Source organism: Bos taurus, chromosome 17 (assembly GCF_002263795.3).
Source record: "Bos taurus isolate L1 Dominette 01449 registration number 42190680 breed Hereford chromosome 17, ARS-UCD2.0, whole genome shotgun sequence".
Lineage (NCBI taxonomy): Eukaryota > Metazoa > Chordata > Mammalia > Artiodactyla > Bovidae > Bos > Bos taurus.
In genome coordinates, this window is record NC_037344.1 from 20,967,592 (window position 1) to 21,111,770 (window position 144,179).

The window sequence follows — 144,179 nt, forward strand, 5'->3', positions numbered from 1 at the left end:
TTTTAAGCCAATTTTTTCACTCTACTCTTTCACCTTAATCAAGAGACTCTTTGGTTCCTCTTCACTTTCTTGCCATAAGGGTGGTGTCATCTGCATATCTGAGGTTATTGATATTTCTCCCAGTGATCTTGGTTCCAGATTGTGCTTCACCCATCCTAGCATTTCGCTTGATGTATTCTGCATATAAGTTAAGTAAGCAGGATGACAATATACAACTTGACATACGCCTTTACCAGTTTTGGAACCAGTGCATCATTACATGTCTGGTTCTAACTGTTGCTTCTTGACCTACATACAGGTTTCTAAGAAGGAAGGTAAGGTGGTCTGGAATTCCCATCTCTTTAAGAATTTCACACAGTTTGTTGTGATCCATAGTTTGTGGTCCTACATGGCATGCCTCACCCACGACGGATGGGTGATGGTGGAGAGTTCTGAGAAAAAGTGGTCCCCTAGAGAAGAGAATGGCAAACCACTTCAGTATTCTTGCCTTGAGAACCCCATGAATAGTATGAAAAGGCAAAAAGATAGGACACTGAAAGATTAACTCCCCAGGTCGCTAGGTGCCTGATATGCTACTGGAGATCAGTGGAGAAATAACTTCAGAAAGAATGACGAGATGAAGCCAAAGGAAAAGCAGCAGCCAGTTGTGAATGTGACTGGTGATGGAAGCAAGGTCTGATGTTGTAAAGAGCAATATTGCATAGGAACCTGGAATGTCACATCCATGAATCAAGGCAAATTGGAAGTAGTCAAACAGGAGATGGCAAGAGTGAACGTCGACATTTTAGGAATCAGCAAACTAAAATGGAATGGAATGGTGAATTTTTTTTTTTTTTTTTTGGAATGGTGAATTTAACTCAGATGACGATTATATCTACTACTGTGGGCAAGAATCCCTAAGAAGAAATGGAGTAGCCATCATAGTCAACAAAAGATCCAAAATGCAGTACTTGGATGCAATCTTAAAAATGACAGAATGATCTCTGTTTGTTTTCCAAGGCAAACCATTCAATATTACGGTAATCCAAGCCTATGCCCTGACCAGTAATGCTGAAGAAGCTGAAGTTGAATGGTCCTATGAAGACCTGAAAGACCTTCTAGAACTAACAACCAAAAAAAGAAGTAATGCTCAAAATTCTCCAAGCCAGGCTTCAGGAATACATGAACCGTGAACTTCCAGATATTCAAGCTGGTTTTAGTAAAGGCAGAGGAACCAGAGATCAAATTGCCAACATCTATTGGATCATTGAAAAAGCAATAGAGTTCCAGAAAAACATGTATTTCTGCTTTATTGACTATGCCAAAGCCTTTGACTGTGTGGATCACAATAAACTGTGGAAAATTCTGAAAGTGATGGGAATGCCAGACCACCTGACTTGCCTTTTGAGAAATCTGTATGCAGGTCAGGAAGCAACAGTTAGAACTGGACATAAAACAACAGACTAGTTCTAAATAGAAAAAAGGAGTATGTTAAGGCTGAATATTGCCACTGTGCTTATTTAACTTCTATGCAGAGTACATCATGAGAAACGCTGGACTGGAAGAAGCACAAGCTGGAATCAAGATTGCTGGGCGAAATATCAATAACCTGACATATGTAGATGACACCACCCTTATGACAGAAAGTGAAGAACTAAAGAGCCTCTTGATGAAAGTGAAAGAGCAGAATGAAAAAGTTGGCTTAATGCTCAACATTTATAAAACTAAAATCATGGCATCTGGTCCCATCACTTCATAGCAAATAGATGGGGAAACAGTGACAGACTTAAGTTTGGGGGCTCCAAAATCACTGCAGATGGTAAATGCAGCCATGAAATTAAAAGATACTTATTCCTTGGAAGGAAAGTTATTACCAACCTAGACAGCATATTAAAAAAGCAGGGACATTACTTTGCCAGCAAAGGTCCATCTAGGCAAGGCTATGTTTTTACCAATAGTCATGTATGGATGTTAGAGTTGGAGTATAAAGAAAGTTTAGCACTGAAGATTGACCCTCTTGAAGTCTGGTGTTTGAGAAGCCTCTTGAGAGTTCCTTGGACTGCAAGGAGACTCAACCATCCATCCTAAAAGAAATCAGTGTTGAATATTCTTTGGAAGGACGGATGTTGAAGCTGAAACTCCAATAGTTTGGCCACCTGATGTGAAGAACTGACTCATTTGAAAAGACCCTGATGCTGAAAAAGTTTGAAGGTGGGAGGAAAAGGGGATGACAGAGGATTAGATGGTTGGATGGTATCACTGACTCAGTGGACAACTCCAGAAGTTGGTGTTGTCAGGGAGTCCTGGTGTGCTGCTGTCCATGGGTTGGAAAGAGTCGGACAGAACTAAACAACTGCACTGAACTGAACAGTTTGTGGTGGTCCACTCAATCAAACACTCTAGCATAGTCAGTGAAGCAGAAATTGAATTTTTTTCTGGACTTCTCTTGCTTTTGCTGTGATCCAATGGATGCTTGCAATTTGATCTGTGGTTCATCTGCCTTTTCTAAATCCAACTTTGTTATTGCATTCCCTAAGTGTACAGTAGCATTATGTTTAAAAAACAATATACATACCTTAATTAAAAAATAGTTTATTGCTAAAAAATACTAACCATCATCTGATAACACAGGGTTGCCACAAACCTTCAATTTATAAAAAAAAATTTAATATCTGCAAAGTGTAATAAAGTGATGGGCAATAAAAGATTTGGCTGTATTTAGGAATCTTCTTTCTGTGCATCCAGTTGTAACATAACAAACTTTTACTCTTTTCTCCACATTTACTGTCTGCCTAGAAACTGAGTGCATAGGTATCTCATTTTTCCAGAAACTCTCTTGTAAATACCTTAGTGTAGTGTTGCTGGGGAGACTGTAGCAATGTGGTGGGGAGGGGAGGATGCTGAGAGTGTCACAGAGCAGGGAAGTCAAATTATTCTTGTATTATAAACCCTTTTATGTGACCCCCAGCTCTCAGCCCCTAAAATACAGATCAAATTAATAACAATACTTTTCATTCCTTCTTTCTTTATCTTTTCTAATAGCCTGGGAATAGACTTTTAAATATTAAAAGATTGAACTGCTTCTCCACTGGGAACAAGATAAAAGAGAGAAGAGATAAATTCTAAGCTTGATTGTGAAGTCAAAGCTAATGATTCTGTCATTTTGCAAAGGTTGAAACCCACATTATCCATGCAACAAAGCCTAAGAATTCTGTCACCATGCCTCCTCTATCGTCATCCCAAAATGTGATAAAGTCTGGTAAGTATTAGGTACCAGTTATTGAAGAAACCATTTTTTGTTAAAGAATAGATACATATTTTAGTTTGTCTACTTATAAAAATGTCACATTGATAGTGAGTAGATGTAATGTCACTATATATTATGAGAACAGTCATTCCGTTTCAGTGTTTTAGAATATTGCTTTGTGAAAGTTTAAATTTTAATACAATTTTATTTGCATGTTTTTGTCTCTTTTTCTCCTATATTAAACACTAGTGTTCTGCCTTACTGATGTGTAATAAGTAGTGCTATCCCACCAGTGTCCTGTGTCCAGTATTTTACTGGACTTCGGGGATCATTTTATGCATTTATCACCCTCTGCTGCTATTCAGCAAAATGTCGTGACAACATTCTTATGGCATATAGAGACCTAAAACATCCTATGTGGTATTTTTCACTCTGATTGATTTGGGATCTATAGCTGCTCTCAAATGAATAAAAAGCAAGAAAGTAATTTTACTTTATCAAATACCTCTCAATGAAATTGATCATTGTATTTTCTTATAGGAAAAGAGAGGTCTAGGGGATTTTTCAGTGATGTTTATTTGCTTAATCCCTTACCAAATAAGATTGTAAAAATCAAAGAACTGATTCTTTTCACACCCATTACATAGATTATATTTAAATACATCAATAAACCACTGGAAAAAAATGTGAACTTAAATGTAAAAATGTGTATATACATATGTATGATGTTTGTCCACAAGAATATGATCATTATTTTAGAAAATAGAAATCATACTGCATATTTACATTTGTACATTATAAATTTTACTCAAGTAAATATATGAACATTTTAATATTTTTCATTAAAATCCTTACTACATTACAGCTTTTAGTGTAGAGTTGTGTCAATTTTATTAAACTAGTCTCCTGTATTGAATGATTATGCTGTTTCTAAATTCTCATAATCATAACAAAGTTTCAGTGAATATTCTTTCATATAAATGTTTTACTGACTTTAGACTAAAGTTATAGACAAGAATTTTCTATGAATGGGCTATTTTATAATTTTTGACATAATCACTGATCTTGGTGTTAATATTAGCGCAGTTATTATATTTTTATCAATTTTAATTTTGTACACCTCATTGTATTTCCAGTTTCAACTGGAAAACTCATTGTTTTTATATAATTTAAAGTTCTTCTTATAGTCTGTCAGATATGGGGTAGATTAGTCTCCCTTATATTCCATTAATTTTCTAATTTTATGTTAATTTTTAATTCACATTGAAAGCTTCACATATTGATTCTGTCAACTGTAATATTTTTGATGGTATATTTTCAATTATATCCAGTTTTAAAAGCCCCTTTCTATCCCAAGACCAGATACACGAATATTAAATTTTATATTTTATTATGTTTAATTTGGCATGTGTTTCTTTAATTTTTAGTTTCTGCTCCTGTAAAATGTTTGAAATTATAGTGTATACTGTATACACCATGTGCACTGGTGTGTGATGTAGTATAGAGCTCAAAATATGAAAAATCTTAATACTTTTCAAAAGTTAATTTTACTATTTACTTTTTTCTGATAGTTTAGAGGCCTGCTTGGTTAATTTCTTTTGTACTTTAACTTCTTATACCAAGTTAACATTTTAAATTACTATATAAAATTCCATTGAATTTTGAATGAAATATTAAATATTTATGTTTTTAAGCTTATAGTGTTTTTTGGATGTCATATCTCATTCAAATGTATGTAAGATTTTCCAGCTTTTTTTGTTTTCAAAGTTATCTATATTTTAAAATAGAATGGAGTCTTAGTTTTCCATTAATTTCAATATGCTGTATTATTTTCCACTTATTTTAATACAAAACATTATTTTTCATTTTGAAGTGTGTCTCCATTAGTTATATGAAGCCATTTTTGTTGTTGTTGTTGTTTTGCATCCTTATTTTCCTGTAATAGACTCAATCCCATTTTAAAAAATACGTTGTGGAATTTACAGATGTAAAGAACAGACTTTTGGACTCTGTGAGAGAAGGCGAGGGTGGGATGACTTGAGAGAATAGCATTGAAACATGTATATTGCCATATATGAAATAGATCATCAGTCCAGGTTCGATGCATGAGACAGGGTGCTCAGGGCGGGTGCACTGGGATGACCCTGAGGGTTGGGATGGGGAGGGAGGTGGGAGGGGGTTTCAGGATGGGGAACACATGTACACCCATGGCCAATTCATGTCACTGTATGGCAAAAACCACTACAATATTGTTAAGTAATTAGCTTCCAATTAAAATAAACTAATTAATATAGAAAAATACATTGTGGGATTTAATTTATTATTGGGCTGGCCGAAAAGTTCATTCTGCTTTTTCCATACCATTTTATGGAAAAAGCTAAATGAAATTTTTGGCCAACCCAATATTTTATTGAGTTCTGTCTCATAAAGCAATGGAGAGTAGAAGATACAAACTATTGGGTAGGAGATACAAACTACTGGGTAGGAAGATAGGCTCAAGGATGTATTGTACAATACAGATAATATAGTTGATATTTTGTGATAACTGTAAGTAGAAAGTAACTTTTAAAAATTGTATAAAAATTTTTAAAGTACTTTTAAAAAGAATTCTGCCTCAATATTGATAAATTTGCTTAGGTTATGAAAGGGTAGCTGCATCTAACCCAGATTTTGACTATCTAAGTCCTGGCTCAAGTGCTTGAAGAATCTTCTCCGCCTTAAGCCCATTAGAACAATACTTGATGTAATACTTTAATGGAGGAGTATATTACATTATAGACCAGAATGAATGATTTATATATGAATATAGGTAGGTAGTTCACACATGAGGAGTTCATTCTGGTCTATAGTGTAATATACTCTTTTGATCCCTGGGTCAGGAAGATCTCCTGGAGAAGGAAATAGCAACCCACTCCAGTACTCTTGTCTGGAAAATCCCATGGACAGAGGAGCCTGGTGGGCTACAGTCTGTGCTGTCACAAAGAGTTGGACATAACCTAATGACTAAACGACAACACAGATTTTGTGTTGTTATTTATTCAGGGTTTGGTAGAAATTGTGAACATAATATGGGAAGCTTTTCATTTCTAATTTCAATTGTGCTTATGTAACAGCAGTCAAATATTTCTTCAGATGTTAAAGTAGCATGCTTTGAAAATAAGCTGTAATCATCACTTTTAATTATAGTAATATGTCTGAAAACTTTCTCTAACTTTATTCCTACTTATTGTTTTATTTTTGAGTTTTCCTTGAGACAATATCAATTGTTGATATGTATATTTCATATAAAACAATCTAATCCTTTCATCTTTTATTAGTATAAAATTACATATACAGTTTATTTACAATTAGAAATACACAGTGCCTTCAGGCACCACACATCCACACCTAGTAATACCACTTCAGCTCATATAAAAGGTGATGAGGAAGGAAGCCACGTTTGAGTGGAACCTTAAGCAGGAAAGTGTTGTTTTCTTTATTATGCTACCTCAAGATCAATATAATTTGCTGATCATTTCAAACAAATGAATCTTGATTTTTAAAATGAATTCTATAGTTTGTATTTTAATTTTTATTAATGCTGCTCTCATTTTTATTACTTTCTTTTGTCTTTCTATCATGTTCATCAGCTTTCTACCTTACTGATTTTAATACTCAAGTTTTTCATTTTTATGCTGCTACTGCTAAGTCGCTTCAGTCGTGTCCGACTTTGTGCAACCCCATAGACGGCAGCCCACCAGGCTCCCCCATCCCTGGGATTCTCTAGGCAAGAACACTGGAGTGGGTTGCCATTTCATTTTTATATAGTAATGCAAAATTTGATGTTAATATTTTTCTGCTTACAGAGTATGTCATATGCTATATATTTTGAAACATGGTGTTCATATTAATAATTTCAAAATAATCCTGTTTTTCTTTGACCTGAATATTTCAGGAAAGTTTTTTTGTGTTTTGTTTATTTAAATATCCAAACAAAATTTTTCCTAAATTGGTTTATAGATTACTGTGATCTTAAGTAAAAATAAGAGCATTTCACTTTAGTAGAAATAAGATGAGTTTACAATGTTTAGTCGTCCAAGGGCACCTTATTCTAAGATATTGTGAGGTCAAATTCTGTAAAAAGCAGATACAAACATAGGTTTTGAAATACAAGAGAATTATTAGAGAGAAATACCATTAAAGATTAAAGAGGAACAAGCAATTGAAGCTGCCTGTAGTCTGTATTGCAGGTTTGACATTTGTGAAGAAGAGTGAGGTAATTAACATTGGGAAAGAAGAAACTCAGATTGGAACCTAGCTTTATGAACATTTTAGCCAAAATAAGGGTGTCCTCAAAGTCACTGACTGGAAGAATTCCACATCTTTCAGGAATGGGCCTGTATTGTTTCCATGTTCCCATTGTCGCTGCTCACTGATGGGATTATCTACAATACAGTAGATGAGGCATTCCATAAACTCCTGGATAGTAAATTCTGACTGAAACTCTACTGAAAAAATAGGTGGTTGCTTATCCAGAAGAGGTACTCATTCCTCTGAAGACAAATCTCAGGCCTTTCCAGGATAAAAGAGGTCAAAGTAGTCAACTTGCCGTTGAGTCATATAGCTTACTCATGCCCTTTCTTTCTATGGAGGCTCAAAACAGATGCACATTTTCTGTTATAATGACCAGATCCTGGGCATGGTCTAACTTAATGATTTGGTGTGTCTTACAGAACTGGGCTCAAAATAGGCAATTCTGTACACATTGTTGCTTAGAGAACACAGTTCTCTAGTGGTTTATCTGGGATTACATATTACTTTCCCTCTAGCATTCCCACTTTCTTCAACCTTTTTATTCTTTCAGTCACTTGGTACATCTTTTTCTCCAGACATCTATGAGCCACTCTAACAGTTTTCTCCATCCACTGATGTACTTGCCAGACATTCCAAAAGAAAGGTGACCTGAAATCAATGAATTCTTGCTTAATCCACTCTTACATTTGTCCCCTCTTGATACATCAGTCTCAAAATCCAATCTCATTCATGCTTCCCAAGGTTCTATGGGAACATGCTAGCAAATTCTTGTAGCTCTTTAGGTGAATAATGTCTTTCCTCCATTGTCAGGACCAGCATGTTCAGTGTAGTGTTATGGTCAAACTTAACCCAAGTTATTGTCCTGGTAATCAGGAAAAGAGGTAAGGAATCTTTGGAAATATCTGTCAACAGGGAGATGCTTCTGCCATATACTAACACTAGATGTGTCCTAGCTTTACTAAGGAATAATGCATCACCTGTAAAAGTTCTGAGGACTCAGAACAGAACATCCTCAGAGCATTCCTACAGATCTACCTGCTTCATGTTTCAGGATCCCAGAAATTCCCAACTACAGCCTTGACATTAGCATGACATACCTGATTTTTGGCTGAAATTTAAATTTCAGATGTAAATGTCTCTGAAACTCTGTGGTTCTATCAGCTCCTCAGTCTTTCTGTCTGCTCTGTCTGTTTTCATTGCAGGATATAAGAAGCCTCTTATTTAGCTTATGATTGTTAATGTTTCCCGTGCATGCCTGCTACGTTAGTTCAGTCGTGCCTGACGCTTTGTGATGTTTGTCAGCAAGCATCAACTTAAGTTCATTTCAGTCGCTTAGTCATGTCCAACTCTTTGCGACTACATGAACTGCAGCACACCAGGCCTCCATGTCCATCACCAACTGCTGGAGTCCACCCAAACACATGTCCATTGAGTCGGTGATGAGATCCTCTGTCCGCTTTTCCCCTTGCCCTCAATCTTTCCCAGCATCAGGGTCTTTTCCAATGAGTCAGCTCTTTGCATCCCGTGGCAAAAGTATTGGAGTTTTGGCTTCAACATCAGTCCTTCCAAAGAAAACCCAGGACTAATCTCCTTCAGAATGGACTGGTTGGATCACATTGCAGTCCAAGGGACTCTCAAGAGTCTTCTCCAACACCACAGTTCAAAAGTATCATCTTCGGCATTCAGCTTTCTTTATAGTCAAACTCTCACATCCATACATGACCACTGGAAAAACCATAGCCATTACTAGATGGATCTTTGTTGGCAAAGTAATGTCTCTGCTTTTCAATATGCTATCTAGGTTGGTCATAACTTTCCTTCCAAGGAGTAAGCGTCTTCTAATTTCATGGCTGCAGTCACCATCTGCAGTGATTTTGGAGCCCAGAAAAATAAAGTCTGACACTGTTTCCACTGTTTCCCCATCTATTTCCCATGAAGTGATGGGACCAGATGCCATGATCTTTGTTTTTTGAATGTTGAGCTTTAAGCCAACTTTTTCACTCTCCTCTTTCACTTTCATAAAGAGGCTTTTGAGTTCCTCTTCCCTTTCTGCCATAAGGGTAGTGTCATCTGCATATCTGAGGTTATTGATATTTCTCCTGGAAATCTTGATTCCAGCTTGTGTTTCCTCCAGCCCAGCGTTTCTCATGATGTACTCTGCATATAAGTTAAATAAGCAGGGTGACAATATATAGCCTTGACGTACTCCTTTTCCTATTTGGAACCAGTCTGTTGTTCCATGTCCAATTCTAACTGTAGCTTCCTGACCTGCATACAGGTTTCTCCAGAGGCAGGTCAGGTGGTCTGGTATGCCCATCTCATTCAGAATTTTCCACAGTTTATTGTGATCCACACAGTCAAAGGCTTTGGCATAGTCAATAAAGCAGAAATAGATGTTTTTCTGGAACTCTCGTGCTTTATCAATGATCCAGGGGATGTTGGCAATTTTATCTCTGGTTCCTCTGCCTTATCTAAATCCAGCTTGAACTTCTGGAAGTTCACAGTTCACATATTGCTGAAGCCTGGCTTGGAGAATTTTAAGCATTACTTTACTAGCATGTGAGATGAGTGCAATTGTGTGGTAGTTTGAGCATCCTTTGGCATTGCTGTTCTTTGGGTTTGGAATGAAAACTGACCTTTTCCAGTCCTGTGGCCACTGCTGAGTTTTCCAATTTTGCTGGCCTGTTGAGTGCAGCACTTTCACAGCATCATCTTTCAGGATTTGAAATAGCTCAACTGGAATTCCATCACCTCCACTAGCTTTGTTCATAGTGATGCTTCCTCTGGCCCACTTGACTTCACATTCCAGGATGTCTGGCTCTAGGTGAGTGATCACACCATCCTGATTATCTGGGTCATGAAGATCTTTTTTGTACACTTTTTCTGTGTATTCTTGCCACCTCTTCTTAATATCTTCTGCTTCTGTTAAGTCCCTACCATTTCTGTCCTTTATGGAGTCCATCTTTGCATGAAATGTTCCCTTGGTATCTCTAATTTTCCTGAAGAGATCTCTAGTCTTTCCCATTCTGTGGTTTTCCTCTATTTCTTTGCATTGATCTCTTGAGGAAGGCTTTCTTATCTCTTCTTGCTATTCTTTGGAACTCTGCATTCAGATGCTTATATCTTTCCTTTTCTCCTTTGCTTTTCACTTCCCTTCTTTTCATAGCTATTTGTAAGGCCTCCTCAGACAGCTGTTTTGCTTTTTTGCATTTCTTTTTCTTAGGGATGGTCTTGATCCCTGTCTCCTGTACAATGTCATGAACCTCCATCCATAGTTAATCAGGCACTCTGTCTGTCAGATCTAGTCCCTTAAATCTATTACTACGTCCTCTGTATAATCATAAGGCATTTGATTTAGGTCATACTTGAATGGTCTAGTGGTTCAATTTCAGTCTGAATTCGGCAATAAGGAGTTCATGATCCGAGCCGCAGTCAGCTCCCGGTCTGTTTTTGCTGACTGTATAGAGCATCTCCATCTTTGGCTGTAAAGAATATAATCAATCTGATTTCAGTGTCAACCATCTGGTGATGTCCACATGTAGAGTCTTCTTGTGTTGTTGGAAGAGGGTGTTTGCTATCACCAGTGTGTTCTCTTGGCAGAACTTTATTAACCTTTGCCCTGTTTCATTCTGTACTCCAAGGCCAAATTTGCCTGTTACTCTAGGGGTTTCTTGACTTCCTACTTTTGCATTACAGTTCCCTATAATGAAAAGGACATCTTTTGGGGCTGTTAATTCTAGAAGGTCTTGGAGGTCTTCATAGAGCCGTTCAACTTCAGCTTTTTCAGCATTACTGGTCAGAATATAGACTTGGATTACTGTGATATTGAATGGTTTGCCTTGGAAACGAACAGAGATCATTCTGTCATTTTTGAGCTTGCATCCAAGTACTGCATTTCAGACTCTTTTGTTGACTATGATGGCTATTCCATTTCTTCTAAGGGATTCCTGCCCACAGTTGTAGATATAATGGTCATCTGAGTTAAATTCACCCATTCCAGTCTATATTAGTTCACTGATTCCTGGAATGTTGATGTTGTCCCCTGGAGAAGGGAATGGCAAACCACTTCAGTATTCTTGCCTTGCGAACCCCATGAACAGTATGAAAATGCAAAAAGATAGCACACTGAAAGATGAACTCCCCAGGTCGGTAGGTGCCCAATATGCTTTTGGAGAACAGTGGAGAAATAACTCCAGAAAGAATGAAGGGATGGAGCCAAAGCAAAGACAACACCCAGTTGTTAATGGGATGGTGATACAAGCAAGGTTCGACGCTGTAAAGATCAAGCATCAATTTAGTATAAGACTAACAAGTTAGTTCTACTGTCCTTTTATTCACAGATACCCCTGTATGTTTCAAAATGCTTGAAATATTGCACCTGAAGGAACATTTCCCTACATTAACATGTTTTCTCAGATCACCCTAGGAATGTTAATTCATCAGTAGTTTGACCATCACTTTATATATATATATATATATGTTTGTTTATTTTTTGGCCACCAGTCAATGTAGGATCTCAGTTCCTGGACTGGAGATGCAACCTCCACCTTCTGCATTGGAAGCTTGGAGTCTTACCCACTGGTCCACCAGGGAAGTCCCCTCCGCCCCTACTTTTTACTAGAGACTCTAAGTGACCACATACTACTCAGTTGACATCTTCTTGCCTACCTGATGGTGAGTGAGTCAGTCCCAAATTCCTACCCTGTTGCCTGTTTTTGTAGAGCAATCTTGGATCTTCTGAGAAACAGAAGTAAGATGAGATTACATGTGTAACAGATATATATATATATATAGGTGGAAATAACAATTAAGAAGAAATATCAGGAAACCAAACTAGGCAAGAAGAGTCTTTTGACATAAAGTATATTTTCCATCAGTGAAGAAGAGAGAGAAGGAAGGGGGCTGGGTAGGCTTCAATAGAGTTCCAAAGCAGATTCAACCAGGATGCAGGGGCAAACACAGGAAGAGAACTGCATTAAGACCACTTTTCTGCCTGGTCATCAATGGATAGAAGTCTTTGGAAAGGATGTCCATAATATGAAAGTGGTAGTGCGTCTGGAAAAGCAGCAACTGGGGTTACAGTTAGTTACACTAACTGTAGTTTTAGTGTACAATTAGTTACACTGTCTGTGGCAGATCTGAGAAGCACATTCTCATGGCCTCCACCGATGTTGTCTCATGTTCAGTGGAAAATTATTTAAAGTATCCTTCATTTTCTCAGAGCCTTTAACTCTCTCCAGTTAAAGATATTTTGAAGAAGCCCTTCTAGGCTTTTCTCTACATACTTCCTGCTTTTTTTTTTTTGCAAAGAAATTTGAGATTCCTCTTTGTTGTCTTTTTAAACCTGATTTAATAAAGAAAAATTCCTAGGGGCTTGGGGTAGGAAGTGGCTGCCTTTGATTTTCACATTTACACAGGTATACTGAGGTCTTTCTTTTATTTTCTTTGATCATTTAATTGTGGTTTTGGAGAGGAAATTAGAGAACCTGTTAATCTATGTATCTTATTCAAAAGTTCCCCTGATCCCTGTTGAATTCACCATCTTAATCTATGTGTCTAACTGCACAATGGGTCTTGTCCCCACTCAAATCTTTCTAAATCCAAATGAATGAGATCTCTGAACTGAGAAGGTAATTTGTTTAAGGTAGGGTATCTGCTTGGCCATAAGTAAAGTTGAATACATAAATGAGAAAATACAGTCAAAATGAACATCGTTTCACAAAAAGGTAGCATAAAAGCATGGATTTTATTAAACCCAGTAGATTTATCATTCCACAATTAAGCTTTTCTGAAAGATTACTTGTGCATATATGAATGTATTCATTAATTTGGGAATTATCTTGTCTTTTTTAGAAAGTTAAAATTTTATAAAGTTAATATGAGCAAATTAAATTCCTAGAGTATTAATCTTTCAAGAAGTATACATACTTGCATTAAAAAGACCCAAAAGAGCACAGAGAGGCCATTTTGTCCTAAGGCAATTGGAATTGAAATAGTCACAAAAAGCGTGAAGTTTTTAAAAAAGCATTAATACATATTTTATAAGAATATTTAACTTAAATCATTTTATATATAGTCTCTGGCAAATATTTTTAGATAGAACCAAGGTTTCTATTGAAAATGTATATATAGATTGGTTTTCTTATATTTATAATTCAGTGTGATTTCAGTGTTTCTAATACTTTTTTTCAGTTGAATAAGGTAGGAAATTAAATAGAAAAATAAAACAAAACCAAAAAGTATTTTTTAAACTCATAATTAAATTTGAATACAGATTTTTTTTAAGTTTTATCATTTCCTCCAATATTTTAGAATTGTATTAACCACAGGTAATTTAATAACATTTTAAAATGAATTTCCTTTTACTAAATTTTTCCAAAGCAGTAGACATAGTTTTTATGTAAACACACAGATACACACACACACATACATACACATGGACACAGAATTTCTTTGGCACATAGATATTAGCAAATTGTATAATGCATAATTAAATCACCTAGTACTTGTCACAGTTTTAACTGGCATGAGAGAGTTGAGAATAACCTCAATGGACTTAGTAGGCATTCAGCTTCAGGTGACTTCAAGTGTCAAGAAACCCTTCATAAGTAACCCAATAGTCATCAGTGTTCCAAAGGTATGCTTATTAGTAGACAGAATAGAGGAAATAGATTGAAATATAGCATGTTGCTTAATTAGAAGGTGATTGTGGAAGCTTGTACTATACATGTGATTTCCACATTTTCAGGGTTTTATTTTTGTGGTTTATTTGTAAACAATATGACAATGTGCTATAGCAACATACTCTAAGGAAAAATGTATAGTAGTGTCTAGACACACTTAAATAAGCTATTCATTTCCAAATATTTGATAGTAAAATTTGCCAGGCACCTTAAGCCATTTAATTAGTAATCAATTGCAATCATTAAAAAATACACTGACTGAGCCCTTAAAAAAGCTATATAATTGTATTAAACAATTTCATAATTATTCTCACTGACAGAAAAATGAAGAAAGATGAAAGTAAGTAATACTTTTAGGGAGACTATCCCATAATTATTCATATTCACTCATTAATTGATATAGATATTTCAGATGTCTCCTTAATTGATGAAAATGATTATTGGCCTAGGATAAAAAAAATAAAAATCAACATAAAACATTATGTGAGAGGGTACTTGAATTTTAGATATGCCATTTTAAAATTGGTTTTGTATTTAAGAAAATTGTACTGTTTATCACTTAAATCCTCCTGTGTTTAGTCATAGCTACCTATGGTCAAAAAGCTCTATTTCATAGCTCTAGTTGAGAGTTCTCATAATACAGCTTTTAAAATATCTAAGAAACTAGCAAACAGAATATCTTACTGGATAGAAATCATTTTTGACTCTCCCTGGATAATATGACCTATGTAATCTAATTTTTGATTTCAAGGTTTTATACAGGGGGAATTTTCCCCATGGACTTCCTGAAATAATTTGAATGAACAGGAAGTTCAATTTTTAAGCATGGCAAACCAAAACTCCTGTACATTTCTTATATCTAAAAAATTCTTATAAATTCCTAAAGAACAGTTTCATTGATATTTGAACTTTAAATTGTTTCGAAATATCATTTATATTCATTAAATTTATTTGTATAAGTACTTCGGTTACCACAAGTATTTATGATAATAGTTCTACTTAGCACACCCTTATGGGACAACATACATGTATTAATAACTAAAACTTTTAAGTTCAACTTTTGTAGGTATGTAAACTTCATGGGAAATAGATGGGGAAACAGTGGAAACAGTGTCAGACTTTATGTTTCTGGGATCCAAAATCACTGCAGATGGTGATTGCAGCTATGAAATTAAAAGACGCTTACTCCTTGGAAGGAAAGTTATGACCAACCTAAATAGCATATTAAAAAGCAGAGATATTATTTTGACAACAAAGGTCCGTCTAGTCAAGGCTATGGTTTTTCCAGTGGTCATGTATGGATGTGAGAGTTGGACTGTGAAGAAAGCTGAGTGCCAAAGAATTGATGCTTTTGAACTGTGGTGTTGGAGATGACTCATTTTTTATTGCTTTGGTTTTATTTATTTAGTTATTTTTAATATAAATTTATTTAATTTTAATTGGAGGCTAATTACTTTACAATATTATGGTGGTTTTGCCATACGTTGACATGAATCTGCCATGGGTGTACATGTATTCCCCATCCTGTACCCCACCTCCCACCTCCTTCCCTGTACCATCCCTCTGGGTCATCCCAGTGCACCAGCCCCAAGCATCCTGTATCATGCATCGAAACTGGACTATACATGTTTCACATATGATACTATACATGTTTCAATGCCATTCTCCCAAATCATCCCACCCTCGCCCTCTACCACAGAGTTCAAAAGACTGTTCTATACATCTGTGTCTCTTTTGCTGTCTTGCATACAGGATTATCATTACCATCTTTCTAAATTTCATACATATGAGTTATTATACTGTATTGGTGTTTTTCTTTCTGGCTTACTTCACTCTGTATAATAGGGTCCAGTTTCATCCACCTCATTAGAACTGATTCAAATGTTTTTTTAATGGCTGAGTAATACTCCATTGTGTATATGTACCACTGCTTTCTTATCCATTAGTCTGCTGATGGACATCTAGGTTGCCTCCATGTCCTGGCTATTATAAACAGTGTTGCGATGAACATTGAGGTACACGTGTCTCTTTCAATTCTGGTTTCCTCAGTGTGTATGCCCCGCAGTGGGATTGCTGGATCATAAGCCAGTTCTATTTCCAGTTTTTTAAGGAATCTCCACACTGTTCTCCATAGTGGCTGTACTAGTTTGCATTCCCACCAACAGTGTAAGAGGGTTCCCTTTTCTCCACACCCTCTCCAGCATTTATTGCTTGTAGACTTTGGATCGCAGCCATTCTGACTAGTGTGAAATGGTACCTCATAGTGGTTTTGATTTGCATTTCTCTGATAATGAGTGATGTTGAGCATCTTTTCATGTGTTTGTTAGCCATCTGTATGTCTTTGGAGAAATGTCTGTTTAGTTCTTTGGCCCATTTTTTGATTGGGTCATTTATTTTTCTGGAATTGAGCTGCAGGAGTTACTTGTATATTTTTGAGATTAGTTCTTTGTCAGTTGCTTCATTTGCTAGCATTTTTTCCCATTCTGAAGGCTGTCTTTTCACCTTGCTTAAAGTTTCCTTTGTTGTGCAGAAGCTTTTGATTTTAATTAGATCCCATTTGTTTATTTTTGCTTTTCTTTCCAATATTCTGGGAGGTGGGTCATAGAGGATTCTACTGTGATTTATGTCAGAGAGTGTGTTCCCTATGTTCTCCTCTAGGAGTTTTATACTTTCAGGTCTTACATTTAGATCTTTAGTGCATTTTGAGTTTATTTTTGTGTATGGTGTTAGAAAGTGTTCTAGTTTCATTCTTTTACAAGTGGTTGACCAGTTTTCCCAGCACCATGTGTTAAAGAGATTGTCTTTTCTCCATTGTATATTCTTGCTTCCTTTGTCAAAGACAAGGTGTCCATCAGTCAAGTCAGTTCAGTTCAGTTGCTCAGTCGTGTCAGACTCTTTGTGACCCCTTGAATTGCAGCATTCCAGGCCTCTCTGTCCATCACCAACACCCGGAGTTCACTCAGACTCACGTCCATGGAGTCAGTGATGCCATCCAGCCATCCCATCCTCTGTCGTCCCCTTCTCCTCCAGCCCCCAATCCCTCCTAGCATCAGAGTCGTTTCCAATGAGTCAACTCTTCATATGAGGTGGCCAAAGTACTAGAGTTTCAGCTTTAGCATCATTCCTTCCAAAGAAATCCCAGGGCTGATCTCCTTCAGAATGGACTGGTTGGATCTCCTTGCAGTCCAAGGGACTCTTAAGAGTCTTCTCCAACACCACAATTCAAAAGCATCAGTTCTTCGGTGCTCAGCTTTCTTCACAGTCCAATTCTCACATCCATACATGACTACTGGAAAAACCATAGCCTTGACCAGGCGGACCTTTGTTGGCAAAGTAATGTCTCTGCTTTTTAATATGCTATCTAGGTTGGTCATAACTTTCCTTCCAGGGACCAAGCGTCTTTTAATTTCATGGCTGCAGTCACCATTTGCAGTGATTTTCAAGCCCAGAAAAATAAAGTCTGACACTGTTTCCTCTGTTTCCCCATCTATTTCCAATGAAGTGATGGGACCAGATGCATGATCTTCGTTTTCTGAATGTTGAGCTTTAAGCCAACTTTTTCACTCTCCCCTTTCACTTTCATCAAGAGGCTTTTTAATTCCTCTTCCCTTTCTGCCATAAGGGTAGTGTCATCTGCATATCTGAGGTTATTGATATTTCTCCCGGCAATCTTGATTCCAGCTTGTGCTTTCTCCAGCCCAGTGTTTCTCATGATGTACTCTGCATATAATTTAAATAATCAGGGTGACAATATACAGCCTTGACATACTCCTTTTCCTATTTGGAACCAGTCTGTTGTTCCATGTCCAGTTCTACCTGTTACTTCCTGACCTGCATATAGGTTTCTCAAGAGGCAGGTCAGGTGGTCTTGTATTCCCATCTCTTTCAGAATTTTCCACAGTTTATTGTGATCCACACAGTCAAAGGCTTTGGCATAGTCAATAAAGCAGAAATAGATGTTTTTCTGGAACTCTCTTGCTTTTTCGATGATCCAGCAGATGTTGGCAGTTTGATCTCTGATTCCTCTGCCCTTATAAAACCGGCTTGAACATCTGGAAGTTCACAGTTCAGGTATTGCTGAAGCCTGGCTTGGAGAATTTTGAGCATTACTTTACTATCGTTTTGCCAAGAAAATGCACTGGTCAAATCAAACACCCTCTTCCATCAACACAAGAGAAGACTGTACACATGGACATCACCAGGTGGTCAACACCAAAATCAGATTGATTATATTCTTTGCAGCCAAAGATGGAGAAGCTCTATACAGTCACCAAAAACAAGACCAGGAGCTGACTGTGGCTCAGATCATGAACTCCTTATTGCCATATTAAGACTGAAATTGAAGAAAGTAGGGAAAACCACTAGACCATTCAGGTATGACCTAAATCAAATCCCTTATGATTATACAGTGGAAGTGAGAAATAGATTTAAGGGCCTAGATCTGATAGATAGAGTGCCTGATGAACTATGGAATGAGGTTTGTGACATTGTACAGGAGACAGGTATCAAGACCATCCCCATGGAAAAGAAATGCAAAAAACAAAATGGCTGTCTGATGAGGCCTTACAAATAGCTGTGAAAAGAAGAGAAGCAAAAACCAAAGGAGAAAAGGAAAGATATAAGCATCTGAATGCAGAGTTCCAAAGAATAGCAAGAATAGGTAAGAAAGCCTTCCTCAGCCATCAATGCAAAGAAATAGAGGAAAACCACAGAATGGGAAGGACTACAGATCTCTTCAAGAAAATTAGAGATACCAAGGGAACATTTCATGCCAAGATGGGCTCAATAAAGGACAGAAATGGTATGGACCTAACAGAAGCAGAAGATATTAAGAAGAGGTGGCAGAAATACACAGAACAACTGTACAAAAAAGATCTTCACAACCAAGATAATCACGATGGTGTGATCACTGACCTAGAGCCAGACATCCTGAAATGTGAAGTCAAGTGGGCCTTAGAAAGCATCACTATGAACAAAGCTAGTGGAGGTGATGGAATTCCCGTTGGGCTATTTCAAATCCTGAAAAATGGTGCTGTGAAAGTGCTGCACTCAGTATGCCAGCAAATTTGGAAAACTCAGCAGTGGCCAGAGGTCTTGAAAAGTTCAGTTTTCATTCCAATCCCAAAGAAAGGCAATGCCAAAGAATGCTCAAACTACCGCACAATTGCACTCATCTCACATGCTAGTAAAGTGATGCTTAAAATTCTTCAAGGTCTCCATATGTGCGTGAATTTATCTCTGGGCTTTCTATTTTGTTCCATTGGTCTATATTTCTGTCTTTGTGCCAGTACCATACTGTCTCGATGACTGTGGCTTTTTAGTGGAGCCTGAATTCAGGCAGGTTGATTCCTCCAGTTCCATTCTTCTTTCTCAAGATAGCTTTGGCTATTCGAGGTTTTTTGTATTTCCATACAAATTGTGAAATTATTTATTCTAGCTCTGTGAAAAATACCATTTGTAGCTTGATAGGGATTGCATTGAATCTATAGATTGCTTTGTGTAGTATCCTCATTTTCACTATATTGATTCTTCTGATCCATGAACAGGGTATATTTCTCCATCTATTAGTGTCCTCTTTGATTTCTTTCACCAGGGTTTTATAGTTTTCTATATATAGGTATTTTGTTTCTTTAGGTAGATATATTCCTAAGTATTTTATTCTTTCCGTTGCAATGGTGAATTGAATGGTTTCCTTAATTTCTCTTTCTATTTCCTCATTATTATTATGTAAGAATGCAAGGGATTTCTGTGTGTGATTTTATATGCTGAAACTTTACTATATTCATTGATTAGCTCTAGTAATTTTCTGGAGGAGTCTTTAGGGTTTTCTATGTAGAGGTTCTTGGAGAAGGAAATGGCAACCCACTCCAGTATTCTTGCCTGGAGAATCCCAAGGACGGAGGAGCCTGGTAGGCTGCAGTCCATGGGGTCGCTAAGAGTCGGACACAACTGAGCGACTTCACTTCCACTTTTCACTTTTATGCATTGGAAAAGGAAATGGCAACCCACTCCAGTGTTCTTGCCTGGAGAATCCCAGGGACGGGGGAGCCTGGTGGGCTGCCGTCTATGGGGTCGCACAGAGTCGGACACGACTGACGCAACTTAGCAGCAGCAGAAGCAGCATGTAGCAGTTCATGTTATCTGCAAACAGTGAGAGTTTTACTTCTTCTTTTCCAATCTGAATTGCTGTTATTTCTTTTTATGCTCTGATTGCTGTGGCCAAAACTTCCAGAACTATGTTGAATAGTAGTGGTGAGAGTGGACACCCTTGTCTTGTTCCTGACTTTAGAGGAAATGCTTTCAATTTTTCACCATTGAGGATAATGTTTGCTGTGAGTTGTCATATATAGCTTTTATTATGTTGAGGTATGTTCCTTCTATTCCTGCTTTCTGGAGAGTTTTTATCATAAATGGATATTGAATTTTGTCAAAGGCTTTCTCTGCATCTATTGAGATAATCATATGTCTTTTTTGTTTTTCAATTTGTTAATTTGTATTACAAATTTGTTCAATTTGTATTATATTGATTGATTTGCAGATATTGAAGAATCCTTGCATCCCTGGGATAAAGCCCACTTGGTCATGGTGTATGATCTTTTTAATGTGTTGTTGGATTCTGATTGCTAGAATTTTGTTAAGAATTTTTGCATCTATGTTCATCAGTGATATTGGCCTTCAGTTTTCTTTTTTTTGCGGCATCTTTGTCAGGTTTTGGTATTAGGGTGATGGTGGCCTCATAGAATGAATTTGGAAATATACCTTCATCTGCAATTTTCTGGAAGAGTTTGAGTAGGATAGGTATTAGCTCTTCCCTAAATTTTTGGTAGAATTCGGCTGAAGCCGTCTGGACCTGGGCTTTTGTTTGCTGGAAATTTCTGATTACAGTTTCAATTTCCGTGCTTGTGATGGGTCTGTTAAGATTTTTTATTTCTTCCTGGTTCAGTTTTGGGAAGTTGTACTTTTCTAAGAAATTGTCCATTTCTTCCAAGTTGTCCATTTTATTGGCATATAATTGCTGATAGTAGTCTCTTATGATCCTTTCTATTTATGTGTTGTCTTCTGTGATCTCTCCATTTTCATTTCTAATTTTATTGATTTGATTTTCTCCCTTTGTTTCTTGATGAGTCTGGCTAATGGTGTGCCAATTTTACTTATCCTCTCATAGAACCAGACTTTCGCTTTGTGGATTTTTGCTATGGCCTCTTTTGTTTCTTTTCCATTTATTTATGCCCTAATTTTTAAGATTTCTTTCCTTCTACTAACCCTGGGGTTCTTCATTTCTTCCTTTTCTAGTTGCTTTAGGTGTAGAGTTAGGTTATGTATATGACTTTTTTTGTTTGTTTCTTGAGGTATGCCTTTATTGCTATGAACCTTCCCCTTTAGTTCAGTTCAGTTCAGTCACTCAGTGGTGTCTGACTCTTTGCGACCCCATGAATTGCAGCATGTGAGGCCTCCCTGTCCATCATCAACTCCCGGAGTTCACTCACTCTCACATCCATCGAGTCAGTGATGCCATCCAGCCATTTCATCCTCTGTCATCCCCTTCTCCTCCTGCCCCCAATCCCTCCCAGGATCAGAGTCTTTTCCAATGAGTCAACTCTTCACATGAGGTGGCCAAAGTACTGGAGTTTCAGCTTTAGCATCATTCCTTCCAAAGAAATCCCAGGGCTGATCTCCTTCAGAATGGACTGGTTGGATCTCCTTGCAGTCCAAGGGACTCTCAAGAGTCTTCTCCAACACCACAGTTCAAAAGCATCAATTCTTCGGCGCTCAGCCTTCTTCACAGTCCAACTCTCACATCCATACATGACCACAGGAAAAACCATAGCCTTGAAAAGACGGACCTTTGTTGGCAAAGTAATGTCTCTGCTTTTGAATATGTTATCTAGGTTGGTCATAACTTTCCTTCCAAGGACCAAGCGTCTTTTAATTTCATGGCTGCAGTCACCATATGCAGTGATCTTGGAGCCCCAAAAAATAAAGTCTGACACTGTTTCCACTGTTTCCCCATCTATTTCCCATGAAGTGATGGGACCGGATGCCATGATCTTCGTTTTCTGAATGTTGAGCTTTAAGCCAACTTTTCACTCTCCACTTTCACTTTCCTCAAGAGGCTTTTTAGTTCCTCTTCACTTTCTGCCACAAGGGTGGTATCGTCTGCATATATGAGGTTATTGACATTTCTCCAGGAAAACTTGATTCCAGCTTGTGCTTCTTCCAGTCCATAGGCACCTGGAATGTCAGGTCCATGAATCAAAGCAATTGGAAGTAGTCAAACAAGAGATGGCAAGAGTGAATGTCAACATTCTAGGAATCAGCGAACTCAAATGGACTGGAATGGGTGAATTTAACTCAGATGACCATTATATCTACTACTGCGGGCAAGAATCCCTCGGAAGAAATGGAGTAGCCATCATGGTCAACAAAAGAGTCCAAAATGCAGTACTTGGATTCAATCTCAAAAATGGCAGAATGAGCTCTGTTCGTTTCCAAGGCAAACCATTCAATATCACAGTAATCCAAGTCTATGCCCCAACCAGTAATGCTGAAGAAGCTGAAGTTGAATGGTTCTATGAAGGCCTACAAGACCTTTTAGAACTAACACCCAAAAAAGATGTCCTTTTCATTATAGGGGACTGGAATGCAAAAGTAGGAAGTCAGGAAACACCTGGAGTAACAGGCAAATTTGGCCTTGGAATACGGAATGAAGCAGGGCAAAGACTAATAGAGTTTTGCCAAGAAAATGCACTGGTCATAGCAAACACCCTCTTCCAACAACACAAGAGAAGTCTCTACACAGGGACATCACCAGATGGTCAACACCGACATAGAATTGATTATATTCTTTGCAGCCAAAGATGGAGAAGCTCTATACAGTCACCAAAAACAAGACCAGGAGCTGACTGTGGCTCAGATCATGAAGTCTTTGTTACCAAATTTAGACTGAAATTGAAGAAAGTAGGGAAAACCACTAAACCACTCAGGTATGACCTAAATCGAATCCCTTATGATTATACAGTGGAAGTGAGAAATAGATTTAAGGGCCTAGATCTGATAGAGTGCCTGATAAACTATAGAATAAGGTTTTTGACATTGTACAGGAGACAGGGATCAAGACCATCCCCATGGAAAAGAAATGCAAAAAAGCAAAATGGCTGTCTGGGGAGGCCTTACAAATAGCTGTGAAAAGAAGAGAAGCAAAAACCAAAGGAGAGGATCATGTCATCTGCAAATAGTGAGAGTTTTACTTCTTCTTTTCCAATTTGGATTCCTTTTATTTCTTTTTCTGCTCTGATTGCTGTGGCCAAAACTTCCAAAACTATGTTGAATAGTAATGGTGAAAGTGGGCACCCTTGTCTTGTTCCTGACTTTAGAGGAAATGCTTTCAATTTTTCACCATTGAGGATAATGTTTGCTGTGGGTTTGTCATATATAGCTTTTATTATGTTGAGGTATGTTCCTTCTATTCCTGCTTTCTGGAGAGTTTTTATCATAAATGGATGTTGAATTTTGTCAAAGGCTTTCTCTGCATCTATTGAGATAATCATATGGTTTTTATTTTTCAATTTGTTAATGTGGTGTATTACATTGATTGATTTGCGGATATTGAAGAATCCTTGCATCCCTGGGATAAAGCCCACTTGATCATGGTGTATGATCTTTTTAATGTGTTGTTGGATTCTGATTGCTAGAATTTTGTTAAGGATTTTTGCATCTATGTTCATCAGTGATATCGGCCTGTAGTTTTCTTTTTTTGTGGGATCTTTGTCAGGTTTTGGTATTAGGGTGATGGTGGCCTCATAGAATGAGTTTGGAAGTTTACCTTCCTCTGCAATTTTCTGGAAGAGTTTGAACAGGATAGGTGTTAGCTCTTCTCTAAATTTTTGGTAGAATTCAGCTGTGAAGCTGTCTGGACCGGGGCTTTTGTTTGCTGGAAGATTTTTGATTACAGTTTCAATTTCTGTGCTTGTGATGGGTCTGTTAAGATTTTCTATTTCTTCCTGGTCCAGTTTTGGAAAGTTGTACTTTTCTAAGAATTTGTCCATTTCTTCCACGTTGTCCATTTTCTTGGCATATAATTGTTGATAGTAGTCTCTTATGATCCTTTGTATTTCTGTGTTGTCTGTTGTGATCTCTCCATTTTCGTTTCTAATTTTGTTGATTTGATTTTTCTCCCTTTGTTTCTTGATGAGTCTGGCTAATGGTTTGTCAATTTTATTTATCCTTTCAAAGAACCAGCTTTTGGTTTTGTTGATTTTTGCTATGGTCTCTTTTGTTTCTTTTGCATTTATTTCTGCTCTAATTTTTAAGATTTCTTTCCTTCTACTAACCCTGGGGTTCTTCATTTCTTCCTTTTCTAGTTGCTTTAGGTGTAGAGTTAGGTTATTTATTTGACTTTTTTCTTGTTTCTTGAGGTGTGCCTGTATTGCTATGAACTTTCCCCTTAGGACTGCTTTTACCGTGTCCCACAGGTTTTGGGTTGTTGTGTTTTCATTTTCATTCATTTCTATGCAAATTTTGATTTCTTTTTTGATTTCTTCTGTGATTTGTTGGTTATTCAGCAGCGTGTTGTTCAGCCTCCATATGTTGGAATTTTTAATAGTTTTTCTCCTGTAATTGAGATCTAATCTTACTGCATTGTGGTCAGAAAAAAATGCTTGGAATGATTTCTATTTTAAACCCTAAAGAGTCCACCAGAAAATTACTAGAAATAATCAATGACTACAGTAAAGTTGCAGGATATAAAATCAACACACAGAAATCCCTTGCATTCCTATACACTAATAATGAGAAAACAGAAAGAGAAATTAAGGAAACAATTCCATTCACCATTGCAACGGAAAGAATAAAATACTTAGGAATATATCTACCTAAAGAAACTAAAGACCTATATATAGAAAACTATAAAACACTGGTGAAAGAAATCAAAGAGGACACTAATAGATGGAGAAATATACCATGTTCATGGATTGGAAGAATCAATATAGTGAAAATGAGTATACTACCCAAAGCAATTTATAGATTCAACGCAATCCCTATCAAGCTACCAACAGTATTCTTCACAGAGCTAGAACAAATAATTTCACAATTTGTATGGAAATACAAAAAACCTCGAATAGCCAAAGCGATCTTGAGAAAGAAGAATGGAACTGGAGAAATCAACCTACCTGACTTCAGGCTCTACTACAAAGCCACAGTTATCAAGACAGTATGGTACTGGCACAAAGACAGAAATATTGATCAATGGGATAAAATAGAAAGCCCAGAGATAAATCCACGCACATATGGACACCTTATCTTCGACAAAGGAGGCAAGAATATACAATGGATTAAAGACAATCTCTTTAACAAGTGGTGCTGGGAAATCTGGTCAACCACTTGTAAAAGAATGAAACTAGAACACTTTCTAACACCATACACAAAAATAAACTCAAAATGGATTAAAGATCTCAACATAAGACCAGAAACTATAAAACTCCTAGAGGAGAACATAGGCAAAACACTCTCTGACATACATCACAGCAGGATCCTCTATGACCCACCTCCCAGAATATTGGAAATAAAAGCAAAAATAAACAAATGGGACCTAATTAACCTTAAAAGCTTCTGCACATCAAAGGAAACTATTAGCAAGGTGAAAAGACAGCCTTCAGAATGGGAGAAAATAATAGCAAATGAAGCAACCGACAAACAACTAATCTCAAAAATATACATGCAACTCCTACAGCTCAACTCCAGAAAAATAAACGACCCAATCAAAAAATGGGCCAAAGGACTAAATAGACATTTCTCCAAAAAAGACATACAGATGGCTAACAAACACATGAAAAGATGCTCAACATCACTCATTATCAGAGAAATGCAAATCAAAACCACTATGAGGTACCATTTCACACCAGTCAGAATGGCTGCGATCCAAAAGTCTACAAATAATAAATGCTGGAGAGGGTGTGGAGAAAAGGGAACCCTCTTACACTGTTGGTGGGAATGCAAACTAGTACAGCCACTATGGAGAACAGTGTGGAGATTCCTTAAAAAACTGGAAATAGAACTGCCTTATGATCCAGCAACCCCACTGCTGGGCATACACACTGAGAAAACCAGAAGGGAAAGAGACACGTGTACCCCAATGTTCATCGCAGCTCTGTTTATAATAGCCAAGACATGGAAGCAACCTAGATGTCCATCAGCAGATGAATGGATAAGAAAGCAGTGGTACATATACACAATGGAGTATTACTCAGCCATTAAAAAGAATACATTTGAACCAGTTCTAATGAGGTGGATGAAACTGGAGCCTATTATACAGAGTGAAGTAAGCCAGAAGGAAAAACATAAATACAGTATACTAACGCATATATATGGAATTTAGAAAGATGTAACAATAACCCGGTGTACGAGACAGCAAAAGAGACACTGATGTATAGAACAGTCTTATGGACTCTGTGGGAGAGGGAGAGGGTGGGAAGATTTGGGAGAATGGCAATGAAACACGTAAAATATCATGTAGGAAACGAGTTGCCAGTCCAGGTTGGATGCATGATGCTGGATGCTTGGGGCTGGTGCACTGGGACGGCCCAGAGGGATGGTATGGGGAGGGAGGAGGGAGGAGGGTTCGGGATGGGGAACACATGTATACCTGTGGCGGATTCATTTTGATATTTGGCAAAACTAATACAATTATGTAAAGTTTAAAAATAAAATAAAATTAGAGAAAAAAAAAAAAAAAAACCAAAGGAGAAAAGAAAGATATAAGCATCTGAATGCAGAGTTCCAAAGAATAGCAAGAAGAGATAAGAAAGCCTTCCTCAGTGATCGATGCAAAGAAATAGAGGAAAACCTTCCCCTTAGTACTGCTTTTACAGTGTCCCACAGGTTTTGGGTTGTTTTGTTTTCATTTTCCTTCATTTCTATGCATATTTTGATTTCTTTTTTGATTTCTTCTGTGATTTGTTGGTATTCAGCAGCATGTTTTTCAGCCTCCATATATTGGAATTTTTAATACTTTTTCTCCTGTAGTTGAGATCTAATCTTACTGAATTGTGGTCAGAGAAGATGCTTGGAATGATTTCAATGTTTTTGAATTTACGAAGGCTAGATTTATGGCCCAGGATGTGATCTATCCTGGAGAAGGTTCCGTGTGCACTTGAGAAAAAAAGTGAAATTCATTGTTTTGGGGTGAAATGTCCTATAGATATCAATTAGGTCTACTCGTCTATTGTATCATTTAAAGGTTGTGTTTCCTTGTTAATTTTCTGTTTAGTTGATCTATTCATAGGTGTGAGTGGGGTATTAAAGTCTCCCACTATTATTGTGTTATTGTTAATTTCCCCTTTCATACTTGTTAGCATTTGTCTTACATATTGCAGTGCTCCTATGTTAGGTGCATATATATTTATAATTGTTATATCTTCTTCTTGGATTGATCCTTTGATCATTATGTAGTGTCCTTCTTTGTCTCTTTTCAGAGCCTTTGTTTATTTTTTTTTTTTTTAATTCTTCCAATTTTATTTTATTTTTAAACTTTACATAATTGTATTAGTTTTGCCAAATATCAAAATGAATCCACCACAGGTATACATGTGTTCCCCATCCCGAACCCTCCTCCCTCCTCCCTCCCCATACCATCCCTCTGGGCCGTCCCAGTGCACCAGCCCCAAGCATCCAGCATCGTGCATCGAACCTGGACTGGCAACTCGTTTCCTACATGATATTTTACATGTTTCATTGCCATTCTCCCAAATCTTCCCACCCTCTCCCCCTCCCACAGAGTCCATAAGACTGTTCTATACATCAGTGTCTCTTTTGCTGTCTCGTACACCGGGTTATTGTTACCATCTTTCTAAATTCCATATATATGCGTTAGTATACTGTATTTATGTTTTTCCTTCTGGCTTACTTCACTCTGTATAATAGGCTCCAGTTTCATCCACCTCATTAGAACTGATTCAAATGTATTCTTTTTAATGGCTGAGTAATACTCCATTGTGTATATGTACCACAGCTTTCTTATCCATTCATCTGCTGATGGACATCTAGGTTGCTTCCATGTCTTGGCTATTATAAACAGTGCTGCGATGAACATTGGGGTACACGTGTCTCTTTCCCTTCTGGTTTCCTCAGTGTGTATGCCCAGCAGTGGGGTTGCTGGATCATAAGGCAGTTCTATTTCCAGTTTTTTAAGGAATCTCCACACTGTTCTCCATAGTGGCTGTACTAGTTTGCATTCCCACCAACAGTGTAAGAGGGTTCCCTTTTCTCCACACCCTCTCCAGCATTTATTGCTTGTAGACTTTTGGATCGCAGCCATTCTGACTGGTGTGAAATGGTACCTCATAGTGGTTTTGATTTGCATTTCTCTGATAATGAGTGATGTTGAGCATCTTTTCATGTGTTTGTTAGCCATCAAAGAGTCCACCAGAAAATTACTAGAAATAATCAATGACTACAGTAAAGTTGCAGGATATAAAATCAACACACAGAAATCCCTTGCATTCCTATACACTAATAATGAGAAAACAGAAAGAGAAATTAAGGAAACAATTCCATTCACCATTGCAACGGAAAGAATAAAATACTTAGGAATATATCTACCTAAAGAAACTAAAGACCTATATATAGAAAACTATAAAACACTGGTGAAAGAAATCAAAGAGGACACTAATAGATGGAGAAATATACCATGTTCATGGATTGGAAGAATCAATATAGTGAAAATGAGTATACTACCCAAAGCAATTTATAGATTCAACGCAATCCCTATCAAGCTACCAACAGTATTCTTCACAGAGCTAGAACAAATAATTTCACAATTTGTATGGAAATACAAAAAACCTCGAATAGCCAAAGCGACCTTGAGAAAGAAGAATGGAACTGGAGGAATCAACTTACCTGACTTCAGGCTCTACTACAAAGCCACAGTTATCAAGACAGTATGGTACTGGCACAAAGACAGAAATATTGATCAATGGAATAAAATAGAAAGCCCAGAGATAAATCCACGCACATATGGACACCTTATCTTCGACAAAGGAGGCAAGAATATACAATGGATTAAAGACAATCTCTTTAACAAGTGGTGCTGGGAAATCTGGTCAACCACTTGTAAAAGAATGAAACTGGACCACTTTCTAACACCATACACAAAAATAAACTCAAAATGGATTAAAGATCTAAACGTAAGACCAGAAACTATAAAACTCCTAGAGGAGAACATAGGCAAAACACTCTCCGACATACATCACAGCAGGATCCTCTATGACCCACCTCCCAGAATATTGGAAATAAAAGCAAAAATAAACAAATGGGACCTAATTAACCTTAAAAGCTTCTGCACATCAAAGGAAACTATTAGCAAGGTGAAAAGACAGCCTTCAGAATGGGAGAAAATAATAGCAAATGAAGCAACCGACAAACAACTAATCTCAAAAATATACAAGCAACTCCTACAGCTCAACTCCAGAAAAATAAACGACCCAATCAAAAAATGGGCCAAAGGACTAAATAGACATTTCTCCAAAAAAGACATACAGATGGCTAACAAACAGAGCCTTTGTTTAAAGTCTTTTTTATCTGATATGAGTATTGCTACTCTTGCTTTCTTTTGGTCTCAATTTGCACGGAATATCTTTTTCCAGCCCTTTACTTTCAGTCTGTATGTGTCCCTTGTTTCATGGTGGGTTTCTTGTAGACAACATATATAGGGGTATTATTTTTGTATCCATTCAGCCAGTCTTTGTCTTTTGGTTGAGCCATTCAGCCCATTTACATTTAAGGTAATTATTGATAAGTATGATCCCGTTGCCATTTACTTTGCTGTTTTGGGTTCGAGTTTATACACCCTTTCTGTGTTTCCTTCCTAGAGAAGATTCTTTAGAATTTGTTGGAGAGTTGGTTTGGTGGTGTTGAATTCTCTAAGGTTTTGCTTCTCTGTAAAGCTTTTGATTTCTCCTTCATATTTGAATGAGATCCTTGCTGGGTACAGTAATCTGGGCTGTAGTTTATTTTCTTTCATCACTTTAAGTATGTCCTGCCATTCCCTCCTGGCCTGAAGAGTTTCTATTGAAAGATCAGCTGTTATCCTTATGGGAATCCCCTTGTGTGTTATTTGTTGTTTTTCCCTTGCAGCTTTAAATATTTTTTCTTTGTGTTTGATCTTTGTGAATTTGATTAATATGTGTCTTGGGGTGTTTTGCCTTGGGTTTATCCTTTTGGGGACTTTCTGGGTTTCTTGGACTTGGGTGATTATTTCCTTCCCCATTTTAGGAAAGTTTTCAACTATTATCTCTTCAAGTATTTTCTCATGGTCTTTCTTTTTGTCTTCTTCTGGGACTCCTATGATTCAAATGTTGGGGCACTTAATATTGTCCCAGAGGTCTCAGATTGTCCTCATTTCTTTTAATTTTTTTTCTATGTTTCATTTATTTCTACCATTCTATCTTCTGCCTCACTTATCCTATCTTATGCCTCCATTATTCTACTGTTGGATCTCTCCAGTGTGTTTTTTATCTCATTTATTGCATTATTCATTATATATTGACTCTTTTTTATTTCTTATATGTCCTTGTTAAACCTTTCTTGCATCTTCTCAATCCTGGTCTCCAGGCTATTTATCTGAAACTCCATTTTGTTTTCAAGATTTTGGATCATTTTCACTATCGTTATTTGGAATTCTTTATCAGGTAGATTCCCTATCTCTTCCTCTTTTGTTTGGTTTGGTGGGCATTTATCCTGTTCCTTTACCTGCTGGGTAAATACCTCTGCCTCTTCATTTTGTTTATATTGATGTGTTTGGGGTGGCCTGTGTATTCTGTCAGTTTGTGGAATTCTCTTTATTGTGGAGTTTCCTTGCTGTGGGTGGGGTTGGACCTGTGGCTTGTCAAGGTTTCCTGGTTAGGGAAGCTTGTGTAGGTGTTCTGGTGGGTGGAGCTGTATTTCTTCTCTCTGGAGTGCAATGAAGTGTCCAGTAATGAGTTATGAGATGTCAATGGGTTTGGAGTGCCTTTGGGCAGCTGTATATTGAAGCTCAGGGCTATGTTCTTGTGTTGCTGGAGAATTGGCATGATATGTCTTGCTCTGGAACTTTTTGGCCCTTGGGTGGTACTTGGTTTCAGGTAGGTATGGAGGCATTTGATGAGCTCCTATAGATTAATGTTCCCTAGAGTCAGACGTTCTCTGGTGTTCTCAGGATTTGGACTTAAGCCTCCTGCTTCTGGTTTTCAGTCGTATTCTTACAGTAGCTTCACGACTTCTCCATCTATACAGCACCGATGATAAAACATCTAGGTTAAAGATGAAAAGTTTCTCCACAGTGAGGGACACCCAGAGAAGTTCACAGAGTTACATGGAGAAGAGAAGAGGGAGGAGAGGGATAGAGGTGACCAGGAGGAGAAGAAAGGGAATCAAAAGAGGAGAGAGCAAGCTAGCCAGTAATCACTTCCCTATGTGCTCTCCACAGTCTGGATCCCTCAGAGATGTTCATGTAGTTATACAGAGAAGAGAAGGGGGAGGAAAGAGACAGAGGTGGCTAGGGGGATAAAGAGCGGGATCAAAAGGTGAGAGACAGATCCAACCAGTAATCAGTTCCCTAAGTGTTCTCCATAGTCTGGAACACACTAAGAGATTCACAGAGTTGGGTAGAGAAGAGAAGGTGGAGGGAGGAGATAGAGGCTACCTGGTGGAGAAAAAGGAGAGTCCAAAGAGGGAGAGAGCAGTCAAGCCAATAATCTTGCTCCCAGTAAAAATGTGTAATGAAGATTGGGTTCTTAAAGATTCAAAATTTATAACAAATACCAAAAAACAAAGATTAAAAATCTAGAGTAGAGGTTGGATTCTCAAAAATACAATATTAAAGGAAAAAAAAAAAAAAAAACAAAGTCACAAAAATTATAAAAAATATATATATGAAGTTTGCTTTAAAAAATAGGATCTTTTTTGTGCAAAGTAATAGTAGGTTATAAAAATGAAAATTAAAGGAGTAATAGAGGACTTAAAATTTTAAAAATTAAAGAATTATAATAGTAAAAATATATCTAGGACTTTGTGTGCTGTTGTTGTGGACAGTGTGGGGTCAGTTCATTTTCAGGTAGTTCCTTGATCTGGCTTGTACCTCTCAAGATCTATACGCCCCTTCCTATGTAGTCAATGCTAACTACAGAGTTTTAATCTTTTCCACCTGTCACTTCCAAGGCGGTTCCCTCTGTTTTAGCTTCTGTTTGCTGCTCTCTTCAGTGTCTAATTTCCACCCTGACACAAGGGGGCGGTGGTGGACACATTTTAGGCTCACTTGTTCAGTCGTGCTGTGGGGAGGGAGGAACACTGCAAACAAATAACACTGGCATGTGCTCCCAGTGTCTCGGCCACACTGGGTTTGCCCCCGCTCACGGCGTGTGTGCTTTCCCAGTCTACACTGCTTAGGCTCTAGGTTGCTCTGCAGGCAACTGTCTGAGGCAGGCCCTGGGTTGTATGCACTCCCCAGGTCTAAACCGTTCAGGTTCAGGTACTCGGGTAGTCCTCAGAGGCGCAGACTCAGTTGGGCCTGCATTTTGTGCCCTTCCCAGATCTGAGCAGCTCAGGTGACCAGGTGTTTGGCGAGCTGGGTTGCTGCGACTTATTGCTTCCCCCGTCCCTGACACTGCGTTTTCTGGGTGTACAACTGGCGCACCTTCTCAGGCGGATGTCGACTGTCCAGAATCCCAAGAAGTCTTGGTTAGCAATGAAGGCTGCTTGCAGTTTGGTAGATAATGCCTCTCTGGGGCCGTGATTGCCCTCTTCTGGCTCTGGCTGCCCTCGTCCGCCTGTCACCGGAGGGGGATGGGCCGGTCCGCAGACGGCTAGCTCTGCTCAGTCCTTTGTTCTGTGAGCAGGCCTGGCGGTGTCTTAGGTTAGGGCTTTTCGCGGGGTAGCTATCCTAAAGTCTGATTTGTTGTCTCAAGATAGTTCCCTCAGATTGCCCTCGGGATATTCAGGCCTGGTCCTTACTCTAAGCAATGTAGCCCACACCTCCCTGCCCCGCCCCCACTTGCTAGTGGCAGATGCAGGTGTCTGTGCTGCTTCTCCGCTGGGAATTACCTTTGGGCACGTAATCTGTGGGTTTTAATTATTTATTTATTTTTCCTCCCAGTTATGTTGCCCTCTGAGTTTCCAAGGCTCACCACAGATTGGCCAGTGAGAGTGTTTCCTGATGTTTGGAAACTTCTCTTTTTTAAGACTCCCTTCCCAGGAGGGATCTCCGTCCCTGACTCTTTTGTCTTTTTATCTTTTATATTTTGTCCTACTTCCTTTCGAAGACAATGGGCTGCTTTTTTGGGTGCCTGATGTCTTCTGCCAGCATTCAGAAGTTGTTTTGTGGAATTTACTCAGCGTTAAAATGTTCTTTTGATGAATTTGTTGGGGAGAAAGTGGTCTTCCCATCCTATTCCTCTGCCATCTTAGGACCGCCCCTGGAGAAGAGTCTTGAGAGTCCCTTGGACTGCAAGGAGGTCCAACCAGTCCATCCTAAAGGAGATCAGTCCTGGGTGTTCATTGGAAGGACTGATGCTAAAACTGAAACTCTAATACTTTGGCCCCCTTTTGAGAAGAGTTGACTCATTGGAAAAGACTCTGATGCTGGGAGGGATTGGGGGCAGGAGGAGAAGGGGATGACAGAGGATGAGATGGCTGGATGGCATCACCGACTCGATGGACATGAGTTTGGGTGAACTCCGGGAGATGGTGATGGACAGGGAGGCCTGGCATGGTGCGATTCATGGGGTCGCAAAGAGTCGGACACGACTGAGCAACTGAACTGAAGTGAACTGAAGTTTATGAAAATAATCTTTCAAATATACCAGTGCTTCAATGTTTATGAACAGTATAACTCTAAAATGAACAGGAAAATACTGGCAGGTAAACTTCATTATTCATTTTTATCACAACTTTGTTGCATTTATGGCTGCTATTTAGCACTCCAATCAGGATGCTCAGTGCATTGAGCATGAGAAAAACTATTAAAATTATTCCGTGTGATATGAGAGTGCCCTTTATTGGACTTGTGCTACTGACTCTGCTTGAAAATTTCCAAGTTTTAGAACAGCTGCTCAGATTTTATTACTAATGCATCAGAGATGCTTAACCTGTGCACCTCACTTTCCTATTGCACTGTCTTTCTTGTGGACTAGCAAGGCATTAACAGTGGGAATGGAGAGCTGTGTTCCTCTTATGAAATTATGCCCAAGCTAGCTTTTCAAAAGACCCTAAAGGCATCCTTTTTTTAAAAAAAAGAATAATATTTTTTTTTCATTCCTTACTTCCTTTCTTTCTCTCTTCCTTATTTCCTTCCCTCCCTTTCTCTTTCTGTATATCTATCTGTGTCTCTTTCTTTCTTCATTCCCTCCCTTACTTCTCTCTCCCCTCTTTCTTTCTTCTAATATCTTACTGAAAATCTGTTTTCCAAAGAGTATGAAAACATACTACCTGTGACTTTCATATAAGAGATAGTAAAAATTTAACATTTAAAAACTATAGCTATGAATATGGTGTTTTATGACTTTGAAGCACTTCATGTTACTGAGTTGAGTACTTTAACATAGAGGGGCAAGAAACCCAGTAGAGAAAAGACTTGTAATTGTGTCCTCCTTAAAAGACATTCATAAACTGCTTTCTTGACTGAATATTTTCTCAGCAAAATAAATAATTCTTCTTTACAATGCAGCAGGCTAGTCCTTTAATTTAGATATAAAAAGCTGATTGCACAGGTTTTCCTAAGTTCAAATACAAATACAGAATATTTTGTTAAGAGAAAACGTGCCCACAAGGTATGTCATACAGGGAATAAATCTCTTTAGCCATATAGCTAAAAACGAAGGATAAATGATCACCCAGTGCTATATATATATATTCATGTTGTTCTCCCTCAGTTTAGCCCTTACCATCAGCCATTGTGAACCTGCTCTTTACAACATGCTTTAGAGACCCTCATTTTGCCTTCCACTGGTCACTGCACTTTCCAAAGTGAATGAATTATAGAAGCCGAGGAGACATGCTTACCTGAAACCTGTTGTTTGTCTCCCTCCTTCACCATGGAACTTAGACCCTGGAATTACCTTTAGTTCCTCCATAGTCCTTTTATCCAATACTACACAAAGCTGATTTTACTGCTCCTGTGCTCACTGCTAGGCCCTAATAATGGACTTGGACTTCCATCTTTGCCTGAGCCTTCTTGGATGTGAAGGGTAAGTAATGTTCCTTTTAGTGAGAGAAAGTGCAGGGACCAGGCAGGGGTGGAAGGAGAAGTGAAGAGGTCCCACTGGGTGCCCATTTGTACTCTTGACCTGGTCCTACAAATGTACTTGTTTTGCATAATCTCCCTTATTTCTGTGAACTTCTAGAAAGATAACAACAGCAACAACAAAAAGAATCTTAATTATCTTTATATCCCAAAGCCTAGCATGTTTTTTGGGTTTTTAATGTAATTACTTAGTATGCTTTTTCCAACTTTAACTAGAGAACATATCCTTAGGCAAGATCTAATTTGTGAATTTTTGCATTGGGTCTGCATAGTATTTAATTATTATTTTGAATAAATATTTAATACTTGGGAAATTCTACACAATAATCTGGTTTCTGAGAAAAAAAATCTAAAAAACACCAGTCCCAGCCATGTTCCCAAATGCTGTCTGCAAACACCAGCTTCTTTCTCATCTCCAACAAATATCCTGTAGTTTGTTCAGTTTCTAATGGTTGAGAGATCCCCATGTTTTTTCTTACAACAATTTCAGTGTTATGAGTCACCTACCTGGATCCTTTAGGCACCTAAATATGTGATATTTGCAAAAAAATGCATGAAATGAATGATAAATTAAAACATAGAAGATAGTACTTAGATCAGTATTAAAATTCTGTATTAAAATTATTAAATTTTAATAACTTAGTAATTATTATTTCATTTAAATTTAAATTCATAGGCCAGTATTAAAATTCTGACTATCTTGGAGTTGCTATTAAAACAAAACTCTCCTGTGAAGAGATTGATTTGTACAAATGGACTTTCACTAGCTCTGTATCAATCAAGTTTAATTCTTAAATTTTGTGCAAAATTATTCATGGTTTCATTAGTCTTAACTGTTGAATGTTAAAAATCCTTAATTAATATTCCTAATCAGATAATTTTTGAGAAAGAAACTTTAAAATGTCTCTTTGTATCTGAAATCAAAGATTTCAAATTCTTATTTCTCAAAAGGGCTGTTATAAATTTGTGCCTCAAAAGAGCATGATGTCATAAATATATTTTTCCTTTTCAAAATATCACTTTATCCCATTGGACTAAAAAATTTTATTGTTACTATTTTTCTTTTCATCACGTAATGGTATATAATTTATGATAGAACCAAATGCTAGGTACTTTATTAGGTATGGATATATATTTCATATTTCAGTTATCATGGTAACTTTGTATCATGTGATATCTTTTATTACAAATGAAATAGTTTACCTTTATATCACATCTCTTATTTGAAGAAGTATTTTTTCTAATAGTGCTGTAAAATATGTAATAGTTCATCAGTGATGACATTTGTAGTATAGTTGTGATAACCAGAGAGGAAAGGAAGAAATGCATAGGGGAGATATTTCAAAATAAATAGTAAAGTCATTTTGTTCTGTGTGTGATGAGAAGAAAATCAAAAAGGATACCTATATTTTTGCAACGATAGTTATAACCAGTTGTCCATCGTGAACTTCTCCAAATTCCCTTCCCAAGGCTATCAGATGAGGCTTTCAAATATATTACTCTGTTTTGTAAAGTAAACATTATATTCTAGTTGAATTGCAGAGAAGATAGGCTAAATATGATTAAGAATCTATATCTAAAACTTATGCAGATATTTTATAAAATCTCAGCTATTCATCCTAAATGATTGGATTCCAAAATATTAGATTTGAAAGCCTTCTTTGGTTACATTCATTAATATTTCATGCAATTGTCTTCTGTATTCCTGGTAGAAATTTTACTTAATGTTGATAATGTTAAAAATCTTAAGCCCCCGCACCATTGTATATTTCCCTTGTCTGTCTAACTGTAGTATTATCCTCCTGCCTGGACAACTATAGAATAAGCCTGTGTCACAGCACATTTTCTTGGTTGGGAGCTTCAAGCTGCATTGAGGCCACAGTCTGTCAGTGCGTTCCCCAAAGACACAGGGATTTTATTGATCTGGCTTTCCTTCATGTTATCTTTCAATTCTTGATTTGACTTGACTTTTAGTGAATCAGTTAAAAGCTTACTGCTGGGGCATGAGAATTAAGTGACAGCTTTCAGTTCTGTACCCCTTATGAAGATATTTCGCTGCATGTAAGATACGGTTTAGTTGTCAGTCCTTAGCTCACAGCTGACACCTTCAAATGATCCATAATCTGTTATAGGATTACTCATGTGAGAGCTCCTACATAGACTGTACAGCCTGCTGGAATGTCAGTGTCAATGTTTTACTCTGTACATAGGCATCTAACAGTAAGCGGTCTTGTGACAAGGTCTAGATGTGACAGTTTCAGGAAGCAAAACTATTATGAAAAATTGGGCTACAACAAATGGCATAACCATCTGCAGAGATGCCTTTTCCAAAGACATAGTTTATAAATATGTTGCCTAGAAAACTTGGTGAAATACTTAATACAATCAATTGCAAATCAACTTTCAAATATAGAGGAAGAAGCAATCTAATTATAGTTTGTGTGTTTGAATAAAGATGTACAAATATACTGTTACATATGTACAAATGGATAAATGAAACTTAATTTTATGTTCAGCAGTGATCACAGCACTGAAAAAGATCAGTTTTCATTCCAGTCCCAAAGAAGGGCAATGCCAAAGAATATTCAAATTAACATACAGTTGTGCTTATTTCACATGCTAGTAAGTTTATGTTAAAGTCCTTCAAGCTTAGCAGTATGTGAATGGAGAAATTCCAGATGTACAAGCTGGGTTTCAAAGGAGCAAAGGACCCAGAGATCAAATTGCCAGCCTTCCTTGGATCATGGATAAAGCAAGGGAGTTTGAGAAAAACATCTGCTTCATTTACTATGTTAAAGCCTTGACTGTGTGGATTACAACAAACTGCAGAAAATTCTTAAAGAGATGGGAGTACCAGACCACCTTACCTGTCTCCTGAGAAACCTGTATGCAGGTCAAGAAGCAACAGTTAGAACTGGACATGAAACAATGGACTGATTCAAAGTTGGGAAAGGAGTACAACAAAGTTGTATATTGTCACCCTGCTTATCTAACTTATATGCAGGGTACATCATATGAAATGCTGGGCTGGATGAATCGCAAACTAGAATCAAGATTGCCAGAAGAAATATCAGCAACTTCAGATATGCACATGATACCACTCCAATGGCAGAAAGTGAAGAGGAACTAAAGAACCTCTTGATGAGGGTGAAAGAGGAGACTGAAGAAGCTGGCTTAAATTAAATATTTAAAAAAACTAAGACCACGGCATCCAGTCCCATCTTCATGGAAAACAAAAAGGGGAAAAATGTAAGAGGGTCAGATTTTATTTTCTTGGGCTACAAAATCACTGCAGACAGTGACTATAGTCATGAAATTAAAAGACGCTTGCTCCTTGGAAGAAAAGCTATGACAAACCTAGACAGCATATTAAAGAGAAGAGTCATCACTTTGCCGACAAAGATGCTTATAGTTAAAGTTACTGCTTTCCATTAGTCATGTGTGGATTTGAGAGCAGGACCATAAAGAAGGCTGAGCATAGAAGAATTGATGCTTTCAAATTGTGGTGCTAGAGAAAACTCTTCAGAGTGCCTTAGACTGCAAGATGAAACCAGTCAATCCTAAAGGAAATCAACCCTGAATATTCATTGGAAGGACCGATGTTGAGCTGAAGCTCCCATAATTTGACCACCTAATGGGAAGAGCTGACTCACTGGAAAAGACCCTGACTCTGGGAAAGATGGAATGCAAAAGGAGAAGGGGGCAGCAGAGGATAAGCTGGTTAGATAACATTACTGACTCAGTGAACATGAATTGGAGCAAACTCCTGGAGATTGTTAGTGAAGGACAGGGGAGCCTGTCATGCAGTTTGGATTGCAAAGAGTCCTACATGACTTAGCGACTGGACAACAAGAAACTTAGGAATAACTTTGGAAAATGTAAACTCTTTTCAGAGATTTCAATAGCCAACTCTTTAAGCCAGCACAATAATGTTCTCAATTAGTTCATGTAGTGGAATAGGAATTAAATATAACTTAAGAAATATTGGATGCATATTACAGGCAATGCACAGTCTTTGGTATTATTTTATCATGGGAGGATCTAGAGCTGCTGCTAAATATACCAGATGGCTGAGGCTTCAGAAACCTAATTTTTGGAGGTCCCTGTCTATGTAAACAATTAGATTAAATACTGTTTCACAAAAATTCATAAAACGCGTAAGTTCTAGTGATCTGTCAGTGAACATTTAGAACAATGGATAGAGTAGGTGTATTTATCACCAAGCAGTATACATGAAGTTTTTCTTAGTGCCCATGCACCATCTCATCTTTATTGTCAACTGTGCCATAATTGGTTAATTTCATATCTCTCACCAAGACATAAAGGAAAGAATGCTGTACCACTCATGATGCCATGGTTCTTCAGGGCCTAATTATATTTAACAATATAGATTTGCCTGCTATGTAATTAATGTTACTTATATCATTACTCATTTGTACTTTCCCAAAAGAGATATTCAAATCGTCATCCTTGGTGTGCCTAACCCCTGGTGAATGGTGGCCTTATTTATAATCAAGTTAAAATGAGGTCATATGGGATGAAAGTGAACCCTAATGCAGTGACTTGTTTCTTTGTAAGAAGAGGGAAATTTTGTCACAGACATAGAAGACACAGGGGAGAAGACCATGTAAATATGGAGGTAGAGATTATGTTTTGTATGTCTACAAACCAAGGAACTCCAAGAATTTCCAGCAACCATCAAAAGCTAGGAGAGAAGCACGGGACTATTTTTCCCTCAGAGCCTTCAGAAGGAATCACCTCTATTAAAACCTTTATTTTGAACTTCTGGCCTCAAGAAATGTGAAAGACTAGATTCATATTGTTTTAAGCCACTCAATTTATGGTAATTTGTTACAGCGGCCCTAGAAAGCTAATACACTGGTGATGCTGCATCATCTAACATGTCACCCAAGAAATAATGAGTTTCAATGGCTCTGTCCAAGATTGCTACTTTGATTCATTGATGGCGACTACAAATGTAAGTCTTACTCAGAATGTGCAGGGAACAGTGGGTGATAATTCATTTTTTGGACATGTTAAAGTTACTATTTGGAATTTAATAGCATAAATATAGAACAGCACAATGTCTTCTCTTGAACTCTTTAGATCATAATCACTACATTCTTATAATGCGATCCTTTGCAATATTGATTGCACGCCTGCTTATTTAGTGAGGAATATAGGCAGAGAACCTGTGCATGAAGTATGAAGAGACACCTAAATTCCAAAAGGAATGTTTCTTTTTGAGCATGGCTCAAGACTAACCCAGGAGAGCACAGTATCATTTCTTTGTTTGGAGCCCAATCAAGGACATTGTTTGGAAAGAATTTGGTACTGCAGACCAAAAATCTCAAAATCTCTTACAGGAGATACACAGTTACCTCTTGGTGAATGGAACTTGTAGCACAGAAATCTGCAGGAGATATGGGGCGAATACACTGAGTACCAACAATAGAAGCTGCAGAGGGTGAAAATGATGGTCAGTCATGTCCAACTCTTTTTGACCCCATAGACTATAGCCCCCCAGGCTCTATACAGCCTGTTGGCATGTCAGTATCAGTACTATCCTTTATATATAGGTATTTAATGATAAGCAGTCTTGTGTTTTAAGGGACAAGGTCTAGAAAATGACATTTTCAGAGAACAAAACTATTAGACTGAACAAATAGTATAGCCACCTGCCAGTAAAAACAATAGTACCATCATCTGTTGTGTCAGTCACTGTGTTATACACTTCTGTCATTTTATCTAAATTCTTACTGTCTCAGCAGGCACTATTCTCATTTTACAGGTGAGGAATCTGAAACTCACTGAGTTTGAGCAAGTTGCAAAAATCATGTGCCTTATAACTGAAGTCACTCAAATTTCATCCCCAAACTGTTTAGTTTCTAAAAACTGTGGTCTTTACATCATATTAAGTATATATTTTACATTTACATCATCATATTTTTATCACCAGATTCATAATACACAGCACACATCACCAGAGCACCAGTTGACAACAAGGGCATAAACTTAATTATTATCTATCTATTCTTTGCTTAATAGTTTCTGCCCTGAAACAAATCTTATTAGGTTAGAAAAGAGCCAATGCAAACATCCAGTGCCTTCAAAGTCAAACTTAAAATTCCATCTATTAAAATACAGATTCCCTGAATTACATAGAAATTAGGAGGTGAAGTAATTGAGCTCCACGTTATCTAAAATTTACCCTGACTTTACAGCACTTATCAGTTTTGTAAGCTTTTAGTAAAACTCTGCTTCTGTGAGTGTGTGTGTGAGGCAAAGAAACAGAGAGAAATAAAGAGACACAGACAGAGGTTGACCTAAACAAAGAGTTATTTTATGCAGCAAACAGGTATCATACTGGCTATGCTTGATTGGCTTCTTGATATTCTTACAGTGGATGCTGAATCACTCATATTTTCTCAGTCATGGAGTCTGTGACAGTACTCTTTTCACTTTAACAGATGGCATTGCCTTTTGTGTCCTGGGACATGAGACTCAAGACTCAAGGATTAAAGATGTTACTCTAGGACCTTAATCCACTCCACACACCCCTAAGTTTCTCCAGATTCAGAATGAATTGTTTGGTCTCTTAGAAATTTCACATATAATTTTGTAGAAACAACCCCTCCAGAGATCACCTGGTTTTCTGCTCTTTGTCTAGAGCAAACATTTTTTTGTAATGAACGAAATGTTAAATATTTTTGGTTTTATGAGCCAGATGTTCTCTGTCATGACTATTCAACTTTGCCATTATAATGTGAAAGCAGCCATATGTAATATGAATGGCATGGCTATATTCTAATAAAACTTTATTTACAAAAACAGGTGGCTGATGCAGTTGGTCCACAGGTTGTAGTTTGCTAACCCCTGGTATCACTATGTTATTTGTCTTCTTTTACTTGATGAAAATGAAAGAGGAGAGTGAAAAAGTTGGCTTAAGGCTCAACATTCAGAAAACAAAGATCATGGCATCTGGTCCCATCAATTCATGGGAAATAGATGGGGAAACAGTGGAAACAGTGTTCGACTTTATTTTTTTGGGCTCCAAAATCACTGCAGATGGTGATTGCAACCATGAAATTAAAAGACGCTTACTCCTTGGAAGGAAAGTTATGACCAACCTAGATAGCATATTGAAAAGCAGAGACATTACTTTGCCAACAAAGGTCCGTCTAGTCAAGGGTATGGTTTTTCCAGTGGTCATGTATGGATGTGAGAGTTGGACTGTGAAGAAAGCTGAGTGCCAAGGAATTGATGCTTTTGAACTGTGGTGTTGGAGAAGACTTTTGAGAGTCCCCTGGACTGCAAGAAGATCCAACCAGTCCATTCTAAAGGAGATCAGTCCTGGGTGTTCTTTGGAAGAAATGATGCTAAAGCTGAAACTCTAGTACTTTGGCCACCTCATGCGAAGAGTTAACTCATTGGAAAAGACTCTGATGCTGGGAGGGATTGGAGGCAGGAGGAGAAGGGGACAACAGAGGATGAGATGGCTGGGTGGCATCACAGACTCAATGAACATGAGTTTGAGTGAACTCCGGGAGTTGGTGATAGACAGGGAGGCCTGGCCTACTACAATTCATGGGGTTGCAAAGAGTCGGACACGACTGAGCAACTAATCTGAACTATAAGTATATTCAGTTTTGAACTATCTTGAATAAAATTTCACTATATAAAAGAATCAGGAAATCAAATTATCCTGAAATAAAATATTTGGGAAAAATTATTCTGAAATACATGTATTATTTTGTTTACCAATTTTTCAAACCGAATTTCAAATCCTTATAGTCTGCCCCAGCATATTTCTTCTCTACACATGCACACATCCCAGTCTGATATTGATTATTTCCTCAACAGTCTAGTTGTACCACCATCCCACAGTGACATAGTGTTCATTTTATTCCTCTCCCTCTTTTTTTCCTACAATTTCTACTTCCTGAAATTCTCAGCTAGACATTACCTACCTAAATGATGGTCATATTTCAATGTGTAGAGCTAGAATGAACATGAATTTTTATTGTTTGCCTGAGTACTCTAATTATTGTTAATATTTATCTAATTTAACTAATAACTTATGGCATTAATTGTCATGACCAATTATTCCATCTGTGTGTATATGTGTATGAGCGTGTGGGTATGACTATGTGGGGGTGTGTTTTAATGCTGCTCTAGGATCTGGGTCAGAGAAGGCAATGGCAGCCCACTCCAGTACTCTTGCCTGGAAAATCCCATGGATGGAGGAGCCTGGTGGGCTTCAGTTCATGGGGTTGCTAAGAATCGGACACGACTGAGCGACTTCACTTTCACTTTTCACTTTCATGCATTGGAGAAGGAAATGGCAACCCACTCCAGTGTTCTTGCCTGGAGAATCCCAGGAACGGGGGAGCCTGGTGGGCTGCCGTCTATAGGGTCGCACAGAGTCGGACACGACTGAAGCAACTTAGCAGCAGCAGGAGCAGCAGGATCTGGGTATTACTAGTTTGCATTCTAGTAGGCAAGACAGTCATTTGAGTAGCTGTTCCTATATATTTTGCTTGCATTAAGAAATAGTATGTGTTATATTATTTCTTCTCATTAAAATTGTAATATAAGTGAAGACAGAAAACTGTTCTATGTTTCATATATACCTCACACAATAACTAGATAAGCGGATGTGTTTTTATTGCCAAAACTCAAAAACAAAATAGTAAATTAAATCAAAAATTGAAGTTTCTGTTTTAAATTACAAGTATTATAAAAATTTAATATAATTTGCCACATTTTCCAGCTTTTGTATTTGTAAGGGCACCATGGGTTTTTCCACTGCAGGTTAATTCTTAAGTTCCTTCTAAAGTTAGAGTTTCAGTTAAGAGTAAACCATGTTTTGATCCAACATAAGGGAGCAATGATGCAGGTTGAGTGAAAGGTCAGGAAGCTTAAGAGAGAAAAGATACTTGGGTACTTGTAAAGAGACTGCAGCTCTCTCTTTTAAATGTTTTATTGTCTAATAGAGGAAAAAAGCCTTTCCTCCATGAAGCTAATGTTAATTCAGGGGAAAAAAGGAAGAAAGAGATAGGTGAAGAATGGTATCAGAAAGCATTTTTCTTGATGTCTTTCTTCCATACACATGACAAAAATATTCAGGGAAAAATATGCAACCACAGGCCTAGTGTGTGTCACTTATAAAAGGATTCAGTATCTTTTCTTTAAACATCAGTTACTTAATTGAGAAATTAAATTTTTGATTCCTGAATCAAGTGACAATATGTGTCAGAATTATATATCGGTCAGAAAGGCATAATTCTAAGTCACTTGAATTGAATATTGTTAAAAGACATATTTCTCACCAGTCTTACTATTACTTACAAGTAAGCAATCTGCCTAATTTTCTTTTAACATAACTATGATGGCAGAGGCCCAGTATTTAATTTGGAGCTAACTCCTATCAACTAATGGTTCAATTTGACACCTTGCTGCTATATACTAACAGGGATGAGATTTTGTAAATGTTTTGGCAGAGATCCAGTCATCACAGCTGCTCTTGTATGATCACTGCTTGAGAAAACAGTTTTTCCCACCTCTAAATACCCTATTTTCAAATGTAATTTTGCTGTGAGAACTACTTTTATCCTTTTTTACACATAAATCCTTCCCCTTAGGAAATACTCTAACATTGGCTACTAACTGCTATTACTCACAACTATTACTCATCTGTGATATCATTGTAAAGTAAATCACCAGAAACCATCCAACTAAGTGTCACAGGGAGGGTAGTATTTTATTGTTAGAAGGTTAAGGTAGAGAAGCTTCTAGGCAAAAGAAACAACACATATCATGAGTATATCATAAAATTATTAAACTGCTAAAAACATTAAACTCATGTCTTTATAGCATTTTTTTAATTCTTATAGACAAGGTTCAGATATTGGGAGATATCCAGATTCAGATTCCCAATTCCAGATATTGAGAATATTTAGAAAGCACTACACATAGAATAGATTCTAAGGTCCTGGAGTGAAAGCAAGAACAAAATGGGTTTCTTTTGGCATGGTACTTAAGGACATTAGAATAAATTTTAGCTCTAAGTTTGGCATTATACAACTAGTTTAAATATAGCTTTTCGTTAATATGATATTGATATGTAGTTTTTTTGATTGGTATGTATTGGATTGTGATTATGTAAACTCTAAACTTCAGGAAAACTCTGGGCTTTGAAATGTACGTGATTAAATTTTGTATTCTGAGCCTACTAAGTTCACCTCTGAATGACATGCCTAAGTGCTCATAACCAGAATATTATAATAGACTTGCAAATATGGCAAACACCAAAATTTCTCATTTGATCCATTATATCTTGTTTGCCTTGGACGACACTAATTTTGAGTCTTGAATAGCTCTGTCCCTTCTACTCAGGCAATCTTACTGGCATATCAATTGTCTTCCTTGCAGTCTTTCAACTTTTCATTTTGTTCCCTCAAATTTGAATGATGTCTAATTTAACTTGTCCTTGATACCCACTGGCTGTTAAACTGAGAGCAAATACCACTTGACACAGAATTACTACCAGCAGCTATCACAGAAGTCTATGTCAGAACCCAACAAATGTGTGGTTTTGAGATGTAATATTATTAATTGTACATTAACACATAATTAAAAGTCAACTTAGATGGTGCCTAATTTTTAAAAAGTGTGCCTTCAATGGCAGAATAATTCTATCTTGCCTTCCCTGTAATATTTTCCTTCTCTACTGATTCAATTTATATACTTAATTAAAGAAACATGTGTCCCAACTTTGATCCCTTTTATAGTTGGATATCTATAAACAATTGTATATATAGGGGTGCTAAAGAATACCTTTGTTTCCTTATTGATTATATCAAAGTCCAAACATAAAGGGTTTGAACAGAGCTGGCTTCATAAGTGTGACCCCATATGCTAACACAGGGCCTTACACTCAGAAGTGTCCATACTTGGTATGGTTCTCTACCTCTTTGTCTTGAAATTCTTAAGAATTTTGAAACAATTTAAGTTTTACTAGGCTTGACAAATTATCAGCCAGCTTGATTTTGAAATTTGGCAAAGGCGGTAGTAAATCTAGTCATAGGTGATTTTGGATATTTATTAGGAGATAAAAACTCCCAGGATATAGGAAAAGCTTTAATTCAAAAGATATTGTGTGGACTACTTGGCTGGCACTGTTATTCTAGAAGTTAGTCCAACAAATGGACAAAAATCTTTTCATTATAAAATTTATGTACCAGAAAGAGAGACAGATAATAAATAAATAAAAAGGCTACTACATTGTATGCCAAATTTAAGAACTGGAGAGGAAATTAAGTATTCTAAGAGGAATGAACAAAAAGAGACACATAGACAGGCAGATATTACCACCGGGACAGAGATGGGATGAAATTTAGCATCATCTCTCTTTTTACTGAAATTGTCTTTGCCTTAGGAAAAACTGCATATCTGAGGTTATTGATATTTCTCCCAGCAATCTTGACTCCAGCTTGTGCTTCTTCCAGCCCAGCGTTTCTCATGATGTACTCTGCATATAAGTTAAATAAGCAGGGTGACAATATACAGCCTTGACATATGCCTTTTTCTATTTGGAACCAGTCTGTTGTTCCATGTCCAGTTCTAACTGTTGCCTCCTGACCTGCATATAGGTTTCTCAAGAGGCAGGTCAGCTGGTCTGGTATTCCCATCTCTTTCAGAATTTTCCACAGTTTATTGTGATCCACACAGTCAAAGGCTTTGGCATAGTCAATAAAGCAGAAATAGATGTTTTTCTGGAACTCTCTTGCTTTTTCGATGATCCAGCAGATGTTGGCAATTTGATCTCTGGTTCATCTACCTTTTCTAAAACCAGCTTGAACATCAGGAAGTTCATGGTTCACATATTGCTGAAGCGTGGCTTGGAGAATTTTGAGCATTACTTTACTAGCCTGTGAGAGGAGGCCTGGCGTGCTGCGATTCATGGGGTCACAAAGAGTCAGACACAACTGAGCAACTGAACTGAACTGAACTGAACTAGGAAAAACTCTCCTCTCTGACCTTTTAATATGAAAGAGGGTTGTTATTAGTCTGTCATTTAGATGAGAAAAAGAATTGGTAGAAAGTTTTCCTTAGAAGTTACTGAAATCAAATTTGTGATTGATTAAAATATGTCTCTGCCTCAGAACAAGTTCTTTATTGTGGCAAATGGTGGAGTGAAGGTGTCTGTGACAAATGTATTACCTTTAATTCTGCCAGCTAAATTGTTTCTGTCCTAAGGTAAGCACACAACCAGAGATATGATGGATCTGGGTATTTGTAAAAGGAACATGACACCTTTGCAAATATATTTGAAGATTGATAAGAACATGTGAAGGTTATATAGCCAAGATGATCAATTTTCCAAGCACTTAAAAGTAATAAATACTAAAAAATTAGCCTCATGGTATTACATAGTCTATCTTGGAAGGCATTTTGCCCTGTCCAAAACATCCATTGAGACATTGGTCCATGATTTATTTATTAATATAAACATTTAACTTCATTAATTTTTATTGTAGTTCATGATGAATTTTGGATTTCACATTTATTCTTGTTCTTCTTCATCATTAAATTCTTTTTGGTAAATGAGCAATATTTCTCAAATGTATATAGACCTGATTATTAGCTTTATGTTGGTTATATGCTAACAATCTCTCCAGAGAGATTGTTAAATGCCAAAGCCTTTGACTGTTTGGATCACAATAAACTGTAGAAAATTCTGAAAGAGATGGGAATACCAGACCAGCTGACCTGCCTCTTGGGAAACCTATATGCAGGTCAGGAAGCAACAGTTAGAACTGGGCATGGAACAACAGCCTGGTTGCAAATAGGAAAAGGAGTATGTCAAGGCTGTATATTGTCACTCTGCTTATTTAACTTACATGCAGAGTACATCATGAGAAACTCTGGGCTGGAAGAAGCACAAGCTGGAATCAAGATTGCTGGGAGATATATCAATAACCTCAGATATGCAGAGGACACCACCCTTATGGCAGAGAGTGAAGAGGAACTAAAAAACATCTGGATTAAAGTGAAAGTGGAGAGTGAAAAAGTTGGCTTAAAGCTCAACATTCAGAAAATGAAGATCATGGCATCTGGTCCCATCACATCATGGCAAATAGATGGGGAAACAGTGTCAGACTTTATTTTTGGGGGATCCAAAATCACTGCAGATGGTGATTGCAGCCATAAAATTAAAAGATGTTTACTCCTTGGAAGGAAAGTTATGACCAACCTAGATAGCATATTGAAAAGCAGAGACATTACTTTGCCAACAAAGGTCCATCTAGTCAAGGCTATGGTTTTTCCAGTGGTCATGCATGGATGTGAGATTTGGACTGTGAAGAAAGCTGAGTGCCGAAGAATTGACGCTTTTGAACTGTGGTGTTGGAGAAGACTCTTGAGAGTCCCTTGGACTGCAAGGAGATCCAACCAGTCCATCCTAAAGGAGATCAGTCCTGGGTGTTCATTGGAAGGACTGATGCTGAAGCTGAAACTCCAATACTTTGGCCACCTCATGTGAAGAGTTGACTCACTGGAAAAGACCCTGATGGTGGGAGGGATTGGGGGCAGGAGAAAAAGGGGATGACAGAGGATGAAATGGCTGGATGGCATCACCAACTCGATGGACATGAGTTTGGGTAAACTCCGAAAGTTGGTGATGGACTGGGAGGCCTGGCATGCTGGGATTCATGTGGTAGCAAAGAGTGGGACATGACTGAGCAACTGAACTGAACAGAACTGAACTGAACAATCTCTACCGTATGAATTTGATTTTGTTAGTATCATCATGAGGTTGGTGACCTTTTCTGAGTGTGACCACCAAAAATCTGGATGATAACTTATACATGTTTTTTTTCAGTTCATCTTTTAACACTTCATTCAGATCAGATCAGATCAGTCGCTCAGTCTTGTCTGACTCTTTGAGACCCCATGAATCGCAGCACGCCAGGCCTCCCTGTCCATCACCAACTCCCGGGGTTCACTGAGACTCACGTCCATCGAGTCAGTGATGCCATCCAGCCATCTCATCCTCTGTCATCCCCTTCTCCTCCTGCCCCCAATTCCTCCCCTCCAAATTAAAGGATTTGGCACTACCTTCAGCTTTTGAAATTTGCTATGCCAGCCTTCCACTGCATTGTTCATCCTGTGGTTGCTGTTCAGTTGCTGATGTGTGAACATTCCAAGTTTCTTGTGGAAATTGTGGACTTTCTAGTTCTCTGCCTCTGTCATGTCTTTCAGGGACATATACTCTCTCCACATAATCCATTTGGTCATCTAGTTTTTTTTTTTTTTTTTTTGCACTCTTCACAATGGAGAAGGAAATGGCAACCCACTCCAGTAATCTTGCCTGGAGAATTCCATGAAGAAAGCAGCCTGGCAGGCTACAGTCCATGGGGTTGCAAAGAATCAGGCATGACTGAGCAACTATCTCTCACTCACAATGTACTCAAAAGTTTCATTCACATCTTCCAAAAGTACATATGAAGGTCCAAAAACATGAATACATGCTTAGAGGTGTTACCTGTCATATACTTTCGTGTTAAAGCCAACAAAGATAATTTTTGCCACAGTGATTATGGAAAGTGAAACAAGGATTCTTTTACTTCTGCCTTTGGTTAAGAGTAGTTGAATCACACACATGTTTGTAATCTCAAAATCCATCACACACAGTGCAAGGTTATAATGTTGAAAAGTTTTTCCCATGCAAATGCAAGTACATATATATATTATTTTTTCATCTTTCCATTATTATGCAAAATCATTACTACAATGTAACTCAGTACTGTGCACAGTAAATATCTGAGTGAACAGTGTTGATGCCATCTTGAAGTTGCCATCACTGAGTAGCGTGGTCAGTTCAGTTCAGTTCAGTTGCTCAGTCATGTCCGACTCTTTGTGACCCCAAGGACTGCAGTGTGCCAGGCCTCCCTATCCATTACCAACTCTCAGAGCTTTCTCGGACTCATGTCCATCGAGTCAGTGATGCCATCCAACCATCTCATCGTCTGTCATCCATGTTTCCTCCTACCTTCAATCTTTCCCAGCATCGGAGTCTTTTCCAGTGAGTCAGTTCTTCTCATCAGGTGGCCAAAGTATTGGAGTTTCAGCTTCAGCATCAGTCCTTCCAGTGAATATTCAGGACTCATTTCCTTCCAATATCAACATTGTGCTGATATTTTCTTGTCGCATCTTGAATGACTGGACTGTTACCATAATCCTGACTAGTTATACGTCTGGCATTATAGGTTTTTCTCTCTTTACAGTGCTGGTACCTTTTACTTCTATTTTTGTCAAAGGAATGGAAATGGTAACAAAACCATTATAATGTAACATTTTTTGTGAGTATACCTTTTCTGCCATTCATATTGACATTGATAAGCAATAAAATAAATGGGTTTGTTTTTTTTTTTTTCTTTCCTAGACATCTGACCAGTGGTTTCTGGTTTACTGGTAGGGGAAACCTTATTAATGTCTTATGAACTGGACATCCTATTTGGCCAGGCTGACTCAGCCAGTTGGGAGACCCCAGCTGAAGATGTGGTGATTCATGTTGATTAGCAGGTAAGTGTGGGAGTCACACCCACTAAAGCCTCTCTATGCTTCTTGAAGTCTACATCAGTTGTACTTCTGTAGGACATCAGTTCAAGGGAAAAATCACCCATTAGCTCTGAGCAATAGAATAGTTGGTTGGGCACTAATTAGATGTGTGATATCACCCCACGGTAGATATTACAGTGACAAGTGAGATACTTTATAAAGTGTTCAGATAAACTCATTTGCCACCTGTTTTATAGTGTCTTGACCAAGCTCCTGCTTACAAATTCCACTCTTATTTAATGACCAGCCTCATCCAACCAAATGCCCAATGATATATTAATGCACCATGCATCACAAGACCCCATCCTTGACTTGATATATTCTATGCATTTCTCCAACCGTAAGACCAACTGTAAGACTCTTCCTTGGTACCCGTAATTAATATAACTCCCACTCTTTTGCAAGATTTGAACACTCACCCATCCACCTAACTGCATATGCCATTACTAGGTAGGCCACTGAGGCAAGAAGCGTTATTATAAATTGTCAATACAACCACAACATAGTCATTGGACCAATATAATATGATAATATTTGTGTATTAGTCTCTTAAACCGAAGTATAAATAAATGTTTTGAAAATTTAGGAAACCAGGGACATTTTCTAAGCATGGGCATTTTGACAGGACCAAATATCAAGGGACATTTGTTATGGAACAAATATGCTTATGGATGTTTGGATAGGATCAGATTTCAAGGACCTTTTGGCTTAGACCAAATATCTTAATGGACTCGCAGGACCAAATGTGTGCTCAGCTCAGTTCGGTTCAGTCGCTCAGTCATGTCCGACTCTCTACGACCCCGTGAATCACACACCAGGCCTCCCTGTCCATCACCAACTCCCGGAGTTCACTCAGACTCATGTCCATCGAGTCAGTGATGCCATCCAGCCATCTCATCCTGTCGTCCCCTTCTCCTCCTGCCCCCAATCCCTCCCAGCATCAGAGTCTTTTCCAATGAGTCAGCTCTTCACATGAGGTGGCCAAAGTACTGGAGTTTCAGCTTTAGCATCATTCCCTCCAAAGAAATCCCAGGGCTGATCTCCTTCAGAATGTGTGCTAGTCCATATTTTATGGTTTGTATGTTGTACTTCTAAGTAGCATATGTTATTTTCACTTGGATGGATGCAATATGTATATGCTAACTTAATGTACAAGTCATAAAATTGGGCCTTGATGGAAGAACATAGATGTCATGTACAACGTTCTATCCATGATACCTTCTAATTATCATAGCATCTGTACCATAATGACCTAAAATCTCTTCAGATATATAACAAATGGAATTTCATACCTTCCCACAATCCATGAAAATCATATATCACCACAATTCTTTAAGAGCTCTTTGTATAAACCCAGGAAACCAAATTAACTTTGATAAGTCAGTGGGTCAACTGATACACATGTGGCTCTTCAAAAGACTGAGGTACCTTATTTATATCAAGCATCTGTGTATATCCAACCTTAGCACTCTTAGCTTATGTGTCTGCTCAGTCATTCAGTCTTGTCTGATTCTTTGCCACCCCTTGGACTGTAGCCCACCAGTCTCTCTGTCCATGGAATTTTTCAGACAAGAATACTGGAGTGGGTTGCTATTTCCCACTCCAGGGGATCTTCCTGACCCAGGAATTGAAACTGCATCCCCTGCATCTCATGCATTGGCAAGCAAATCCTTTACCACTAAGCTAGCTGGGAAGTCCTCCTTAATATTTATAGGCAGAATTAAATTTAATAGAACTATATATCACCAGTCACTGGTTGAATTATGTAAATTACTCTATATATCACCAATCACTGGCTGAACTCGGTAAAGATAAAAATCTGTTCATATTAGCAGTGTCATCAAAAGTAGACATCATTACTTAAATAGTGACATTATTCACCAAACACTATTGATTTTGGCCAGACATTCTACAATTATCACAGTGTATAAAACAGATACAACCACCTCTATGTACTCAGTTCAGTTCATGTCTGACTCTTTGCAACCCATAGACTGCAGCACACTAGGCTTTCCTGTCCAGTACCAACACCTGGAACTTGCTCAAACTCATGTCCATCAAGTTGGTGATGCCATCCAATCATGTCATCCTCTGTCATCCCCTACTTCTCATGCCTTCAATCTTTCCCAGCATCAGGGTCTTTTCCAATGACTCAGTTCTTTGCATCAGGTGGCCAAAGTATTGGAGTTTCAGCTTCAACATCAGTCCTTCCAAAGAACACCCAGGACTGATCTTTAGAATGGACTGGTTGGATCTCCTTGCAGTCCAAGGGACTCTCAAGAGTCTTCTCCAACACCACAGTTCAAAAGCATCAATATTTCAGCACTCAGCTTTCTTTATAGTTCAATTCTCACATCCATGCATGACTATTTGTAAAACCATAGCTTTGACTAGATGGACCTTTGTTGGTAAAGTAATGTCTCTGCTTTTTAATGTGCTATCTAGGTTGGTCATAGCTTTTCTTCCAAGGAGCAACCATCTTTTAATTTCATGGCTGCAGTTACCATCTGCAGTGCTTTTGGAGCCCCCAAAAATAAAGTCTTTTCCTATTTCCCTTGTTTCCCCATCTATGGGGACCAGATGCCATGATCCTAGTTTTCTGCATGTTGAGTTTTAAGTCAAAATTTTCACTCTCTTCTTTCACTTTCATCAAGAGGCTCTTTAGTTCTTCTTCAATTTCTGCCATAAGGGTGATGTCATCTGCATATCTGAGGTTACTGATATTACTCCCGGCAATCTCGATTCCAGCTTGAGTTCATCCATCCTGGAGTTTTGCATGATGTACTTTGCATATAAGTTAAATAGCAGGGTGACAATATACAACCTTGTACAACAATATACAACATATACAATATACAACCTCTATGCACTACCGAGTTTTAAAATATACTACCAAGTTTTAAAATGTGGATTATATATCTTCACATCTGCATTTAATTTTGTTTACTTTTCTTAGATCACAGTCTGTTTCTTTTTTGCCTTGTATTAAAAAATGTATTTTTTATTTTTAAATCTTTACTATGCTTTAAATTATTTTAACATCTTTTCAATAGGATTTGAAGTAAAGTACATCAATTTGCATTTTTATTTATTCTAGATAAGTTATGCTCCTGTTAGATAAGTAGTTTCCAAGATGTGCTTTTCCTACCATCTGTTCCAATAACTGGGGGGGAAATGTTTAATGGCTAATGATGTACATGTGCTAGTATCTCTTTAAGATACTCTATCATTTTGATGGGCTCAGTGGTGCTAACATAATCATCTAGCAAATGAAATTTAATTTTGAAATCTAAGAGTGATAGGGACAAAATCTGCAAAGCTTGAAGAAATATTTTGGGCTTGAATTGCACACATTATTCCAAATTTTCTTTGTCTATTTTTTAAAAATTTCATTTGATACCAGTTGTATAATCTAGTAGACTAAAATTGAGATTATCTTCTTGAAAAGTGAGTTATGTTAATGCATTTGTAGGTCATATATTATTTTCAGAGTATTTGAGCAACTTCTGTAAGTCTATAACACCTCTTGTGGAAGAAATCAGAACATATTACATATGTTGTTTACATTGCAGTTCTCAAACATTTTGACCCCCTAAACCAATAAAAAATGTTGGATAGTTTATTATTACCATTAGAGTGTAGAATAATTTTTATTAAAAATCAGATCATCTAGTTAAAATGAATATTCCAAGGTAAATTTGAAAAATAAGATTTCAAATTCATATAATTAGTAACACCAACTTAAAACTATAAATATGAAGGATAAAATACTATTTTTCTTTGTTTTTGGTCTATATGTTTAAAATTTTAAAATGATATTAGAAACAAAAACCTAATAAGATTGTTGTTGTTCGGTTGCTCAGTTATGTCCCGACTCTATGCTACCCCATGGACTGCAGCACGTCAGGCTTCCCTGTCTCTCACTATCTCTCTGAGTTTTCTGAAACTCATGTTCATTGAGTCAGTGATGCCATCCAACCATCTCATCCTCCATCTCCCCCTTCTCCTCCTGCCCTCAATTTTTCCCAGCATCAAGGTCTTTTCCTGTGAATCAGCTCTTTGCATCAGGTGGCCAAAGTAATGGAGCTTCAGTTTCAGCATCAGTTCTTCCAATGAATATTCAGGGTTGATTTCTTTAGGACTGACTGGCTGGATCTCCTTGCTGTCCAAGAGACTCTCAAGAGTCTTCTCCAAAACTCGAACACCACAATTCAAAAGCATTAACTCTTTTGTGCTCAGACTTCTTTATGGTCCAACTCTCACATCCATACATGACTACTGGAAAAACCATAGCTTTGACCATATGGACTTTTGTCAGCAAAGTAATGTCTCTGCTTTTTAATACACTGTTTAAGTTGGTCATAGCGAATTTTCCAAGGAACAAGTGTCTTTTAATTTCATGGCTGCAGTCATTATCCACATTGATTTTGGAGCCCAAGAAAATGAAATATGACACTCTTTCCACATTTTCCCCATCTTTTGCTATGAATGGATAGGACTAGATGCCATGAAGCTTCATTCTTTGAATGTTGAGTTTTAAGCCAGCTTTTCTACCCTCCTCTTACACTTTCATTAAGAGGCTCTTTAATTCCTCTTCCCTTTCTGTCATTAAAGTGGTATCATCTGCATATATGAGGTTATTGATATTTCTCCTGGCAAACTTGATTACAGCTTGTGCTTCATCCAGCCTGGCATTTTGCATGATGTACTCTGCATATCAGTTAGATAAGCAGGGTGACAATATGCAGCCTTGATGTACTCCTTCCCCAGTTTTGAGCCAGTCCATAGCTCCATGTCCAGTTCTAGCCATTGCTTCTTGTCTTGCATACAGGTTTCTTAGGAAGCAGGTAATGTGGCCTGGAATTCTCATCTCTTTAAGAATTTTCCACAGTTTTTTGTGATCCACACAGTCAAAGTCTTTAGCATAGCCAATGAAGCGGAAGAAGTTTTTTTTTTTTTTTTTTAGAATGTCTTTGCTTTTTCTATAATCCAGCGAATGTTTGCACTTTGATCTCTGGTTCCTCTGCCTTTTTAAATCTAGCTTGAGCATCTGGAAGTTCTCAATTCACATACTTCTGAAGTTTTACTTGAAGGATTTTTAGCATAATTTTGCTGATGTGTGAAATGAGTACAGTTGTATAGTAATTTGAACTTTCTTTGGCATTGCTTTTCTTTGGGATTGAAATGAAAAGTGAACTTTTCCAGTCCTGTGGCAACTACTGAGTTTACAAATTTGCTGGCATAATGAGTGCAGCACTTTAACAACATCATCTTTTAGGATTTGAACTAGTTCCACTGAAATTCCATTACCTCTACTAGCTTTGTTCATAGTAATGCTTCCTAAGACCCATTTGACTTAGCACTCTAGGATAGCTGGCTCTAGGTGACTGACTGCACCATTGTGGTTTTCTGAGTTATTAAGACCTTTTTTGCACAGTTCTTCTGTGTATTCTTGTCACCTTTTCTTAATCTCTTCTGCTTCTGTTATATTCTTGCCATTTTTATCCTTTATTGTGCCTATCTTTACATGAAATGTTCCCAATAAAATGGGAGAGAGAAAATGATAAAATATTTGCAACATTTATGAAGTCATTGAAAACATAACTTTTCTGGTCCAGGTATTCCATAACATAGACATAAACAGCCTGCCTATTCCATTCATATTTGAAAGAAAAGTTAGGAACCAAGTCCATGGTGGAAACCCTTAAGTGTAGCTGGCTTTCCCCATAGCTCTCATTAGGATAGTGGCTCTCCTACAATAGGGGAGCCAGGGCTGCTGACTGAAACTCTAATGCCCATAAATGTGATTGTTGCTTTCCATCAGAGCGTGGACAATTTTCAGAACATGCTTATGATAAATTGTGAACCTGCTGTTTCTCGAACTGCTTTCAGTTGAGTTCAGTTCAGTTGTTCAGTCATGTCAGACTCTTTGCGATCCCATGAACTGCCTCCCTGTCCATCATCAACCCTGGGGTCTAACCAAACCCATGTCAATTGAGTCGGTGATGCCATCCAGACATCTCATCCTCTGTCATTTCATTCTCCTCCTGACCCCAATACTTCCCAGCATTAGGGTCTTTTCCAGTGAGTCAGTTCTTCGCATCAGGTGGCCAAAGTACTGGAGTTTCAGTTTCAACATCAGTCCTCCTAATGAACACCCAGGACTAATCTCCTTTAGGATGGACTGGTTGGATCTCCTTGCAGTCCAAGGGACTCTCAAGAGTCTTCTCCAACACCACAGTTCAAAAGCATCAATTCTTTGGCACTCAGCTTTCTTCACCATCCAACTCTCACATCCATACATGACCACTGGAAAAACCATAGCCTTGACTAGATGGACCTTTGTTGACAAAGTAATGTCTCTGCTTTTCAATATGCTATCTAGGTTGGTCATAACTTTCCTTCCAAGGAGTAAACGTCTTTTAATTTCATGGCTGCAATCACCATCTGCAGTAATTTTGGAGCCCCAAAAAATATGTCTGGCACTGTTTCCACTATTTACCCATCTATCTGCCATGAAGTGATTGGACCAGATGCCATGATCTCAGTTTTTTGAATGTTGAGCTTTAAGCCAACTTTTTCACTCTCCTCCTTCACTTTGATCAGGAGGAGGCTTTTTAGTTCCTCTTCATTTTCTGCCATAGGGTGGTGTCATCTGCATATCTGAGGTTATTGATATTTCTCCTGGCAATCTTGACTCCAGCATGTACTTTTTCCAGCCTAGCGTTTCTTATTATGTACTCTGCATATGAGTTAAAAAGAAGGGTGACAATATACAGCCTTATTGTACTCCTTTTCCTATTTGGAACCAGTCTGTTGTTCCATGTCCAGTTCTAACTGCTGCTTCCTGACCTGCATACAGGTTTCTCAAGAGGCAGGTCAGATGGTCTGGTATTCCCATCTCTTTCAGAATTTTCCACAGTTTATTGTGATCCACAGAGTCAAAGGCTTTGGCATAGTCAATAAAGCAGAAATAGATGGATGTTTTTCTGGAACTCTCTTGCTTTTTCCATGATCCAATAGACGTTGGCAATTTGATCTCTGGTTCCTCTACTTTTTCTAAAACCAGCTTGAACATCTGGAAGTTCAAGATTCACTTATTGCTGAAGCCTGGCTTGGAGAATTTTGAGCATTACTTTACTAGCGCATGAGATGAGTGCAATTGTGTGGTAGTTTGAGCATTCTTTGGCATTGCCTTTCTTTGGGATTTGTATGAAAACTGACCTTTGCCAGTCCTGTGGCCACTGCTGAGTTTTCCAAAAATTTTGGCATATTGAGTGCAGCACTTTTACAGCATCATCTTTCAGGATTTGAAATAGCTCAACTGGAATTCCATCACCTCCACTAGCTTTGTTCATACTGATGCTTTCTAAGGCACACTTGACTTCACATTCCAGGGTGTCTGGCTCTAGGTGAGTGATCACACCATTGTGATTATCTGAGTCATGAAGATCTTTTTTGTACAGTTCTTCTGTGTATTCTTGCCACCTTTTCCTAATATCTTCTGCTTCTGTTAGGTCCATACCATTTCTCTCCTTTATCGAGCCCATCTTTGCATAAAATGTTCCCATGATATCTCTAATTTTCTTGAAGAAATCTCTAGTCTTTCCCATTCTGTGGTTTTCCTCTATTTCTTTGCATTGATCACTGAGGAAGGTTTTTTTAATCTCTCCTTGCTATTCTTTGGAACTCTGCATTCAGATGGGAATAACTTTCTTTTTCTCTTTTGCTTTTTGCTTCTCTTCTTTTCACAGCTATTTGTAAGGCCTCCCCAGGCAGCCATTTTGCTTTTTTGCATTTCTTTTCCATGGGGATGGTCTTGATCCCTGTCTCCTGTACAATATCATGAACCTCCATCCATAGTTCATCAGGCATTTTGTCTATCAGATCTAGTCCCTTAAACCTATTTCTCACTTTCACTGTATAATCATAAGGGATTTGATTTAGGTCTTACTGAATGGTCTAGTGGTTTTCCCTACTTTCTTTTATTTAAGTCTGAATTTGGCAATAAGGAGTTCATGATCTGAGCTACAGTCAGCTCCTGGTCTTGTTTTTGCTGACTGTATAGAGCTTCTCCATCTTTGGCTGCAAAGAATATAATCAATCAGATTTCAATTGACCATGTAGTGATGTCCATGTGTAGTCTCTTCTTGTGTAGTTGGAAGAGGGTGTTTGCTATGACCAGTGAGTTCTCTTGGCAAAACTCTATTATCCTTTGCCCTGCTTCATTCTGTACTCCAACGCCAAATTTGCCTGTTACTCCAGGTTTTCCTGACATCCTACTTTTGCATTCCAGTCTCCTATAATGAAAAGAACATCTTTTTTGGGTGTTAGTTCTAAATGGCCTTTAGATCTTCATAGAACCATTCAACTTCAGCTTCTTCAGCATTACTGGTTGGGGCATAGGCTTGGATTACCATGATATTGAATGATTTGCCTTGAAAACGAACAGAGATCATTCTGTCATTTTTGAGAATTCTATAAATGCACATTGAAAAATTCATCCGTCTTCCTTAAAGCAAGCAAGCAAAGAAATCATAGTAACCACAGTTAAAAAAAAAATTTAGACTCAAAAGATCCACAACAGAGTCACTGATAGCAAATATGAATGTTTCTGTGCAGTCTATATAAGTGCTTACTCAGTGTGAAGCCCTGTCTTGGGGTAGGAATATAATGGTGCCACAACAGACATGATTTCCCCACCTCTGCACTGAACTCATAACACAGAGTGGAGATATTTTTGACAGAGCATGTTTCAAGATTTAGATGAGAAAAACATGGAACATCAAGGGGACCAAATAAATAAATTCAGTGATAGCTACTGGAATACAGAGTGTAAAAGATACTAGTTTAAGAGTCAAGATTGGAGAAAGAAAGGACTAGACCTTATAGTGATGATGGCTTTTGTAAGTCAGGTTTAGGAGTGTAGTCTTTCTCCTAAAAGGAAATAGAAGCCATTAAGAAGTTGAAAACAGAGAAGCGTCACAATCTCCCATGTTAGACAACCGGGTAGACATCAAACTATTTACTTAAAAAGAGAACACTGGGGAGGAGGCAAGTTTGGGAGATGATGAATTTAGATGTTCAAATATTAAGTATTATGTGTCTGGAAAACACTCAAACATACATGTGCAATTGGCAATTGAACATATATCTTTAGCAAACAAGAGAGTAGGGTGATTTGAGACATAGCTTTGTAGCTTTATAGAAGTAAAAGGAGGGATCAAAAGGTGACTTATATGCAAATGGAAAAAGAAAAAAAAATGTGTATCTTCAGTGAATTTAAGGTGAACAAGTCAAATGATTTTGGATCCCAGGTTCAGAGGAATTATGAACACAGAAAACTATTAATAATGCAATCACTTATGGAGGAAAAGGAGACAATGAGATTAACAGGTTATTAGAAGAAATATATTTTTGTCATGGGAAAGATAAAGAAGCAGCTGTACAATGATTGGGTTAATGAAGGGCTTCTTTAATAAAAAAAGTTTTAATGTTTGAATAGTGATGGAAAAAAGCCAGGAGCAAAGAGATCTCTTCTTCTTTCTCTTCTTCTTTGTCTCAATGCAATAGTCTTGACAATATCTGTAAGGATAGTGTAGGTTTTGTATGCATATGGTTAGGAAAATACTTGAGCTTATTTATCTGATTCAGTTTGATCTGGACAAAAGAGTAACCTTTTGTAACACTGTAAAAGGTAGCATTGTGAAAGGTATTTTTGAGAAGCAGGATCCTAATTTCAGAATACCTTGGGGAGAAGTAAACAAGAACTAACTGTACTGCTGTGTCTTGAGATGCTTGGTGAGAATCTCAAATACTTGCCTCTGGCAAGTATTTGCCTCTGACTTTCTGGAGTATTCCTTCATGTATTGTTTATATTTTCCCTGATGTCTCAGTCTCTGATAGAACAGTGTAGTAAAGTCATCCCTATTAATCAATTCTTGTCAGTTCTGCCTCTGTTTCTCTAGGAGTTAAAGTCTGTTGATCTCAGAAATTATTCTCCTGCCAGGGCTGGAAAGAAAGAACATGAAAGGAAGAGGTTCAGCAAAGTATATCTTACTGTAATTCTAAGTCAGTAGAATTGGAATTTGTAAATCTCCTGATCTGACCGTATACCCTTTACCCACACCCCCACCTAAACCACACAGCTTTGAAAGTGTTTAAAAAATTCAGTTTGTAGCAAATTAATATAAAGAGTAAATGTCTTTTTTTTTCAAGAAGTATAAAAAAGGCTCTTAATCTATTCTTTCTCCAAGGTAATTTATTGGGTATCTTATTTATTTAAATAAGGAATGCTGGCATAAATAAAAACATGTAACTAGTTTGATTCAAAACATCAAGACTTCTCTAGCAACACCAAAACATCTTAGTCTATAACCTATTAAAAATACTTTGGAAATGTAAATTAAAGATGACAACATGGAACAGTACTATTGGTACAATTGGTTTTAATTATGAAACAATGCACTGCCATGCAGAATTTAAGAGCTTTATGAAAGACTGTAACATTTTTCTAAGGAGTAGAAGTTTGAGTGAGTTTATGTCCTAAGAGGGTTTGACAAGTATTTTATTATAAAGAAGCAGATAGTAAAAAGTTTAGGTTTTGAAAATCATTGGCTTTGTTGTAACGACTCAATTCTGTCATGGTAGTTTTAAAGCAGACAAACGTAAAAGAATGTGGTCCACACAGTCAAAGGCTTTGGCATAGTCAGTAACTAAGAAGTAGATGTTTTTTCTGGCACTGTCTTGCTTTTTCAATGATCCAAGGGATGTTGACAATATGATCTCTGGTACCTCTGCATTTTATAAATCCAGCTTGAACATCTGGAAGTTCACTGTTCATGTACTGCTGAAGCCTGGCTTGGAGAATTTTGAGCTTTACTTTACTAGCATGTAAGATGCGTGCAATTGTGCAGTAGTTTGAACATTCTTTGGCATTGCCTCTCTTTGAGATTAGAATGAAAACAGACCTTTTCCAGTCCTGTGGCCACTGCTGAGTTTTCCAAATTTGCTGGCATATTGGGTGCAGCACTTTTACAGCATCATCTTTTAGGATTTGAAATAGCTCAGCTGGAATTCCATCACCTCCATTAGCTTTGTTCATAGTGATGCTTCCTGATGCCCACTTGACTTTGCATTCCAGGATGTCTGGCTCTAGGTGAGTGATCACACCATCATGATTATCTGGGTTGTGAAGATCTTTTTTGTACAGTTCTTCTGTGTATTCTTGTCACCTCATCTTAATATCCTCTGCTTCTGTTAGTTCCAGGCTTCCCTGGTGGCTCAGAGGGCAAAGCATCTGCCTGTAATGTGGGAGACCTGGGTTCGATCCCTGGGTTGGGAAGATCCCCTGAAGAAGGAAAAGGCAACCCAATCCAGTACTCTTGCATGGAAAACCCCATAAACAGAGAAGCCTGGTAGGCTTCCATTCCATGGCTTCAGAAAGAGTCGGACATGACTGAACGACTTCACTTTCACTTTTCACTTTCACTTTTTCTATTAGGTCCATACCATTTGTTCTTTATTATGCCCATCTTTGCATGAAATGTTCCCTTGGCATCTCTAATTTTCTTGAAGAGATCTCTAGTCTTTCCCATTCTATTGTTTTCCTCTATTTCTTTGCAATGATCGCTGAGGAAAGCTTTCTTATCTCTCCTTGCTATTCTTTGGAACTCTGCATTCAAATGGGTATATCTTTCCTTTTCTCCTTTGTCTTTAATTTCTCTTCTTTTCACAGATTTAGTAAGGCCTCCTGAGACAACCATTTTGCCTTTAAGCACTTCTTTTTCTCGGGGATGGTCTTGAATCCACCCTCCTATACAATGTCATGAACCTCTGTCAATAGTTCTTCAGGCACTCTATTTATCAGATCTGGCCCCTTAAATCTAGTTCTCACTTCCACTATATAATTGTAAGGGATTTGATTTAGGTTATACCTGAATTGTCTAGTGGTTTCCTCTACTTTCTTCAATTTAGTCTGAATTTGGCAATAAAGAGTTCATGATCTGAGCCACCGTCAGCTCCTGGTCATGTTTTTGCTGACTGTATAGAGCTTCTCCATCTTTGGCTGCAAAGAATATAATCGATCAGGTTTTGGTTTTGACCATCTAGTGATAAGAGTGTGTAGACCAGTGCATTCCCTTGGCCAAACTCTATTGGCCTTTGCCCTGCTTCGTTCTGTACCCCAAGGCCAAATTTGCCTGTTACACTAGGTATTTCTTGACTTCCTTCTTCCAGGTATTTCTTGATTTCAAGAAGTCAAGACTTCTTGACTTCTATAGGGTCCTTTTTCAGTCCCTTATAGTGAAAAGGACATCTTCTTTGGGTGTTAGTTCTAGAAGGTCTTGTAGGTCTTCATAGAACCTTTCAACTTCAGCTTCTTCAGCATTACTTGTCAGGGCATAGACTTAGATTACTGTGATATTGAATGGTTTGCCTTGGAAAAGAAGAGAGATCATTCTGTCATTTTGAGGTTTCATCCAAGTGTTGCGTTTTGGACTCTTTTGTTGACTATTATGGCTACTCCATTTCTTCAAAGGGATTCTTTCCCATAGTAGTAAATATAATGGTCATCTGAATTAAATTCCCCCATTTCAGTCCATTTTAGTTCGCTTCAGTCCATTTTAGTTTGCTGATTCCTAAAATGTTGATGTTTACTCTTGCCATCTCCTGTTTGACCACTTTCAATTTGCCTTAATTCATGGACCTAACATTCCAGGTTCCTATGCAATATTGCTCTTTACAGCATCAGACCTTGTTTCCATCACCAGTCACATCCACAACTGGGTGATATTTTTGCTCTGGCTCCATCTCTTCATTATTTCTGGAGTTATTTCTCCACTGATCTTCAGTAGCATCTTTGGCTCCTACTGACCTAGGAAGTTCATCTTTCAGTGTCCTATGTTTTTTGCCTTTTTATGCTGTTCATCAGGTTCTCAAGGCAAGAATACTGAAGTGGTTTTCCATTCCCTTCTCCAGTAGACCACATTTTGTCAGAACTCTCCACCATGGCCCATCTTGTGGGGCCCAACATGGCATGGCTCATAGTTTCATTGAGTTATACAAGTCTGTGGTTCATGTGATCAGATTGGTTAGTTTTATGTGATTATGGTTTTTAATCTGTCTGCCCTCTGATAGAGAAGGATAAGAGGCTTATGGAAGCTTCCTGATCAGAGACACTGACTGAGGGGGAAACTGGGTCTTTTTCTGATGTGCAGCACCATGCTCAGTAAATTTTAATCCAGTTTTCTGTTGATGGGTAGGGCTGTGTTCCCTCCCTGTTATTTACCTGGGGCCAAACTATGGTGGAGGTAATGAAGATAATGGAAACCTTCTTCAAAAGTTCCCATGGACACTCTGCTACACTCAGTGCCCCTCAACCCTGCAGCAGGCCACCACTGACCCACCACTGAGCCTCTGCCAGAGACTCTTGGACGCTCATGGGCAAGTCTGTGTCAGTCTCTTGTGGGGTCACTGCTCCTTTCTTCTGGGTCCTGCTGGGCACATGGTTCTGTTTGTGCCCTCCAACAGTCTGTTTCCCCAGTCCTGTGTAAGTTCTGGTGGCTCTATGGTGGCGTTAATGGTGACCTCCACTAAGAGGACTTATTCCACACCCAGATCTGCTGCACCCAGAGGCCCTGCCCCGCAGCAGTCCACTGCTGACCCATACCTCCACAGAAGACACTCAAACACAGTTCTGTCTCAGTCTTGGTGGTGTCTCTGTGTCCTGGTGCATACAAGGTTTGTTTGAGCCCTCTGAGTTTCTCTGGTGGGTATGGGGTTTGATTCTAAACATGATTTCTCCCCTCCTGCCATTTTGCTTTTCCTTTGCCTTTGGAGCCTCTTGAAAGTGAAAAGCAGAGTGAAAAAGTTGCCTTAAACCTCAACATTCAGAAAACTAAGTTCATGGCATCTGGTCCCATCACTATGGCAAATAGATGGGGAAACAATGGAAACAGTGACAGACTTTATTTTTCTGGGCCTCAAAATCACTGAAGATGGTGACTGCAGCCATGAAATTAAAAGATGCTTACTCCTTGGAAGGAAAGTTATGACCAACCTAGACAGCAGAGATATTACTTTTCAAAAAAAGGTCAGTCTAGTCAAGCTATGGTTTTTCCAGTAGTCATGTATGGATGTATATATCTAAAGAAAGCTGACTGCTAAAGAATTGATGCTTTTAAACTGTGGTGTTGGAGGAGATTCTTGCGAGTCCCTTGGTCTGCAAGGAGATCCAACCAGTCCATCCTAAAGGAAATCAGGCCTGACTATTCATTGGAAGGACTGATGCTGAAGCTGAACTCCAATACTTTGGCCATCTAATGTGAAGAACTGACTCACAGTTGAAAAGCCCCTGATGCTGGGAAAGTTTTAAGGCAGGAGGAGAAGGGGATGACAGAGGATGAGATGGTTGGATGGCATAATGGACTCAATGGACTTGAGTTTGAGTAAACTCTTGGAGTTGGTGATGGACAGGGAGGCCTGGCACGCTGCAGTCCATGGGGTTGCAAAGAGTCAGACACGACTGAGTGACTGAACTCAACTGATTATTGCTTAGGTCAGAAAAGTATGCCTAGTACATGCATTTCCAAAGATATGCCTCTCGGTACTTGGACACTTCAATGTGAAAATGTGGAAAGCTTCCAGAGTGACAGGTTCAGGATAGATTCTGTAGTTTATTACCTCATAGCCCAAGAATTGCTGAGATTGCCTACTCCCCAAATATTTGGCACCTTTTTCTTTTAGACATTTATAAAGAAAATGGTCTGATTATATTGCCCTTTTTAAATATAAAAATATTCAGCAAGCTTAGTCATTCTTAAGTAAGCTACCTATTATTTTTTCATAGTGTCTTGTTTTATTTATCTTTTTAAAAAAGATACCCTCCTTTAGTACCAGTGTCTTTGTGAAAGCCAAGGTGCCCAAAACATAAATAAATAAATCCATAAATGCACAAGTAATCTTAGGTATGCCATTAGACTATGTGAATATTAAACATTCGCTACACAAAAAAATAAGTTGGCTTAAAGCTCAACATTCAGAAAACTAAGATCATGGCATCTGGTCCCATCACTTCATGGGAAATAGATGGGGAAACAATGGAAACAGTGTCAGACTTGATTTTTCTGGGCTCCAAAATCACTGCAGATGGTGACTGCAGCCATGAAATTAAAAGACGCTTACTCTTTGGAAGGAAAGTTATGACCAACCTAGATAGCATATTCAAAAGCAGAGACATTACTTTGCTAACAAAGGTCTGTCTAGTCAAGGCTATGGTTTTTCCATTGGTCATGTATGGATGTGAGAGTTGGCCTGTGAAGAAAGCTGAGCACCAAAGAATTGATGCTTTTGAACTGTGGTGTTGGAGAAGACTCTTGAGAGTCCCTTGGACTGCAAGGAGATCCAACCAGTCCATTCTAAAGGAGATGAGCCCTGGGAGTTCTTTGGAAGGAATTATGCTAAAGCTGAAACTCCAGTACTTTGGCCACCTCATGCAAAGAGTTGACTCATTGGAAGAGACTCTGATGCTGGAAGGGATTGGGGGCAGGAGGAGAAGGGGATGACAGAGGATGAGATGGCTGGATGGCATCACCGACTTGATGGATGTGAGTTTGAGTGAACTCCTGGAGTTGGTGATGGACAGGGAGGCCTGGTGTGCTGCACTTCATGGGGTCACAAAGAGTCAGACACGACTGAGTGACTGAACTGAACTGAACTGAACACAAAAAATGCCATAAATATATGATCAGAGTATTATTAGTCTTATCAGACACCAGACTGTTGCATTGCCCACCTCATCCTAAATCTGAAATCCCAGATACTTTTTGCTATAACTTAACACTGATAACTCATGGAGAAGGCAATGGCAACCCACTTCAGTACTTTTGCCTGGAGAATCCCATGGACAGAGGAGCCTGGTAGGCTACGGTCCATGGGGTTGCTAAGAGTCGGACATGACTGAGAGACTTCACTTTCACTTTTCACTTTCATGCATTGGAGAAGGAAATGGCAACCTACTCCGGTATTCTTGCCTGGAAAATCCCAGGGACAGAGGAGCCTGTTGGACTGCCATCTATGGGGTCATACAGAGTCGGACACGACTGACATGACTTAGCAGCAGCAGCAACACTGATAACTATACCTCTGAATTCACAGTCCTCAGGACAGAAATGTGACAAGTATACTTCCAAATTGGTTGTACTGAAATGATTAATTTATTAAAATGTTATAATGGGTATCTGTTGCAGCTAAAACCCTGGAGTGGAGTCAAAGCCCAAGGCCCACTGTCTAAGTTTAATAGTTCCGATGTCTTCTTCATGTTCATAGAACTTATCACTCCGCTCTCCCCATACTTCCCAGCCCAACAGAGTCCAAGGAGGGGTCTAATGTTAGAGATATATGATGCAATTAATATTACACTATATGTCTTTTTTGGTCATCTCTATCTCAATGGGAAGTATACAGTTTGAAGTCTTTAAAGAGTCTTAGTAGAGGCCTAATGATCTTTGCCAAATGTCCATGAGATGAAATATGGGTATTCTTTCATCATAGGGAACCAAAAAACAAGTGCTCAATAAATATGTCCTGGTTCTATCAGCGGCTCAGCTGGTTAAGAATCTGCCTGCAATGCAGGAGACCAGGCTTTGATCCCTAGGTTGGGAAGATTCCCTGAAGAAGAGAAAGGCTACCCACTCCAGTATTCTGGCCTGGAGAATTCCATGGACTGTACAGTCCATAGAGTCACAAAAAGTCGGACACTATTGAGTGATTTTCACTTTCACTTTCTTTCAGCTTTGGAGATGGTGATCAAAGGAATATGGTGGAAAGGGCACCAAAGCCTCTCACTCCCCTTCTATATTACTATAAAACTGCAGCGCAGGCTACCTTTAGGAGATGGTACAAGCTACAAGATTTATCTGTAGTGCTAGACCAAAACCTCAACATGTGGATGATCTAGCTCAAGGCAAGGCCTTTAACCAATTAAGAAGCTTCTCAAGGGATTTTATAGTGTATTTATTCTCCCCATTGATTTTCTACTCTTCTTCCTAGAATTAATTCTACTTTCACATGAAATCCCCAAGTAAGATTGATGATTAGACTTTATAGATGGCCCCTAAATTCATTATAAACTAATTATCCGGAATACTGATAGAGAGCTGATAAATAGATGCAATGGTTAATGGTATATTCTCATTAGATAATTATGCATGAGCTTGGATATATCCTCTGTCTATAAAACGTAAGCATTGTAATCCTACATGAAAACATCTGTCTTTTTGTTTCAATCTGGAACACCCAGGTTAGCAGCCTTCAAGCAAATATCTCTAAAATCAGCTTAAATGAATAGGGATCCTTATGATACTATGATACTTCTTTCCCAAGTGAAAGACGTTACAGGTAGCAAGTTGAAACTTAAGAAAGTAGTAGGAGGGAGTGATGCAGTCAGCACAGAAATGCAATATGAATTTATATTGTTATTTGTATTGTTCAGTCGATAAGTCGTGTCCCGCTCTTTATGACCCCATGAACTGCAGCATACCAGGCTTCCCTGTCCTTTACTGTCTCCCAGAGTTTGCTCAAACTCATGTTCATTGAGTCAGTGATGCTACCTAACCATTTCATCCTCTGCCGCCCTCTTCTCCTCTTGCCCTCAAAGTTTCCCAGAAGCAGGATCTTTTCCAATCAATTGACTCTTTTTATCAGGTGGCCAAAGTATTAGAACTTCAGCTTCAGCATCAGTCCTTCCAGTAAATATTCAGGGTTGATTTCGATTGACTGGTTTGATCTCCTTGCTTCCAAGGGACTCTCAAGAGTCTTCCCCAGCATCACCAAAAGCATTAATTCTTCAGTGCTCAGCCTTCTTTATGGTTCAACTCTCACATCTGTACATGACTACTGAAAAAACCATAGCTTTGACTATATGGACTTTTGTTAGCAAAGTGATTTCTCTGCTTTTTAACATGCTCTCTAGATTTATCATAGCTTTCCTTATGAGGAGCAAGTGTCTTTTAATTTATATAGGCATATCTAAAACATGCTATGATACTATCTAATTAAACTTCACTTTAATGCATTCATCATCAACCACATATTGAACATACACTATGAATTCAGGGCTATAAACAGGCAGTAGATGTAGTGATAAATATTTCATTCTTGCCTTGGAGAAGGCTTCATCCAAGAAAGCAAGAAAATCCCAGAGGACACTGTGATATTTGCTCCAACAGTATAAGCATAGGAAGTTACAAGTACAGGGAAAAAGCACCTTCTCCCTGGAAGAATTGGCTAAAGAGTGGAAAACTCTAGTCTCTTACCCATTAGACAGGACATGCCTCCTCTGTTACAATGAGAGAGGAAATATGGAAAGAATGGCCAGAATGTTTATTTTTGCAAAAATCAACTGAAAAAACTGGGAAACCAAGAAAATAGATGTTCTTTTCTAACATATGTGGCTAAAGATGATCAAATTAGAGTAAATTCAGTTCTTTTGTTGTTTGGTGGTAGGACAGAATGGTTTCTATCACTTTTTATGTAAAAAACAAACAAGCAAACAATGTGCCCACAGGAACTATGAGAAGCCTTCAAGTCACCATGAAGAGAGCTAGCCTGAAGACAGAGCTGACAGTGGAATAGAGCTAGATCCCCAGTAAACATGACTGTCTGTGTACTGCCTGAACGTGAAACAGTTCAGTTCGGTCAATGCCTTCACTTTAAGACAATTGAGTTTTTTTTTTTTTTTCCTTTAAACCACAGGGATGACAATGCTTTGTGACTGATGTACAGAGTGATAAAATAAATTTATTGAAAGATGTTTTAAATGTCCTTAAAGATTTTTTATGTCAAAATGTGTCATATATATTTTTATCAGATTACATACTGGTATTATATATGTTAATAAGCCTAGGATATGTGATGGCATGCTAATATTCTCAGGAAGCACAGGCATGAGACTTGCTAATTTGTTTCACTTCTTATATCTTTTTGTTCTCTTTTCCTCACATTGAAACATTGCTTGTATTGGTCACTGGCAGAGGCAATCTGCCTAGCGAGATGGGCCAGAAATCTAATCTGGTGTGACAAATGAAAAAGACACATAATTGGCTATGTTTCTAGAGTGGAACTGTTATTATTTTAAGCAATTGATGTTCTGAGAACAGCATTATATACAACACATGTGATTACAATTACTATGGGGAATCACTGAATGCTCTCTAATCTTTCAGTGGGTTATAAAAATTAACAGAAACTTTTGGTAACTGGTATTTTACTCACATATGGTGATGATCTGAGTTTAGCTTCTTTGCTGCAAAATGTTTCTAACCATAAAGCTATTTCTTATTGTGGAAAGTATCCATCTCTAAGTGTAATATGACTGCTCTTTTTCCTTTGAGTATAAAAACCTTTCACTTTAGATCATGTCAAATTCTCTTACCTGAAGTACCTCCCAAGTGTGCAGTCTGGGGAACTTGTTTTGGTGACCTCAGCTTCTATTACTCTACTCACCTCATGGCCTAGGAAAACTTCTAAGATCACTAATATTATTCTTTCAAATTCTATTGCTCATACACTTTCATATGTACCCTAATTTACCAGAAAACCAAACCCTTTGAGGTTTAAGGGAAGTCTAACTTTCATAGCTGAAAGTTGAGAGAAACCCTAAGTAGGCCAAATAAAGAGTCACATACTAATTACTTCCTGGCTTGCATCTTAAGGAACTGATGAAATTTAGCCCAGACTTGGAAATGTCACTCTTTGCAAGAGATTGTGCTATACTACTGGTTATTTCTGTTTTTGCATTTCTCCAATATATCTCAGAGTTGGCTCATTCTCCACTTCACTGTTTTAGTAGATTCTGTATGATTTGGCAGATGGAAAGACGCAAATGAGACAGTTTTCCATGTGCCCACGTTCACCATGTGCTTACGATTAAACTATGCTCTTTAGCATAGCCTGATTTACAGAAAACAACTTTCGACAAAATATTCTGGATAACTCTGAAGCTGCAACGTTGGAAATATCCAGGAGACATTAATTATCTATTATGTCCCCAAATATAAAATAATACTATAGCACGACATAATAAATTTCCATGGCTTTGTAGGACTCTTAATGTAGAAGTGATCAGATAATTTGAAACACCCTAACAGAAGGAGAGTTCTAATAATAATAACAACAATAAGATATATTAGTACACATTCAGTTTTTGTCAGGCACTGCATTAAGTGCACCATATACACCAAATTCTAATCCTTTCCACAAACTCTGAACATCTGTGCTCACTATCTACTTTTTAGAGTGAGGAGTTTGAAACTTGTAAGTTATTTGCCCAGCCATGTACCTAGAAAAAGAATGCACCAGGATTTGAATTCAATTTTGTTTCTCTTTAAACCATGTGCCTTTTAAATTATAGCATCAAGCTCAGCTTCAAACTAGTAGTGCATTAAAAATTTTTGTCACAAATTATATAATGGGCAAGAAGTAGATTCACTGTCCTGTTTTAAAAAGGAATAGTTGGAATATAAGGACCCAAAAGAAGGCAACATAGATGTCCAATATGCTATTCTATTAAACTGTAAACATTCTGTTAAACTCTAACAACAGAGGTCTTAGTTCAGGGTTGTCAGGCAAACGTACTACCCACCAATTAACCAGAATTTTTTTTTCTTTAAGTAATAAACTAGAACCACATGTAAGGTTGTTTCTTTTTTTTTCTTATTGCGTAATAAACAAAGCAAAATGTTTGAGTCATCAAAAAGCATTTCCTATTGCTTAATGACTATAACTATTATTATAATAATATTGACTCCCATAATAAAAAAAATCCAAATGACTCAAGATTATCTCTGGGGATTAATTTGGAATTATTTAACTGGTAGATGTATTCTGGACAGGAATTTAGTTAGTATAGATATCAAAGGACTTAAAAATAAAGTTAGCTCACCGTTCTTATATATTAGAGCCTAATTAGCCTTGTGAGTTAAAGAAGACTTTTATCACAGACAAAGGTTATTTGGATAAAGCCAAATTAAGGTAGAAATAAGTCCTGATACACTAAAACACTGCTCACTCCCCAATGAATCTAGTGATAATTAACATCTGACTTAAAAGAACCTTTGGGAATAACTTGGAATGTTTTAATTTGTCCATCTTACTTGCCTGCAGGCTTTTCTGTTGTGGAGATGATTTAAGCCTCTCCTTGCTTTCAGTTAAATCTCAGCATGTCTCAGATTTCTGAAGCCACCTTTATAGTTTGAGGCCTTAAGGAAAAAATGAATTGTAATTCAGCTTTCATCTTACTTCATGGAGAACTAGAGTGTTACCATAATTTTAAAGAAAGAGTTGATTAAGAAAGCAGGAATCAATCACAAAATAAAGAAAAGTAACTAGGAATGGATCTTTAGGAGTCCACTAATATGTATGACCTAATTTTTTCATGTAAAATATATCATATGAATATATATTTTAATTTAAAAGTCATATAAGATTGTTCACAAAATCACTGGGGAGACAAATTGAGATATGTTGAAATCGTACAAAGCCATAAATTTTCTAAAATCTATCAATATTTGGCATTCCTGTAATGAAATGAGACATGAAAATTACTGAATGTTAACTGTATTGCTTATATATTTGTACTGTTGAATACTTTGAATGAAACCCATCTGAGAGTGGTTATCAAAAATAATGATATCCATTAAGAGTGCAGATCTAATTGAAGGCATGATCAAATGTGGTAACACTTGCATCTGGACCATCATGGAAATGGAAATAAATATGCAGATGGTTGAACCCAGTCTGCCTGTCAATGAACCATTAAGGCACGTTATTCCAGCTGTCAAAATTTTTCCTATTTATATTGAGTATTCATCTTTGCTAAGTGGTAGACAGGCAAATTAATCTGTTTATCTTTTAAGACTGTATTTTTATAATTTTAGAAAACTAAACTATTGCTCAGACTTCTCTGTTGGCTCCGAGGTAAAGAATCTGCCTGCCAATGCAGGAGACATGAATTTGATCCATTGGCCAGGACATCTTCTGAAGAAAGAAATGGCAACCCACTCCTGTATTCTTCCCTGGAAAATCCCATCAACAGAGGAGCCTGTGGCTGCTGCTAAGTCACTTCATCATGTCTGACTCTGTGCGACCCCATAGACAGCAGCCCACGAGGCTCCCCCATTCCTGGGATTCTCCAGGCAACAACACTGGAGTGGATTGCCATTTCCTTCTCCAATGCATGCATGCATGCTAAGTCGCTTCAGTTGTGTCCAATTCTGTGTGACCCCATAGACGGCAGCCCATCAGGCACCTCTGTCCCTGGGATTCTCTAGGCAAGAATACTGGAGTGGGTTGCCATTTCCTTCTTCATATTATAGTATATTACTAATTAAATGTATTCAATATTAACTGCCTTACTTAACATTTATTAACACATTTATTTTTCATGTAAATTCCTTTCATATAAACACCAAATCATTATTATGAAGAACACAGCTCTTACTTTGGTTTTGAGCTATGTAGTTATAGATGACATATTCAGAAGTGAAAATTTTAAAAATCTTTTGCCTGCAGAGAGAAATGGACAGCAACATATTTTATTTCCTTTTTTTGTTACTTTTACTACACACACACACACACACACACACAAATAGAAATACTATTTCTATTTGCAGAGATAGAAATGCCAGAATGAGTAGAAAGTAGAGTCCTGCTGTCACTGAGAGTACTTGAATCTCTAATTCTGAATGAGTTATCTGAGGGTTGCTGGTAAATAAAGGAAAATTCTTGTCAATCTTTACTTAATTTGATGCACTTACTTATTTGTATCTCTGGAGAGAAACTCTCTCAAAACAGTGGACCAATAACATCTATAATTAAAATACTACACTTAAAGTTTTGCTTTCATTTAAGTCAGACAGATTTATTCTTTTAAGTTTCATATGAACACATTAACATGAAATATATGCAACAAAATCTGTGTAAGGTGAATATATATATGAGTTTGAGTTTTAAAAAAAATTTGTCTTGGATCTCTATCATTTCTCAATAATTTTTTCCATTTTTATGTGGAAATAAATCATTGTTCGTTCACATTTGAGTATGGTGAAGTGTAGTGACATTCCATCTAAATGTAATTCTGATACTAGTAAGAATCAAACTTGTGATATGAAATATGTGAGAATACATTCTAAAGATGCCCATAACCCAGATTCATCTTCAAACAATTAAATGGCTATGAAACAGGAAAAAGAATTGCAGTGGAAACCAGGAAAAAAAAAACAACAACAAAACTTGTATATATGTGTCAAAATATAAAGACATTTCTGCCATCAAAGTAAAGGTAAAAATGGATGAATGAAAGGAAAAATGATGAACGATGAACATGACCCACCACGCTACGCTAAGTCACTTCAGTCGTGTCCGACTCTGTGTGACCCCATAGACAGTAGCCTACCAGGCTCCCCCGTCCCTGGGATTCTCCAGGCAAGAACACTGGAGTGGGTTGCCATTTCCTCCTCCAATGCATGAAAGTGAAAAGTGAAAGTAAAATCACTCAGTCGTGTCCGACTCTTAGCGACCCCATGGACTGAAGCCTACCAGTCCATGGGATTTTCCAGGCAAGAGTACTGGAGCGGGGTGCCATTGCCTTCTCCGTGACCCACCACAAATCACTTTAAAATTGATAGTGGAATTCATAATTTGAAAGGATAAGAACTAGATCGTGTCAGGGAAATCAGTAGCCTTTCCAGGAATGTTTATCAGATATTCATGAGGCCATGTTGAACAGAGATCCTGATGTGTTCATTACTCCTGTCTGCAGTGTCTGACAAAAGCACAATATTATTCACAGGCAGAGTGACTGAGCACTGACCTTGCTGCTGTTCAGCTATTGCATCCAGGCCAGTTGATGGACAGTTGGCTTCAGCTTAGAGTCCAGATGCTTCCTCAACAAAGGAAAACCACCCATCCTTTCCTGTTTGTCTTCTCTCAATATCTTGCCTATTGTCAAGTCTAACAACCAAATTGACTGTAGGAAATCTAAATGTTCTCATTCATAGCAAGTTGAATGAAGAGATGAGTGTTTCCTACATTCTCCGGCAGAATCTTAGTTCACAATATGAAAATTAATTTCTCTTCCTGTTAAACATGGAGCAAATAGAAAAATTATCTGACATAAGAAAAAATATTGCATTTCAAAGGAAAGAGTACAATATTAAGAAACAACCATCTCACTATGACAAAGAATTATAAACAGTCAAGAAAATATATAGACAATGTATAATTGTACTTAAATTTATGTTTAATTTTACTTCTAGAACAACTCACTAAGAGTTGTGAGTAATAACTCTAAAGAGTGTTACATATAACAAATAATTTTTATCACTATAGTAAATTTTTGTTATAATCCTCTTTTCACAGATTTCATTCTTAAGAAGAAAATCAAGAGCATGCTCTATATAGGAAAATAGAGGCAAAAGACATAAAAAGGGGAAAATATAAGATCAAAAAAGGGTCATGGCTTTGGAATAATATGTAGCACATAGTAGGAGTTCAATAAATATTTGCTGACTTGAATTCTGTTGTATTTGGGAGAGAATTTCTGATTTTATAAATATATGTGTTGTACTGTGCTTAGTTGCTCAGTCATGTCAGACTCTTTGCAACCCCATGGACTATAGCCCGCCAGGCTCCTCCGTCCATGGATTCTCCAGGCAAGAAGACTGGAGTGGGTTGACATGCCCTCCTCCAGGGAATCTTCTCAACACAGAAATCAAACCCAGGTCTCTCACTTTGCAGGCAGATTCATTACTGTCTGAACCACCAGATCAGATCAGATCAGTCGCTCAGTCATATCCGACTCTTTGCGACCCCATGAATCGCAGCATGCCAGGCCTCCCTGTCCATCACCAACTCCCGGAGTTCACTCAGACTCACATCCATAGAGTCAGTGATGCCATCCAGCCATCTCATCCTCTGTCATCCCCTTCTCCTCCTTCCCCCAATCCTTCCCAGCATCAGAGTCTTTTCCAATGAGTCAACTCTTCGCATGAGGTGGCCAAAGTACTGGAGTTTCAGCTTTAGCATCATTCCCTCCAAAGAAATCCCAGGGCTGATCTCCTTCAGAATAGACTGGTTGGATCTCCTTGCAGTCCAAGGGACTCTCAAGAGTCTTCTCCAACACCACAGTTCAAAAGCATCAATTCTTCAGCGCTCAGCTTTCTTCACAGTCCAACTCTCACTTCCTACATGACCACTGGAAAAACCATAGCCTTGACTAGACAGACCTTTGTTGGCAAAGTAATGTCTCTGCTTTTGAATATGCTATCTAGGTTGGTCATAACTTTCCTTCCAAGGAGTAAGCATCTTTTAATTTCATGGCTGCAGTCACCATCTGTAGTGATTTTGGAGCCCCAAAAAATAAAGTCTCACACTGTTTCCACTGTTCCCCCATCTATTTCCCATGAAGTGGTGGGACTGGATGCCATGATCTTCATTTTCTGAATGTTGAGCTTTAAGCCAACTTGTTCACTCTCCTCTTTCACTTTCATCAAGAGGCTTTTGAGTTCCTCTTCACTTTCGGCCATAAGGGTGGTGTCATCTGCATATCTGAGGTTATTGATATTTCTCCCAGCAATCTTGATTCCAGCTTGTTTCTTCCAGTCCAGCATTTCTCATGATGTACTCTGCATATAAGTTAAATAAACAGGGTGACAATATGAAGCCTTGACGAACTCCTTTTCCTATTTGGAACCAGTCTGTTGTTCCATGTCCAGTTCTAACTGTTGTTTCCTGACCTGCATACAAATTTCTCAAGAGGTAGAACAGGTGGTCTGGTATTCCCATCTCTTTCAGAGTTTTCCACAGTTTATTGTGATCCACACAGTCAAAGGCTTTGGCATAGTCAATAAAGCAGAAATAGATGTTTTTCTGGAACTCTCTTGCTTATTCCATGATCCAGCAGATGTTGGCAATTTGATCTCTGGTTCATCTGCCTTTTCTAAAACCAGCTTGACCATCAGGAAGTTCACAGTTCACATATTGCTGAAGCGTGGCTTGGAGAATTTTGAGCATTACTTTACTAGCGTGTGAGATGAGTGCAATTGTGTGGTAGTTTGAGCATTCCTTGGCATTGCCTTTCTTTGGGTTTGGAATGAAAAGTGACCTTTTCCAGTCCTGTGGCCACTGCTGAGTTTTCCAAATTTTTTGGCATATTGAGTGCAGTACTTTCACAGCATCATCTTTCAGGATTTGGAATAGCTCAACTGGAATTCCATCACCTCCACTAGCTTTGTTCATAGTTAGGGAAGCCCTTATATGAGATTGAGTTATTCACACAGAAAATATCAGCACCAAAATATTAAAGAAGTTCAAGAATTTCCCACATTGTTAAAAATAAATGATAGAGGTAAAAATGAAATAGTTAAAGAAATAAAATATATTTATTAACAATTTTAGATAGTATTATAAACAGAATGCCAGGATGAAAAATGGCAGAGAAACAATACTAAGTAAATAAGATTTTTATAAAAGTTTAAGAAAATTTCTTTTTTAATATAAGTATTCATGATATATTAGGTAATTACATTGATAATGGTAATGATGATAACTAGCATTAATGTACAGGCATACCTCTGAGATATTTCCTATTTGGTTCCAGACCACTGGAAATCACAATACAGTGAATCACATGAATTTGTTGGTTTCCTAATGCATACAAGTTATGTTTATATCATACTGTAGTTTATTAAGTGTGCAGTAACATTATGTCTTTAAAATGTACATGCCTAATTAAAAGCACTTTATTGCTTAAAAAAAAAAAAAAACCTAACTAATCCTCTGACAACATAGAGTTGCCACAGCCTTCAGTTTGCAATACATAGTATCTGTGAAGCACAATAAGGTGAAGAGCAATGAAATAAGTTATGCCTGTAACAATAATGATTAACTTCTCAAGAGCTGTATGTCTATAAATTCCCTTAATGTTCATAACTTATTAACCCTATAAAAGCTTATTAAAGGAGTACTGTTATCAGCACTTTGCAGAAGCAGAATTGAAGTGCATGACGAAAGTTAGAGCCTGGATTCAAACCCACAGAGCTTTCCCGTGAGCCCTTTCCTCTAATCACCTCTAACAAATTCTAGTGATGAAAAGAGACTCACATCTTAATATATTAGGTAACTTCAAGAATAACAACAGCTATACTTATTCATGCAGAAATATATCTAAAAAGTAAACAATACAAAGGAAAAAAAGAAAAACTCACAACAACTTGGTGCCTAATAAGATAGACATGAGAATTTTCAGACAAAAATAAGTGTCAAAGACCATGAATCCATTTCCATATAGTTTTGAGTAAAACAAATTGTGATTCAAATTTTAAAGCTAGCTATAGACAATCTCAAAAAAGTTTACTTCTTGGAATAAAGAGTAATTCAAAGGCATATTTGGAGTTAACAGTGAGGTGTATCAAGATAAGTTATTTAGAAATATGGAATCTTGGTTAAAAATAAATAGTTAATGAAATATAAGAAACTATTAGTAACTTCATAAATTACAACGTATATGTCAATATATCATTAGATGCAGATGTTACATTATTAATTTAATCTTTTATTCTATAATATTTACTGAGAGATAACTAGGTGCTTGGTGCTAGAGATTCAACAATGAATAAAACAGATAGGTGAAAGCACGAAAGTGTTAGTCACTCAGTGGTGTCCAACTTTCTGTGACCACTCACACTGTAGCTTGCCAGATTCCTCTGTCCATGGAATTCTCTAGGCAAGAATACTGGAGTGGGTAGCCATTCCCTTCTCCAGGGGCTCTTATTGACCAAGTGATCAAACTTGGGTCCCCTGCATTGCAGGCAGATTCGTTACCACTAGAGCCATCATTAAGCCAAAACAGATACATCCTTCTCTTACATAATTTACTTTTAGCAAAGAGGGTGTGGTCACAAACACACACAAACACACACACATACACACAAATCCGGTTGTAATGAATGCTGTGAAGTAAAATAAAGCAGAGAAAGGCAATAAGGAAAGGCCTTTGTGTTAAGGAGACACTTGAATGAGATAAAGTAAGGCAGTGAGCCTTGTAGGTGTCTGGAGAATGATCATCCCAGGAGGAAGGGACAGAAAGTACAAAGAACCTGGGGTTGAAGAGTGTCTGGCAGGTTTCAGGGTTAAGAGTGAAGTGAGTGAGGGAAGTGAGTTAGTTTTTGAGATTAGAGAAAGAACCAGATTTTTAGGCCAGGAGTTGGCAAATGGTAAACCTATAGGTCAAATTGTTGGCGGGCACAGGAGAGCGAGAGTAGCTACTCCACATTCAAGGTCAGGAGGGGCAGCAGTGAGGAGATACCCCTCATCCAAGGTAAGGAGCAGCAGCTGTGCTTTGCTGGAGCAGCCATGAAGAGATACCCCACGTCCAAGGTAAGAGAAACGCAAGTAAGATGGTAGGTGTTGTGAGAGGGCATCAAAGGGCAGACACACTGAAACCACAATCACAGAAAACTAGTCAATCTAATCACATGGACCTCAGCCTTGTCTAACTCAATGAAACTAAGCCATGCCTTGTGGGGCCACCCAAGATGGGCGGGTCAGGGTGGGGAGGTCTGACAGAATGTGGTCCACTGGAGAAGGGAATGGAAAACCACATTAGTATTCTTGCCTTGAGAACCCCATGAACAGTAAGCAAAATGATAGGATACTGAAAGAGGAACTCCCCAAGTCGGTAGGTACCCAATATGCTACTGGAGATCAGTAGAGAAATAAATCCAGAAAGAATGAAGGGATGGAGCCAAAGCAAAAACAAAACCCAGTTGTGGATGTGACTGGTGATAGAAGCAAAGCCCGATGCTATAAAGAGTAATATTGCTAGGAACCTGGAATGTCAGGCCCATGAATCAAGGCGAATTGAAAGTAGTCAAATAGGAGATGGCAAGAGTGAAAACTGACATTCTAGGAATCAGCTAAACTAAAATGGACTAGAATGGGTGAATTTAACTCAGATGACCATTATATCTACTACTGTGGGCAGGAATCCCTTAGAAGAAATGGAATAGCCATCATGGTCAACAAAAGAGTCCAAAATGCAGTACTTGGAAGCAATCTCAAAAATGACAGATGATCTCTGTTCATTTCCAAGGCAAACCAATCAATATCACAGTAATCCAAATGTATGCCCCAACCAGTAACACTGAAGAAGTTGATGTTGAATGGTTCTATGAAGACATATAAAACCTTTTAGAACTAACACCTCCACAAGATGTCCTTTTCATTGTAGGGGACTGGAATGCAAAAGTAGGAAGTCAAGAAACACCTGGAGTAACAGGCAAATTTGGCCTTGGAATATGGAATGAAGCAGGGCAAAGGCTAATAGAGTTTTGCCAAGAGAACACACTGGTCATAGCAAACACCCTCTTCACACAACACAAGAGAAGACTCTACACATGGACATCACCAGATGGTCAACAACGAAATCAGATTGATTATATTCTTTGCAGCCAGAAATGGAGAAGCTATATACAGTCAACAAAAACAAGACTGGGAGCTGACTGTGGCTCAGATCATGAACTCCTTATTACCAAGATTAGATAAGATCAGTCTCTCAGTTGTGTTCGACTCTTTGCGACCTCATGAATTGCAGCACGCCAGGCCTCCCTGTCCATCACCAACTCCCGGAGTTCAACGAGACTCATGTCCATTGAGTCAGTGATGCCATCCAGCCATCTCATCCTCTGTCGTCCCCTTCTCCTCCTGCCCCCAATCCCTCCCAGCATCAGAGTCTCTTCCAGTGAGTCAACTCTTCCCGTGAGGTAGCCAAACTACTGGAGTTTCAGCTTTAGCATCATTCCTTCCAAAGAAATCCCAGGGCTGATCTCCTTCAGAATGGACTGGGTGGATCTCCTTGCAGTCCAAGGGACTCTCAAGAGTCTTCTCCAACACCAAAGTTCAAAGGCATAAATTCTTCAGCGTTCAGCCTTCTTCACAGTCCAACTCTCACATCCATACATGACCACTGGAAAAACCATAGCCTTGACTAGACGAACCTTTGTTGGCAAAGTAATGTCTCTGCTTTTGAATATGTTATCTAGGTTTGTCATAACTTTCCTTCCAAGGACCAAGCGTCTTTTAATTTCATGGCTGCAGTCACCATCTGCAGTGATTTTGGAGCCCAGAAAAATAAAGTCTGACACTGTTTCCACTATTTCCCCATCTATTTCCCATGAAGTGGTGGGACTGGATGCCATGATCTTCATTTTCTGAATGTTGGACTTTAAGCCAACTTTTTCACTCTCCACTTTCACTTTCATCAAGAGGCTTTTGAGTTCCTCTTCACTTTCTGCCATAAGGGTGGTGTCACCTGCATATCTGAGGTTATTGATATTTCTCCCAGCAATCTTGATTCCAGCTTGTGTTTCTTCAAGTCCAGCGTTTCTCATGATGTACTCTGCATAGAAGTTAAATAAGCAGGGTGACAATATACAGCCGTGATGTACTCCTTGTCCTATTTGGAAACAGTCTGTTGTCCCATGTCCAGTTCTAACTGCTGCTTCTTGACCTGCATACAGATTCCTCAAGAGGCAGATCAGGTGGTCAGGTATTCCCATCTCTTTCAGAATTTCCCACAGTTTATTGTGATCCACACAGTCAAAGGCTTTGGCATAGTCAATAAAGCAGAAATACATGTTTTTCTGGAACTCTCTCTTGCTTTATCCATGATCCAGCGGATGTTGGCATTTGATCTCTGGTTCCTCTGCCTTTTCTAAAGCCAGCTTGAACATCAGGAAGTTCATGGTTCACATATTGCTGAAGCCTGGCTTGGAGAATTTTGAGCATTACTTTACTAGCATGTGAGATGATTGCAATTGTGTGGTAGTTTGAGCATTCTTTGGCCTTGCCTTTCTTTGGGATTGGAATGAAAACTGACCTTTTCCAGACCTCTGGCCACTGCTGAGTTTTCCAAATTTGCTGGCATACTGAGTGCAGCACTTTCACAGCATCATTTTTCAGGATTTGAAATAGCCCAACTGGAATTCTATCACCTCCACTTGTTTTGTTTGCAGTGATGCTTTCTAAGGCCCACTTGATTTCACATTCCAGGATGTCTGGCTCTAGGTCAGTGATCACACCATCGTGATTATCTGGGTCATGAAGATCTTTTTTGTACAGTTCTTCTGTGTATTCTTGCCACCTCTTCTTAATATCTTCTGCTTCTATTAGGTCCATACCATTTCTCTCCTTTATCGAGCCCATCTTTGCATGAAATGTTCCTTTGGTATCTCTGATTTTCTTGAAGAGATCTCTAGTCTTTCCCATTCTGTTTTTTTCCTCTATTTCTTTGCACTGATCGCTGAAGAAGGCTGTCTTATCTCTTCCTGCTATTCTTTGGAACTCTGCATTCAGATGTTTATACCTTTCCTTTTCTCCTTTGCTTTTCGCTTCTCTTCTTTTCACAGCTATTTGTAAGGCCTCCCCAGACAGCCATTTTGCTTTTTTGCATTTCTTTTCCATGGGGATGGTCTTGATCCCTGTCTCCTGTGCACTGTCACGTACCTCATTCCATAGTTCATCAGGCACTCTATCTATCAGATCTAGGCCCTTAAATCTATTTCTCACTTCCACTGTATAATCATAAGGGATTTGATTTAGGTCATACCTAGTGGTCTAGTGGTTTTCCCTACTTTCTTCAATTTAAGTCTAAATTTGGCAATAAAGAGTTCATGGTCTGAGCCACAGTCAGCTCCTTGTCTTGTTTTTGCTTACTGTATAGAGCTTCTCCATCTTTGGCTACAAAGAATATAATCAATCTGATTTCGATGTTGACCACCTGGTGATGTCCATGTATAGAGTCTTCTGTTGTGTTGTTCGAAGAGGGTGTTTGTTATGACCAGTGCATTTTCTCAGCAAAACTCTATTAGTCTTTGCCCTGCTTCATTCCGTATTCCAAGGCCAAATTTGCCTGTTACTCCAGGTGTTTCTTGACTTCCTACTTTTGCATCCCAGTCCCCTATAAGGAAAAGGACATCTTTTTTTGGGTATTAGTTCTAAAAGGTCTTGTAGGTCTTCATAGAACCGTTCAACTTCAGCTTCTTCAGCATTACTGGTTGGGGCATAGACTTGGATTACTGTGATATTGAATGGTTTGCCTTGGAAACGAACAGAGATCATTCTGTCGTTTTTGAGATTGCATCCAAGTACTGCATTTCGGACTCTTGTTGACCATGATGGCTACTCCATTTCTTCTGAGGGATTCCTGCCTGCAGTAGTAGATATAATGGTCATCTGACTTAAATTCACCCTTTCCAGTCCATTTGAGTTCACTGAATCCTAGAAAGTCGACATTCACTCTTGCCATCTCTTGTTTGATCACTTCCAATTTGCCTTGATTCATGGACCTGACATTCCAGGTTCCTACGCAATATTGCTCTTTACAGCATCGGATCTTGCTTCTATCACCAGTCACATCCACAGCTGGGTATTCTTTTTGCTTTGGGTCCATCTCTTCATTCTTTCTGGAGTTATTTCTCCACTGATCTCCAGTAGCATATTGGGCACCTACTGACCTGGTGAGTTTCTCTTTCAGTATCCTATCATTTTGCCTTTTCATACTGTTCATGGGGTTCTCGAGGCAAGAACACCAAAGTGGTTTGCCATTCTCTTCTCCAGTGGACCAAATTCAGACTTAAATTGAAGAAAGTAGGGAAAGCCACTATACCAATCAGGTATGACCTAAATCAAATCCCTTATGATTATACAGTGGAAGTGAGAAAGAGATTTAAGGGATTAGTTCTGATAGAGTGCCTGATGAACTATGGACTGAGGTTTGTGGCATTGTACAGGAGACAGGAATCAAGACCATCCTCATGGAAAAGAAATGCAAAAAAGCAAAATGGCTGTCTGAGGAGGACTTACAAATACCTTTGAAAAGAAGAGAAGCAAAAAGCAAAGGAGAAAAGGAAAGATATAAGCATCTAAATGCAGAGTTCCAAAGAATAACAAGAAGAGATAAGAAAGCCTTCCTCAGAGATCAATGCAAAGAAATAGAAAAAACCCACAGAATGGGAAAGACTAGAGATCTCTTCAAGAAAACTAGAGATACCAAGGGAACATTTCTTTTGGTGGAAGGTGGGCTCTATAAAGGACAGAAATGGTATGGACCTAACAGATATTAAGAAGAGGTGACTAGAATATAGAGAAGAACTGTACAAAAATGATCTTCATGACCAAGATAATCACGATGGTGTGATCACTCACCTAGAGCCAAACATCCTGGAATGTGAAATCAAGTGGGATTTAGAAAGCATTACTACAAACAAAGCAAGTGGAGGTGACGGAATTCGAGTTGAGCTATTTCAAATCCTGAAAGATGATGCTATGAAAGTGCTGCACTCAATATACCAGGAAATTTGGAAAACTCAGCAGTGGCCACAGGACTGGAAAAGATCAGTTTTCATTCTAATCCCAAAGAAAGGCAATGCCAAAGAATGCTCAAACTACCGCACAATTGCACTCATCTCACACGCTAGTAAAGTAATGCTCAAAATTCTCCAAGCCAGGCTTCAGCAATACGTGAACCATGAAATTCCAGATGTTTAAGCTGGTTTTAGAAAAGGCAGACTAACCAGAGATCAAATTGCCAACATCTGCTGGATCATCAAAAAAGCAAGTGAGTTCCAGAAAAACATCTATTTCTGCTTCATTGATTATGCCAAAGCCTTTGACTGTGTGGATCACAATAAACTGTGGAAAACTCTGAAAGAGATGGGCATACCAGACCACCTGACCTGCCTCTTGAGAAACCTATATGCAGGTCAGGAAACGACAGTTAGAACTGGACATGGAACAACAGACTGGTTCCAAATAGGAAAAGGAGTATGTCAAGTCTGTATATTGTCACCCTGCTTATTTAACTTATATGCAGAGTACATCATGAGAAACGCTGGGCTGGAAGAGGCACAAGCTGAAATCAAGATTGCCGGGAGAAATATCAATAACCTCAGATATGCAGATGACACCAACCTTATGGGAGAAAGTGAAAAAGAACTCAAAAGCCTCTTGATGAAAGTGAAAGAGGAGAGTGAAAAAGTTGGCTTGAAGCTGAACATTCACAAAACTAAGATCATGGCATCCGGTCTCATCACTTCATGGCAAATAGATGGGGAAACAGTGTCAGACTTGATTTTTTGGAGCTCCAAAATCACTGCAGATGGTGATTGCTCCATGAAATTAAAAGACACTTACTCCTTGGAAGGAAAATTATGACCAAGCTAGATAGCATATTAAAAAACAGAGACATTACTTTGCCAACAAAGGTCTGTCTAGTATGGATGTGAGAATTGGACTGTGAAGAAAGCTGAGCACTGAAGAATTGATGCTTTTGAACTGTTGTGTTGGAGGAGACTCTTGAGAGTCCCTTGGACTGCAAGGAGATCCAACCAAAGGAGATCAGTCCTGGGTGTTCTTTGGAAGGAATGATGCTAAAGCTGAAACTCCAATATTCTGGCCACCTCATGCGAAGAATTGACTCACTGGAAAAGACTCTGATGCTGGGAGGGATTGGGGGCAGGAGGAAGAGGGGATGACAGAGGATGAGATGGCTGAATGGCATCACTGACTCGATGGACATGAGTTTGAGTGAACTCTGGGAGTTGGTGACGGACAGGGAGGCCTGGCGTGCTGCAGTTCATGGGGTCACAAAGAGTCGGACACGACTGAGCGACTTAAATGAACTGAACTGAACTAATAGGTCAAATGCTGCCCACTGCCATTTTTTTTAAATTTTATTTTTAAACTTTACATAATTGTATTAGTTTTGCCAAATATCAAAATGAATCCGCCACAGGTGCCATTTTTTTTTTACAAAGTTTTTTGGAACACAGATACATCCATTCTTTTATTCACATTGTCTATGCTTGTTTGCATCCTGCAATAACAGAGTTTAGTTGTATGTTATGCTTATTTCCCACAAAACTGAAATATTTACTTACTGATCTTTATAGAAAATTTTGCTTAAATCTTATTTATGCCACTGTTAAGTTCTGAACTTTAATATGAATGAATTGAGAAGCCATGGACAGTTTCTGAATAGAAAAGTGATATTACCTGACTTGGTAATATAAAAGAAACATTATTGATGATATTTAGCAAATGGACTTTATTGAGACAAGAGACAGAGAAAGGGAGTATTTAGTAGATTGTTTTGATAATCTGCACAAAGTTAGTTATGACTAGGTTCTACACCTGAAATTTTTATAATATTGTAAAGCAACTAAATTGGGGTCAATATACAGTGTTTGGGGAAAAATATAAATGTACTTGCCTAGTATATTTACTAGATGATTTTTGAGCAGCCCTCTGTGTGTGCCAAGCACTATTCTAAACATTGGGAATAGTGTGGCAAGGAAACACAAAAACTCCCTGCCCTCCTGAAGTCCTGATATGGACAGTTGACACCTAAGCAATAAGTTTTTGTTGAAGTGCTGGTGAGGGTTTCCTGAGCTCTTCCAATATAACACTACTGCCTCAACCTCTTGTGCTTACAAATAATGTTGTTAATTCTTCTACAGAGCATTTGTCATTCTTAATTAAGATTAATCTATAGCAACATTTGTCTTTGCACATTCTAGGTCCTTCAAAATCCCTAGTCTCAGATGAAAACAAGAAAACCTTGAGCATATTCTAAGTTCCTTATGGAAATGGGTTAGCCTACTGCCTGGATTTGGAATCATATTAGGAACTTAACATTTCACAACAGAATGTCAATTCAGCTGCCTGAGTGTCTGAAATGTAAAGCATATGGATCGTTTTATCAACAACACAAAATATTGGCATTCAGACACTCATTAAAAATGTCAATCATAAATTAACTTTGATGCCAAAAACTTGCTTCAGACATCTGATATTTGAAAGATAGGATCTAAAAGATATATGAAGCATCCATTTCTCTAGTTAGGCAATCAAGAAACTAAAGCTCCAATTTTCATTTAGTTCCAAATTACATGACTTGAAGGAACATGGAATCTGGTCTTTCGTGCCATTATGCCTGTGCTTTCAGAGAATAAACTGTGATGGTTTAATTACTGTGTTCCTTCTTCACAAATATTTATAGACTTATTTCCAACCATTATGCCAAATATAAATATAAAGGACATATTAAATAATAAACTTGCTTTTTTTATAACAAAAAAGCATTTTAGTAAAGACCTCTGCACTCAAACCAAACATGAGTTTAAATCACTTCCTATCTTACTCATAAGCTATATCCTTTTAGAAAAATTATACTAACCTTCAAAACATCAATGTAGGGATTAATAACATATGCCTGTTATAGAGTTCCCACAACAATTTAAAAATGATATTACAAGAGCCTAGCACTGTATATGATTCCTAGTAAATAGCTGTTATGATCATGATAGTATGGGGAGGGAGGAGGGAGGAGAGTTCAGGATGGGGAACACATGTATACCTGTGACGGATTCATTTTGATATATGGCAAAACCAATACAATATTGTAAAGTTAAAAAATAAAATAAAGTAAATAATAATTAAAAAATGCTTTTTCAAAAAGTTTTATTTGGGGATAATTGTAGATTAACATTTAGTTTTAAGAAACAAGTCCAAAAAATTCCATATAAACTTTATTCAGTTTCTCTCTATCTGAACATCTTGTTTTAACTGTAATATACACAAACAGAAAATAGACATTGATACATCACTGACCTTATTCAGATTTCACATGTTTTATATATATTCACTTTGTGTATGTTTAGAGCTATGCATATATTTGTGTGATAATGACCATAGTCAAGATACAAGATAATTCCATTTTAAGGATTACTCTCGCTACTGTTTATGTTTAGAGCTTTGTCCCTCCCTCACCTTCTCTACAATACCTGATTGTAACAGATAAGAACACTTATCTCTTTTCTATCTTTATAATTCTGTAATTTAAAGGATGTTTTATGAATACAATGATACAGAACTTGGAGTTCTTTGTAACAGCATAATTCTTTTATGATCCATCCAAAATTTCAGATATAAGGATAATCTTTACCTTTTTAAGACTGAGTAGTAGTCCATGGAATAGAGCAACTATAGTACTATATTTACCTTTTCATCCACTGAAATAATTCAATTGTGTCTGGATTTGGATCATTAAAAATAAAGCTGCAATGAACATTTGTCTACAGATTTTGGTTGAACATAAATTTTCATTTCCAAGAGTGTAACTGCTTAATCTTATCTGGTAAGCAAATGTTTAGTTTTTTAATTAATTATCATATTTTTTCCAGAATAGATATCCTATTTTTAATTCTCACCAATAATGTATGAGGAATTTAATTCCTGGACATCTTTGATGGCATATGATGTAATTGCTATGATTTATTTCAGCCATTCTTATTCAGTTCAGTTCAGTTGCTCAGTCGTGTCTGACTCTTTGCAACCCCAGAGATTGCAGCAACCAGGCCTACCTGTCCATCATCAACTCCCAGAGCTTGCTCAAACTCATGTCCATCAAGTCGGTGATGGCAGCCAAGTATCTCATCCTCTGTCATTCCCTGCTCATCCTGCCTTCAATCTTTCCCAGCATCACATTCCTTTCTAATGAGTCAGTTCTTTGCATCAGGTGGCCAAAGCACTGGAGATTCAACTTTAGCATCAGTCCTTCCAATGAATATTCAGGATTGATATCCTTTAGGATAAGGGACTCTCAAGAGGTTTCTACAACCCACAGTTCAAAAGCATAAATCCTTTGGTGCTCAGCCTTATTTATGGCCCAACTCTCACATCCATACATGACCACTGGAAAAACCATAGCTTTGACTAGCTGGATCTTTGTTGGCAAAGTAATGTCTCTGCTTTTTAATACACTGTCTATGTTGGCCATAGCTTTTCTTCCAAGGAGCAAGTGTCTTAATTTCATGGCTGAAGTCAACATCTGCAGTGATTTTGGAGCCCCCCAAAGTAAAGTCTGTCACTGTTTCCATTGTTTCCCCATTTATTTGCCATGAAGTGATAGGACTGAATGCCATGAGCTTCATTTTTTGAATGTTGAGTTTTAACTAGCTTTTTCACTCTCTCCTCTTTCACTTTTATCAAGAGGCTCTTGAGTTCCACTTCGCTTTCTGCCATTAGGGTGGTGTCAGCAGCATATCTGAGGTTAGTGATATTTCTCTTGGCAATCTTGATTCCAGCTTGTGTTTCATTCAATCTGGCATTTCACATGATGTACTCTACATATAAGTTAATAAGCGGGGTGACAATATACAGCCTTGATGTATGTACTCCTTTCACAATTTGGAACCAGTCCATTTTTCCATGTCTAGTTCTCTGTTGCTTCTTGACCTGCATACTCGTTTCTCAGGGCGCAGATAAGGTAGTCCATGCTGTATTCCCATCTCTTTAAGAATTTTCCATAGTTTGTTGTGATCCACATAGTCAAAGTCTTTGGCATAGTAAATGAAACAGAAGTAGATGTTTTGCTGGAACTCTCTTGCCTTTTCTATAATCCAGTGGATTTTGGCAATTTGATCTCTGGTTCCTCTGCCTTATCTAAGTCCAGCTTGAACTTCTGGAAGTTCTCAACTCACTTCCTATTGAAACCTAGCTTGGAGAATTTTGAACATTACTTTGCTAGTGTGTGAGATGAGTGCAATTGTACTTCAGTCTGAACATTATTTGGCATTGCCTTTCTTTGGGATTGGAATAAAAACAGGCCTTTTCCAGTACTGTGGCCACTGATGAGTGTTTCAAATTTGCTGGCATATTGAGTGCAGCACTTTCACAGCATCATATTTTAGGGTTTGAAATAGCTCAACTGGAATTCCATCACCTCCACTAGCTTTTTTGTAGTGATGCTTCCTAAGGCCTACTTGACTTCACATTCCAGGATGTCTTTCTCTGGTTGAGTGATCACGCCAATGTGGTTATTTGGGTCATTAAGATCTTTTTTGTATAATTCCTCTGTGTATTCTTGCCACCTCTTCTTAATATCTTCTGCTTCTGTTAAGTCCATACCATTTCTGTCCTTTATTCTGCCCATCTTTGCATGAAATGTTCCCTTTGTATCTCTAATTTTCTTGAAGAAATCTCTATAGTCTTTCCCATTCTGTTGTTTTCCTCTATTTCTTTGCATTGATCACTTAGAGAGGCTTTCTTATCTCCCCTTGCTATTCTTTGGGAACTCTGCATTCAGATGGGTATATCTTTCCTTTTCTCCTTCGCCTTTAGCTTGTCTTCTTTTCTCAGCTATTTGTAAGGCCTCCTCAGATAGCAATTTTGCCTTTTTGCATTTCTTTTTCTTGGGGATGGTTTTGATCACCGCCTCCTGTATAGTGTCATCAACCTCTGTCCATAGTTCCTCAGGCAATCTGTTTACCAGATCTAATCCCTAGAATCTATTTGCCACTTCCACTGTATAATTGTAAGGGATTTGATTTAGGTCATACCTGAATGGCCTAGTGGTTTTCTCTACTTTCTTCCATTTAAGTCTGAATTTTGCAATAAGTCATTCATGATCTGAGTGACAGTCAGTTCCTGGTCTTGTTTTTCCTGACTATATAGAGTCTGCAAAGAATGTAATCAATCTGATTTTGTTATTGACCATCTGGTGATGTCCATGTGTAGAGTCATCTCTTGTGTTGTTGGAAGAGGGTGTTCTTAATGGTGTGTAGTATATAATATTGTAGTTTTAATTTGTATTTTCCTTATGACTAACAAAATTGAATATATTTTCATGTACTTATCTGATACCTGTTAAATAGCTAATAAATAGCTATTTTGTCTTCTGCCCATTTTCTAATTGGATCATTCACTTTCTCCCTAGAGACCTCTTTACATATTCTAGGTATAATTCTTATCTTAAATATATGACTTAGAATATTTTTTCTCAGTTGAAGCTTAATTTTTACCCTCATTACAGAATTTTTTACAGAGAAGAGTTAGTTTTCAATGAGATCTAATTTTTAGATGATGTCCAACTTATCAGTTTTTCCTTTTTTTTTTTTTTTTGAATTGTGCTTGTGGTAACAAGTCTAACAACTTGCCACATAGCCCTAGCTCCCCAAGAATTCTTTATGTATTTTTCTAAAAATGCTACAGTGTTAGTGTTGTATGTAAGTTGATAATCCATTTTGACTTAAGTTTTGCATTACAGTATGATTTTTTTCCTGCTTTTTTTTGGGGGGGGGCTTGTAAATATCCAATTGCTTCATCACTGAAAAAATAGTTTGTCTGTTGAATTGATTTTTCATTTCTTTGGTCTCAGGCACTTATTTGTGGGTCTGTGTCTCAGTTCTCTTTTCTGCTTCACTGATTTATGGGACTCTCCTCCACCAACACCCTGCTATATTCAGTCACTAGCTAATAAGTCCTAATACCAAAGTGATTCCTTACACTTCATTCCCACTTATCAAAACTTATTTTTTTTAGATTTTTCTAGGCCTTGTATCATCCCATGTAAATTTGAGGATAAGCTTGTCTAGGCTGTAAAATAATTTGCTGGGGTTTTTATACAACTTACATTAAAGTACTGGGCTAATTTGAAGAAAATTGACACCTTCTGATGTTGAATCTTCACCACAAATATAGTGTGTCTTTACATGTACTTAGGTCCTGATTTCTTTGATCAGGATTTTATTACTTTCAATATACAAATTCAGGAGATATTTTGTTAGTTTTATATCTAAGTGTTTCATTATCCTGAAAGCAGCTAAGGAATTTTGTTTTTCTTTTTTTCTTTAAGAATCAATATTGTTAAGGTGAACATACAACCCAAGGCAACTCACAAAGTTGATGAAACCCCTATCAAATTACCAGTGGTAATTTTTCAAAGAATAGAGGAAAAAAATATTTAAGTTTGTATGGAAACACAAAAGCCATTGAATAGCCATAGCAATCTTGAGAAAGAAAAACAGAGCTAAGGAATCAGGCTCCCTGACTTCAGACTATACAAATCTACAGTCATCAAAACAGAATGGTACTGGCATAAACATAGACAAAGATCAATGCAACAGAATAGAAACCTCAGAGGCCCACTCATTTATGGTCTGTTAATCTATGAGAAAGGAGGCAAGAATATGCAGTGAAGAAAAGACAATATCTTCAAAAAATGGTGTTTGGAAAACTGGACAAGATGGACTTCCTTGGTAGCTCAGTTGTTAAAGAATCCACCTGCAATGCAGGAGACCCTGGTTTGATTCCTGGGTCAGGAAGATCCGCTGCAGAAGGGATGGTCTACCCACTCCAGTTTTCTTGGGCTTCCCTTGTGGTGCAGCTGGTAAAGAATCTGCCTGCAACGTGGGAGACCTGGGTTCGATCCCTGGGTTGGGAAGAGCCCCTGGAGAAGGGAAAGGCTACCCATTCCAGTATTCTGACTAGAGAATTCCATGGACTGTATAGTCCATTGGGTTGCAAAGAGTCAGACATGACTGAGCGACTTTCGCTTTCACATGTAAAAGAATGAAATTAGAGCATTATCTAACATCATATACAAAAATAAACTGAAAATGAATTAAAGACCTATGTAAGATCAGACATTGTAAAACTCCTAGAGGAAAACATCGGCAGAAGACCTCTGGCATAAATTGCAGTGATTTTTTTTTTTAATCCATCTCCTAGAGTCATGGAAATAAATACAAAAATAAACAAATTGTACCTGATTAGGCTTAAAAGCTTTTTCACAGCAAAGGAAACCACAAAGAAAATGACAAGACAACCTACAGAATTGGAGAAAATATTTGCAAGTAATGTGACCTAATGGGATTAATTTCTAAAATATACAAACAACTCATATAGCTCAATATCAATATCAAAAAATGGGCATAAGATCTAAATAGGTATGTCTCCAAAGAAGACATAGAGATGGCTAACATGTATATGAAAGAAGGCCTAGTTTTGCTAATTATTAGAGAAATGCAAATAAAAACTAGTCAGAATGGACATCATTAAAAAGTCTATAAGTAATAAGGGCTAGAGAGGGTGTGGAGAAAAAAGAACCCTCCTACACTGTTGGCAGGAATGTAAATTGGTACAGCTACTGTGGAGAATGGTATGGAAAGTGAAAAGTGGAAGTGAAAAGTCACTCAGTGCTGTACGACTCTTTACAACCCCATGGACAATATAGTCCATGGAATTCTCTAGGCCAGAACATTGGACTGGGTTGTCATGCCCTTCTCCAGGAGATCTTCCCAACCCAGGGATCGAACCCAGGTCTCCTGCATTGCAGGTGGATTCTTTACCAGCTGAGCCACAAGGGAAGTCCACAAGGGAATGGTATGGAGTTTCCTTAAAAACTATAAGTAGAGTTACCATATGATCTAATAGTCATATATATGTATGTAGATATGTGGATATGTATATGCATACATACATATATATGTATATACATATACCTGTATAGATATACTTTTTCAGATTATTTTCCATTATAGGTTCAGGATATTGAATATAGTTCAATGCGCCATACAGTAGGTCCCTGTGGTTACCAATTTTAATATAGTACTATGTATATGTTATCCCAGACTTAATTTATCTCCCTCCCACATTGCTATTCCCTTTGGCAGCTATAAGTTCCATTTATGTGTATGATTTTTAATCAAGTTCAGGAAGTGTACTGGTTTGCTAGGGCTACTAAAGTAAAGTACCACAAACTGGGTGCTTTAAACCACAGTAATTTATTTCCTTACAGTTCTGGAGACTAGAGATCCAAGACCAAAGTGGTATTAAAGTTGCTTTCTTCTGAGGCCTCTCTCCTTAACTTGTAGATGGCTCTCTTCTCCTTGTTTCCATATGGCCTCTTCTCTGTGTGTATTTGTGTCCTAATTTGTTTTTGTAAAGTCACCAGTTATATTGGATTAGGGCCCACTCCAATGACTTCATTTAACCTTAATTATCAAGTAGGCCTTAGGAAGCATCACTACAGACAAAGATAGTGGAGGTGATGGAATTCCAATTGAGCTATTTCACATCTAAAAGATGATGCTGTGGAAGTGCTGCACTCAATATACCAGCAAATTTGGAAAACTCAGCAGTGGCCACAGGACTGCTGCTGCTGCTGCTGCTGCTGCTGCTGCTAAGTCGCTTCAGTCATGTCCGACTCTGTGCGACCCCATAGATGGCAGCCCACTAGGCTCCTTTGTCCCTGGGATTCTCCAGGCAAGAATACTGGAGTGGGTTGCCATTTCCTTCTCCAGTGCATGAAAGTGAAAAGTGAAAGTGAAGTCGCTCAGTCGTACCCGACTCTTAGCGACCCCATGGACTGCAGCCTACCAGGCTCTTCCATCCATGGAATTTTCCAGGCAAGAATACTGGAGTGGGTTGCCATTGCCTTCTCCTGGCCACAGGACTGGAAAAGGTCAGTTTTCATTCCAATCCCAAAGAAAGGCAATGCCAAAGAATTCTCAAACTACCACAGAATTGCACTCATCTCACACGCGAGTAAAGTAATGCTCAAAATTCTCCAAGCCAGGCTTCTTTAGTACATGAACCATGAACTTCCAGATGATCAAGCTGGTTTTAGAAAAGGCAGAGGAACCAGAGATCAAATTGCCAACATCGTTGGATCATCGAAGAAGCAAGAAAGTTCCAGGAAAGCATCTATTTCTGCTTTATTGACTATGCCAAAGCCTTTGACTGTGTGTATCACAACAAACTGGAAAACTCTTCAAGAAATGGGAATACCAGACTACCTGACCTGCCTCCAGAGAAATCTCTATGTACGTCAGGAAGCAACAGTTAGAACTGGACTCGGAACAACAGACTGGTTCCAAATAGGAAAGGAATATGTCAAGGCTGTATATTGTCACCATACTTACTTAACTTATATGCCAAATACATCATGAGAAATGCCAGGCTAGATGAAGCACAAGCTGGACTCAAGATTGCTGAGAGAAATATCAATAACCTCAGATATGCAGATGACACAACCCTTATGGCAGAAAGTGACAAGAAACTACAAAGCCTCTTGATGAAAGTGAAAGAGTAGAGTGAAAAAGTTGGTTTAAAGCTCAACACTCAGAAAACTAAGATCATGGCATCTGGTCACATCACTTCAAATAAATGGGGAAACAATGAAAACAGTGACAGACTTTATTTTGGGGGGCTCCAAAATCCCTGCAGATGTTGACTGCAGCCATGAAATTAAAAGACACTTGCTCCTTGGAAGGAAAGTTATGACCAACCTAGAGAGCATATTAAAAAGCAGAGACATTACTTTGCCAACAAAGGTCCATTTAGTCAAGGCTATGGTTTTTCCAGTGGTCATGTATTGATGTGAGAGTTGGACTATAAAGAAAGCTGAGCGTGGAGGAATTGATGCTTTTGAACTGTGGTGTTGGAGAAGACTCTTGAGAGTTCCTTGGACACAAGGAGATCCAACAAGTCTATCCTAAAGGAAATCAGTCCTGAATATTCATTAGAAGGACTGATCCTGAAGCTGCAACTCCAATACTTTGGCCACCTGATGTCAAGAACTGACTCATTTGAAAAGACCCTGATGCTGGGAAAGATTGAAGGTGGGAGTGTGAAGGGGATGACAGAGGATGAGATGGTTGGATGGCATCCCTGACTCAATGGACTTGAGTTTGAGTAAACTTCAAGTTTTGGTGATAGACAGGTAGACCTCGCGTGCTACAGTCCATGGAGTCACAAAGAACTGGACAAGCCTGAGCGACTGAACTGAAGTGAAAAGATCACTTCAAAGACCCTATCGCCAAATAGATATTAGAGATACTTAAGTTAGGATTTCAACATAACAATTTGAATGGTTGGTAGAGAGACACAATAATCCCATAACAGGAAATTTCTGTCTATTTCTTGTTTGCTATGAGTTTTTATCACAAACAAATGAATGTTGAGTTTTGTCAAGTCTTTTCTGTATCTGTTGATAGAACTGCATAAAATTTTTTAAGAAGTTGGTGTGGTGGATTAAATGAATTACTTCAATGAATTATTTTTTTAATATTGAGCCAACCTTGCATACCTGGAACAAATCCACTTTGGTCTTAGCATATAATTATTTTCATACATTGCTAGGTTCAGTTTGCTAATACTTTATTGAGATTTTTACACCTAGTTTAATGAGAGATATCAGTCTATATTTTTATTTTTTTCTTGTCTACTTTGGGTATCAAGATAAGAGTACACCCACAATGAATTGGGAAGTGTTCTCTATCTTCTCTTTACTAGAATTTGTTGCATAAAATTATGTTAATTATTTAATAGGATTCTCTAGTGAAATCATCTAGGCCTGAAGATTTCTTTGGGGGGAACTTTTAAATTAAATATTTAATTTCATAAGTGGTTTTGGGACTATTCAGATTTTCTATTTTATCTTTCTGAGTTTTAATAGTTTGACATCCTGAGACCATTTTTTTCTAAATTGTATAGTTTATGAATATAAAGTTATTGACAGTAATATTTTACTATCCTTTTGATGCTGGCAGGGCCTAAAATGAATATTCCTGGCTTTATTTCTAATATTGGTAATTTCAGTCTTTTCTCTTTTTACCTATGTCTGTTTTCTGAGGCTTTTCATTTTGTTGATTTTTTAAAATACATCTGCTTTTAGAGTCATTGATTTTTTTTATTGTTTCCTCTTAAAAATTGAAAATTTTATTGATTTTGCCTTAATCTCTAATATTTCCTTTCTTTGGCTTGCTCTGTGTTTCAGTTCAGTTCAGTTCAGTCGCTCAGTCGTGTCCGACTCTTTGCGACCCCATGAACCGCAGCATGCCAGGCCTCCCTGTCCATCACCAACTCCCAGAGTCCACCCAAACACATGTCCATTGAGTGGGTGATGCCATCCAACCATCTCATCCTCTGTCATCCCCTTCTCCTCCTGCCCTCAGTCTTTCCCAGCATCAGGGTCTTTTCCAATGAATCAGCTCTTCGCATCAGGTGGTCCAGAGTATTGGAGTTTCAGCTTCAACATCAGTCCTTTCAAAGAACACCCAGGACTGATCTCCTTTAGGATGGACTGGTTGGGTTTCCTTGCAGTCCAAGGGACTCTCAAGAGTCTTCTCCAATACCACAGTTTAAAAGCATCAATTCTTTGGTACTCAGCTTTCTTTATAGTCCAACTCTCACATCCATACATGACCACTGGAAAAACCATAGCCTTCACTAGACGGACCTTTGTTGGCAAAGTAATGTCTCTGCTTTTTAATATGCTTTGTGTTTATTTTCTGTTCAAACTTTTTGTTTTTCCTGAAGGGAGAATATAGGTCTTTGATTTGAGACATTTCCTTTTTTCTAATGTAAGAATTTGGTGCTGTAAATTTCCCTCTAAGCATGGTTAGTTGAATTATGCATATTTTGATATCTCACATTTTCATTATTCATTTCTACATGTTTTTTTTAAAACTTTCTTTTGACCCTTTACCTTAGACCTGTGAATTAATTAGAAGTGTGTTCATTGTCACGATTTTGGAGATTTCCTCTTGTCCTTTAGTTATTGATTTTCTACTTTGATTCCATTGTAGTCAGAGAACATAATCTATTAGCATACTTTTAATTCTTAGGTTTTTTAAGATTTATTTTATCGCCCATGCTATGGTCTATCTTGGTAAATATTTTCTTGAACCCCAGTTTAATAGTTAGGACAGTTTTTTGTTAACTTTAGCCAAAGTAACTAGAAATATGTTTTTTATGTAACATAATAAGACACCAAAAAAGAGACTCTTATCCTTTGTGCAAAGAATTTTATATAATAAGTATGTAGCTTGTTCATTCATAAATTAATAAAATTAGTGGTGTAAGTGTGTTATTTGTATGTGTGCATATATTGAGGAGCTATTGAATAAGAAAGGGCTACTTACATATAGAAGATGATAGGCAAACTTGCAATGATATTACCTAACAAATTCTTCTAAGTTATCAGTAAACTCCTTGGCTATAAATGACAAGAGATAAGTGAAAGATAAAATAACTTTGGTTATAATCTGAGTCTCTCGTCTTTTTTTCCTCTGAAATTTTATGTATGTATTAGTACCAGGTATTAGTTTTAGACAGTCATCACTTCTAGGCTGCATCTTTTACAAATTCTGTGTTTTATATTTGTTTTTTATTTCAATTTTATTTCAATTTTAAATGTCCGATTTATTCTACAGATTATCAATTACATCTTCACAAACCTGAAAACAGAGAAGGTAATTTATATTGGTGACTATGGTGATCATGTAGAAATCCCCAGAGCCACATCAGTTCATCTTGATTTATTACAGAGACAAAAAATATGGCTGAATGGTATAGAATCATATCAGCATCAGGAGCAACATGTCCTATTCATTTATAACCAGGAACTGAGTGTGTATCTGTGTGAGCATATGCCACCATCTTCATAGCTTAAAAACTTTGTTTAAAGTAGTGATACGTATCTGCCCAACAATCCTTCATCCCCCTCTTCCCTTCAGTGAGTATTTGTGGACTTTCTAGGTTCTACAGAACACTTTCCATGGAATGATCTGAGACTATGCTACCCTATATTTGCCTTTTGGTGTTCAGTCAGCAGATAACCTATATATTTGACATGCTCAATAAATACTTGATAATTATGGTGTGTGTTCAAAGTCACTTCAGTCATATCCGGCTCTTTGCAACCCTATGAACTGTAGGCCACCAGGTTCCTCTGTTCATGGGATGCTCCAGGCAACGGTACTGGAGTGGGTTCTCATACCCTCCTCCACAGGATTGTCCGGACCCAGGGATTGAACTCTTGGCTCCAGCATCTACCTGCATTGGCAGGTGGGTTCTTTACCAATAGCACCACCTGGAAAGCCCTGATAATTATAGTAGTTGAAGTTTTATATCTATACCTATATTTGTATCTATATCTATATCAGGCTCAGAGTGGGAAACTTGTGTGGTGACATTTGAAAGGGGAAGAAATCTAGTTCTTATTTTTAAAATCTTTTTGTATCTAGGGTTGATTTCCAAGAACACTGTGGCTTAGGTCAAAACCACTTTGGCTATGGAAGTTCGAAATAAAATTAGCTTGTCTCTAATACTTCTTATGGGCTTCCCTGGTGGTTCGGTGTTAAAAAAAAAAAAAAATCTATCTGCAATGCAGGAGATGCAGGTTCTATTCCTGGGTCAGGAAGATCCCCTAGGGAAAGAAATGACAACCACCTAGCCCAGTATTCTTGCCTGGAAAATCCCCTGGACAGAGGAACCTGATGGGCTACAGTCCATGGCATTGCAGAAGAGTTGGATGTAACTGAGCAACCATACTCACAGAAAACTAGTCAATCTAATCACACTAGGACCACAGCTGTGTCTAATCAATGAAACTAGGCCATGCCCATGGGGCAACCCAAGACAGGCGGGTCATGGTGGAGAGATCTGACAGAATGTGGTCCTCTGGAGAAGGGAATGGCAAACCACTTCAGTGTTCTTGCCTTGAGAACCCCATGAACAGTATGAAAAGGCAAAATGATAGGATACTGAAAAAGGAACTCCCCAGGTCAGTAGGTGCCCAATATGATACTGGAGATCGGTGGAGAAATAACTCCAGAAAGAATGAAGGGATGGAGCCAAAGAAAAGAGAATATCCAGCTGTGGATGTGACTGGTGACAGAAGCAAGGTCCGATGCTGTAAAGAGCAATATTGCGTAGGAACCTGGAATGTCAGGTCCATGAATCAAGGCAAATTGGAAGTGATCAAACAAGAGATGGCAAGAGTGAATGTTGACATTCTAGGAATCAGCAAACTCAAATGGACTGGAATGGGTGAATTTAACTCAGATGAACATTATATCTACTACTGCGGGCAGGAATCCCTTAGAAGAAATGGAGTAGCCATCATGTCAACAAAAGAGTCCGAAATGCAGAACTGGGATGCAATCTCAAAAATGATAGAATGATCTCTGTTCATTTCCAAGGCAAACCATTCAATATCACAGTAATCCAAGTCTATGCCCCAACCAGTAACGCTGAAGAAGCTGAAGTTGAACGGTTCTATAAAGACCTACAAGACCTTTTAGAACTAACACCCAAAAAAGATGTCCTTTTCCTTATAGGGGACTGGAATGCAAAAGTAGGAAGTCAAGAAACACCTGGAGTAACAGGGAAATTTGGCCTTGGAATACAGAATGAAGCAGGGCAAAGACTAATAGAGTTTTGCCAAGAAAATGCACTGGTCATAGCAAACACCCTCTTCCAACAACACAAGAGAAGACTCTACACATGGACATCACCAGATGGTCAACACCAAAATCAGATTGATTATATTCTTTGTAGCCAAAGATGGAGAAGCTCTATACAGTAAGCAAAAACAAGACAAGGAGCTGACTGTGGCTCAGATCATGAACTCCTTATTGCCAAATTCAGACTTAAATTGAAGAAAGTAGGGGAAATCACTAGACCATTCAGGTAAGACCTAAATCAAATCCCTTATGATTATACAGTGGAAGTGAGAAATAGATTTAAGGGCCTAGATCTGATAGATAGAGTGCCTGATGAACTATGGAATTAGGTTTGTGACATTGTACAGGAGACAGGGATCAAGACCATCCCCATGGAAAAGAAATGCAGAAAAGCAAAATAGCTGTCTGGGGAGGCCTTACAAATAGCTGTGAAAAGAAGAGAAGCGAAAAGCAAAGGAGAAAAGAAAAATATAAGCATCTGAATGCAGAGTTCCAAAGAATAGCAAGAAGAGATAAGAAAGCCTTCCTTAGTGATCAATGCAAAGAAATAGAGGAAAACAACAGAATGGGAAAGACTAGAGACCTCTTCAAGAAAATCAGAGATACCAAAGAAACATTTCATGCAAAGATGGGCTCAGTAAAGGACAGAAATGGTATGGACCTAACAGAAGCAGAAGATATTAAGAAGAGATGGCAAGAATACACAGAAGAACTATACAAAAAAGATCTTCAGGACCCAGATAATCACGATGGTGTGATCACTCACCTAGAGCCAGACATCCTGGAATGTGAAATCAAGTGGGCCTTAGAAAGTATCACTACAAACAAAGCTAGTGGAGGTGATGGATTTCCAGTTGAACTATTTCAAACCCTGAAAGATGATTCTGTGAAAATGCTTCACTCAATATGCCAGCAAATTTGGAAAACTCAGCAGTGGCCACAGGACTGGAAAAGGTCAGTTTTCATTCCAATCCCAAAGAAATGCAATGCCAAAGAATGCTCAAATTACCGCACAATTGCACTCATCTCACATGCTAGTAAAGTAATGCTCAAAATTCTCCAAGCCAGGCTTCAGCAATATGTGAACCGTGAACTTCCTGATGTTCAAGCTGGTTTTAGAAAAGGCAGAGGAACCAGAGATCAAATTGCAAACATGCGCTGGATCATAGAAAAAGCAAGAGAGTTCCAGAAAAACATCTAATTCTGCTTTATTGACTATGCCAAAGCCTTTGACTGTGTATCACAATCAACTGTGGAAAATTCTGAAAGAGATGAGAATACAGACCACCTGATCTGCCTCTTGAGGAATCTGTATGCATGTCAGGAAGCAACAGTTAGAACTGGACATGGAACAACAGACTGGTTCCAAATAGGAAAAGGAGTACGTCAAGGTTGTATATTGTCACCCTGCTTATCAACTTATATACAGAGTACATCATGAGAAACGGTGGGCTGGAAGAAGCACAAGCTGGAATCAAGATTGCCGGGAGAAATATCAATAACCTCAGATATGCAGATGACACCACCCATATGGCAGAAAGTGAAGAGGAACTAAAAAGCCTCTTGATGAAAGTGAAAGAGGAGAGTGAAAAAGTTGGCTTAAAGCTCAACATTCAGAAAACAAAGATCATGGCATCCGGTGTCATCACTTCATGGGAAATAGATGGGGAAACAGTGGAAACAGTGTCAGACTTTATTTTTTTGGGTTCCAAAATCACTGCAGATGGTGATTGTGGCCATGAAATTAAAAGATGCTTACTCCTTGGAAGGAAAGTTATGACCAACCTAGATAGCATATTCAAAAGCAGAGACATTACTTTGCCAACAAAGGTCCGTCTTTTCAAGGCTATCATTTTTCCTGTGGTCATGTATGGATGTGAGAGTTGGAGTGTCAAGAAGGCTTAGCGCCAAAGAATTGATGCTTTTGAACTGTGGTGTTGGAGAAGACTCTTGAGAGTCCCTTGGACTGCAAGGAGATCCACCCAGTCCATTCTGAAGGAGATCAGCCCTGGGATTTCTTTGGAGGGAATGATACTGAAGCTGAAACTCCAGTACTTTGGCCACCTCTTGCGAAGTGCTGACTCATTGGAAAAGACTCTGATGCTGGGAGGGATTGGGGGCAGGAGGAGAAGGGGACGACAGAGGATGAGATAGCTGGATGGCATCACTGACTCGATGGATGTGAGACTGAGTGAACTCCGGGAGTTGGTGATGGACTGGGAGTCCTGGCGTGCTGCGATTCATAGGGTCGCAAAGAGTCGGACACGACTGAGTGACTGAACTGAACTGAACTGAGCAACTAAAACAACAACAACAAACGTTCTTTTAGAGTTTAAAGTGCCATATTTAAAGTTTTTGATAATTAGAATAAAACACAAAGTTACAGTGTGATTTGTGGGACCATACAGCACCAGCTTCCTGTGAATAGTCACTAATAATCAACAAGGAAGGGAATGAATCTTGATCTTGGTTAGTTAACTCAACATCAGAAAATAAATTTCAAATTTCCTCTGAACACCCAATGTTGACTCAGGAATTTTGGTCACTGGTTCTGTATAAGATGTGTGTGTGGACATGGTTGTATTAGCTATCTCTTGTCACACAAGCAATGACCCCCCAATAAAATTAGTGGCTTAAAACAATGAACACCAGTTCTTTCAGCGTTGAGAGTAAGACATCAGGGTGTAACTTATCTGGATCCTATTCTTCAGGGTCTCCCAGGAGACTGCAATCGTGTTGTAGGCTGGGGCTGTGGTCACATCTGAAGATGTGACGGGGAGAGGAATTGTTTTCAAATTCATGAGCATGAATACTGACAGGATTCAGTTCTTCACCAGCTCTTGGTCAAAGGTCCACCTTAATTCCTTATCATGAAAGTCTTTTTATAGCACAGATGAAAACATGGCAGGCAGCTGGATTCCCTCTGAGTGAATGAGCAAAAAAGCAAACGAGGTCACTCAAGACTGAAGTCATTCTCTTTTTATAACCCAATTTTGAAAATACTGTTCCATTAATTTTGCTTCATTCTATTCAATCCCTAGGTCTAGGTCACACTAAAGAGGAGAGGGTTATAAAAGGGCATGATAAAAAGTAGGCAGAGATTACTGGGGATTGCACTAAAGACTAACCTATCACAAGGTCTCTGTTGTCGGTCATGATATAAGCAAATTATTTTCTTTAAAAATCCAATTTGATTTTTTTCTTTCATACTTGTAATTAAATAAAATGCATATAAATGATCAGGAGAACAGACATACCCTGAGGATAATCCTGTTTTGGTGATATGAGTAGCTGTGTGGTAGGTGGGAAACTAACCATATGAAAGATTAATAAATTTAAATGCTACAGAGGCACACTGTCTCACCTTTAAAATAGCCATTTAAGTTAAATATTTTTAAATGTCAACAGATTCTACCAACATTTAAGACTATATTTATAATTCAACAAAAACATCTTGAAATTTCTGACTTTTTAATTGATTTTTTCAAATTTGAAATAAAAGATATCTGGTTACCATGTTTCATCTTTATACCAAACTATTGCATGAAGAGAAGACAACATTAGACCAGGAAAAGATTAAATAGCTTTGCATAAAATGATAGGGAACAAGAATATACAATGGATTAAAGACAATCTCTTTAACAAATGGTGCTGGGAAAACTGGTCAACCACTTGTAAAAGAATGAAACTAGAACACTTTCTAACACCATACACAAAAATAAACTCAAAATGGATTAAAGACCTAAATGTAAGACCAGAAACTATAAAACTCCTAGAGGAGAACATAGGCAAAACACTCTCCGACATACATCACAGCAGGATCCTCTATGACCCACCTCCCAGAATATTAGAAATAAAAGCAAAAATAAACAAATGGGACCTAATTAAACTTAAAAGCTTCTGCACAACAAAGGAAACTATAAGCAAGGTGAAAAGACAGCCTTCAGAATGGGAGAAAATAATAGCAAATGAAGCAACTGACAAACAACTAATCTCAAAAATATACAAGCAACTCCTACAGCTCAATTCCAGAAAAATAAATGACCCAATCAAAAATGGGCCAAAGAACTAAATAGACATTTCTCCAAAGAAGACATACAGATAGCTAACAAACACATGAAAAGATGCTCAACATCACTCATTATCAGAAATGCAAATCAAAACCACAATGAGGCACCATTTCACACCAGTCAGAATGGCTGCGATCCAAAAGTCTACAAGCAATAAATGCTGGAGAGGGTGTGGAGAAAAGGGAACCAACCCTCTTACACTGTTGGTGGGAATGCAAACTAGTACAGCCACTATGGAGAACAGTGTGGAGATTCCTTAAAAAACTGGAAATAGAACTGCCTTATGATCCAGCAATCCCACTGCGGGGCATACACACTGAGGAAACCAGAATTGAAAGAGACATGTGTACCCCAGTGTCCATCAGCAGATGAATGGATAAGAAAGCAGTGGTACACATACACAATGGAGTATTACTCAGCCATTAAAAAAAATACATTTGAATCAGTTCTAATGAGGTGGATGAAACTGGAGCCTATTATACAGAGTGAAGTAAGCCAGAAAGAAAAACACCAATACAGTATACTAACGCATGTATATGGAATTTAGAAAGATGGTAACAATAACCCTGTATACAAGACAGCAAAAGAGACACTGATGTATAGAACAGTCTTTTGGACTCTGTGGGAGAGGGAGAGGGTGGGATGATTTGGGAGAATGGCATTGAAACATGTATAATATCATATATGAAACGAGTCGCCAGTCCAGGTTCAATGCACGATACTGGATGCTTGGGGCTGGTGCACTGGGACGACCCAGAGGGATGGTATGGGGAGGGAGGAGGGAGGAGGGTTCACGATGGGGAACACGTGTATACCTGTGCGGATTCATGTTGATACTTAGCAAAACCAACACAATATTGTAAAGTTAAAAAATAAAATTAAATTAAATTTAAAAAAATGATAGGGAACTATTTCATTATTAAAGAAATGCATTTATACACTTTAGAAAATCAAGGTGGTATTTTGTTTTTAATTTTTATTTTGCTGTTGTTTGCTATTAGTTTTTTATGTATAACATTTTACCCCTGAAAAGGTCCCTGTTTTTAATTTAGTTAATTAAAATGCCAATTTATTTTATTATCAAAATAATTTGTTCACCATGTCCACTAAGGTAGAATATAACCATAATTACAAATATCAGGTGATTTTGATACCTTCTTTCTTTCTAACTTCAGGTTTTCTAATCCAATATTACATCGTATTGATTTTTTCAGTAAAATCTCTTATTGTTGTTGTATGCAATATTGAACCACTGAATCCCTTTCTTGCTGTGAAATTAGACGTGTAACCATTGTCTCATAATGAATATGCTGCCTAACAATGGACTCCTTTATAAACACAACAATAACATTTTGAATTTCATCATTATGAAAGATTAGAAATGTACAATTTAATTCCCAGGGTTTTAGCGTTAATACGATACTAGCTAAAATATTTACATTTCACTGCCAGTTTAATTAAGCATATTCATTGTCTTGAATCAAAACATAATTTGCACTGGGTTTAAATATTTCAGCATTATGTTCGTACAGAGTTTGAACACTGTCACAGAGGGTCTGGAGAGTTAATTTTAAACTCCAGCAAATGAGTCATTTTAAGCTAACCCAAGCTTCTTGGTGCATTTCAACACAGCTTTACATTTCGTGACAAATTGAATTCCAGCCAGGTGTCACTCTTTAGAATCCCCAAGGTTTATCTCTGCCCTTTCTGCTCTGACATATGCTTTTGACATACCCAGAAAATTGTGCAATAGAAACCTGTGGAGTGGTAATATCCTCTACAGCAGGGGTCAGTTGTACAGAACCATTAATGAGACCTCCCATAAACAAACAGTTCTGAGCAGTGACTGTGGTAGAGGAAACAAAAAGAGATACGATCTACTATTATATATTTCATATAGTGCAAGATTCTCTTATAACCCATTTTTAAGAATGTTTTACAGAAAACAAGCTGGTTTGTCTGTCCATCTCTCCCATGGGAAAATTATTTGACCTTGTTTAAATTGTTATTTTTCCTTTCAATTTGAGAAATACTCAATATTCACTTTTATTGATGTTTCACAATGGGTGTGTCATCTTCATTAAAAATGCCACCAGTCTTTGAAGACATGTACCAGAGCCCTTGAACTGAAATCAATTAATATTTAAATAACTTGCAATAAACTGTTCCTACTGGACCCCACCATGTAGGTTATTCTGGAGTGAAAATAATGAAGAACAGAAAAGACCTCCCTACAATAAGTAAAAACTATCAAGTAAAAATGAAGTTGGACTTTTCAGCTCATAAATTCTTAAAGTGAAATCTGCTGGAAATGTAACATTGTGTTTCAAGAAAAGCCCTTCAGTCATATTATTTACATTAATCCACAAGAAATAGGTAGGATATCCTGGTACATGAAGCAGGAATTAAGGCTATGAGTAGATGACCTGGATAATAATTTAGTGGTTATCTATTAACTAATTTGTTTAGATATGATACTTGATGGTTATTTTTCACTTGTATATTTGTTGACATTTAATGTTTTGCTTCTTTATGCTATATGTAACTACCCTCCAAATAATTCATTAATATACAAAAGTTTATAATTAACCTCAAACCCAACAAGTGAAAAAGTAGAAAAGTTTGTAAAACATTTAGCATGTTGCAATATGCTTCAAATTTCTTGAACTTGACATAATTTTTCTCAAGTTTGTTGGTTATAAATAATGCACCCATATATTTTTTTAAAAACTCAGCATACCATTTATGAAGATATAATTGAAGTTATTGTATTAAATTTAAAACTAATTAGGAAAAAATTCCTCTTCAGATTTTTATAAAATATGCTTAATAATATTATAAAGCTGTGCAGATGTATGATCTGTTTGTTTCACTGACCCAAAATATGAATAAATCAGCAAAGTAGAGTGAAATGAGATAAAGGGTTAGTGTGTAAGTCAACACATAATGAAATACTGACTTATGGAGTAAAACTACCCAAAGACTCTTGCACAGTTTCTTATCCCCACTTCACAAGTCTCCTGGACTATTCTAACATGTCTTTCTGTCCAGTTTTAAGTTCAAGGACTCTGAATGAAAGAATTTTTATTTGCAGATCTTCCTCTCCTTTCCCCATCCTAATTCTAAGATAATAATACTATGAGCCTTAGGGGATATATTAAATATGACAAAGTCGTGTGCATGTGTGTGTGTGTGTGTCTGATGACATTATACTAACTGCATTGTCGATGATTTACATATAGAAACAGTGCCTTAGAAATATACCCTTTGGGAAAAAAATTGTTATTATTTGTAACTTTTATAATTCCTCAATAGATAAATCAATATTCCTTATTTTGATTAGATGAGTTTTGAATAGATTTGGGCAATCCTGACTCTCAAATATTCCTGTTATGAATTTCTCTGTAGCTTTGATATGCTAGGTGATGTACCATGGAAAAAGTCCAACATGGATGAAAACCAGCTCCTGCCTTCAGTGGGCTGTATTTCCATTCAAAGGGACAGACATGTGCATAACTCTGTTAACGATGGTATTCTTGTCTCTCTTCTCCTTACAGTTTTCTAAGTGTCTTTCTGGAGTTTTAAAATAAACATGATGAATAAACTTTCAAAAGCACCAAACCTAAGAAATGTTAAAAGGTAAAGATTAGGTGGATGCAGTCTGGAACCAATTTGTAAACTATTGGCTTCCCAAAATCTTTTTTCCTATTTCAAGAAATAACATATTAGGTTGAACATAAAGTTCCTTTATGTTTTTCCATAAGCTCTTACTGGGAATTCCAAACAAATTTTGGCCAACTGAATACATCACCATATCAGATAATATGTACAATCTGATGGTTTAATGTACATATATTATGTAGTAATTACCAAAAAGATCTAGTTAATATACATCATCTCATACAGAAACAATAAAAAAACACAAAATTATCTTTGTTATGAGAACTCTTAAGATCTACTCTCTTAATAACTCCCCTGTATACCATAGATCAGCCCTAGGATTTCTTTGGAAGGAATGATGCTAAAGCTGAAACTCCAGTACTTTGAAGTACTTCGCACCTCATGCGAAGAGTTGACTCATTGGAAAAGACTCTGATGCTGGGAGGGATTGGGGGCAGAAGGAGAAGGGGACGACAGGATGAGATGGCTGGGTGGCATCACTGACTCGATAGATGTGAGTCTGAGTGAACTCTGGGAGTTGGTGATGGCCAGGGAGGCCTGGCATGCTGCGATTCATGGGGTTGCAAAGAGTCGGACACAACTGAGCGACTGAACTGAACTGAACTGATACCATATGCAGTGTTAACTGTGGTCATCATGTTCAGTATTTCTGGTACTTATTTTACCATAAAAACAGGAAGATTGTACCTTTCAACCACCTTCCTCCAATTTTCCCTCCCACCCCCTACCTATGGTGACCACAGATCTGATCTCTTTTTCTATAATTTGGAAGTTTTATTTTTGGATTTCACATGTAAGTGAGATCATGCAATATTTGTCTTTCTGAGTCTGACTTATTTCACTTACCACAATCACAATACCTTCATGGTCCATCGATTTTGTCACAAATGATAGATTTCCCTGTTTCTTTCTTTTTTTTTTCTTTATGTCTGAATAATATTTCATTGTGTATATATACTAAGTCTTCTTTATCCATTCATTAATCAGTGGATATTTAGATTGTTTCTATGTCTTCACTATTGTAAACAATGCTACTATGAATATGGGGTCAGCTCAGTTCAGTTCAGTCACTTAAGCGTGTCTGACTCTTTACAACCCTATGGACTGCAGCACTCCAGGCTTCCCTGTCCATCACCAACTCCCGGAGCTTGCTGAAACTCATGTCCATCGAGTCAGTGGTGCCATCCAACTCATGCTCTGTCATCCCCTTCTCCTCCCACCTTCAAACTTTCCCAGCATCAGGATTTTTTCCAGTGAGTCAGTTCTTCCCATCAGGTGGCCAAAGTATTGGAGTTTCAGCTTCAGCCTCAGTCCTTCCAATGAATACTCAGGACTCATTTCTTTTAGAATGGACTGGTTTGATCTCCTTGCAGTCCAAGGGACTCTCAAGAGTCTTCTGCAACACCACAGTTTAAAAGCATCAAAACTTCAGTTCAGTTCAGTCGCTCAGTCATGTCTGACTCTTTACCACCCCATGGACTACAGCATGCCAGGCCTACCTATCCATCACCAACTCCCAGAGTTTACTCGAACTCATGTCCATTGAGTCAGTGATGCCATCCAGCCATCTCATGCTCTGTCATTCCCTTCTCCTCTTGCCTTCAATTTTTCCCAAAATGAGGGTCTTTTTCAATATGTCACTTCTTCGCATCAGGTGACCAAAATATTGGAGTTTCAGCTTCAGCATCAGTCCTTCCAATGAATATTCAGGACCAATTTCCTTTAGGATGGACTGGTTGGATCTCCTTGCAGTCCAAGGGACTCTCAAAAATCTTCTCCAACACCACAGTTCAAAAACATCAATTCTTTGATGCTCAGCTTTCTCTATAGTACAACTCTCACATCCATACATGACCACTGGAAAAAACAGCTTCGACTATACAGACCTTTGTGGGCAAAGTAATGGCTTTGCTTTTAATATGCTGTCTAGGTTGGTCATAACTTTTCTTCCAAGGAGCGAACGTCTTTTAATTTCATGGCTGCAGTCACCATATGCAGTGATTTTGGTGTGCCAACAAAAATAAATTCTGTCACTGTTTCCACTGTTTCCCTATCTATTTCCCACAAAGTGATGGGACCAGATGCCATGATCTTAGTTTTTTGAATGTTGAGCTTTAAGCCAACTTTTTCACTCTGCTCTCACTTTCATCAAGAGGCTCTTTAGTTTTTCTTTTCTTTCTGCCATAAAGGTAGTATCATCTTTGTATCTGAGATTATTGATATTGCTCCCAGCAATTTTTATTCCAGCTTGTGCTTCATTCAGCCTGGTATTTCACATGATGTACTCTGCATATAAGTTAATAAGCATGATGACAATATACAGCCTTGTTGTACTCCTTTCCTTATTTAGAACCAGTCTGTTGTTCCATGTCCAGTTTTAACGGATGCTTCTTGACCTGCATACAGATTTATCAGGAGGCAGGTAAAGTTGTCTGGTATTCCCATCTCTTTAAGAATTTTCCATAGTTTGTTGGGATATACACAGTCAAAGGCTTTGGAGTAATCAATAAAGCAGATGTAGATGTTTTTCTGGAATTTGCCTGTTTTTTCTATGATCCAATACATGTTGGCAACTTGATGTCTGGTTCCTCTGCCCTTTCTAAATCCACCTTGAACATTTGGAACTTCATGGTTCATGTACTGTTGAAGCCTGGCGTGGAGGATTTTGAATATTACTTTGCTAGCATGTGAGATGAGTGCAATTGTGTGGTAGTTTGAACTTTCGTTGGCATTGCTCTTCTTTGGGATTGGAATGAAAACAGACCTTTTCCAGTCCTGTGGCCACTGCTGCATTTTCCAAATTTGCTGGCATATTGAGTGAAGCACTTTCGCTGCATCATCCTTTAGGATTTGAATAGTTCAACTGGAATCCCCTTACCTCCACTAGCTTTGTTCATAGTGATTCTTCCTAAGGCCCACCTGACTTTGCACTCCAGGATGTCTGGCTCTATGTGAGTGATCGTACCATCTTGGTTATCTGGGTCATGAAGATCTTTTCTGTATAGTTCTTCTGTGTATTCTTAACACCTCTTCTTAATATTTATGCTTCTGTTATGTCCATACCATTTCTGTCCTTTATTGTGTTCATCTTTGCATGAAATGTTCCCTTGGTATCTCTAATTTTATGAAGAGATCTCTTGTCTTTCCCATTCGATTGTTTTCCTCTATTTCTTTGCACTGATCCCTGAGAAAGGCTTTCTTATCTCTTCTTACTATTCTTTGGAACTCTGCATTCAGATGGGTATATCTTTCCTTTTCTTCTTTGCCTTTAGCTTGTCTTCTTTTCTCAGCTATTTGTAAGGCCTCCTCAAACAACCATTTTGCCTTTTTGCATTTCTTTTTCTTGGGGATGGTCTTAATCACTGACTCCTGTATAATGTCACGAACCTCAATTCATAGTTCTTCAGGCACTCTATCAGACCTAATCCCTTGATCTATTTGTTACTTCCACTGTATAATAGTAAGGTATTTGATTTAGGTCATACACGAATGATCTAGTGGTTTTCCCTGCTTTCTTCAACTTAAGTCTGAATTTGGGGTGCAGATATATTTTTGATTTAGTGTTTTCATTTCCTTTGGATAATTTCCAGCCATAGAATTGCTGTATTGTATGGCAGTTCTGTTTTTAACTTTTTTAGTAATCTCCATTTTGTTTTCCATACTGGTTGTCCCAAGTTGCAGTCCCCCTGACAGTTCACAAGAGTTCCCTTTTGTACACACCACACTAGCACTTGTTATCTCCTGTTTTTTTATAATAGTCATTCCAACATGTGTGAGATTATCCCTCATTGTGGTTTTAATTTGCATTTTTCTCGTGACTAGTAGCGTTGAGCGTCTTTCATGTACCTATTGGCCAACTATATATTTTCTTTGGAAATGGTCTAGTCAAGTCTTTTGTCCATTTTACTTGCATTTCTTCATTATTGAGTTGTATGAGTTCTTTGGATATTTTGGATATTAACCCCTTACCAGATATACGGTTTGCAATTTTTTTTCCCCATTCTATATGTTAACTTTTCATTTGTTGATGGTGTCTCTTTCTGTAAAGATTCTTTGTTTGATTAAGTCCCAGTTTTGTTATTGGTGCTTTGCTTTAGGTGCGATTTCTAAAATGTCATTACCGAGACCCGTGTGACAGGAGATTTTTTCTATGTTTCTTTTTCCCCCCTAGGAGTTTCATGGTTTCAGGTCTTACATTTAAGTCTTTTATCTACTTAGAAAGATTTTTGTGAGTAGTGAAACATCCCAAACCTATTTTTAATGATTGGAACATCTTTTAACCTAAAATAGGAAATACAGGGGTCACCAAACACACAGGAGTCACTGCACTAGGTCTTCACCTTTTGTTTTTGCTTTACATGACCCTTTCATAGCATGACTTTTTCACTGAACATATGTATACAAACAGTTACATTAATTAAATAGTCTCAACATGTTCTTTACTGAAAAATAGCAAATGAAATTTATAATGACATGATCTATGTGGCGGAGAAGACAATGGCACCCCACTCCAGTACTCTTGCCTGGAAAATCTCATGGACGGAGGGGCCTGGTGGGCTGCAGTCCATGGGGTCTCTAGGAGTCGAACACAACTGAGCGACTTCACTTTATTTTTTCACTTTCATGCACTGGAAAAGGAAATGACAACCCACTCCAGTGTTCTTGCCTGGAGAATCCCAAGGACAGGGGAGCCTGGTGGGCTGCCGTCTCTGGGGTTGCACAGAGTCAGACACGACTGAAGTGACTTAGCAGCAGCAGCAGATCTAAGTGGAGATTGTTAAAATAGTAATGGGATGGAAGGAGACTCTAGTATTTTTATTAAACATGTGGGATGATTAAATAATATTTAAAATATTACATTCAGAACACTGATTAAATTTTATTTCTCTTTATCCTACATTGAATTTATATTATTCAGCTATTGCAATCTAGCCTGTACATATGTACAATGGGATCAACATCAAAGGAATCTATTTATTTGTTCTTGTACTTGTATTTCCTTATAGTTATCAAAACATAAAGTCGTTAAGTAAATAATTACTTTATCACAGAACTAATACAATTGATTCAATTATTTGCTATTTTGCTTTGCATTAATTAACTGATATCTACTGATACATATACATACCTATTTATATTCATTTACTTATAGTCATGAATTAAAATGTTTTTGAAATGTCTATAGCAAATATATTAATATTTGAACTGCAACCAAATTAGGAAATGTGTTAAACCCAGTGAGACTTTGAAGCAGCATTATTTTCAGATGACATGTCCCACAAGATTTAGGAGTTTTACTCTATTTCACATTGAATTGAAGTTCTCGTTTAAAGTTCTTGGGATTACAATCCAAACAAACAACCTCATATTTTTATTCTTACACAATAAAGTTTGTATTATATCTATTAATAAAACATATACTTCCAGAGCTTCCTCTATCCTTTTAAGAATAAGAAAGGCTGACAGTCTTTACTCCTTGAGTTACAGACCTGGAGATAAACCAGTGAAAGCCTCCAAAGGGAAAAAACCTCGCTTGGTTAACATAGCTTCTCTGATAAGTATTCCAAAACTGTACCTTTCACTTTGGGGCGGTGGCAAATGAGCCTCTCCATGATCCTTTCTCCAGCAGTGACAGAACCCAAGGTTTTGGACTTGGTTCATGATGTCTTAACCTAAATTTTGGAGCAAAGACAAGAATCTTAAAATCATGAATATCTTTTAAGCTAGTGATCCCCGTTTTGATGATTCTACTCTAAAGAATGAATTTGAAAATACATAAAATGTTTATGTTATATTGTAATGTAAATTGGTATAGCCAGGAAACAGTATGGAGGTTCCTCAAAGTATTAAAAGAATGACCGTATGATCCAGCAATCTCACTTCTAAGTTTATATACAAAGGAAATGAAAACAATATTGACAATAGCCAAGACAACCCAAATTGTCTTTTAATGGATGAGTGGATGAAGAAGATAAGGTATAAGGTCTAAAGATCTAGTGTAAAACATGGTGACTATAATTGATAACACTTTACTATATAATTGAAATTTGCTAAGGCTATAGAACTTAAATGTTCTCATCAAAAATAAAAACATAAATAGGTAAAGTTATATGTTAATTATCCCACCATTATTAAATGGTGGGAATTTCACAATGTATACATATATCAAATCATCATAATGTACAGCTTAAATGTCTTATAATTTTATGTCAAATTTACCTCAATAACCTGTAAAAAGAAGCTTTTTATTATATAATTTCCCTATTACATATAATAACAGTTAAAATAAATTGTGGACCCCAAATTAATGATATACATTATGGCTGAAATAAAATATTTATACAGGCTAATTCAATGAAAAGTGACTATGTTAGATTGGATTAGATTCAACAATTAGCATGAATATTCAAAATATATAACTTCTTTCTTAAAGCAATAGTATATATTAAAGATATTTACTTATAAAATTTTAAAAAATGTTATGTGGATAATGTACATTTTGTTCCCTGAATTGTGATCAAAATGGTTTATTTTCAAAAGAATCTTTTCCACTATGTATCAGGAATAATTTAGATATAGGTAACATAAAATATAAGCACCCTAAAGAGTGATATTAATATTTCCTTTAGCCCTCACAATGTCATTATGAATGAAACAATTTTTAAAATTTCTAGATTTAAGTTTAAGTTATTATAAGAAGTAGTGCATGAATTTAAATCAATGCTTTATATAAAATTAGAAGTTAGCTGCCCTTGCTTCAACATTTGATTATTCAGTGTTTTAGAATATGGGCATACACAAAAAGAGATATAAGAGAATTCAGACATAAGAGATAATGAAAGAGAGATGGAGAAAGTGAGAGTAAATGACAAAGAGAGGAAAACTTTATGTGTATATATATATAAATGTATATATATATATATAAATATGTATGTATGTAAAAATGTATATATACATATATGTATGTGTATATATATACATACATATGTACACACACATATATAATGTAAAACATAAAAATATTAAAAATGAAATAATATGGCTGTGGCTCAGCTGGTAAAAGAATCCGCCTGCAATGCGGGAGCCCTGGGTTTGATCCTTGGTTGGGAAGATTCCCTGAAGAAGGGAAAGGCTACCCACTCTAGTATTCTGGCCTGGAGAATTCCATGGAGTGTGTAGTCCATGGGGTTGCAAAGAGTCGGACACTACTGAGAGAATTTTACTTCACTTCACTAATGAAAGGTTTAACTACCATTCAGAGCATGGAATATATTTGGAGGAAACTGAGAGTTTGCTTTGTTAAAGGAAAATTAAATTTTAAGCAAGTTTTCAAAAAAATCTTTCTGATGAGGTAATCTATTTGATTAAGGATTCAGGGATAGGAACATTAAAGCCAGGTGGTTCAAAGCACTCAGGCTATCTCGGAGTGGCTTTGCTCTGAGAGCAAGCACAGAAGTTATTTGATGCACTGTTTCCTTCTCCAGTGTCTACAATTTGCGTTCTAAATGAAAGACAGAATACATACACATCAAGATCTTTTTTTGGAACAAAGTATGGAATACAAATTATGCTAGCTTAATTTTTTTAATGCTTGATTTATATTTTCCCCTAAGTTTTTATGTTTTATTTTGCCTTATGGGGATGAAAGTTTCTATTTGTTGAAAAGAGAAGTGCTGGTTTTGCAGGTGACAAATTTCAAAAGAAAAAGAATCATATCAAAGGACTGCATTATCACATAATCAGCGGTGGGGATATCACCTTAAAAACTGCACAAACGGCTAAGTGTTTTCTTACAAGAAAAGAAGTTACAGATGAACAAATGGCTACTGTCTCAGCAGTTCTGTAAGATCCTTAGGTGCTAATGTTTCTAAATGAAGAGGGTAGAAGTACCACAGCTATTTTAGGGACATTAGTGCTTAAAGAAGCTTTTACATGACTCACTTTTATTATAGATAGTCATTAACCAAGACTTATTGGAGATTTTCTTTTTTTAAAAAAGTACTTAAATTTTGACTTCTAAAACTAAATCGCTTGTTTGTGGGAGTCTGGTAAAATACGTTTTTTGTTACTTTAAAAGAATAGAATACTGGAACTTTGACCACTGTATCAATGATGTTTTCCTCCTATAGAAAGTCCATGAGAAATGCGTTGCACCATCATTAGATAAGACCACCTGAAAAATAGCAGTAATGTTTGGTTTATAATAAATACAGAGATATAAATAGAATTATAGTCCTCATTTTAGAATGTGAGGACTCTGTTCTGATCCTGGGTAGGTATTTATTGCTCTGTTTTTTTGTTTGGGTTTTTGTTTTTTAATAATAAGGAATTACAGCATCGTGTAGGTGCTGATCATTTGACCAGTAGGTGGCAGCATAGCTCTTTGGTTGCTCGGAAGAAGTGTTCTCCAATTTTGAGTCAAAACAACTCTTCGGTGATTTTAAAAAATAAACTTTTTCTATATGCTTCATATGCTTCTTTTGTTTTCACACCATTTTCATGCATGGGTATATAATATTTAGGTATTACTTTTACAGAAGATTAGCAATCTGCCTTTTCAGATAGATTATGTGATGTTTTTATATATAGGCTGTATTTACAATATAATTTTCATTTTTAGATCATAACATTTTAGACCATAAAGGGACACTCCTAAATGTATTACTTCACCCCTATCATTTTACAGATAAAAAAACATGGAGTTCCAGAAACATAAAGTGATTTGTCCAAGATCAACCACAGGCAGTTTCAGAAATCAATTCATCCTCCTCTCTCAATAAAAAGTTATCTGCAACAAATTTTCTTTTGTACAAATGTTGATATCTGAACTAGAGAGTATATACAACTACTTATATTTTATTTTGTTTATATTTTAAAGTAAAATCTCTCTTTTTTCTTTTATTTGATAAGCTTAAACTGTATGGAAAGGCCATTGATGTGTGTGACAGTAATTTTTCCCGGTCACTAACGTTTTTAATCCAATAACAACATCAGATTAGGTGACTAGTCAATGCCAGCTGATGTGACAGGTTTAAATTGTGAGATGTCACCTTAGTAACCACTTGTCTCCAGTCTTTCAGAATTTTGGTAATTTGGGTAATTTTTCTTCAGAAGGTATTTATTTCTCTAAGCTAAAAGCTAAAGTTGTTATTGTGGGAAGGGACCCTAACAAACCTTCCCTCCCTTACTTCTTAGAACTGGTGCTGCTCCCCTTGGCCCTCACCTCACTGCATTACTCAGACTCCAGCTGGCTCCTGGAAATTGCCAAACAGATTCCAAGCCAGATCCAAGCTTTTGCATTCACTAAAATGGTGGTACCAAATATTTTCAAAGATTGCTCTTTTGTCTTCTTTGGGTTTTGGCACAAATATTACCATTCCAGGGAAACTGCATGATCATCTTAAAATTACAACTGCCCCCTTGTCATTTTTCTAATCCATATTCTCTGATTTCCTTAGTACTTCTTTTGGCTACCATAAATTTGAGAATATTTCTTCTCAGCAACCAAAGAACTATGTACTATTATCCACATAGGCAAACAATATATGTCATTTATTTGTTTATTTTATTTATTTATTAGTTAGTGTATTATCATTTATCCCACTAAACTATAAGCCTCAAGGGGCCCCAGATTAGGGATATCTTGTTTTCTTCTATATCTCCAACACCTAGAATAGTCCCTGGCAAATAGTAATAACTCAACAAATTTAATTTTGTATTTTATTCTTTAAAATAAAGCTCCTGAGATCGTTGGAAGGAAACTGTATATAAGAAATTGCTACTTTTAATGCCTAATTAACATACAGCTTATTTCATGAATTGTTTGTAATTCTTACAAAGTTTTACAGCCTTGATTTGGCAAGTTCCTATATCTTTGCTAGTAATTGATGACTACTGTAAGGAAAAAAAAATAGAAAACATTTATGGTATATTGTTTTCCAGGTACATGGTGAATATCTTTTTTCCCCCCATCTTATTCTATTTTTTTTCTTCTTCTTCTCTTTTTTAAATAATTATACAATAAAATACATAAGTCAAACTAATGAAGACATCTTGGAATTTTAATAATCTCAAGTTTGTTGTTGTTGTTGTTCAACCTCTAGTCATGCCCAACTCTTTGCAACGTGATGGACTGCAGCATGCCAGGCTTCTCTGCCTTTACTGTCTCCCAGAGTTTGCTCAGATTTATGTCCACTGAGTCAGTGATGATGTCTAACCATCTCATTTTCTGCTTCCCTTTTTCCTTCAATCTTTTGCCTTCAATCTTCATTCTCCTTTTGCCTTCAATCTTTCCCAGCCTCAAGGTCTTTTCCAGTGAGCCAGCTCTTCACTTCAAGTGGCCAAAGTATTGGAGTTTCAGCTTCAGCATCAGTCCTTCCAATGAATATTCAGGACTGATTTCCTTTAGGATGCACTAGTTTGATCTCCTTGCTTTCTAAGAGTCATCTCCAGCACCATAAGAGTCATCTCCAGCACCACAATTCAAAGGCATTAATTCTTTGTTGCTCAACCTTCATCATGGTCCAACTCTCACATCCATGCATGACTACTGGAGAAACCATAGCTTTGACTACGCAGACCTTTGTTGGCAAAGTGATGTCTTTGCCTTTTAATACACTATCAAGGTTTGTCATAGCTTTCCTTCCAAGGAGCAAGCATCTTTTCATTTCATGTCTCCAGTCATTGTCCACAGTGATTTTGGAGCCCCCAAAAATGAAATCTGTCAGTGCTTCCACTTTTTTCCCATCTATCTGCCATGAAGTGATGGGACAGGAGACCATGATCTTATTTTTTGAATGTTGAATTTTAAGCCAGCTTTTTCACTCTCCTCTTTCACTTTCATCAAGAGGCTCTTTAGTTCCTCTTCACTTTCTGCCATTAGAGTACTATCATTTGCATATCTGAGGCTGATACTTCTCCCAGCAATCTTGATTCCAGCTTGTGATTTATCCAGCCCAGCATTTTGCATGATGTACTCTGCTTATAGGTTAAATAAACAACATAACAATATACAGCCTTGTATTCCTTTCCAAATTTTGCACCAGTCTGTTGTTCCTTGTAAGATTCTGTTATTTTAAATTTAGATACAGAAAAATAAAATATAGCATTTCATCTCTTGAGTCATAATATTGACCTTGACAGACGTATTAATGTGCTACCCATTCTGAGGTGAGCAACTCTGCACATTTTGTGTGCACATCCTTATTTCACTAGAATGTTCCTTTCTAGTCAAAAGGCTTATTTTTGTTACTAGTCACATACCACTGGTACTTTGTGGCTTTGTGACTATAAAACCACTAATCTAGGCTACAAATCAGTGACAGGTGATGGCAGAAGAGATAATGCTAATGATATGCATGGCATTTTTCCTTCTAGGGGAATATTGATCCAGGGTTCTCACGTTCAGTTTGTAGGGAGAATTTTTTTACATGAAACACTGTCTTATGAGAAACATAAACACCAGATCCTTTGATTTGGGGTCATTCCAGACTCTCACATGTGTAAAATGCTATAATCTATATTGTGAAATATAGATTAAGCAAGCTCAGTCAGTTCACATTAAATTCACACTACTCTTATTCATTTACGTTCAATGATACGAATTTTGTATTATGAAAGAATGAAATCTTTTTTCATACAAATGACCCATGAACACATTAATTGCTCCAAGAATGCATTTGTGTATGATGTTATCACCAACAAAAATCTAATAAAAAGGAATTCTCATTGTCATAAAAATAAAATTGAATGAAGTAAAATGTGTATTTCCTCATTTAAATCATGAGTGATTGATATTGCTCACTTTGAACAAATTTTTTTTTAATAGTAGATGAAAGAGTGGATCATGAGATGACACGCAGTTTCACATCCATGTGCATTCATGACCACCTTCTTCAGGAAACAGTATCAGGAATAATAAGTACAAAGTTATCAAAATCTCTGAAATCACTTGATATTTCCTTAAATGAGCTCTGGATATTTTATGTAGGAATGCAATTAGTCACTTGTCAGTCCACTAATGTAGAAAAAATCTGATGCAAAAATGGTAATATCAAAAATGTCCATTTTTATCTAAAATTTGAAAAATAAAATGAATTCACACATGCAAAATTTTTGCATTTCAGAGGCACGTACTTTTTATAATGGTATTTACTATGTGAATGATCATATGGCATACTGTCACTTCAAATGTTTTAGAGGAGAGGTCTGAGTAAATTAACCAGATGATGTGGAAAATAAGCCAATAAGACACCTGTAGTTTTGTTTGTACACAATATCAAACACATATAGTTGATCCTTCTGATTTTAGACATCACAATCTGTAACATCTCTAAACATGCATATCCATAGTAGCCTCCTTAGGTTCCATCTATGCAAATAGTTTCCTGAGCACAGAGCTTAAATAGCACTAGGACTCTGCATGACTGCTGTCATGTAGAAAACACACTAAGGTTTTTTGAAAATTTAAAATATGGCCCTTAGCATTAATATTACCTACTTTCCTCATGGAATAAAAAGAATGTTTTTTTCTTAGATTAGCACTTTAAAGTCAATTGTGACTTTTCCATATTAAAATTATTATTATTATTATTATTTGCTTTTTATTTTATTTTTAATTTTATTATTATTATTATTTTTTTACTTTACAATATTGTATTGGTTTTGCCAAAAAAATTATTGTTAGACATTATATTCCTGAACAAATTGAGATATATAACTTATTGAAGAAATGAATATTTTCATACCATGCTGGAAAGCATATTCTATCATGCTGCTGTATTATAATCCGTTCATACCAATATAGCATTTGCCTCTTTTTTTTTTTTTTTTTTGCATTTGCCTCTTTTAAACTAATGATTTGTTTATTTCTGTCTTCTCCCAGTGGGTTGTGATTCTTAGGCAGTGGAACTGTTTTTATTTATTTATTTTTTTGTCTGTTTTGGGACTTCAGGTATCTAATATAGTGGTTAGCATCAGGTATTATTCAAGAAATGTTTATTATATGGATCATAAACATTATGTAATTTTTTCCCTTTTAAAACTTCTTGAGGCATATAAAAAGTGAACAACAAATGAAATATTATACTTATTCACAAGTTATTTTAATTTAAATGATAGTTATAAACCTTCATAGAAATTAATTAATTTGTTTAGTCTTTAATTGCTTTTCTTATTTCTACCCTCTTTGTTTTTGATGAAAATATAAAATAAGAAAATGAAACCTATTTTCATCAGGGCTTGCCATTTACAGGGCTTCTTTCACATAAATTTTGATAAACATTTATGAGGAAAATGTAGAAATACTAGAAACTATCTCGGTACATTTTGAGGAAGTGATTTATACTGCTAGCTTTATTTCCTTTTTTATTCTTTCTGACCAATGAACAAAGACTTCACAGATCAAATCATGTCCTTTCTGATATGTCTCATATTTTTTTTAATCCAAATATGCATACACTTTTATATTACTTGCCAAAAAAATGTATAAAAAATTTGTTTTATCTGTTCTTTTTTTTTTTTCTAAAGTCAAGACCCTTGTCATCAGCTTTCTGTGTAATATTCATAACACAAAGTCTGAATGTGAAAATTATCACATTTATTTGTTAATATTTGTCTTAGTTAAAATAAGACCCTTTTATGAAAAGTAAGTGAAAACAATGGGGTCTTAAAAAAAGAAAGTCTTGAGAAAATTAAAAAGGAACAGAGGCTATGCTTGTGTCATTGCATTTCTTTTGTGTCATTAAACTATATTTAAAAAACATGAAGAGGAAGTCAATCTTATATCTTGCTAAACTTGTTTTAAAGCATCTTCTCTTTCTAATAAGTGTTGGTGTGAATGTATATGTACTTGCAGGCCTTACAGGACACCATCTCACAAATTGGTATTGCATTGTATCTTGGGCTTAAGTTCTGTCTTGGGCTTCCTTAATTACCTAGGTGTAGAAGGAACCAGCCTATAAGGCATGGTGTTCATTCTGCTCCCTTCGGCCATCAATACTGGTTTGCAATTTTCTGTAGATAAATCAGACACAGGCACCTATCTTTTCACATATATATTAAGTAGATAAATTTTAAAATTGAATATTATGAAGTTAATTCAATGGATTTGGTAAGAAAATAATTTAAAGATACCATGCAGTAAAATTTTATATATTTTTCATTTTAACCTAAAGGATGAATAAAACTACAAGTTTTATACATACAAAATCACAGTACATTTCTGATATTAACTTATATGTCTTCTTCTCTAGAAGTTAGTGTCACTTTTAGTGGTTATGGTTTGATGTAGTTTCATTATGGTCTGGTTCAGCCCCTCCATTTCTTTCATCTTCTGTTAATCCTTTCTTATCTTTTCATGCCAACCAATATCTTTCTGAGTCTGTTACATCTATCTGTTGTTACTTAGAGGGAAGATAATTAAACAAAGTCATTCATTTTATTTTTAAATAACTTCTTAGTAATATTTTGAATCTTACTGCAGAAGGGCAAGTAATTCGAGAAATTAAGAAGATATTTTCTAGGTTATAGTAGCATCCTCCATCTAGAAATTATGAGTTCTGTTTCTTAAAAGTATTTTGGGTATATAGTACATACATGAAAACAATTTTTAAATCATTGCTATCATTATCCTCATCTCATCTAGACTGATTATTTTGAAAAAAAAAAAATGCTGGTTGAGAGCAAGTTCATGAAGGATCAGGGAACCAGTAGTGTTTGTAGCATAGCTATCCAAAGCCTACCAATAAAATAAGAAATATTGAGTTCAGCTCAGTTGCTCAGTCATGTCCAACTCTTTGAGACCCCATGGATTACAGCACGACAGGCCTCCCTGTACATCGCCAAAACCCGGATTTACTCAAACTCATGTCCGTTGAGTCAGTGAGGCCATCCAAATATCTCATCCTCTGTAGTTCCCTTGTCCTCCTGCCTTCAATCTTTCCCAGGATCAGGGTCTTTTCCAATGAGTCAGCTCTTTGCATCAGGTGGCCAGTATTAGAGATTCAGCTTTAACATCAGTCCTTCCAATGAACATTCAGGACTGATCTCTTTCAGGATGGACTGGTTGGATATCCTTGCAGTTCAAGGGAATCTCAGGAGTCTTCAACACCACAGTTCAAAAGCATCAATTCTTTGGTGCTCAGCTTTCTTTACAGTTCAACTCTCACATCCATACATGACTACTGGAAAAACCATAGCCTTGACTAGACAGACCTTTGTTGGCAAAGTAGTGTCTCTGCTTTTTAATATGCTATCTAGAATGGTCATAACTTTTCTTCCTAGGAGCAAGCGTCTTTTAATTTCATGGCTGCAGTCCCCATCTGCAGTGATTTTGGAGCCCCCCAAAATAAAATCTGTCACTGTTTGCACTATTTCCCCATCTATTTGCCATGAAGTGATGGACCAGAGACCATAATCTTAGTTTTCTGAATGTTGAACTTTGAGATGAGTGCAATTGTGTGATAGTTTGAGCATTCTTTGGCATTGCCTTTCTTTGGGATTGGAATGAAAACTTACCTTTTTCAGTCTTGTGGCCACTGCTGCGTTTTCCACATTTGCTGGCATATTGAGTGCAGCACTTTCACAGCATCATCTTTTAGGATTTGAAATAGCTCAACTGGAATTCCATCACCTCCACTAGCTTTCTTTGTAGTGATGCTTCCTAAGGCCCACTTGACTTGACATTCCAGAACGTCTAGCTATAGGTGAGTGATGATACCATCATGATTATCTGGGTCATGAAGGTCTTTTTTGTACAGTTCTTCTGTGTATTCTTGCCACCTCTTCCTAATAGCTTCTGCTTCTGTTTAGGTCTATACCATTTCTGTCTTTTTTTGAGCCCATCGTTGCATGAAATGTGCCCTTAGTATCTCTAATTTTCTTGACGAGATCTCTAGTCTTTCCCATTCTATTGTTTTCCTCTATTTCTTTGTACTGATCACTGAGGAAGGCTTTCTTATCTTTCCTTGCTATTCTTGGGAACTCTACATTCAAATGGGTATCTTTTCTTTTCTCCTTTGCATTTTGCTATTTTGTTTTCATAGCTATTTGTGAGGCCTCCTCTAGACAGCCATTTTGCTTTTCTGCATTTCTTTTTCTTGGAATGCTCTTGATCCCTGTCTCCTGTACAATTTCATGAACCTCCATCCATTGTTCATCAGGCACTCTGTCTGTCAGATCTGGTCACTTAAATCTATTTCTCACTTCCACTGTATAATCATAAGGGATTAGATTTAGGTCATACCTGAAGGGTCTAATGGTTTTCCCTACTTTCTTCAGTTTAAGTCTGAATTTGTCAATAATGAGTTCATGATCTGAGCCACAGTCAGCTCCTAGTCTTGTTTTTGCTGACTGTATAGAGCTTCTTAATCTTTGGCTGCAAAAAATATATTTGATTTTGGTATTGACCATCTGGTGATGTCCATGTGTAGAGTCTTCTCTTGTCTTGTTAGAGGAGGGTGTTTGCTATGACCATGTGTTCTCTTGGAAAAACTCTTATTATCCTTTGCCCTGCTTCATTCTGTACACCAAGGCCAAATTTGCTGTTATTCCAGGTGTTTCTTGATTTTCTACTTTTGCACCCCAGTCCCCTATAATGAAAAGGACATCTTTTGGGGGTGTTAGTTCTGCAAGGTCTTGGAGATCTTCTTAGAACCATTCAACTTCAGCTTCTTCAGCATTACTGGTGAGGGCATTTACTTGGATTACCTTGATATTGAATGGTTTGCCTTGGAAATGACGGAGATCATTCTGTCATTTTTGAGATTGCATCCAAGTACTGCATTTCTGACTCTATTGTTGAATGTGATGGCTACCCCATTTCTTCTAAGGGATTCTTGCCCCCTTATATTAAAAAAAAAAAAATTTAGGTCTTCTTAGGAAACAAAATTAATTGAGGCTGTGGTATACTGACAGGAGTAACAGGAAAATTTGGCTTTGGAGTACAGAATGAAATAGGGCAAAGGTAAAAGAGTTTTTCCAAGAGAACGCACTGGTCATAGCAAACACCCTCTTCCAACAACACAAGAGAAGACTCTACACATGGGCATCACCAGATGGTCAATACCAAAATCAGATTGATTATATTCTTTGCAGCCAAAGATGAAGAAGTTCTATACAGTGAGCAAAAACAAGACCAAGAGGTGACTGTGGCACAGACCATGATCTCCTTATTGCCAAATTAAGACTTAAATTGAAGATAGTAGAGAAAACGACTAGACCATTCAGGTATGACTTAAATCAAATCCCATACGTTTATACAGTGAAAGTGAGAAATAGATTCAAGGGATTAGATGTGATAGACAGAGTGCCTGAAGAACTATGGACGGAGGTTCATGACACTGTGCAGGAGGCAGGGATCAAGACCATCTCCAAGGAAAAGAAGTGCAAAAAGGCAAAATGGCTGTCTGAGGAGACCTTACAAATAGCTGTGAATAGAAGAGAAGTGAAAGGCAAAGTAAAAAAGGAAAGATATATGCATTCAAATTCAGAGTTCCAAAGAATAGCAAGGAGAGTTAAGAAAGCCTTCCTCAGTGATCAATGCAAAGAAATAGTGGAAAACAACAGAACGGGAAAGACTAGAGATCTCTTCAAAAAAAATTAGAGATACAAAGGACACATTTCACACAACAATGGCTCAATAAAGGACAGAAATGCTATGGACCTAACAGAAGCAGAAACTATAGAGGAGAGGTGGCAAGAATACACAGAAGAACTGTACAAAAAAGATCTTCACAACCCAGATAATCACGATGGTGTGATCACTCACCTAGAGCCAGACATCCTGGAATGTGAAGTCAAGTGGGCTTTAGAAAGCATCACTACAAACAAAGCTAGTGGAGGTGATGGAATTCCAGTTCAGCTATTTCAAATCCTGAAAGATCATGCTGTGAAAGTGCTGCACTCAATATGCCAGCAAATTTGGAAAACTCAGCAGTGGCCAGAGGTCTGGAAAAGGTCAGTTTTCATTCCAATCCCAAAGAAAGGCAATGTCAAAGAATGCTCAAACTATCACACAGTTGCACTCATCTCACACGCTAATAAAGTAATGCTCAAAATTCTCCAAGCATGGCTTCAACAGTATATGAACCATGAAATTCCAGAAGTTCAAGCTGGTTTTAGAAAAGACACAGGAACCAGAGATCAAATTGCCAACATCCATTGGATCATCGAAAAAGCAAGAGAGTTCCAGAAAACATCGATTTCTGCTTTATTGACTATGCTAAAGCCTTTGGCTGTGTGAACCACAGCAAACTCTGGAAAATTCTTAAGGAGATGGGAATACCAGACCACTTGACCTGCCTCATGAGAAATTGGTATGCAGCTCAGGAAGCAACAGTTAGAACTGGAAATGGAACAACAGACCCATTCTAAGTCAGGAAAGGAGGAGTACATCAAGGCTGTATATTTTCACCCTGTTTATTTAACTTATATGCAGAGTACATCATGAGAAATGCTGGCCTGGATGAAGCACAATCTGGAATCAAGATTGCCAGGAGAAATATCAATAACCTCCGATATACAGATGACACCACCCTTACGGCAGAAATTGAAGAAGAACTAAAGAGACTCTTGATGAAAGTGAAAGAGGAGAGTGAAAAAGTTGGTTTAAATCTTAACATTCAGAAAACTATCATGGCATCTTGTCCTATCACTTTTTCGCAAGTAGATGGGGAAAACCTGAAAACAGTGATAGATTTTATTTTGGGGGGCTCCAAATTCACTGCAGATGGCAACTGCAGTGATGAAATTAAAAGACGCTTGCTCCTTGAAAAAAATTTTATGACCAACCTAGACAGCATATAAAAAAGCAGAGACACTACTTTGCCAAAAAAGGTCTGTCTAGTCAAGGCTGTGGTTTTTCCAGTAGTCACGTATGGATGTGAGAGTTGGACTATAAAGAAAGCTGAGCACCAAATAATTGATGCTTTTGCACTGTCATGTTGGAAAAGACTCTTGAGGGTCCCTTAGACTGCAAGAGATCCAACCAGTCCATCCTAAAGGAAATCAATCCTAAATATTCATTGGAAGGACTGATGCTGAAGCTGAAACTCCAATACTTTGGCCACCTGATGTGAAGAGCTGACTCATTTCAAAAGACTCTGATGCTGGGAAATATTGAAGGTGGAAGTAGAAGGGATGCAGAGGATGACATGTTTGGATGGCCTCACTGACTCAATGGACATGAGTTTGAGTAAACTCTAGGAGTTGGTGATGGACAGGGAGGCCTGGCATGCTGCAGTCCATGGCGTTGCAAAGAGTCAGACACAACTGAGCACCTGAACTACATTGAACTGAACAGTGGTGTGCTAGAAACACACCACTGAGATTAAAGTACTAAGTGTATTTTTAAGGCAAAGAAAAACTGTTAATGCTTCATTGCTTTGTGTGCTTAAAATACAAGTGCTTCAGGTAAAAGAGTATTTGTGCCACATATTTTCAATATACAGCCTAGTAGCTGATTTTATTGCCTTTCCCACCTGTATTTTTAAAATGATATATTTACTTAGCCATTTCATCTCTTCATTTGGCATTGCATGGGTGATTGATTGATGGTTGGTGACATCACATAAATTGCAGCTATGTCAAACTTTGGCAAAATGAAATGGAAAGAATCTTGTCATCATTACTTGACCTTTGCTTTAATGCAGTTCTATGAGGCTGCCAGTTAGTTTTGGGAATATACTGAGAAATGCAGTGCCTGCCCTCAATCATATTAAAAAAGAAAACAAGTGCACTCTCTTAACACACTTAATGTTCTCCTACACATAACAGTTATTCTTACATTGTTGTTTCTCTTCATGATAAAGTCAAAGAATTACCCTTGTCTGTGAGTTTCTCTATCTGTGATAATAATTTTTTACATTACTATTGTGCACATGGAGAAGTATAGCTTGACTCACTGTTGGTTAAAATAGTAAGAAACACCTAGAAAACAGTCAGTATGATATAAAAATGATTTACTAGTTGGCCCAGTGCACAAACAATTTACCTTTCATAAGTGCTTTACCTTTCACTTGTAAAAAAGTAGTTGAAATTAGATTCATTCATTCATTAAAAATATAATTAAAATTTACTGAATCATTGTAATGCATTAGAAAGAAGAAGCTCATTATTAGGTTAATTTTGTAGGTGGCATATCATTAGAATATTTAATAAATATAAATATATTTAAGTTGTTTATGATAGTAACAGTTGATGTCATTTTCAGACTTTTCAAAAAAGCTAATCTAAGCTAAATCATATGCTCTCTAGAAACTTTAAGGTGCTTTTGAATAAAAGATTTGTCTGATGTTATTTTTATGCAAATAAGCAATGCTTCACATCATAGTTGCAGAAAAATAATTTTTTCAAAATTATTATGAATATTTAGTTTATTTTCAAAGAAATAAAGATAGAAAGTTTTATTTAAAATTGAAGGGTTAAAAATTCCTATTACAGCTATTATATGTTAAATGGAGCCAGACTTGTCTTTTCAGTTAGACAGCATTAAATTTCAGAAAAGATATTTCCAGGCTTTGGACCACAGGCAGGGAGTGACTATAAATCTGAAGAGAGGAGAACAAGCAAGGTGAGGCTTTCATGGAGTCAGCATTTCAGACTCAGGAGACCTTCTCTCCCACAGTGCTGTAAGTTGAAGTCCAACCAGAGTACAACAGCCTCACTGAGTTGAGGGAGAATATTGTAGTTTAGGGCAACTAAAGTGGTTGTAATTGATAGGAGAGATACTGGAGAGAAGAGAATGCCAAGAGAGGTCTCAGAAATCTGCAGAGTATACCCCATGTTTCTGACACAGGGAAAATTTGCAGATGTGCTGAGGAAGCTAGGAAGTTAATAGGAAGTTAGTAGATAGTCATTGGTGCAAGGGACCAAGAACAGAGAGAAATAACAGAAATTATGAAGTGATGAAAGGCATTGGTTGTCTAGCTCATTGAGATACAGAGCCCTCCCCAAGCTCCTTAAACATTCAGTTGAGACTGTAAAATAATCAAGACTTGGAAAAAACATATATATTTGTTTTTGAATATCCTGGGATTAAGGTAAAAACTAAAATAGCTGTGTTCTAACAAAGAATAAAACCAAGCTTAGGAGTCTAGAAATAAGGTTTAGTAATTTAACTACTTACTAGAGCAAACAAAACCTAAACACCTTGAAAGGTACTGCAGTGTCACTGAAATGTACCATATGGTATCAAGGTATCATGGTATAAGAAAAAAATGACTGGATCTAAAGGGAGCAGTAAACTGTAATCCACAATGTGAAAACTTAGCAAGCATGCATAGAGGCAGGAGAATAACCAGTAACCAGGAGAAAGGAAAATCAGTCAATAGTAACAGAAAAGAATCATGCCTAAGATGATAGTATTGGAATCTGTGTGAATGCTAAGTTGCTTCAGTCGTGTTCCACTCTTTGCAACCCCATAGTCTGTAGACCTCAGGCTCTTCTGTCCATGGGATTCTCCAGGCAAGTATACTGGAATGGGTCACCATGCCCACCTCCAGGGGATCTTCCCGACCCAGAGATCAAATCCGTGTCTCTTACGTCTCCTGTATTGGCAGGCAGGTTCTTTACCACTAGTGCCACCTGGAAAGCCACACAGATGTTAAAATAGCTTTGGTAGTTTCACTGCATATATTCAAGACTACATTATTAACAAAGAAATAGCAGATGAAAAAAAAATCCATTTTGAGTTTAGTTTGTGTATGGTGTTACAAAGTGTTCTAGTTTCATTCTTTTACAAGTGGTTGACCAGATTTCCCAGCACCACTTGTTAAAGAGATTGTCTTTAATCCATTGTATATTCTTGCCTCCTTTGTCAAAGATAAGGTGTCCATATATATGTGGATTTATCTCTGGGCTTTCTATTTTGTTCCATTGATCAATATTTCTGTCTTTGTGCCAGTACCATACTGTCTTGATAACTGTGGCTTTGTAGTAGAGCCTGAAGTCAGGTAGGTTGATTCCTCCAGTTCCATTCCTCTTTCTCAAGATAGCTTTGGCTATTTGAGGTTTTTTGTATTTCCATACAAATTGTGAAATTATTTGTTCTAGCTCTGTGAAGAATACCGTTGGTAGCTTGATAGGGATTGCATTGAATCTATAAATTGCTTTGGGTAGTATACTCATTTTCACTATATTTGTTCTTCCAATCCATGAACATGGTATATTTCTCCATCTATTAGTGTCCTCTTTGATTTCTTTCACCAGTTTTATAGTTTTCTATATATAGGTCTTTAGTTTCTTTAGGTAGATATATTCCTAAGTATTTTATTCTTTCTGTTGCAATGGTGAATGGAATTGTTTCCTTAATTTCTCTTTCTGTTTTCTCATTATTAGTGTATAGGAATGCAAGGGATTTCTGTGTGTTGATTTTATATCCTGCAACTTTACTATAATCATTGATTAATTCTAGTAATTTTCTGGTGGAGTCTTTAGGGTTTTCTATGTAGAGGATCATGTCATCTGCAAACAGTGAGAGTTTTACTTCTTCTTTTCGGACTCTGTTGGAGAGGGAGAGGGTGGGAAGATTTGGGAGAATGGCATTGAAACATGTATAATATCATGTATGAAACGAGTTGCCAGTCCAGGTTCAATGCACGATACTGGATGCTTGGGGCTGGTGCACTGGGATGACCCAGAGGGATGGTATGGGGAGGGAGGAGGGAGGAGGGTTCAGGATGGGGAACACATGTATACCTGTGGTGGATTCATTTCGATATTTGGCAAAACTAATACAATATTGTAAAGTTTAAAAATAAAATTAAAAAAAAATCCATCCAAACTGCCTGAGATATTAAAAAACATGCAAAATGAAATGAAAAATAAACCAAATTTGATTAAGAGCAGACTGAATACTTCATGAGGTAAAATTAGTGAAGATGCAAAGAGAAAGAAGACCATGAACAGAATTTCATATTTTTCATGTAACATTATCAGTAAATCCAGTATTTATGTAATCTGAGAAGTGGAGAGGCAGGAAAATTTTTAAATAATGGCATTTTTTAAAAATTTGATGCTAACTATATGTTCAGAGATCCAAGAAGCTCAACAAACTTCAAGCAGAAATGTTGGAAAAGAAACTGCTCTGGGAATATCATAATCAAATTGATGAAAATGTTTGATAAAGAAAAATCATTAGCAAGAAATAAGAGCTATGACTTACAAAGGAGTAAACACACAAGTCAGCCACACAAACCAAAAGATAATGGAACGTTATTTTTGATGTAACAAAACAAAAACAACTGTTGACCTATATCTCTGCTGCTGCTGCTAAGTCGCTTCAGTCGTGTCCGACTCTGTGCAACCCCAGAGACAGCAACCCACCAGGCTCCGCCGTCCCTGGGATTCTCCAGGCAAGAACACTGGAGTGGGCTGCCATTTCCTTCTCCAAACCTATATCTCTATACCCCCAAAATTCTTTTCAAAATGAAAGGATTAATTCCCAGCTTAAGAACATTGGGGGTTTTGATAACCTAATCTCCAGTGAAACTCATGGAAATTATTTGTAAAAACAACCATTTAAACCCTCTGGAAGTAGTACTGTGGGCAAACAGAAAATGAAGAAACATCTATTCAGGAAAATATATGAAAATTCAGTTGTTTTTTGTTGTTCAGTCACCAAGTCATGTTCAACTCTTCATGAGCCCATGGACTTCAGCAGGCCATACTTTGCTGTCCCTCACCATTTCCCGGAGTTTGCCCAAGTCCATGTTCATTCAATAGAAAAGACAAAAGTCTGTGATATTTGAGCCAAGATCATTCCCTCTCTTCTCTCTCCCAGCTCAGCAATAATGAGACTCCATTCCAGACTGCTCTAGCCAAGAAGCAGAACATTCCTCTTTCCAGCTCCCAGTCAGAGGTCTTTCTTCCCAAGACAGGCATGACTTCAGCATCTCTCATCTTGCCCATAAACACTGATAGCTGAGGCTAAATCACATGCATCTGCAGCCTAGAGGAGGGGGCTTCCTTCTTTGTGACCTTCACTTGTGGAATGTAGGCTCTACTTTGAGTGTGGCATGAGTGTGGAAGAGTCATAGCTCTTCCTCCAGTTTGTGAAGTAGTGGATTCACATGAGAGGTAAGCTCAGAGAGATGTAGACTGTAGCCTTCCTCTACACTGACTCTACTCTTAAAACAAAGATGTTACTAAGAGAGAAGCTTTCCATTGTCCATCCCCAATGGTTTAAGAGATTTTACCTTTGGGTAAAAGCAGGATGTAAAACAGATAGTTTCTAATCTCACCTCAAAGAAACTGGCTTCTTTAACAAGAGAATATGGAGAAGTTTAAATCTAAGTGCTCTCTCAAGAGCAGTTGAGGTTTTAATGAAAAACAATTGGGAGGAGATTGGTGGCTTCAATGAAGATATCTTATACTATTCACCTGCTATTTTTCAGGAGGAAACTCTGCAATAAAACAGCTAGGATTTTTGCATCTATGTTCATCAGTGATATTGGCCTGTAGTTTTATTTTTGTTTTTGCTTTTGTGTGTGTGTGTGGCATCTGGCTTTGGTATTAGGGTGATGGTGTCCTCATAGAATGAGTTTGGCAGTTTACCTTCCTCTGCAATTTTCTGGAAGAGTTTGAGAAAGATAGGTGTTAGTTCTTCTCTATATTTTTGGTAGAATTCACCTGTGAAGCCATCTGGTCCTAGGCTTTTGTTTGTTGGAAGATTTTTGATTAGTTTTGATTTTCATGCTTGGATGGGTCTGTTAAAATTTTCTGTTTCTTCCTGGTTCAGTTTTGGAAGGTTATACTTTTCTAAGAATTTGTCCATTTCTTCCAAGTTGTCCATTTTATTGGCATAGAGTTGCTGACAGTAGTCTCTTATGATCCAATATCAGAAACTATTTCCTCAAAGGAGACAGATTTGACTGCCTTAGTTTGAAGACTAATTTTGCTCCAGGGCCTTACTGGAAATAATAGAAAATTTGTCCAGAAGGGAAATTAGTGGCATTTCACAGATAGGTGGAGTCAGGGAGAAAGTAAAAGAGAGCCCTACCAGCAATACTGGCATGCCATGGTGACTGTGGGCATATTGAACACTGTGACCCTCTGAGGAGAATTTTCAGGGTCTTATATTGTGGGGTTAGGGGACATGAAAAAACGTCAGTAAAATAATCCAGCCAGCCACTGAACAAATAAACAAGTAAATTGTAATAATAAATCCAGGAGGAGAGACAGTACCCAAAGAATACCTAGAGTTGCTACAATATGTTATCTAAAACGTCCAGTTTCTACAAAAAAAAAAAAAAAAGTGAGACTGGTCAGTAAATTGGGAAATATGACCCATACACCGGGGCGGGGGAAAGGCAGGGAAAAAAAAATATGCCTGTAAGAGGAACTATATGTTACTTTTAACATCAAAAGACTGCAAAGAAGTTGTTGAATACATAATTGCAGAAGTAAAGAAAAGAATGATTAAAGGAGTAAAGGAAGGTATGACAATGCTGCATCAAGTAGAAGGTATCAATAAATAAATCGAAATAAAAAATAATTAAATGTGAGCTCTAGAGTTGAAAAGTTCAGTGGGTGAAATAAAAACTTAATAGAGGGACTCAACAGTATATTTGAACTGGTAAAAGAAATAATTAGCAAACTTGAAATTAAATTGAATGAGATTATGCACCAAAAAATAGGGGAAAAAAGAAGAAAAATGAAAAAGGCTCAAAGAAGAGTAGAGGGACAACATATGTGTAAGAAGAGTGTCAGGAGAGGAGAGAGAAAAAATTTTGAAAGAAATAATGATTAAAAACTTACCAAATTTTTTGAAAGAAACAAACAAACTCCAAGTAAGATCAAAATAGACCTGCAAAGATTCATCATTTAAAAAATTGCTGATAATAAAAAGTAAGGAGAAAATATTGAAAGCAGAAAGAGAAAAACAGCATATTATTTACAAGAGAAGCCCAAGAAGATGAATAGCTGACTTCTCAGAAGAAATACCTGAGGCCAGAGGCAAGGAGATAATATATTTAAAGTTCACACACACAAAATAACTGTCAAGCAAGAATTCTATATTCAGCAAATTTATCATTTACAAAATCAAGTTGAAATAAAGACTCTCCCAGATGAACAAAAACTGAGAGGATTTGTAGCTAACAGAACAATACTAAAGTGCTTTAGGTTAAAAACAAACAATTCTAGACAGTAGCACAAATTCTTGTGAACAAATACAGAACACTTAAAGATAACTAGTGATAAAAGACATTCTAAAGGCACATCTTCCCCTTTATTCTATTAACTAATTTAAAAACCAATTATAGTTTAAAGTAGATTTATTAACAAGGAATAATTCAAAAGATAAAATGTGATATTTAGTGCATTTTTGATTCACCAAAAAGAAATGTGTAAGATGTGTAAGAATCTAATTATTAGTTTCAAAGCATATTTAAAAAATTATTTTAATCCAATTAGAAATCCCAAAATCCATAAATATAATTATGGATTTCAATTATTAAAGTCATCTTATTAATTGAAAGAGGAGATTAAGTGTATAGATAATTTGAGCAATACTCTCAACTAGGTCAAGCAAACTAAACACTCTACAACAACAAAACACACATTTTTTCAAGTATATATTGGACATTCACCAAAGTAGACTATATAGGTACAAGAAAAAACTCTAAATAAAGAGTAGTGAAATTATACAAAGTGTGAATTCCTGCCAAAACAGAATTATATTTTAAAAAAATCAGTAACAGAAACAGAACTGAAAAATTCATCAAATATGTATAAATTAAGTAAGTACTTCTAAATAATCCATGGTCAATGAAGATACACAAGGAAAATTACAAAATATTTTAAACTAAAATTTGATATATTAATATTTAAAGCAATTCCTAAGAGAGAAATTAAAATATTAAAATGAATATTAAAAAATCTGACATCATTTCTCTTAGCTTTTATATTAAGATACTAGAAAAAGTGAACTGAAGTGTACCTATATATCTATAAGGGTTAAAATAAAACAGATAAGAGTAGAAATCAATGAAATAGAAAACAGAGAAATGAAATGAAGGATTTGTTTTGTTTTTTTTTTTTAATTTTATTTTATTTTTAAAATTTACATAATTGTATTAGTTTTGCCAAATATCAAAATGAATCCGCCACAGGTATACATGTGTTCCCCATCCTGAACCCTCCTCCCTCCTCCCTCCCCATACCATCTCTCTGGGTTGTCCCAGTGCACTAGCCCCAAGCATCCAGTATCGTGCATCGAACCTGGACTGGCAACTCATTTCTTACATGATATTTTACATGTTTCAATGTCATTCTCCCAAATCTTCCCACCCTCTCCCTCTCCCACAGAGTCCATAAGACTATTCTATACATTAGTGTCTCTTTTGCTGTCTCGTACACAGGGTTATTGTTACCATCTTTCTAAATTCCATATATATGTGTTAGTATACTGTATTTATGTATTTCCTTCTGGCTTACTTCACTCTGTATAATAGGCTCCAGTTTCATCCACCTCATTAGAACTGATTCAAATGTATTCTTTTTAATGGCTGAGTAATACTCCATTGTGTATATGTACCATTGCTTTCTTATCCATTCATCTGCTGATGGACATCTAGGTTGCTTCCATGTCCTGGCTATTTTAAACAGTGCTGGGATGAACATTTGGGTACACGTGTCTCTTTCACTTCTGGTTTCCTCAGTGTGTATGCCCAGAAGTGGGATTGCTGGATCATAAGGCAGTTCTATTTCCAGTTTTTTAAGGAATCTCCACACTGTTCTCCATAGTGGCTGTACTAGTTTGCATTCCCACCAACAGTGTAAGAGGGTTCCCTTTTCTCCACACCCTCTCCAGCATTTATTATTTGTAGACTTTTGGATCGCAGCCATTCTGACTGGTGTGAAATGGTACCTCATAGTGGTTTTGATTTGCATTTCTCTGATAATGAGTGATGTTGAGCATCTTTTCATGTGTTTGTTAGCCATCTGTATGTCTTCTTTGGAGAAATGTCTATTTAGTTCTTTGGCCCATTTTTTGATTGGGTCATTTATTTTTCTGGAATTGAGCTGTAGGAGTTGCTTGTATATTTTTGCGATTAGTTGTTTGTCAGTTGCTTCATTTGCTATTATTGTCTCCCATTCTGAAGGCTGTCTTTTCACCTTGCTAATAGTTTCCTTTGATGTGCAGAAGCTTTTAAGGTTAATTAGATCCCATTTGTTTATTTTTGCTTTTATTTCTAATATTCTGGGAGGTGGGTCATAGAGGATCCTGCTGTGATGTATGTCAGAGAGTGTTTTGCCTATGTTCTCCTCTAGGAGAAGAAGATATAACAATTATAAATATATATGCACCCAACACGGGAGCACCACAGTATGTAAGACAAATGCTAACAAGTATGAAAGGAGAAATTAACAATAACACAATAATAGTGGGAGACTTTAATACCCCACTCACACCTATGGATAGATCAACTAAACAAAATTAACAAGGAAACACAAACTTTAAACGATACAATAGACCAGTTAGACCTAATTGATATCTATTGGACATTTCATCCCAAAACAATGAATTTCACCTTTTTCTCAAGCGCACACGGAACCTTCTCCAGGATAGATCACATCCTGGGCCATAAAGCTAGCCTTGCTAAATTCAAAAAAATAGAAATCATTCCAAGCATCTTTTCTGACCACAATGCAGTAAGATTAGATCTCAATTACAGGAGAAAAACTATTAAAAATTCCAACATATGGAGGATGAACAACACGCTGCTGAATAACCAACAAATCACAGAAGAAATCAAAAAAGAAATCAAAATTTGCATAGAAACGAATGAAAATGAAAACACAACAACCCAAAACCTGTGGGACACGGTAAAAGCAGTCCTAAGGGGAAAGTTCATAGCAATACAGGCACACCTCAAGAAACAAGAAAAAAAGTCAAATAAATAACCTAACTCTACACCTAAAGCAACTAGAAAAGGAAGAAATGAAGAACCCCAGGGTTAGTAGAAGGAAAGAAATCTTAAAAATTAGGGCAGAAATAAATGCAAAAGAAACAAAAGAGACCATAGCAAAAATCAAAAAAACCAAAAGCTGGTTCTTTGAAAGGATAAATAAAATTGACAAACCATTAGCCAGACTCATCAAGAAACAAAGGGAGAAAAATCAAATCAATAAAATTAGAAATGAAAATGGAGAGATCACAACAGACAACACAGAAATACAAAGGATCATAAGAGACTACTATCAACAATCATATGCCAATAAAATGGACAACGTGGAAGAAATGGACAAATTCTTAGAAAAGTACAACTTTCCAAAACTCGACCAGGAAGAAATAGAAAATCTTAACAGACCCATCACAAGCACAGAAATTGAAACTGTAATCAAAAATCTGCCAGCAAACAAAAGCCCAGGTCCAGACGGCTTCACAGCTGAATTCTACCAAAAATTTAGAGAAGAGCTAACACCTATCCTGCTCAAACTCTTCCAAAAAATTGCAGAGGAAGGTAAACTTCCAAACTCATTCTATGAGGCCACCATCACCCTAATACCAAAACCTGACAAAGATGCCACAAAAAAAGAAAACTACAGGCCAATATCACTGATGAACATAGATGCAAAAATCCTTAACAAAATTCTAGCAATCAGAATCCAACAACACATTAAAAAGGATTTGTTTTTTAAAGATCAGTAAAATTCATAAACCTCTAGCTTATCTGAATAATGAAAAAGAGAAAGTGCCAATTTCAGTATTAGTAGTGAAAACAGAAACATCACTGCGTTTTACATACATTAAGGGTATGACAGGGAATATTATGAACAACTGTGGTGCCAAAAAACTTGATAAGTTAGATGAAATAGAAAACTCCTTGAAAGATACCAATTATCAAAGTTCATCCAAGAAGAAATAGGTATACTGAATAGCTCTATGCTGCTGCTGCTGCTGCTAAGTCACTTCAGTCGTGTCCGACTCTGTGTGACCCCACAGACAGCAGCCTACCAGGCTCCTCTGTCCCTGGGATTCTCCAGGCCAGAATACTGGAATGGGTTGCCATTTCCTTCTCCAATGCATGAAAGTGAAAAGTGAAAGTGAAGTCGCTCAGTCATGTCTGAATCTTAGCGACACCATGGACTGCAGCCTACCAGGCTCCTCCCTCCAAAGGATTTTGCAGGCAAGAGTACTGGAGTGGAGTGCCATTGCCTTCTCCGGAATAGCTCTATATCTATTTTAAAAATTGGATTAGTAGTTTTAAATGTCTCCACCAAGATCTAGGAACACTGGAAGATTAATTTAATCAAACATTTTAAAAAGAAATATTAACAGTTTCTTACAAACATATCCCACAGGACTGGAAAAGATCAGTTTTCATTCCAATCCCAAAGAAAGGCAGTGCCAAAGAATGCTAAAACTACTGCACAGTTGCACTTATCTCACATGTTAATAAGTAATGCTCAAAATTCTCCAATCCAGGCTTCAGCAATACATGAACCTGGCAGATGTTCAAGCTGGTTTTAGAAAAGGCAGAGGAACAAGAGATCAAATTGCCAACCTCCGCTGGATCATCGAAAAAGCAAGAGAGTTCCAGAAAAACATCTACTTCTGAATTATTGACTATGCCAAAGCCTTTGACTGTGTGGATCACAATAAACTGTGGAATATTCTGGAAGAGATGGGAAAACCAGACCACCTGACCTGCTTCTTGAGAAATCTGTATGCTTCTTAAGAAGCAGCAGTTAGAAGTGGACATGGAACAACAGACCGGTTCCAAATAGGAAAAGGAGTACGTCAAGACTGTATATTGTCACACTGCTTATTTAACTTATATGCAGAGTACATCATGAGAAACACTGGACTGGATGAAACACAAGCTGGAATCAAGATTGCCAGGAGAAATATCAATAACGTCAAATATGCAGATGACACCACCCTTAAGGCAGAAAGTGAAGAAGAACTAAAGAGCCTCTTGATAAAAGTGAAAGAGGAGAGTGAAAAACTTGGCTTAAAGCTCAACATTCAGAAAACTAAGATCATGGCCTCTGGTCCATCACTTCATGGGAAATAGATGGGGAAACAGTGGAAACAGTGACAGATTTGTTTTGGGGGGTTCCAAAATCACTGCAGATGGTGACTGCAGCCATGAAATTAAAAGACACTTACTCCTTGGAAGGAAAGTTATGACCAACCTAGACAGCATATTAAAAAGCAGAGACACTACTTTGCCAACAAAGGTCCATCTAGTCAAGGCTATGGTTTTTCCAGTGGTCATGTATGGATGTGAGAGTTGGACTATAAAGAAAGCTGAGCACAAAAGAATTGATGCTTTTGAACTGTGGTGTTGGAGAAGACTCTTGAGAGTCCCTTGGCCTGCAACGAGATCCAATCAGTCCATCCTAAAGGAGATCAGTCCTGAGTGTTCACTGGAAGGACTGATCCTGAAGCTGAAACTCTAATACTTTGGCCACCTGATGCGAAGAGTTGACTCATTGGAAAAGACCTTGATGCTGGGAAAGATTTAGGGCAGGAGGAGAAGAGGACGACAGAGGATGAGATGACTGGATGGTATCACTGACTCGATAGACATGAGTTTGGGTAAACTCCGGGAGATGGTGATGAACAGGGAGGCCTGGCATGCTGCAGTCAATGGGGTTGCAAAGAGTTGGACATGACTGAGAGACTGAACTGAACTGAACTGAACAAACATATCCAGAAAATTGATGAGCCAGAAACACTTATCATTTCTTGAACACAGATGTAAAATCCTTAAACGTAGTTTAGCAAATTTAATAAGGCAATTTATATAAAAAAATACTAGGTCACAGCCAGGTTTGTCCTAGGAATGCAAGGTTTGTATAAAAGTTCTAATTAATAAAATTCACACTATTGAGAGACCAACATTAAAAATTATGTGACCATCCCAATAGATGCAGTAAAACCATTTGAAAAAATTCAACAATATAGTCATGATAAAAGCTCTCAGCCTACTATAAATGCAAAAGAACTTCCTCAAACTGATAAAGTGCACCTATGAAAACTTACAGCTAACATGATGCTTAATGTTGAAAGGCTAAATGCTTTCCCTCTGATATAAGGAGAAGAGCAGGTATTTTTCACTTAAAATTGTCTAATAAAATGTTCTCAAGAGCTTGATGTTAATATTGTTATATCTTATATATCAGTTATTAACATTTTCATGATTATACAATGAAAAGAATAAAAAACTAGTTCTAGCTAATTATATGGGTGGTCTAACTGACCTTACTTAAATACTTTATATCACTTTAGGCAAGACATTAAAAAAAGAAAGTTTTTCTTTTGTTCCCAGAACTAGGCTTGATGTTCATATACATTACATATTTAAGTTTTTCTCAGCCTTTTATCCATACATTTTGTTCGAATTTTTGTATTCTTGACTACACAGTTCTTTGAAGATCAGTGAGTGCTCAAGTTCAACATTATGTGTAATTCTGTACCACATTCCATTTAGATCTGGCTTCTTTTCCTTCAGTGTCTGAAATCCAAATATACAGAATAGAGAGAGAACAAGAAAGGGGGAAAAAAGAAGCCAAAAATAAATGAATAAATAGAAAGTAATGTAATTTATAAATTATACAGGTGGAGATAAAGCTATAATTGCACCAGCAAGTTCCAGCTGGACAATAAAAATTTGAGGAATGAGAATTAGATTCCTGGGAGAGATAGGGTTCATAAATGTTATGAATGATAGGGTGGCAGATTTGGTGGTGTTTCACCCAGATTCCCTCTCAGCCATTAGGTACCCGTCCTCCAGCTGCCAAGCCTATAATTTTGATCACTGATTGTTTGCAGCTCTATTCCTCTCTTCAGTTCAGTTCAGTTCAGTTCAGTCGCTCAGTCGTGTCCGATTCTTTGCAACCCCATGAACTGCAGCACACCAGGCCTCCCTGTCCATCACCAACTCCCGGAGCCCACCCAAACCCATGTCCTTGAGTCGGTGATGCCATCCAACCATCTTATCCTCTGTCATCCCCTTCTCCTCCTGCCCTCAATCTTTCCCAGTGTCAGGGTCTTTTCCAATGAGTCAGCTCATCACATCAGGTGGCCAAAGTATTGTAGTTTCAGCATCAACATCAGTCCTTCCAGTGAACACCCAGGACTGATCTCCTTAAGGATGGACTGGTTGGATCTCCTTGCAGTCCAAGGGACTCTCAAGAGTCTTCTCCAACACCACAGTAACAGGAAAATGCTTCATTCAAGGCTGTTCACCTTTCCAAGAGTGATCAGAGATTAAAAGCTGATGTGGGGATACAAAGGCCTGGTCCTTTGCCTAAATTTGGAACAACCCTGAAGGGTGATCCCAGTTGCAGAGCTCCATGTAAGATTTAGCTGGGATCTTGGTTGCACAGCATTACAGTAGTCCTTCTGTCTAGTTCTGCTCTTCTGACTTCTGAGAGGTTCTGTCTCCCAAGACTGCTCCCTGGTAAGCATTGTGCATAGAACTCTGCTTTAGAATCTGTTTCATTGGAACTGTGTATGTAAAACAAATGACCATTGAATTGATACCTGTAGTAGAGTGGCTTTTCAGGTACATGGTTCTATCTTGAAAGGGGTAAGTTTTCAGTGAGTTGAGTAGTGAACATGAGAGAGTGTGAGCGAGGCACGTGAAATGACCAAGGTAACCAAAAATGAATGGAGCTGCTTAATTTATATAATGAATATCATATGGAAAATATTTCTCAGAAATTCACTTTAAATTACTAACTAGAAGTAAAGTTAGCTTGCAAAAATCCCTTATTTAAAATGAAAGTAGAACAAAATCATTTTACAATTTGACACCTAGATCCTGTAACTGCCAAGAACATCCTGGCAGTATTGGCACTGAAGCCAGGGTGAGCTTAAAGACTGCCAATGGGAAAAGATGGTGCCAATCTAATGCTGAAAATTGCTTAAATTGAACACTAATGCCAGTTTGCTTTTGTACCACAATAAAGTAAAGAAAACACTAAAATTTCACTTTTACATGATAAACGTTTTTGGTGTCCACATCTAGTTATTTCTGAACTTGTCATCCATCCCTCCTCACTTTCCCCTCCTCCCGTATATCTTCCGGGAATGATTCCAAGCACTTAGTTCCTAAAACAAGAAATCTGAGAGCTAATTTAGAATCTTACTCGCATAATCCTTACATGCATTCCCTACATCATGCCCAGGCTGGCTGCTACCTCTTTATTAACATTTGAATTCATTCTTCTCTCCAAATCCATTGTTGCTTTTGTGATTCTGATCAATATTGGCTAGATTATTTCATAGCATTCTTACAGCTAGTATCTTCCAAACCAAGTTCAAAATTATTCCCAGGATGAATATTCTAAATGCAAAATTAATCATGTTATCCTTCTATTACATGTTCCATGCCCTCTATCTTTAAGACTTTCTAGCCTCCCATAGGAGAAGGCAATGGCACCCCACTCCAGTACTCTTGCCTGGAAAATCCCATGGATGGAGGAGCCTGGAAGGCTGCAGTCCACTGGGTCGCTGAGGGTCGGACAAAACTGAGCGACTTTACTTTCACTTTTCACTTTCCCGCATTGGAGAAGGAAATGGCAACTCACTCCAGTGTTCTTGCCTGGAGAATCCCAGGGACGGGGAAGCCTGATGGGCTGCCATCTATGGGGTCGTACAGAGTCGGACACGACTGAAGCAACTTAGCAGCAGCAGCAGCCTAGCATAACATAGAAGGCTCCAGCACTGTGTCTATACAGTACTTTTCCAGACATTTATCTTACCACCAAATCTTATGGCCCAACTACATTTTACTACTTTCAGTTTCCTCAAATTTGGGCCTGATCACATCACAACTCCTCTTCCTAGAAAACCCACTGCTTTAGATCTCAGAAATTATTGTCCTCCAGAATGTGGTGTGGAAAAAATATAATTAGCTGACTTGTTGAAAAATTGAATTTGAATGGCTTGAGTGGGGACCTCCACTCTCCAGTTGACTTTGCGACCCCCTGACTTTTAAGATATCTAGGCAAGTTGCTAATATATATCAGTATTTGTCCTACGAGACTCTGAGTACAATCTGAAACTTACCTGACTGTATGGTCTTATTTAAGTTTTCCTCTTCTTAAGGGCTTCTACAAGTACCTTTAAATTTTATTTTATAATAACATTTTCAATAGTCTTCTCATATTACTTTCATTTTTCATATTACCTTCATTTTCTTCATTTTCCTTGCTGATGTTTTAAATAAGAATGTGCTACGTCTGATGAACTAAAACATTGATAATTCCATCCAATATGTTCTCTATATTTTATATCAAGCTCTTCTGTATGGCAACTTAAGTTACTATAAAATGGCTGGTCAATATAGAACAAATAAATCTATATTATCAGTTCTCCATTGGTGGTGGGTTTGCCTTCCAGAGAACGTTTGCAGTGCCTGGAGACATTTTTGGTTGCTACAGTGATGGGTGGAGGGAACTTCTGGCATCTGGTGAACAGAGTCCAGGGCACTGCTAAATATCCTACAATAGATAGTGCAGACCCTCACAACAAAAAATTATCCATTCCAATATGTCAAGAGTGCTGAGGTTGGGAAACTCTGATTAATAAGGAAACAAACATCTCTTAGGCTCAGGAGTCAAACTATTTGAGTCTAAATTCTGCCTCCAAATGGGAAGTGTCTGAGTGACATTGACCAGTTTATACCTAGTCCTCAGTTTTCTTGAAAAAGTGGAAGTAGTGACCATGCATCAAAAGGTTATCATCAGAATTAAATGCTTAGAACAGTACTTGTATATCGGTAATAATTAGATATTTTAATTATTCTTGTCATATATTATAAACATAGTTCTATTGCTTATAAATGTATGTGACTTCTCAACCACAAAATTGTTAAAGCAGGTTCTCCAGAATCCATTTCTTTTACTGCAATATTTGCTTTTTATCTCATTGTGAGATAAAAATTCATTTTGGTTTTAATTAAATACCACCTAAGTTAGTCACATGTTTTGTTTTCATTTTCTCTTCTCTTCAGTCATGCTATCAGTAGGTCAAAGTTGTTAGTGTTTCATTCATATAATGATGAAAAATCATACTGAACAAACAAATAGAAAGATTTAGTGTTTGCACAAGGCAAATGACATATAATTGGACCCACACTGACAACTGGAGATAGTTGACTTGATTCTGATGAGTATCATGAGATTGCTCAGATTCTTAACAATAACAGCATTCTAAATTTCAAA

General features: G+C 37.4%; 1 long non-coding RNA gene across 1 annotated transcript; it reads left to right on the forward strand.

Annotated features, from left to right (window-relative positions):
- Positions 1 to 3,100: 3,100 nt before the first annotated feature.
- Positions 3,101 to 69,856, forward strand: LOC132342558 (uncharacterized). The gene is made up of 3 exons (XR_009490967.1): positions 3,101 to 3,238; positions 50,919 to 51,058; positions 69,660 to 69,856. It is a non-coding gene; the product is annotated as an uncharacterized lncRNA (long non-coding RNA).
- Positions 69,857 to 144,179: the final 74,323 nt, after the last annotated feature.